Here is a 107,623-nt window from a genome sequence, read left to right on the forward strand (position 1 = left end):
AGGATTCTCAAAATTGTAATCCAACATCTGGAATGGAAGACCTGGTTCTTTGTTATTCACCTCTAGGAAGCTTACTGGAACAAATCAATACAGTTTAAAAATTTCCGTTTAACTGCAATCATGATGCATATATTTTTAAAAAATGAAGGTTTATGTTATTAAGTGAGATGTCTAGATAAAGGTGGCAGATTTGAAGCAAATAGTCAATTAATTTAACATCTTAATCTTACATTTGTGTAAAAGCATTTTTATATTAAGATATCAAACTGTCCTTTGTTGTTAGTTGAGAAGTCATGTCCAACTCATCGCAACGCCATGGACAATGTTCCTCCAGGCCTTCCTGTCCTCTACCATCCTTTGGCATCCATTTAAGCTCACGTTAAACTGTCCTTAGAACTGTGCATATCCTGTTTGGTATAGTTTGTATTGTTGTAAAGAGGAAACTTGAAATGAAATCTTAAAATAATTCCTTGGCATCAAAGGCTACTAGATATGGGTAGCAAAATTCCACACCATCACCAGGTGGCAGCAAAGAGACACAAAACCTCCAACATGTGTTTATTTGTTTATTATTGATTTCAGCTTATATGGCACTTGAGTTGATAACAGCTCTGCATTGTTTACATTGTCAGTACTAAGATAAAATGCAATAATTCCCATCATCCACAATTACAACAATGTCATAACGCATAGTCAACTGGACCTAGCAAGGTATTCCACCTTTATTGCCAGTGAATCCAATAGGCTACGGTGCCTCTCCCATGGCATACTTAACTAATCTCAAAGCGCTTAATCATTGGAGAGTCTTTACGTTGTATAGTACAATGTCAGATTCCCTGAAAGCTGTCCTTGAGATTGGATACAAAAAAATTCCCTACCCAGAGAGGCGATGCTCCTGTGATTCTGGACTCACAGAAACAACAGAGATTTTACTCCTTCAGTGCCTGTATTATAGAAACCCCTCTACTAGCCTCATCTCACTATTATTGCATAAATTCCCAAGGCACACAGGCCAATTCTATACCTCCCTGCTGCTTTCAGATACTAACCTGCTACAACACACAACATTATGCCAGGTTTCCCACAGCAGTGCTTAAAATCCATCAGATGATCTATAATAGATTTAGTTTGCCATATTTAACTGTGTACTCTCCTTCATCAATCTAATGCTTTATCCCTCCTTTTGGGATTTTATATGTACAATATATTAGTATTTTATAATTAATATTATTTTTAAAAACTTTGAAGTATGACTTAATTCTTTTAATTAACTGTATCCCATTCTCTTTATGCTGGTTTTGACATAGTAAATATTTGATTTAACAGTCAACTAGCACTGCCTGTACTCGGGACCATCATAGCTTACTTGCCCCAAAGATTGTCTAGAAAACTCAAGTTTTAATAGATATCAGCAAATGATGGGCCAATCCATCTTCAGGGACATGCTTCTCCAGAAGAAGGGGACCACCACAAAGAAGATTCCAGCTCTGGTTCCTTGATGGAGTTAAGATCTGCAGAAGTCCTTTTGAATCTCATCAAGTTGACAGATCCCACTGTTGTCTATTATTCAATTGTATTTTTGCTGATGTATTGAATTAATCTGGTATTATATGTGTAAAGATTTATGGCAGAAAGAAAAAAAGAGAAACAGTCACATAATACTTAGTGGCATCTGAAATACACTTGCAACTGGCAATAAGTTGATGAATATAAGAGGATATGAATTGCTTCTCTGATTTTGCTCATACAAACTCTTATTAGCTATTATACTTGTCAATATTAAACATAGATAGTGCCAATGTTTTACAACCATTGAAGACAAGGTTTTCTTCCATATTTCTCTTTGTTTTTTCCTCTGGATTATTTTATATAACTATTGAGGACTTCAACATTTACTACAGTGTATTGCAAATCCCTATAGGAAAAACAAAACTACTGAGATTAATTTCCTCTTTATTGGAATGAAAGATATGTCACAGCTTTTTGTTAGTATATTTCCCCTTTAAATAGGTAAATATATGTCAATTTAAGAATAGAATACCAAGTGGTACAAGGAGTATTGCTAGTAGAAGTAATAAATAATACTCTTGGTTGCCTCTGAGCTTTGCCTGTTCGGAGACAATGGACAATGAAAGGAATATGTATAGATCATCCTGTACAGTTTGAAGGCTGCATCCCCAAATACTGCAGTCCATAACTCCTAAATAGCAATGTCAGTATTACCAATATTCCTGTCCACTTTGCAATAAAAATACTGGTTCCAGATTTGCAGGAATGTGGTCCTGAATTTTTTAATCCTAAATGCATAAATAATGGGATTCATGGCTGAGTTCCAATGAGTCATGCATACAGCAATAGGGGTGAAGATGTGTAAGTGATTTGATTCAGGAGCGAATAGGGTGACAAAGTTGCAAATGTGCAGAGGAAGCCAGCACAGAGCAAAAAGAAATAGCACTAAGGCAAGAGACTTGGCAATTTTCAGTTCCTTCCCGTAGTATTTTTCTGGGCATGCTGAATTGGATCCAAACTTTTTGCTGAGTTGTTTGCGAATGATCTTGAAAACCGCTATGTAGATGATGAGCATAAAGACCAGTGGAGGCAATACGCACCCAAAGAAATTGAAATAAACCATGTACTGCATGCTGATGACGTTCTCAAATTTGCAACTGAAGTTGAGGGTGTTGTTTTCCTTTTTGTTCCATCCAAATAGCGGGATCATGCCCACAAGGACAGAGATCAGCCAGCAGCAGCCAATAGCAACCCCTGCACGTCTGGGGGTCACCACATTCCTATAACTGTGGAAAGAAAGAATAAGATTGTGGCATTACAGGCATAACTTACACTTTGGTCTCAGTTAAGTTCCCTTCTTATTTCTAACCATCATTCATGTATTAAGGCAGAGTTTCTCTGTATGATTTGAAATGATTGCTTCTGGGTTTTCTGCCATCAAGTTTGCTGTCCTCAGTGACGTGCAGTCAGGGCAGGCAGGGGAGGCAGAGCCTCACCGCTCTCATCATGAAAAGAAAAGAAAAATCTCCCCTTTTCTCTTTCATCTCTTTCTTGCGCGTGCAAGCAAAATACCCCAGGATCACGGTGGTGGGGACAGCAACTCCTTCCGCTGCGCTGCGGAGAAGAGCCACAGGAAGGAAGGGAATGGGACCACGTGTGCAGGAGGCTCCTCAGCGCCAGCCTCAGATCAGTGCAAGCCACGGTCCCCTTCATGTTGGCTCAGGAAGGAGGGGAATGGGACCATGTGTGCAGGGGAAAGGGACCGCGGCTCGCGCTGATCTGAGGCTGGCGCTGAGGAGCCTCCTGCACACATGGTCCTGTTCCCCTCCTTCTTGTGGCTCTTCTCTACAGCGCAGCGGAAGGTGTTGCTGTCCCCGCCACCATGATCCTGAGGTATTTTGTTTGCACGCTTGCAAAGATCAAAGTTGTCACAGTCCTCCCTTCATGATGATAATTTGATGATGTCACCAGCCTCACCAACCATAAACCTCACCGCAAGTCACTGGCTGTCCTTTTATCTCTAGCTTGTTCACTTCCATTACTTTCCCAGCCTTCCCACAATCTCTCACAAGAGGGCTGTTTTGTTTATGAACTTTTCTTAAAACAATACACAATCTTTTATTTTTCCTCCCTCCCTCCTCCAGAGCCTAATCTATCCTTGAAACACTATAGAAATTACCCAAAGAAATGGACTCAACAGGACAAGACTTTAAGTTCTCTATCTGCCATCATGGGAGTAGTTTTTTCCTCTAAACCCAAACTAAAACTGCATCCAAATAGTAAGTGAAAATTATATGGATTTGAAATCGTGTTTGACATTGTCAAAACAAGATATTAGCCTAGAGGTTTTCTACAGATTTTATTAGCAATTTTATGTAAACATGTTTTGCATTTACTAATGAATCAGCTGCATTTATAAACAAACCACACCAGCATATATAATCAATGGGTAAGGAAAATCCCAAGACAATGCTTATTAAACATCTACATGTAATTTTCCGCTTTGGTTTGCAACAAAACAAATAAAAGAAAAATGTGTGAATTCTTTTGAGCTTTTTGTTAAAACACACATTGTCCACTCATTTTCTTTTTCCTAGCAGCTAGTCATTTTCTTTCAAGTGCTGCCGATTTAATTCTAACATTTCCCTGCAATCTCTCCTATTATTTACTCTTTTATCTGGAATCAGAATGAATGGTTATGAATGTATTTATTTATTTGGTAAATGTATACGGCTGCTCATGACTAACAATTAAATACAAAATAAAAATAGGATAACAAAGCCAAAATTAAAAACAAAAAAGCCCTCCTATCAATAGCCTGGAACAGTTTTTGAGAATATTCTATGTCTTCCATTTAAGTCAACGTGAATGGGCTCACCCATACTGCCAAGGCCACAGGGGAATGGCACAGCCTGATCTGCCAAAGACCAGCAGGGTCAATGTCAGGGGAAATTTCACCCTGAGCTAATGAGGTGTAGACCGTCGGCTTTCCTTAAGAAGCATATCTTCAGAAAAAGCGAAAATAAGACCCGATAACATGTTCTAATTAAAAACAAACTTTAATATGAAAATAAAATGAAAACAAATCTATCTAATTGTTACATTCTGGCAAGAGCAATTGTCGCCCACCTTCTTGGCAGACGAACAGAAGAACAAAAAGTAAAGAAGTCTCTGGAATGTGTGATGTATTAAGAAACGTGTTAAGAAGCATGCGCAGAAAATCATTGCTGATAAGAAAAAACTTCTCTACAGTATAACTCATAATAGAGGCTCAAGTAGACAAACAAAATAACGTAGTGACAGTCAAGCCAAGTCTCATCTCTGGAGGAGGATATTCTAGATACAATACAATACAATACAATACATGTATTGTACAGATGGCAGGCATTGTGGCAGAAAAGGCTCTCTTATGGGTCCCACCAGAGGGATTTCTCAGCCTTAGCCATTTTAAGAAACTCATGCTAACTGGGGAATTCTGGGAGCTGAAGTCCACACATCTTAAAGTTATCAAAACTGAGAAACACTGCTCAAGTGGAGAAGAGCCAGACAATACCACTCCTGTATAATTTACTTATTTTACCATACTTGACTATCCCCCATATTTGCGATTAAAAACAACCCACCCACTCCCGCAAAAAAATAAAAAATCAGGGCTGTAGTTGGAAAACAGCATCCCCAACAGCTGACTTAAGGCTTTTATTTTAGAAGTGCTTAAAGGACCCTAAAGGAATGATATTTTTCCATAATGTTATTCAGTGACGTGCGGTGAGGTTTATGGCTGGTGAGGCTGGTGACGTCATCAGCGCGAGCCGCGGTCCCCTTCATGTTGACTCAGGAAGGAGGGGAATGGGACCACATGTGCAGGAGGCTGAAGCTGCCTTAGCATCCTGCACACGTGGCCCCATTCCCTGCCTTCCTGAGTCAACATGAAGGGGACTGCAGCTTGCGCTCCGCTGTCCCCTTCATGTTGACTTAGGAAGGCTCGTGTGCAGGAGGGAGGCTGAGGCTAGAGGAACCTCCTGCACACGTGGTCCCATTCCCAGACCACGTGTGCAGATGGCTCCTCAGCGCCTTTTCCCTTTTTTTTTTATTTTCATGATGAGAGCGGTGAGGCTCTGCCTCCCCTGCCTCCCCTGACCGCACGTCCCTGATGTTATTACTTTGCTTTCAATTTTAGTTTGGAGAATTCCACAGTGCTGTTTGCGTAGTTTTCATAACTATAATGCTTCACCAACAATTCTAATTTTCCGAGTGTTGGAAAATAATAGAAAAGGAGGATGCTGTCCACTGTCCACCCATCAGGGGTAACCCATCCTTTGGCAGCCAGACCCTCAACATAAACACATGGCAGAGTGGAAGATAGAGTGAATTAAGCAAGGGTACGAAATGGACGGGGTCATGTCATGTATGCAAGTAGAGCCAGAACTGGAAGGGGTCTATATTTAGAAAATGAACTAAGTTTCTTCTTTTAATTAGATTTATACTATCAGGTCACTTAAGTTCCTACATCAAAATATAGGTGTAAGCAAGGCAATTCTGGGAAGTACAAGGAAGCTACATTTGACTCTGAAGATGCACCGTTTATGATAAGAGAGTCACTTTGGATAGTGAGACAGACAGCATATAAATTTAATAAGTAAATAAGATTATTTTCAAGAAATGCTGAAGGTGGTGGGAACTCTGCCTAACAGCCCATAGTTTTTGGCAATATTCTTGATGCTAATGTTTAGATTTTAATTCCATAATCCCCACATAGCACAATTACATGAGAGAAGTTGATGTCCAAGCTATGTGATGGTACTCTTGAGGTTTATGAAAATGAAAGAATGAAAGAACAACCGTCCCCGACAGCTCAGAGATCACTCTGTGCGGTGCAAAAATCAGAGTACCGGCATCACCGAGAAAGAGAGGAGGCACAGTTAAAAGTTTCTGGCAGAGCAGCTAGCTCCAGATGGCTCAAAGAAGTAAGCCAAGTCCCAAATGAAAGGAGAGGGGAAAAGTCTTTAACAAGAGCACAATTATTTCCACACCTTGCAAACAGTTTTCACATTCACTTCTGTGAAAATTCTTTAAATTAGGCAGAAAAAATAAGATACTTCAGAAGCCAGTTACTGCTAAAAAAAGGTACAGTTCTTTACCCCAACACACCACCATCTGCTATAGTCCTGATCACATTCTGAGAAAACTGAATTACCAGAATGCAATGTGGCTAATCTAGCATAAACATCATTAAGTGACAAAGCAATTATTCTGTGGCTCTCTCGGACGTGGCTTCTCTGAGGCAAATGCTCATTTATCCCATAGAGAAGACGATGATCTCATAGAGGAACAGCCCAAGAGAGCTCCATGGTCAACCAGAGCACAGCAATCAGCTAATGGACTTCCCTCAGCATAAAGTTGGGCTTTATAGAAGAACAATCATTCTAAAGCCGGCAACAACAACAAAAATGGGGATGGATTTTCCACCTTGCAAAGTGCCAGTCCGAAAGCAGCAAAAACCAGAGGTTTCTATAGCAGGGTCATTGTCAGGGTTCCAAGTAACACCTCCAAGGAAAGAAGATTCCAATGCTTGAGTTTCCTCAAAGATCCATTTTATTAGAGATGTCATATTGGCACATCTGGGAAAACCCGAATCTGAAAGCTTCCAGGTTTTCCCCACCCAAATGAACGTTCAACGCCCAGCACCCACATGTCCATCACATGGTCCAATCAAGTACTGTCCCAGCTGGAGATGCCTCTCAGTCATACCACTCCAGGTGCAGGGCAAAATGTCCTTTACTCTCTGAGAAAGGAATGCTATTTAGACTATATATCTCCCATACGCCACATAATCCCCCCTCCCATTTCCCCACAGCATTAATTGTGTCAGGCCTGAAGGCCCAATGCAAAAGATGGCTTCCAGGCATGACATTCTATCTAGCTGCCGTGCTTCATTTCAGTGAGCTGCTCTGCAACATGGAGGCCAATGCTGTGTCCTTCGCTGAGATCTTTTATGTTACTCAACTTCCTCTCCTCTCCTTTATTTTTCTTTATCGGTCAAATTTGTATGGTTGCCCATCTCACGCAAAAAAATAACTGAGTAGCAAACACTTAATTTGAAAATCCCAATAAGTATGTAAAAGCATTCATTATTAAAAACTATGAAAAGAACAAGAGAACAAGAGAAGATGATGTGAATCATAGCACGAGAGCCATTACAAAGTCTCCCTGGTCTCCAGGGGCTCCTACTAGGCCTGAAGATACAACCAAACCTTGAGGGACTTGTTATCAGGGATGGAACTAACCTTACTTCTGGGGGAAGGGAGAAGGAATTTGGCAGTTCCAGTAGCCGGAAGAAATGTATAATGTATAACCATTGTTTGAACAGAAGGATTCTAAAAAAGGAGATAGAAAGGCATAGGGATGCTTGGCTACACCATAAGTCAACTGAACAAGGTAAGGTTATTCAAAATGTAACCTGTTGAGAGAAACTAGGCTGGATGAGGACCAAGTGTGTTCAGCTAGGGTCAGAGACTTCTAATCTTCAAAGAGCAGCCTTAGCACAACAGAATGATTAGTGGGAAATCTGCCTTGACTCCCAGTCTAACAAACTGTGTGCTAGAAGGTATCCTTTCCATTTGACTTTTTTTGTCTCTAGGCCTTTCCTATTGTTACTCACTTGGATGGTGTCTCTTGCAAAGTTTGATCTTGATATTCTAGTCTTGGACTGAATTTATGAAGATGGAATTAGTTTGACAGATTTAATGCAGTAATAACCCAGAGAAAGCTGCATTCATGAGGCCAGGCCATCAATATTTTTGTTCTGCTCTTTTGCCCATTCCCCCATCTTATTTCTCTCTCCCCACCCCCCAATTATCGGTGCTTAGTTCATGGCACTTCCTTTCTATTCCCAATCCCTCATGAAGCAGCTTGAAATGGACTCTCAATCAAAAGCATCAAGGTGAGGGAGGGTAGGGTCAAAATTGTTGAGATAATAATAATAATAATATTTAATGCTTCTAGACCGCCCCCTCTCCCGCAAGGGACTCAGGGCGGTGTACAGTTCATACAAAATATAACAGGATACAATAAAATTAAATTAAATATGTACAGTTGACAATTGACATGGAGGAGGTTAAAATGTGGCTGAGCAGTGTTGTGATGCAACCTCTCTCCCTGTGCATGTTGCATTTGTGAGGCTTGTATCAAGGCTCTGCTCTATAACTTGCTGATTTGGGCCTCTTCCACAGATACCATTGTCCCCTGTTACCTTTCATTCTGCTGATCTTTAAATGCAAGAGAACGCCATGACCCTAATGGTTCTTGTCTGCTTTCTCTCCAAAGAGTGCAAAGAACATCATCTGAGCAACTACTGGACCACAATCTTTTCATCATGCCGCAGAAAAAAAGAAATTAGTAGCATTACTATTACTGTTTTTCACACAGTCAATCAGATGTTTGGATTAGATTTGACATTTTTATCCACCTATTGAGTCCTTCCATTGTATTGAGCTGGTATTAGGCAGATCTGGAAATTTGATGGTCTTAAAGGTATCATTGCAGGATGTAAGCTGTTCCAAGTAAAGCTGCCTTTTGCAATTAACTGATGGTGATGTTGTCAATTCCGATGGTGTTCAAGTGGTGCTCCAGTTGTTTTGCGCTTGTACCCAAGGTGCCTATTACTCTTGGTGCTACCTTTGCTTTCTTTTATTGTCTTGCTGCAAAACACTGTAAAATCAGTGCCTACAGCAGTGAGTAATATTGAAACCGAATTCTGAAACTTAAACTGAGAAACAATCTATCTTGAAATCTGTATTTTAATTTCCAAACAAAGTGGTTTCCACCGAAAGAAGATTTCGTTTTCTTTCTCATTCTCACAATGCTTTTGAATGTCTATTAGTTATGTTTTGGCACGTGTTTTATTCCTATAGTGTTGGTGGCTATTTTCAATTGCTCATCTTTCAATCATTTTATCACCTCTTACATATGGATAGTTCTTGACTTATGACCATAATTGAGCCCCAAATTGCTGTTGTTAAGTGTGTTTTGCTCCATTTTACGACCATTCTTGTCACAATTGTTAAATGAATCACCCCAGTGCTAAATTACCAACAAGGTTGTTAAGTGAATCTGGCTTCCCGATTGACTTTGCTTGCCAGAAGGTCACAAAGGGGGATCATGTGACCCCAGGACACTGCAACCGTCATAAGCATGAACCAGTTGCCAAACTCCTGAGTTTTGATCATGTGACCATGGGGATGCCACAATGGTCATAAGTGCAAAAAAAAGTTATGTCACTGTGTTGAATGCGCTTGTAACTTTGAATGGTCATATAACAAACTCTGATAAATGAAGGGTTACCTGTACTTACCTGAAGGGATTGCATGAAAACAGTTACATAATGCCTAGCCTTGAAATTTAATCTTAAAGTGGGAACAGGAAGAAAAAGCTACGTATCTCTGAAAAAAAATAATCGCAGTGAAAATCACACAACATAACCTGAAAGTAACAAAATTGCTAAACATCAACCTCACTTTTGTGAGAAATTTACTGAAAGTTTTATTCTTCTTTGGCAAAAAGAAAGTAATTTCTTTCCCATCGAATTCAGTGTGAATAGGAAAAAAGCATTCAAAGATATTTATGATACAGCATAAAGGAATATAAAGAGGCATCCATAAATTAGAGGAAAAAAATGAATTGGCTTCAGGAGGAACTCTCACCACATTTTCTGATGCCTGATTTAATGGCTCATGTATTGCCCTTGTAAAAATCTCACATATGTGGATAAGTCCTGGGCTTTTCAAGGCAAAAAACCAGCCCATCCATATTTCCTCAGTGAAACTGGGCATTAGGATCAGTGATCTGCACACCAATAAACAGCATAAAGTTGGAAGGGCTCCCAATGAGTTTTTGATCATTTTTGTCTCTTTTTTCAGCTGCAGAGATTTGATCCATACATTCATCTTTAAGAAAATTAGAAGAGAACCACATATTCTATTGGCTGCTTTCAAAAAGCTAACTTTTTAAATTCTTGGTGAATTCATGGACATGTCCATGTTGTTTTCTTTGGTATTCCATTTTCTTCTTTTAATATGTTTTTTCCACTTTCCCAATCCCTGATATTGCCAGACGTTTCACATCCAAATAAAAATGAAGCCAGATCACTCCTTTTTAAGACTTAAGTAGAAGAAAAATAGGTCCTTGTGAAAGACTCAATAGGTAGATAAAAATTCTAAATTCAGCTTAAATATCTGGCTGACTGTGACCAACTATAATAATAGCAGTAACACTTAGACTTTTATACCACTTCACAGTGCTTTATAGCCCTCTCTAAGCACTTTTACAGAGTCAGTATATTGCCCCCAACAAGCTGGGTCCTCATTTACTGACCTCGGAAGGATGAAAAGCTGAGTCAATCTTGAGCCAGTAAGACTTGAACTGCCGAATTTCTGGCAGTCAGCAGAAGTAGCCTGCAGTACTGCACTCTAACTACTGCGCCACTACGGCTCCTAATTAAATGTAGGTCACCTGGCTGCTAGCAACTTTGAATGGTTTACAATTTTAAGAACAAAAATCAATACAAACACACACACAAAACCCAGCACAGTTTTTGAAATGAGCCAAAGTTGGTAACTGACCTATATATTATGTAAAACTATGAAAGTATGCTTCGTTTATTTTGAGTGGAGTTCCTTCAGAGTCATTTCTCCAAGTATTGTGGCCCTCCCACTTCTAAAAGCACGGTCATTACTTGTTCTTCTTGCTTCAACTATCAAGAATGGAACTCTTAGACTCAGAGGAAATGACATGATTTGGAAATGGTACGACTTTTGAGGTGACATGATTTGCTGTCCTGAGTGCTTCATATCACTTGTATAATGCAAACTCTTCTATGAAGCAAACCTCCATAGCAGTGGTGGGATTCAATTTTTTTTACTACCGGTTCTGTGGGCATGGCTTGGTGGGCATGGCAGGGAAAGGATACTGTAAAATCTCCATTCCCTCCCCACTCCAGTGGAAGGTTACTGCAAAATCCCCATTTCCTCCTGATCCATTAGGACTCAGGAGGCAGAGAATAGATGGGGGCGAGGCCAGTCAGAGGTGGTATTTATCGGTTTTTTAAACTACTCAAAATTTCTGCTACCGGCTCTCCAGAATTGGTCAGAACCTGCTGAATATCACCTCTGCTCCATAGATTTAATCAATATACTTCTGATTATCAAAAAAACAAGAGGGGGGAAAGTTTTCCCAGTGACTCATGTCCGACTCTAGGGGATGGTGTTCATCTCAAAATCCACTGATTATTCCTTCCTTGGCCTTTCTTATGAATTTCTCTGTAGGACCATGAAGCAAGCAGCAAGCTAGATAGCTCAGCTGGGGTATTCTTTTGGCAGCAAACATCCTCAGCATTTATTACAAAGTCTATGCTTGCTGCCATAATAAAATAAAGCAGGGAAGTTGAAGCCTGAGGTCAGGCTTGAAATGCAGCTCATCTAAATTATTATTGTAAAGGCAGTTAGTGATGCTGCCATTTAAAGTGCCTCGTTTCAAGCAAGCTCCGTCTTTGATCTCACTCTTCTTAGGCTGCTGTTCCTTCTGTTTATGGAAATTGCAAAGACCTGCTCAGGAATTCCTCTTCCTGTGATTTCTTTCACTAGAACCTCTCCCTTTTTCTGTTTTGCACAGCACAGTAAAAATGCACGGCATACCTTTGAACTGTTAAGCAATTACATTTCAGTTGCCTGTCATGAAGATGGTATGAAGATGTTTAATAAATAAAGGAACACTTCTAGTTTGGATTCTAGAATTTATAACCGCCTATACATTCCTTTGATAAAGATAAGGGACTCCCTAATTCAGGCCCAATGCCAGACATCTGTTATATTGCTGTCTCTACTTCTGTCTTTATTTCAGATATCTGAAACACTATCTAAGAGCAGATATTAGAAGTAGAAATATTGGCCTAGATCTGTACAAAGGTTGGTAAGCCTTCTGAGGCTTGAATGCATGTACAGTGGCTATGATAATAATACAATACAATACAATACAATACAATAGTAGAGTTGGAAGGGGCCTTGGAGGCCTTCTAGTCCAACCCCCTGCCTAGGCAGGAAACCCTATACCGTTTCAGGCAAATGGCTATCCAACATCTTCTTAAAGACTTCCAGTGTTGGGGCATTCACAACTTCTGGAGGCAAGCTGTTCCACTGATTAATTGTTCTAACTGTCAGGAAGTTTCTCCTCAGTTCTAAGTTGTAAAAGTAAAAAAATAACTTTTTTTGTAGTACGGATAACTAAGATGAACATTTAGCTAATTTCCTGCACACTGCTCCCTTACTTTTCCTTTATTTTAGGGGTTAATTAGTCAGGAAAGAGCTTGCTAGCTGCTTTTGTCTTTGATGCTTCCTGGGGAAAGCAATTTGGCTCTAGGGGAAGACAAAGAAAAGCGGGCATTCCAGAAAATCCATTGGACCTAGACTTCCAGATTCGGTAATGAATTAGATTTCATTAGAATCTTCATTTTGGATGTGTTCAATGCCTTGACTGATTCCTTTTGTAATGTTTTTCATTTCAAAATGAATGAACCTATTTGTTATGTCTTAGCCTATTAGACGTGGCTCCATCTCCGAGGCTCACCATTGGTCGAGGCGCGCATGTGGCAAGAGCAGGAAAGTCACCGTGCTCTGATTGGCTAACCGTGGGACTGCCTGCATATAAATTGCTGTCAAGCGGGAACTGTTCGAGCTTACTAGTTCTGGAGTTGCTGTTGAGTTAGCTGTTCTAATAAAGCCTTGTTATCCGAATCCTGCCTTGCGTCAGTCATTGCCACCCCTTCAAATATAATACTACTCACTATATCAGGGGTGTCCAAACTTGGCAACTTTAAGACTTGTGGACTTCAACTCCCAGAATTCCCCAGCCAGAATTCCCCAGCCAGCATGGCTGGCTGGGGAATTCTGGGAGTTGAAGTCCATAAGTCTTAAAGTTGCCAAGTTTGGACACCCCTGCACTATATATTTTGTATGAATTTACTCATAGCACATTTAGACTGATTCTTGAAATCTGTTTTTTCACAAATTCCACCTTCACACAGTTGGCATGACTGGACACTCTGATATCTGGGCAGTCATATTCAATGCTTGTATTCTGGCTGTCTAGCTGTTCACTTCATCATCAATCATTGTTCAAAAAACTAAGAAACTTTCTTTAAGGCTTTTCTCACCACACTGTTCAATAGCACACCCAAGCTATCAACATATCCCCAAGTTTACAGAATTATAATCATTGTGCCCAAGCATTTATGATAATGTCTATGACAAAAGGGTGAGTCATATTTCTCCAGCTTGTGGTCTACGATGTTCTAGGGAAGGTGATTTATGGTTTCAATGAAAAGTGGACTCATTCTTTAATAGCAAGCATTAGCACAGATAATGGAAGAATCTCAGGACTTGAGATTTTTCAAGACCATCCCCGAAGCAACTTTTCCTAGTTTAGGTGGGGAAGATGTTGGGTCTCAAACACCTAACAGGGCACCCATTTGGTGTTTGAGACCCAATACCAGTTACAAATTCTTGCAGCCAATTCCCAGACATTTTTTAATAAGATGATATTCCAGAAATTCTCTGTCCTCCTGATTCTGTGCTATTATCATTTCACTTCATGAATAATTAGAAGTACTATTCTAAAAAACAGGAGAAGCCCAGTCTCGCCTTAAGGAGTACTTTCTGATCTGGATAATTATCATCCACTGACTAACCAGTAACTTTTTCCTTCGCCAAGCGTTAGAAACACTGATCCTGCTTACCTACAGACTTTAAGAAAGCTGAATATCTAGATGCATTCCAGTCTCACTAGAAATCTGGGTACTGCACCAAAATAATCTTGTTTGCCCTGATTGCGGTCAGAGAGAAATGGGGAAGTGGTGCCACATTGAACATCTTAGATCCCTTAGCAGATTTTGCTAGTGTTGACAGTAATATTTTGTTATAGTAGGAAATGAAAAATGTAAATGTAATACAATTGCTATAGTCTGTTCCTGTCAGCTGCTTATTAATGACTCACATTCTGATCTTCTATTCCATTTGAAACGGGAGATGTTGCACAAGTGTTGAATAGTTGCTTGGAAGTGAAGACAGCCTGAATCAAAAGAAATGCACTAAACTAAAAATGAATGTTAGCAAGGCGGAGGTAAATGGTTATTCTTGGACCTGGGAGCTAGAAGAGTGACCTACTTCTCTTCCTGTGAAGACACAGATTATCACTTGAAGTTTCAGCAGAGGCGTTTAATGTTTTTCTCTATGATCAATCAGGGAACACCAAAATTGGCCTTCTGCCTAGACCATGCTATATGTTGCTGGTTTTGCACAAAGTCAAATATTTTCAGAAACGTGGGCACTGCTTGACTAACTGCCCTTGAAACACCAAGGTTAACTGCAAGGGGAGAAGGCCCTGAAATCATGAGATGGGGCTTATCAGGAGTTCATGCTAGAGGAAAACCAGCCCAACCCTAAGACCCTTGTTTTTCATGGCTGGGCTTACCCTCTGGAATGATCTGCCCAACCAAGGTCTTGATAGACAGCCTTGAGCATTTGGGTCAGGGTGATTACAGCTGCCATCTGGAAGACTGCAATACATTTAGTTTCTAAACACTGAATAATTGCTTGCAATGGTTTTCTGTTATTGTTTATTTTGATTTAATATTTTTTATTGACTGGTTTATTCAGGGGTGGGCTTAAAAATTTCAGCAATGGGTTCTCTGCCCGGTTGCTGGGTGGCCATGGTGGGCATGGCTTAGTTGGCTTCTTGCACCACGGTGGTGGGGGGGCATTTTTGCCTTCTGCAAGCTCTGGATGCTTTCCTCAAGCCTCTGGGAGGGCGAAAACTGCCTCCCTCAGGCTCTGGAGGCAGGAAATGGGCCTGTTTCCGGGCTTCTGGAACTTCCGGGTGGCCTGTTTTTTCCCTCTCCCCGAGTCTCTGTGCAGGCCCTGCACTTACTTCACATCCAAAACGGGCCATGTGGAGACTCCTGGGAGGGACAGGGTGGGAACGGTGGGGTGGGCAGGACCAGCCAGGATTTGGAGATTCTCCGAACCAGCCATAACATTAGCTGGGGTTCTCCCGAACCCAGGCAAACCTGTAGCAGCCCACCCCTGGGTTTATTGTATACCAACCAATACAGCATTTTTTGAGTGGGCACTAAATACGTAGCTACGTAGAATTTTCAAGACTGAAGAAAATCAGCTCTGCTGCTTCACAGAGCTATATGGAGGCAAAGTGCTGCTGTCAACCTGCAGTCAAAATCCCATGGAAAGTGGGAAATGCAGAAACATCAGAGAAGGGAAAAAATTCAGCAGCAGAGTTATTTTCAAGAACCAGAGCTAGACACTTAATTGATTTATCTCTAGTGCTCTATGTATCGCAGCCATCAGACTACGTGTAATATGTGGAGACAAGATGATACATTTAATTTTGTTGATAAACTAGTCTGGTATTATCTACTTTAGCTTGTGGGGGATAGATTTTTTTAAAAGTCATTTTAAGTCTTGCCAATTAATATTTTCCAGCTTGATGCCTCCCGATACTGTACATTGAATAATATTGTCTATTGGCCAGGAGTCACCCAACACAGCCATTAGCTGCTTTTCCCCTCCTCCTCCCTCATTCTGTATTAAAGATTTCTGGAAGTTCCGGGAAGATCAACTGTGAGTTGATTAATCAAGTTCTGGGGAGATCAACTGTGAGTTCATTAATCAAGATTAAGCTTGCCAAGTGAGAAAAGGTGCTAAATCCTTTCCTCCTTAGTTTAATCCCACTGAAAATTTCCCTAAAGACAGTATTAACACTAACAACCTCAGTTCCAACCGTATTAGTTCAATCTTCTTTTTGGCGCAAATAACAGCTTCAAATAGAAAGCAGCATGCATGGGTGGAAGGGTGTAATAATTCCCTTTCTTCATATGCACAATCCTGATTAAAGCATTTTTATTCAAAACTTTAGGGTGAACAAATTTCAGAGTATCAAGGATTACAACAGGCTTCCTTCAATCATCAATAGTAGAGGGGGAAACTCACAAGGAAGAACAGAACTTATTTTTCCACACACGGTTTATAACTTTTGCAACATAAGTGGATGGGTATCATACTGAAAGCCTCCAAAAGGAGAACTCCAAATTTCATCCACACGAAGTCTCACCCCCACACACACATACTCAGAATCACTAACAAAATTGAATAGCAAAATGATTTTGGAGTGAGGATAGTTTAAGAGTGAAAATCAGACCAGTTTGCCTCTCAGAGGGTCCTATTTTTCTGTTTTCCCACTCTTTTTTGGAGCAACACAATATTTGCTATTAATAATTGCATAGTCTACTATCACATTTTGAAAACATGATCTTAAGGTATTAGGAGACTGCAAGTGGAATGCTAGGGTAGCCAGATGCAGTTATCCACCCTGCTTTAAGGGATCACCTGTATAAACACATGCCTAGTATTTTTGTTGCACAACTCCTTGAGAAAAATATGGCTGAGAAATGTCAGATTACCCCATAAACATCTTAGTTTGTTCTGAATTAGTTGCCATAATAACCTTGTGGAGCTCCTGTGTGCCATTCATAAGAAGCAGACAAAAGGATCATGAGATGCAATTAAAGCAGCTGGAAGGAACAAGCTTGGTTCATCTTTCGTGACAGTGAAAGTTCACCATTACTCCAGGATAAACCCAGCGCCATTTATTTTAATAACATTCTGCTTCCCTCACTCTCTCATGCCCTCTGCACCTATTGGCTCCATAGATCATTGGAGTTTTAAACTATTCTTTATTGCATGCTTATGGGATTAAAACTGAATCATTACTAGCGAGAAAGGCTATTCAGTTCAGGTTAATCTAACAAGAAAAATAATGGTTCTTATGAAAAGAACCTCCTCTAAATTCAGTTAGACATGAGGATATATTGAAAAAGGCATATAAAATGACAGCTATAAACCCAGCATTAGGTACCAATTTTGTTTAGATTTGAAGCTAATGCCTAGCAACGAGTGGCTCAAATTAAGGTACCTGACAGAAGAGCAGAAAAACGGGATTAGATTGGATTAGTGCGCCATAGTAGATATCATTGTCTAAACGAGCAGACATTCAGTAATGAAACAATATTATCTTCCCATCTTATGACCATGTTTATGATCGACAGAAAGTCAAGGTTCACCTTATTAACCCTTCATAGCAGGTTCACACTCAGGTATCACTTCTTGACCTTTGGGCTAAGATCAAGTTTAGTATCAAGGTGTCTGATTCATGGGACAAGAAGAAGTGGGTGAGTTAAAATTTGGGAAGAAGGGTAAAAAAAATTAGTATATAAGAAAGTAGTTAGGACTTAGTGGGCAGAAACTGCCCCCGACTGAAACTTAGTAAGACAAAATAGCTGTTTAATCAGAAGCCAACCAATTACAGGACTGTATCAAATTTGACTGTTATGTTCCCCCAGAAAGAGTTGGTTCTCAACATGGAGATCCTCCTGGATTCACAACTCTTTCTGAGAGAAATGTAAATTGTGCCCAGAAGGTCCTTTGCTCAACTTCAGTTGGTATATAAATTGTAGCCTTTCCTGGAACAGGGCACTGAAGACTCATGTCCTTAATCCAGGGGTTCCCAACCAGGGGTGCAAGAATATATCAAAAGGGTTCTAGGGGTGCAGGGTATAGAAAAGGTTGGGAACCCCTGCCTTTAATGCTTTCCACTGGATTATCTGCATTCATTCTTAATGGGGATATCCTTAAAAGCTACTCCAAAATAGACATACTTCTACTAGTGTGTATATTTTGTATGCATTTTCTCAAGGCACATTTTTCAAGCCATATGTGTGTGTGTGTGTGTGTGTGTGTGTGTATGTATATGTATGTATGTTGTATTTGTGCTGATTATCTCTATCTATCTATCTATCTATCTATCATGTGTGTGTGTGTGTGTGTGTGTGTGTGTATGTATATATATATATATATATATATATATATATATATATATATATATATATATATATATATATATATATATATATATATATATATATATATATATATATATATATATATATATATATATACACACACACACACACACATACACACATACATACATACATATATACACAGTGTTACATAAAATTCTCAAACCAGGTAGTCCTTGACTTATGATCACAACTGAGCCCAAAATTTCCATTGCTAAGCAAGTCAATTGTTAAGTGAGTTTTGCCCCATTTTATGACTTTTCTTACCACAGTTGTTAAGTGAATCACTGCAGTTCTTAAGTTGGTAACATGCTAAGTGAATCTGGTTTCCCCATTGACTTCGGTTGTCAGAAGGTCGCAAAAGTTGATCACACTCTGGGACACTGCCTGTTCATGCCAGTTGTGATCACGTGCCTATGGGAATGCTGCAATCGTCGTAAATGTGAAAATGTGAACAATGGTCATAAGTCCCTTTTTTCTATGCTGTTGTCACTTCAAATGGTCACTAAATGAATAGTTGTAAGTAGAGAACTAACTGTATTCATATTGTATCCTGTACTTACATGCATATTTTTAATTGTAACTCATGTTGCAAAATTCCAAAAAATTCCAACTTCGTACATACTGTACATATTCTACATTCTCCTTTGTATTTTACAGGTTTCAAATCCATAGACTATTTAGATAAAGTGAGCTTAGCTGTTGGATTTTCAAAACATGTTCCTACAATTTTAGAAACATGCATAACTGGTTCACCATTGCCTTTTTCCACATCATTTTTCATCTTTCCAGTATACTGTAGTTTACAACTCTGGGATTCCCTCTCATCTTCGCCCTGCTTAGTTTCTGCACCATAGCACAGTAAGTAAAGGACTGCTAAGGACTATGTCAATCAAAGGTATTGGCATCACTATTATGGTGCCAACTCATAATCTTTTTTGGCTGAGGATAGGTGCACTCAGATAATGAGGGACATCTCTCCCCCAGAAATAGGCGGGATCAGCCTAAAAGTAGATTTGGCTTAACGTAAGTGAAACATGCAATTAAAAGTTAAATTAATTAAAACTTAAATCAAAGTAATTAAGATTTTAACTCCGTACACACGAGTTAAAAACAGCCAACTTCTCCTTCCAGCAGATAATGAATGTACGGCTGGATTACAAGTTCTTAAGGGGCCCTGGGGGCAGCTTCTAAGGCTTTTAATGCTATTTGTGCATTTTTCCTATCACAGTAGCTCCAAGGATTAATCTCTAAAGAGGGCAGTTAAAAATAGAACAAGTAGTACACATTATTACAGGAGGATGGTTCCCACCTCCTCATTCCAAATAAATGGCTCCAAGCATCTTGAATGAGAGCTCTGGCACCAGAATCATTAGTCCAGCGGTATTCAACTCATGTCATCACAGTGGCATCATGTGACATATCGGGATTTTTTTTCTCTTCGTTAAAGCGGGCATGGGCAGCATGTGACGCATCCGGCCCGGGGACCAGGGGTTTTACTGCCCTGCCCTAGTCTGTCTCTTGTCTTTAAGGAAGTGTTTCATCTGCAAAGGAACTATAGGTATAATTGCTAATTTGTTTATGGTTTATTTATTAAATTTATATCCCATCCATCCAGTGGTGGATTAAGGCTCACTGGGCCCTAAGCACTGACAAACCTTGGTGTCCCTCCTTTGTACATACTGTACAAATCTTCATTGGGCTTTTTTTTCTCCCTTTCTCAACGTTGTGGTGCCCCCTTGGGCCTGGTGCCCTAGGCATATGCTTAGTCTGCTTAATGGTTAATACACCACTGTATCCATCTCACTATCCCAAATGACTCTGGGCAGCTTACAGTGGCATAAATGCATAAATATAAAAGCATTAAAATTAACAGCGAGTAAATAAAGATTAAAAGCTAAGAGCCCGGACCGTAAGGGGGTTGGACTTTTGTCTCTCACTCAACCAACCACCTCCAGGACACAGTGTCTGCATTGTTACAGGTAATACCTGACTTATGAACACAATTGGGATTGGAATCTCAATTGTGAAGCAAGATGGTTGTTAAGTGGGTCACACCCAATTTTATGACCTTTTTTGTCATGGTTGTGAAGTGAATCACTGCAGTTGTTAAATGAATCATGTGGTCATTAAGTAAATACAGCTTCTCCCATTGACTTTCGTATTGGAAGCCATTTTGCAGACGGGAATGAGAAGGACATTGAGGACATTGGCTTCCTTTTGCTGAAAAAAAACAGCTTGTAATAAGCTGTCCAAAATCTAAAATGCTAGTATTTGCATTACACAAGAGTAGGCTATATACCTGGCAAATTAACGGGAAACCAATAGATACATATTTATATCTTGGGGTGCAGTTCCATGCTTCTTTATCTTGGAGCGCACATTTCTCTTATTGGGCAAGTTTGGCCCAACATAGCTCCCCAGCTGTCTAGACATTCTTCTATCCAAAGAGGGAGCCTTTCTTTCCTGCAGTTTGCAAGGTTTTTCTTTCTAAGGAAATTTCTCAACTTCTTTGTGGTATTCCAATTTGCATTTGTACAAAGTTTAACCTCATGGAAATGATACTATTTGAATTTGTAAGAGCAATTGTAAGTTCTAAGATGCATTAAGAATGCTGTTTTATGGTTAGAGGCAGAGTTCTGTGAATGCCAGAGCCCGGTTCTGTCTCCTTAATTCTTGGGTGAAATTTATTTATTTTTTTCTTCTGTGGATCTCCCTCTATTGGTTCTCAGAGGCTGTTTTACAACATCCTGACTAACAAAAGCTAAAACTCCAACTCTCAGGCTTTCTTTGGAAAGACTCTGTCCATTAGGACCTGAAAATGCCAGAAGCCATATGTATCTGAGATATTGATTTACAAACCAGTTACGTCTAGTATTACAGTTGATGGAATTCTTCTTAAATAGGTGTGTGCCATTATTTTATCTCTCTTCAATTATAACGATTTAGAATAAGAGTTTAACTTAATCTAATTATACTACTATTGTATATCATCTTTTTAAGGCTGTTGCATGATTAAATGTTGTATTTCTCTGATGTTCCCTTTAAATAAGGAACTCTTATTATGATGCTAACTTATATTAATTGCCTATATAGAATGTATGCCTAAAATAAGATCTACACTGCAGCTGTGCTATCTCTCTCTCTCTCTCTGTCTCACACACACACACACACACACACACACACACACACACACACACTCCACAGTAAAATACAGGGTCAGTTTGTGTTAGATACTTGTTCTAATTACAGTGGTTTCCACCAAGATCCTCTGTTCCGGCGGGAACAGAGGTTTAATCTTATTGGTCAAAGGGTCTGACAGCTCCCTATAAAAGGACTGCTGTCAGACTCAAACCTTCGATGGATTGTTCTCACTTGTGCTTAATAAAGAGCTGTTGTTACCATTAAGCCTGTGTGTGCCTATCCATTATCCAATCCAACAGTTTGCAATTACAGTCTTGGAATTTTCAGCATATTCAAGCTGCCATGTTGCATTCCAAAGAATGCAAGCAGATTGCAAAATAGAGAAGTATCCATTAATCCCTAATCACAGAAATAAAGAGCTGCAAGGAATTTTCGACGTCACCTAATCTAACTTCCGGCATGATCTATTGGATCATCTTTAACATGATTATCCAGCCTTCATTTGAAGACCTTCTGTGAAAAGAATATATAGGGCAGCCTATTTTATTGGCTGACAGCTCATTTTTCCTGGTATCTACTGTGAACATACTTGTTGAAGTTTTAACCCAGTGGTTAAAAGTGTGGTGTCCAGAATCAGATATCAGATGTATGCAATTACTAGGTAAAAGATAGTCATGTTTAATTTCCGAAGGATTTCTTAAGAGGAAACAGAAAGTACATCAATTGAAATTTCTTTAAGACCATCACAGTAGATAGATTATACCATACAGATTAGGATAATTATTAACACCTCCAAGAGTAGGAAGCGACTATGGCTGATAAGCTGTAAGAGAATCTAGACGTCAGGCCTGCAGTCATATTCCTTTTACTATTTTTGGCCTGCCACACTCTCTCTTATTTTTCTATGCTGTTTCATTAGTGGGGTAATTGGGAGGGGGAATAGTAAGGAGTACAATGTGTTGTTATCAAAATAAAACATTCCTTTCTAGAAGCCCAAGATCATTCTTTGTCTCTCTTCACCTCTGCATCTGACCGGAACTAGATGGGTGGAAATGTCAGCATGGCAGTGGAAGATTGGACCATGTGATGGACTTGTAGGTGTGGGGGCAAGATCATGAACTTTCAACTGGGTGGAAAACCCAGGAAGCTTTCAGATTCGGGTTTCCCACAGATGTACCAACATGTCTCTCTTATTAAATTGGAACTTTGAGGAAAACTCTACCTTGGACTCTGATTTAATTCTGGATGATATTTGGAATGCTGACACTAGAAATGACAAGATATACTGTACATTCCTTGAAATGTGCCCTAAGAAATAGGTGAATTTTGTTATGTTAATTTAAAAAACAACAACAAATGTTAGTAAGAAAAATATTTTAAAGATTATATTACCAACAATAGTCTAACAAACAAAATGGATTTTCAGAAATTCAGTTAAGAAGATGGCTGGACTCTAAAATAAGAAAAGCATGGGGGTATTAATGGAGATTTTCCGTCATTCCATTCATGGTTGTCTCAAAAGTGCTTTTTCAAAAGGCAACTGGCCTATGTTTTTTCCTTGAGAAAGACGTTTCAGTTCAGAACTGAAGAAGCCCCTTGGATGAGAAATGAAACATCTTCCTCAAGGAAAAAACATAGTGTCAGGCCTGTAGTTATGTTCTTTTTAGGATCTTTGGCCTGCCACACTTTCTTATAATTTTCTATGCTGTTTCAATAGTGTAGTAGTTGGGAGGGGGGAATAGAAAGGAGTAGGATTGTAGAATGTATTGTTGACATTCTTTTATAGAAGCTCAAGGTCATCTTTTGTCTCTGCACCTCGACACCTGACCGGAAGCAGAGGGGTGTAGATGCCAGCGTGGAAGATGATTGGAACATGTGATGGATTATGGGGTGTGGGGATAGATCATGAACTTTCAATTGGGTGGAATTCCAGGAAGAAGATCAGGGTTGGAATTCCGTAGCCGTGCTAACTTGCCTGTTATGAATAAATGGGAACTTTAAGGAAGATTCTGCCTTGGACAATGATTTATTTCATACATGGTATTTAGAACGCTAACACATAGTCCAGTTGCTTTTTGAAAAAGCGCCTTTGAAAAAAAGCATGGAAAAATAATTGGAGGAAGAGATGGCAAGAACAAATAAGAAAAAATAAGCCTTTGCTCAAGTTTCCACTTCAGACACCATTGGATAGATGCCAATACTTAAGACTATGTTTAGGAAAAGGTCTCTGGCCAGAGGTAAACAGAAATGTGAGAAATAACATTTTGGGACTAACCAACCTATTGCAACTAAAAACCAATGAATTTTAATAGCATTAGCACAAATGTGGTTTACTGATTTCCTATTAAAGCTTGACATTGGATTAAAATATATTACCAGTATTTTCCAGAAAATTGAACATATATAACAATAACTTTTTCAAATGGTTTCAGAAGTCATTTAGAAAATTAGAGAATTATTAGCCTATCACAGTGATGGCGAACCTATGGCACGCGTGCCACAGGTGGCATGCGGAGCCATTTGTCAGGGCACGCGAGGCGCTGCCCTGTCAGCTGGCCAGCACGCATGCGCGTGCTGGCCAGCTGAGTTCACCCTTTTTAAAAGCCATTTTTCACCCTCCCCAGGCTCCAGAGGCTTTATAGGAGCCTGGGGAGGGTGAAAACAGCCTCCCCCGCCCCCCCAGAAGCCCTCTGGAGGCATCAGGGAAGCCTCAGGTCAGTCCCTGAAGCCTTCAGAGCGCTCAAAATGACCCTCCGAGCAAACCGGAAGCGACTTCCGGTTTGCTCAGAGAGTCGTTTTGAGCGCTCCGAAGGCATCAGGGAAGCCTCCGGACGGTCCCTGAAGCCTTTGGAGTGCTCAAAATGACCCTCCGAGCAAACTGGAAGTCACTTCCGGTTTGCTCAGAGGGTCGTTTTGAGCGCTCCGAAGGCTTCAGGGACTGCCCGGAGGCTTCGCTGATGCCTCCGGAGGGTGTCCAGGGGGGCAGGGGAGGCTGTTTTCGCCCTCCCCAGGCTCCTATAAAGCCTCTGGAGCCTGGGGAGGGTGAAAAAAGCATCTAAAATGGGAGGGTGAGCGCCCGTAGTGCGCGCATGCGCACTGGGGGTTGCGCACTGAATTATGGGTGTGGCACGCCCGCACATTACCTCCCTGCGCTCCCCCCACTTATGGCACGCGAGCCAAAAAAGGTTCGCCATCACTGGCCTATCATCTCCTCTGTATAAGTTGGCGGCAAGTTATATCAAAGCTAGAGTTGCCAGCCATTCGGAAGAGTCTTTCTCAAACTTGGCAATTTTAAGATGTATGGATGTCAGCTCCCAGAATTCCCCAGCCAACCTGTTTGAGGAACACTATACTAGAAGAAGCAATGTAGAGGGAGAATCAACATGGCTTCTGTAAAAAAAAGGTTTTTAGCATTTTAGAATTCTTTGAAATATATAGATTTTTGGTAGTGAATAGATACAAATCTCTTTGCACAAAGTCTCAAAATTTTCAAACGTTTTGAGTAAATTTAAGTAATAGTCCATCTCTGTATTGGAAACCCATTAAATAACAGGATATAGAGGTAGAACTAAAGAGATCATTTTGACAATCTAAGCCAGTGGGTCCCAATCTTCCTAATGCCCCAACCCTTTAATACAGTTCCTCATGTTGTGGTGACCCCCAACCATAAAATTATTTTATGTTTTCTGAATTTTTTTGAAAATATGTGTTTTCCGATGGTCTTAGGTGACCCCTATGAAAGGGTCGTTCGAGCCCCAAAGGGGTCCTGACCCACAGGTTGAGAACCACTGATCTAAACAAATAACCAATAGGATCCCCTAACAATTGGAAGCACCTTGCCCATTGGAGTCAGAACTGAACATAGGAATAGCCAGTAGCCGACAATGACAAATTATTCTGAAATGGAAAAAGCCACATTACTTAAGAACAGCTGCAAAATGTTCTCATTAAACAGTATGTTTGGGCAATGTTAGAACAGTGCCATTTACTTTAAATATATGCAACAAAAGGTTTAATTTCTAAACTAGGAGAATGACTTCAAAAAAGGCTTTCCTATTTTTGCAAGCATCTCTCGGTGAATTGAAGGAAAAGGAAGGCCACCCAGGATTATGCGACAATACCTTAATTTATTGCAACAAAGCTTTAGATAGTTTGTTATGCAAAAGAAGGAACTCGAAAGCAATTTCTATGTAAGAAGGCTTTGATCTTTTTGCAAAGGGAAATACTTTTATTTGTTTAGTTTCAGTTATGTTATATTTCAGTATTGTCTGCCTTTGGCACCATAAATGGACACATAAAGACGCCAGTAATGTACTGTATATGAAATAGGACCTCCGCCCATTCATTCACTTTGGCAGAACTGTGAGTGGAAGCTATAGAGTATAAATAGCAAGACTAAATGACATCCATCCAGTTAAACATACAACGCCCATACCTACACAAATAGATTGAGAATTCCTCTGCACTAGTCTTTGCACTATTCTCAAATCAGTTTTGCACCCTTTTATTCCTACCCCATCATCCCCTTTTGGTAGCTGAGCCAATTTAATTTCCAGATCAGCTGTGATTATCCTTGAAACAAGAATCCTTGTTTCTGGATACACTGCAGCTCTGGAGTTTGTACATATAGACATCCTAAGAGCTTTCTTGCAAACTAGAAAAGACCATATCTATGCAGAAAATCAGTTATTACCCAGAATGTAATAATCTATATGTTTGTGTCAACTCAAAGGTTCATTTGTAAGTCTCTTTCTCCCACACGTTTTGTGTGAATCATTTTTGGCTCCTCTCTTCCCAGAAATGGAATGTATTTAAAGAGCCATTTTATCTGAAATGCTTTGCTCTCCCTCAGACATGCATACCATCAGATTATCCCTTTCAGGATAAAACAGATGATGCAAAGTGCAGAAGAAATAAGAAATGATAAGCCAAAGAAATTAAGGCATGACATAAATAAGAAATGATAAGCCAAAGAAATGAAGGCATGACATAAAACAATGAAATATATCTAAATCTAGTTTACACTAGCACAAATCACTATACTTCTCTGCATTTTTCTATCACTGCAAAACATTTTTCATTTCATCATGTCCACCAGGTTGCCTTTTGTTCCTTATATTTCTCCTTTTTCTCATCTCAAATATCTAGCACGGCATTGTCTGCATACACATCCCAAAGTAACTCTTCTGACATCACTACTTACATTATCTTTATATAGTTATCCATAAACATCTAAGGAGACATTACACATCCTTGTCTGACTCCCTGCTAAATGTTAAACCAATTGGGTAAGTATTCTCTTTATGTTCATGTAAGCTTTATTTAACCCCATTGGGATAAAAATACAAGCAAACTTCAACTCCATATTCTTCCAATACATTCAAGCCTCTTTGCTTTACCATATAATTCCTCTTAATCAACGAACGTACAATTAACTTTCCCATTTTCAATGACCTGCTAAACGGCAACAATCTGTTCGGCACACCAGCTGCCAGCATAAAACCACACTACGCTTCCCAAATATTGCTTCTTGTCAGGCCCAGTTATTACACATTTATTTACTTATTTACATTCACATCTATGTACAGTTCTATCCTGCCACAATCAAACTCAATCCTTGAACTAATGTATCCTTTCTTGTACTCTGTTATTCAGAATTCTGACCAAAACTTCCCTAAGTATATGTGAGCAAGTTTTTGAACTTGTTCTTGCCATCTTTCCTTTTATACAGGAGGCATATAACAGCATTCTTCTGATTATCCAATACAGATGAAGTCTTCATGCATATGTTGAATAGTCATAAAGACTCTTTATTAGTAAATTGCATATTTATTTGAATATGCCTCTAGATACACTATCTACACTAGCAATCTTATCATTTTTGAGCATTTTCACAGCACTTGTGACTTCTATCATTTCTTTCTGCACTTTTAAAGCAATCTTTGAGATGTCACTATTATACCCATAAAAATCTCTAAAATACAGATGCCAACATTCCTTCACTCAAATTGCATCTCATATAATAAACACATCTCATACAAGGCAAAAAAAGTAAGTATAAAAAGTGGAAGTGGAAGGAGGGGGTCATAACTAAGGCAGAATATCAGCAAATAGCCCGAGCCTGTAAAGATGAAGTGAGGAAAGCTAAGGCTCACAATGAAGAAAGGCTTGCCACAAAAGTAAAAATTAACAAAAAAAGCTTCTTCCAACATGTTAAAAACAAGAAAAAAGTTAAGGAAACAATTGGTCCATTGCTAGGAGAAAGTGGCAAGAAGGTGACAAACAATAGGGAGAAAGCAGAACTATTTAACTCATGTTTTGCATCTGTCTTTACAAAGGGATAAAACAGTCCAACCTGTGAAAAGCAGCACCACAAAAATCAGATTAGGAGCACACATTGAAATTGGGAAGAAAATGGTAAGTGAGCACCTGTCTACTCTAGATGAGTTCAAATCACCAGGACCGGATGGATTACACCCCAGGGTTCTGAAGGAACTCGCAGACGAGATCTCAGAACTACTGAATTATATCTTTCAGAGATCCTGGAACACCGGGGAACTACCAGAGGACTGGAAAAGAGCTGATGTGGTTCCCATCTTCAAAAAAGGGAAAAAAATAGATCCAGGAAACTACAGACCTATCAGCCTGACCTCAATACCAGGAAAGATTCTGGAAAAGATAATCAAGCAAGGAATTTGCGAACACCTAGAAGCAAACAAAGTAATAGCCAAAAGTCAACATGGATTTGTCAAAAACAAATCATGCCAGACTAATATTATTGCATTCTTTGATAATGTGACAAAATTAGTGGACCAGAGGAACGCCGTTGATATAGTTTACTTGGACTTCAGTAAGGCTTTTGATAAGGTAGACCATAACCTACTACTAGATAAAGTAGAAGAATGTGGGTTAGACAGCATCACCACCAGATGGATTCATAACTGGCTGACCAACCGCACTCAACGTGTAGTCCTCAATGGAACTGCATCTACATGGAGGGAAGTATGCAGTGGAGTACCCCAAGGCTCTGTTTTAGGCCCAGTACTCTTCAACATCTTCATCAATGATTTGGATGAGGGAATAAATGGGGAACTCATCAAATTTGCAGATGACACCAAGCTGGCAGGAATAGCCAACACTCCAGAAGATAGGCTTAAGATACAGAAGGATCTTGACAAACTTGAACATTGGGCACTATCTAATAAAATGAAATTCAATGGTGAAAAGAGTAAGGTTCTACATTTAGGCAACAAAAATGGAATGCACAGGTACAGTATAGGTGGTACCGTGCTCAATAGTAGTAACTGTGAGAGGGATCTTGGAGTTCTAGTGGACAACCATTTAAATATGAGCCAGCAGTGTGCAGCAGCTGCCAAAAAAGCCAACACAGTTCTAGGCTGCATCAACAGAGGGATAGAATCAAGATCACGTGAAGTGTTAATACCACTTTATAATGCCTTGGTAAGGCCACACTTGGAATACTGCATTCAGTTCTGGTCACCACGATGTAAAAAAGATTTTGGAGACTCTAGAAAGAGTGCAGAGAAGAGCAACAAAGATGATTAGGGGACTGGAGACTAAAACATATGAAGAATGGTTGCAGGAACTAGGTATGTCTAGCTTAAGAGAAAGAAGGACTAGGGGAGACATGATAGCAGTGTTCCAATATCTCAGGGGTTGCCACAAAGAAGAGGGAGTCAAGCTATTCTCCAAGGCACCTGAGGACAGAACAAGAAGCAATGGGTGGAAACTAATCAAGGAGAGAAGCAACTTAGAACTGAGGAGAAACTTCCTGACAGTTAGAACAATTAATCAGTGGAACAGCTTGCCTCCAGAAGTTGCGAATGCCCCAACACTGGAAGTCTTTAAGAAGATGTTGGATAGCCATTTGCCTGAAACAGTATAGGGTTTCCTGCCTAGGCAGGGGGTTGGACTAGAAGACCTCCAAGGTCCCTTCCAACTCTACTATTGTATTGTATTGCATAACTTATTCTTTACATGCATTCTGCCAAAACCCCTTATTTGGCTCGAGTCCTCCACTTGCAAATAATTTTGTTTCCATCCAGATTACTCTGAATTTTGTCTGCTTCTTTTAATCTCAACTGTTTCTTGCTCCCTCTGACTACTCTTCTTGCAACTCACTCTATATCTTTCATCCTCATTGTTTCAATCAACCATTTGTAAATGCTTCCCCCCCCCCTCATACAGAGTCCCTTTCATTTCCTCAGTGCATTAAGTTTTGTTTTCATGGTTCTTATTAGTGTAACTCCAAAGAGGTTGTGCTGGATACAACTTCTGTATCAAGTTTGCTTGCTGTCCCTGTCCTAACATCAGTCACATTGCAATATAATAAAAATAAACCTGCAGAAACCTTGGGGAACAAATAGAAGCATTCCTACAGTAGTCTTCCAAGCTTGCAGATTTCAACTCTTATAATGAAAATTAAGTTTCACCCAAATAGTGGCAACAAACAGGTAAGGCGATATCAACTAGGGGAGCACTGTATAAACCAGTGATGGCGAACCTGTGGCACGCGTGGCACACGGAGCCATTTGTCAGGGCACGCGAGGCGCTGCCCTGTCAGTTGGCCAGTGCGCATGCGTGTGCTGGCCAGCTGAGTTCACCCTTTTTAAAAGCCATTTTCGCCCTCCCCAGGCTCCAGAGGCTTTATAGGAGCCTGGGGAGGGCGAAAAGAGCCTCCCCGCCACCCCGGAGGCCCTCCAGAGGCTTCAGGGACTGTCCGGAGGCTTCCCTGAAGCCTTTGGAACACTTAAAATGACCCTCCGAGCAAACCGGAAGTCACTGTGGTCGCGCATTGCATTATGGGTGCGGCACGCCTGCACACGACCCCCCTGCGCTTCCCCCACTTGTGGCACATGAGCCAAAAAAGGTTCGCCATCGCTGGTATAAACAATCAAGACAGAGAAGTCTGCCTTCGTGATACAAAGAACAATGTTGTACTTTCATTTCTGTCAATCTGTCCACAGTGCTATCAAGATTAAGTTTTCTATCCCAAAGGTGCTTTTCAAAAGGCAACTGGACTTTGGTTTTTCCTTGAAGACATTTCACTTCTCATCTAAGAAGGCTCTGCAGTTCTAGTCTGATCTTCACTCAGAACTGAAGAAGTTTCTTGGATGAGAAGCAAAACTTCTTCAAGAAAAAAACCCAAAGAAAGTCAAGTTGCCTTTGAAAAGCACTTTTTGGACAACCATGACCTGGATGACCAAGAGTCTGCCTAGACATCGAGTTTTCTAGGACTTTCATTTTTAGTACTCAGCGTATAGGTAGTCCTCGACTTACAACTATTTGTTTAGTGACTGTTCAAAATTACAATGGCACTGAAAAAAGGGACTTATGAACATTCTTCACACTTACCACCATTGTAGCATCCTTATGGTTATGTGATAAAAATCCAGGGCCTTGGCAACCACCTCATATTTATGACAATTGCAGTGTGATCCTCTTTTGCCATCTTCTGGCAAGCAAAGTCAATGGGGAAGTCAGATTCACTTTACAATCATGTTATTCACTTAATAACTGCAGTGATTCACTTAACAACTGAGACAATCAAGGTCATAAAATGGGGCAAAACTCACTTAACAACTGCCTCACTTAGCAACAGAAATGTTGGATTCAACTGGTGTCGTAAGTCAAGGACTAGCTGTTAGCAAGTTCGGGGAGCCATTCTTGAGAGACTATGATTCTCTAGCAATAGCTGATAAGCTTCACTTTTCACACCCTTGCCACGGTAGGTGAAATAGCTTCAAACAGGAGCCGTATTTTGGTAAAGATGTCCAAACTTCCTGAAATGGCAAAATCAACTTACCTGTTTAGAGAAAAGACAATATCTACATTCACTGGGGATCGGAAACCTTTATGGAGTATTTGCATAAAGAAGAGGGGGAAAATGAGCTTGTAATTTACAGTTTTGCATAGAAAGAAGAATAAGTAATTGTACTTATAACCTTCAATATGCAAATGGTCATGATCAGCTGCATTGGGTGGAAGGGCACAAATCATTTTCACAAGGATGTTACTTTCTACGTCCAGCTGGCAGCTTTACTGCAGGCCAATTCCACACCAACTCCTCTTTCCATTCCATTAATTGCACCACCAACTTTTAGTTTTCCTCACTGCCTATAAACTGAACATCAACAGTGGCTTCTTTCAACCACCCTAGCAATAACAATGTAATCATAAACCACTTTTATTTCCATTTTATTGGATTGGGCATGGCATGCCAGCAAAAGCTTCAGCTTCATTGCCACCTTCTTTCTATACTACCAAAAATTGAATTTTGTTTTAGTATTTTTCAAGTATGACATATTTTAGCCATTTCATGAGGTTTTAATACAATACAATAGTAGAGTTGGAAGGGACCTTGGAGGTCTTCTAGTCCAACCCCCTGCCTAGGCAGGAAACCCTATACCGTTTCAGGCAAATGGCTATCCAACATCTTCTTAAAGACTTCCAGTGTTGGGGCATTCACAACTTCTGGAGGCAAGCTGTTCCACTGATTAATTGTTCTCACTGTCAGGAAATTTCTCCTCAGTTCTAAGTTGCTTCTCTCCTTGATTAGTTTCCAGCCATTGCTTCTTGTTCTACCCTCAGGTGCCTTGGAGAATAGTTTGACTCCCTCTTCTTTATGACAACCCCTGAGATATTGGAACACTGCTATCATGTCTCCCCTAGTCCTTCTTTCTCTTAAGCTAAACATACCCAGTTCCTGCAACCGTTCTTCATATGTTTTAGTCTCCAGTCCCCTAATCATCTTTGTTGCTCTTCTCTGCACTCTTTCTAGAGTCTCCACATCTTTTTTACATCGTGGCGACCAGAACTGAATGCAGTATTCCAAGTGTGGCCTTACCAAGGCATTATAAAGCGGCATCAACACTTCACGTTTTAGACTCTATTCCTTCTTCCTTTTGGATTTGTGAGCACCATTCGGATTATTGAGACAGGATATGATAGAGTACATAACCTAAGTGGAATAAGATTAAGAATATTCCTGCCAATATGTCAAGATCAGAAACTGGGACATAGTTATGCAATGCAACATTTATTTATTTATTTTGCAAACTAGCTGACTTGAGAAAAAGGCATTGCATCAATAGAGATGTTTGCTTCTTTTCCTCACAGGTCAGACCTTCATTTTTATTAATATTTATTGAATTTATGGTCAAAGATGAAAAGAAAACACACAGCTCTGATTTAAAACAATAAACAAAAATGAAGAATTGATGCATGACAGAAAGGGAGATGGTGCAACTTTAAAAATTATTGATATTCTAGGCTTGGGTAACCATCCTTGCCTAACGTACTGCAAACCATTTCTAATCTCCTTGCCTCCCTCTTCTTCCTGCCTTTCCTTATTTATATGGAGAGATTGAAAAGAAATATATCCTTCTTTGCAGACACATTGGTTGAGTTCACCCAAGAAATATAACCAGAGCACAGAGATATTCAGATGCCGAGCTTGTACATATAAGGCACTTTGAAGAATAGCGGCAGTGATGGCTCAGGATGTTCTCTCGGGGGCATAAGTGCCCCCCCAGCAGTTTTTGTGAATGCTGAGGAACTCTGGGAGTTGAAGTCCACAATTCTTAAAGTTGCCAAGGTTGGAGACCCCTGTGCTAGATGACAGCAATGAATTAAGAGACTTCGGCATTCCTTAGTTGCTACTAGCGATTGTTACAATTTCTGCAACTTGTAACTCTAATCAATGCACAATGAAATTGGCTACTCTGCTCATTCAATCTTGCGTCTATCTGCAACTCAGTCCCCATCCATCATGCCACCCTAGACAAATGCTAATGGATGCATGCACACAGCCCTCTTGCCACGCTGCAAAGGTGCCCCACTTATCATTTCACCCTGCCATGTCCTTACTGTGTAGCCGCCGTGTCATTGCCAGCCTACTATTGACGCAGACTGAAGCCACAGTGTTCTGGCATAAAAATGTTTTTCCAACTCTTGCTGCAGAAGACCTCCTATCTAGATAATCCACAGTGCATTGAAGTCAGCAATCTCTTCGGCTCCAACTAACTCAGCAGGACTGCTCTGGGACCGCCCCTTATCATCACGAAACTTTTCTTGCCAGCTATTTTGTTCATGGAAGTAGAGTGGGACTGAGGGCTTGGAAGTCTGATTTCTTCAAAGGCCAAATTCAGATCAGTATTCCACTGGGAAGCAAAAACCTCCTGTATCTTTTGGGGAGGTATGAAGCCTGTGTTTTCTCAGTTTGCAAGCTATTTTAGATCAAAGGGAACTGTCGTCCTTTCGATATAAGTTACACAACTACGCCTCCTTTGGATTATGATTGTGATAATGTTCCTTCTTTATTAAACATTATTATTATTTTCACTCCTCCAACTCTCTCTTGCTTGGAACAATTTCCTACTGGGACATCTTAAAGCTGTTCTATTCTACAACTCATTTTAAATTAAAAGTTACTGGAAGGATTTGAGGAAAGATGTGATGATAATGTGTGTTGTTGATCTTTTTTTTCTTTCTTTAACACAATGTGTGTGCTGATCTTTTTAGTTTTCTTTTTTGAGATGGTTATTATTATTATTTATTCAAATTTCTGGGCTGCCTGATTCCAAATGATTCTGGGTAGTAAAACATGTAAAGAAGTATAAAATCAATAATAAAACCCAACAGATAGCATCACCTGAAGAGACCATCAATAGACAAAAGCTGACAGAAAGGCCCACCCAATCATTCTAGAAAGCTGAACTGCAAATTCATGTGGTATACTTGCTGTCAATTCTTCATTTTAGTCTTTTAATTAATGCTGTGTTGTTGTTTTTTGCTTCAAAGATCAACCTGTGTGTATGTGTAGGAATTATTCTCAGACTGATGTTTTGGAAACACAGATACATTTGCTGCCAAAATATCTAAAAAATTAAAATGGATCAAGCTGCAATCCTTTTCTTTGACAGTTATAAGCTTGCTTGAATTCAATAATCCTATAATTAGGGTTTAATTAGAGCCCCCAGATATTGACTGTAAAATCTAGACATTAGGAAAAGATATTGAAAGAAGAACTTTTTGGCTGCCTTCTAGTAGAATTCTGGATTTTATCAATTTGCTTAATGACCCTAGAAGAAAAAGTTGTATAATCATGCTTAACTTAACAACTGCATCGCTTAGCAATGGAAATTCCAGCCCCAATTGTGGTTGTAAATTGTACATTGAGGACCATCTGTATGTATGATCATATGAAGAAAGGGGGTGGGGGAATTACCATCCTTTACCCTAACTCTTCCAAATCTTCAGATTCTATTATAATACACATACCCAATATTTGCATAAGCAGCCTGACTTCTGACAATTAATGAAATTGCCATGAGCAAAAGCACAAATCAAGGCAGCTGTAGAAAAATAGAAGCATTAGACAGGAGCTTTGGAAAAGTGAGACAGAGGGTGAGAGAGGTTAGTGGCTGTTGTCCTTCTCTGCATTTATCAATCACATAAATTGTTTACATCTGACAAGGCTCATACCAATAAAACTTAGTTATACTCAAAATCTTCCACCATCACTGCATTGTTATGACTCCCACTGCAGAACACTTTCAGCTTCCATCAGCTTCTCAAAGGTCTGCAAATTGACAACAGCAGGAAACCTATGGTCAGGTAGCAATACTGTGTTTTCATTAGGGCCAACCAATATACCCAGTGATGGAGAGGATTTCAAATAAGGATGTTGCAAAAAGTGATGAGTAAGAAAGGAGAAGTTCAGGGGAAGTTTGTGACTGAAAAGAACATTGGTCCTTACCTGGACGTTTCTTTTCTGTAGAGAGGCGGGAGGGGCTACAGCTGGGTTTAGTCACAGCCTGATTGGTCCAGAGACTGAGGGAATTTTCTTAAGTATCCTTCCTTCCCTATTGGCTCCCAGTTTCCACGAGGTCGAATGGAAAAAGCTGTGAAATAGTATGTAAGGAAAAAAGGCAGTGCACACACACACACATGCGACCGCCCCTCACCCAAACTAACTAGAACACTAGGGGGGGATGTAGCCCCTCCCGCCTCTCTACCGAAAAGAAGCATTCAAGTAAGGACCAACATTCTTTTTCCTGTAGATATGGCAGGAGGGGCTACAGTTGGGACATACTCAAGCTAAGTCCCAGGGCGGGATGTAGACCCCAGGGGAGGGGAGGTCACCACCTGTTGGAGGACCCCACGGCCAAAGGACGCATCTCCTGAAGCGAAACAATCTAATCAATAGTGTTGAATAAAGGGCATTGGAGAGGCCCAAGTGCCCACCTTACAGATATCCTCTAGAGGGGCCCTAGTGGCCCATGCGGCCATGGTAGCTGCACTCCAAGTGGAGTGGGCCGTAAATCCCTGAGGCGGAGCTTGACCTAAGGCTTTGTAGGCTGCCATGATGGCCTGTCTTAACCATCTGCCTATAGTAGCAGAAGAGACCCTAGCCCCCAGGGTGCTGGGCTGAAAGGACAGGAAGAGGGCCTCTGATCGACCAAAGGAGGATGTGTGCCTGAGATAAATGCACAAAGCACGGCGGATATCAAGCCTGTGCCAAAGGAGTTCCCTCTCATGGGAGGGAGAGGGACAGAAATTAGGGAGGATGACCTCCTGCGATCTGTGAAAGAGGGAATTGACCTTCGGGAGGAATGTCGGGTCTAGTCGCAGGACGACCCTGTCTTGGTGGAATTGGCATAGGTCCTCCTTGGGCGACAAGGTGCCTAACTCAGATATACGTCGAGCCGAAGTAACAATGACAAGAAAAGTCACCTTTAGAGTTAAATACCTGAGGTGTACTGTCCTCAATGGTTCAAAGGGGGGCCCCGTGAGAACTCTAAGGACTAGAGAGAGATCCCATGTTGGAAACCTATGCACTGGAGGAGGCCACAGGTTTGCCGCCCCTTTTAGAAACCATTTGACTAGTGGGACCTGGGCCAAGGAAAATCAGCCATCCCCCGCCAGAACGGAGGAGAGGGCAGCCACCTGTCTACATAAGGTGTTATGTGAAAGACCTTGGTCTAGGCCGTGTTGTAGGAACTCAAAGACTTGGGCAACCGAGGCATTGGTTGGAGTTAGATCAAAACTTCCGCACCAGGAGACGAATGTCGACCATGTTGAATTATAAATCCATGTGGTCGACAGGCACCTGGAAGCCAGAAATGACCTTGGCTGACAGGTTAGCGTCCCTCAGGAGGTGCCACTCAAGTGCCAGGCGGTCAGTTGGAGCCACTGGGGCTCCAGATGGAATAGGACCCCCTGCGATCTCCTCCTGAGGAATCCTCCACAGGGGGATACAGACAGTTGGATGAGGTCCGCAAACTGAGGCCATCTCAGCCAATAAGGGGTCACCAGGATGATGTGTGCCCTCTCTATCACTATCTTCCTCAGGGTCCCCTGAATTAGAGGGAGAGGGGGAAAGGCATAAAGAAGGCCTGGGGGCCGTGGACTTCTGAGGGCGCCTGTCCTTTCTGCATTGCGTGCTGGGAAGTGGGAGAAGAACTGGGGCAGTTGAGCATTGATCTGGCTCATGAACAAGTCCGCCAACGAGTTGCCAAAGTGATGGCAAAGATGTGTAGATATGCTTCCATCAAATCTACAGATGCCATGAAATTGCCCTGCTGGATCCCCAGGAGAATGGACCTGAGAGACCACATTTTGAAGCGCCAGTAGACCAGATAAGAATTGAGATGCTTCAGGTCCAAGATTGCTCTCCATCCCCCTGAGCTCTTCGGAACAACAAAGAGGTTGGAGTATAGACCCAACCTGTACTCCTCTGGCGGGACCGGTTCTACGGTCCGAATGTCCAGCAGATGTTGCATGGCCAGACTCATTAGGAGGCATCATTCCGGATCCCTGGATGGGGGAAGGTCCTGAAGAACATCAGGGGAAGAGAGAGAAATTCCAGACAGAGGCCATCCCTGATGGTTGACCTGACCCAAGCATCCAATGTTATCTGGTCCCACTGATCCGCAAAGGACGCAAGATGGCTACCTATGGGCTGACCCGGATTGGAGTCATTTCCCTCTGCAGAAGGGGTGGCTGCCCCCTCCGTGAAAGGGCCATTTAGACTGACCATGATATCTACCCCTATCCTGATAAAAAGGACGGTGACTCTGTCTGTCATATCTATAGGGGGCATGTCGCTGCTGGCGATAGTCATGGTCAGAAGGCCGGAAAGAAGAAGGTGTTCGGTAAAAAGCCGGACGGGACTCCGGCTTCTTGGTGTTAGAGGGAAGGACCTTCTTCTTGTCCTTGTTTTCCGCAAGGATCGGGTCGAGCGAAGCCCTGAAGAGATTGGAGCCGGTGAAAGGGGCTGATGCCAAATTGCATTTTGACTTGTTGTCCATTTGCCAATTGCGAAGCCACAAGAGGCACCTTGACATTACTGAGGTGGACAACACCCTTGATGAAAACTTGATGGAATCTAGAGTGGCTTCTGCAGAAAACTGGGTGGCCAAGATAATTTTGGTGAGGTCTTGGTGAAGATGCTCATCTTGGATTGGAATGCGGTCCTGTAATTGGCAGAGCCACATAACAGCCGTGCAATTAAAGTAAGATGCTGCAGCAGCCGACTTAATGGCCAGGCCGAAGCGTTGAAATTCTTATAGAGAGTAAGTTCCACACGCTTGCCCTCATGCTTTAGCTTGTCGGCTGAGGCTACGGTAGATACATTAGCAAGAAGGGCAGTGAGGGCGTCTACTGTTGGCAATTGTAGGGCCTGGGAGAAGTCCTGCTCCATATTGTAGAAGTGCCGATCATTATTCCCAGGGTTAGGCAAGGAGGAAGGTCGAGCCCACTGGTTCTTAACCACCTCTAGGAATAAATGAGGGGTTGGGACTTCCTCCTTATCCGTATTGGGATTAATAAACATAGCCAGGTTGAGATCTCTGTGTTGGGACACTGGAGGAGCCCCCGTACCAATCTGGGTAGTCTTTTTAGCCTTATGTAGAAGAGGTTTGAAGGCCGGGGGAGGAACGAGGCCTGGGAATGCCGGGAGGTCAAGAGGAACAGAGTCCTGATCTTCCGAGATCCCCATGTCCCGATGAGCAACCTCCCCTAGAATTCAGCCCTCACTAAACACTGAAGGGGAAGGGGGTCTGGGTGGATCCCCACCCCGAGAGGAGCATGGAGATCTGGGGTGCCTGGAGCCAGAATGAGGTCTTGCCACCCCTTGAGAGGATCGTTCCCGTTGGGAAAGGCCTGAGGCAATGCCCTTAGAGATAGCGGAGGAAATGAGCCTCCTGATGCTTTCAGGCAGGAGCTCAAGGTTCTCTAGGTCCTCATCAGAAGGACCCCAGGACGGGGGGCAAGTTGTGAGGCCGGGAGGTAGTCCCACGATCCCCCTTCCCCTGGATCCCTTCCCCGCTCCCTATACAATCTTGGTGAGACAGGAGGTGAAGGAGAAGCCACCTGCCTGCGAGGTCTTGCAGGGGAGATGGAAGGGGAAGAAGGACTGAAACCCCTGGGGGGGTGAACCAGAATGGTGAGAGCTGGGCCCAATTGGAGATCTGGATGTACAAGGGGATTCAGGCCTAACAACCTGTGCTAGCCTCTCTGCCCTGGCCACCTGTTTCTCTAAGGCCTTCTGCCTCCTTGACTCGTCCCTTGCAGCCGCTCTGGAAGGGTGCTGGTCAGCTGCAGGTCTGGAGGCCGCTGCCCTGGTCCTGAGTCTGCTCTGGCCTTCCTCTGCCATTTCTCCCTGGGCCTGCACTGATTCAGGGACTGTGGAGGTCATGCCTCACTCATGTGGTCTGTGCATGGATTAAGCTGGGGCAAGCCTGCCAGCCTCGATTTATGGCTGCGCTGCAGGCAGTTGTACGGAAGAGAAGATGCCTACTGGCCTCGATTAATGGCCGGGCTGTAGGCCGCAGGACGGAGGAAAGGACGCCTGCTGGCCTCGATCAATGGCCACGATGCAGGCCGCTGCCGTACAAAATGGCTGCCGCACACAAGGTTGTCCCAAAATGCCCACCACACCTCGTGTAATCAGAGGAAGGTGCCCGGTATAAGTGGCTCTGAGGTTGCAGCTTCGCGGCGAGCTGTGTCCTCTTGGGACTCCTTCAGTGGCTAGACAGTTCAATCAGTGCCGCAGCATTAGTTTGCAAGCCATGGTGTGACGCTCGAAGCAGTCTTAATAATCTGAGGCGCGCCTCTCAACGCTGGTAGAATTGAACCCGTGCAAATCGTTAAAGGCGCGGCGAGGCTCTGGAGGCAGCACTGAGCTCTTTTAATGCGATTAGGACCTCGAAGCTGTGGCAAGATGTTAAAGCCGCGGCAAGGCTCGCGATCAGCAAATTATGAAGGAAAAATGAGCCAAAGGTAGCATGCTACTCAATCGCCACCCGCAGGAGCCTTCAATCCACTCGACTGCACTAGGAGCCTGCCACCCCTGCACGCCCAGGGACTGGGCAAGCTCCCCTCCAGGCCCAGGGGTAGGAGACCAGGGCACTCCTATCCCCTTATGAGGCTGACAGATCAGTTTCTACGGCCAGCAGTCAAGATTTTAGAGAATTTAGAATATCCAATCAACCAAATTAAAAATATAAATTTCAATAAGTACCTCACTGGAGCCACAGCTAGTGCTTGGACCAAAGACTGAGGGAAACTGGGAGCCAATAGGGAAGGAAGGATACTTAAGAAAATTCCCTCAGTCTCTGGACCAATCCAGACTTTTGGAGAGTTTTCTAAGGGCAGCATGTAAGGGTTTTTGCAAGGTACACACAATTGTGAAGGCTGTTTTTGCAGCCTTATAGCAGAACACAATCCATTTAAGACCCTTCTAGGCCTCTGACTAGGGAGATCTCATGCTTTTCCTGTAGATATGGTGGGAGGGGCTACAGCTGGGTTTAGTCACAGCCTGAGGCCTAGAAGGATCTTAAATGGATTGTGTACTGCTATAAGGCTACAAAAACATTCACAATTGTGTGTACCTTGCAAAAACCCTTACATGCTGCCCTTAGAAAACTCTCCAAAAGTTGCCACTAAATTGCAGCTTTTAGTTTGAAAAAAAAAGGGGGGGGGAATATCCAACAATCATGCTAAATGTATTTAATATAAAGATAATAGAATACATGATAATACATAAAACCACATTTAATTATTGTGGTGCTTATTTCTTTATTCTTATATTTATTGACATACTGCACCTGGCATAATTACAACTGTCCCTCCTGGCAAATGTATTAACTGGTTATTTTAGGGGTATTGTTTTTAACTTATTGTGTGTGTTTTAGGGGTTCAAAATCCTATATTTATATATATTGCTTTGTACAGTTCTTTTAATTCCATTTTAACCTCCTCCATTCCAACTGTACATATTCAATTTTTATTGTATTTTGATATATTTTGCATGGACTGTACACCGCCCCGAGTCCCTTTTGGGAGAGGGGGCGGTCTAGAAGCATGAATAATAAATAAATAAATGAATAATAAACCCCACCAAAACACCCTCAAATGGCCCTCTCCCAAGTTATGCATTTCTGTTTATTAAACTAAAATGGGTAATTCCCATCTTTTAGAAAATTTTAAAACTCAGACAGAACAGCTTCTTGTAGAAAACCAAGCCTGCCTCTCCTTACCTTTGATCTATGCAGTCAACCAGTTAGCCCATTAATTCAGCAGACACTTGGGGCCATAGTACTGGATGCCTGTATTACTTGTTCTAGGCACAACAGTGGCTGTATCTTTGGATCACCGGGGAATTTTACATTTCTGACTGTATATGAACACCCACATCTGTGCAGTTATTTCAATGGCAAAGCAAAGTGTCATTCTGCCTCCTATGAACAAACATCTTCCTAAATGCATTGTAACAGAAATATCAGAATCCCCAATCAGTTAAAAGCAAAATTCTTCCTTTTAAAAGATATCTGCAATGTGGGATGCCTCAGGGCTTGAGTTTCTCTTTTCCTCTTTAATATCAATATGAAAACACCGGGAGAGATCATTCACAAGTATGGGATGAAGAATCATCAGCTGTACATCTCTACCCCAGGCTGGGCAGATGTTGCTGTTGTCAGGCTGGCCAAGGGCTGGAAGTCATGAATATCTTGATGGGAAAAAACAAACCATGACACAACTATACGATTCAACTTGGGAGTTTTCCCCCCCCTCTCCTCTTCTTGAGTCAAGCGATATGTCATCTTTGACCCAGGGCAAGGTTGTACTTCTTCAGACAGAACTGGTGCACAATGTGGGGTCCTCCTGGACTCACAGCTACTGCTTAATAAGCATGTGGCAGCCATGGTTAGGGAGTCTTTTGCAAGGATTTGTCTTGCACATCAATTGTGCACATCAACATTTGATTGTTACAATGCACTCTACATAAGGTTGCTCTTGAAGACCACCTGGAAGTTATACTTGGTCCAGAATGGAGCAGCACACAGTGTTGGGGGACCCTGGGTTTGCCTATAGTATGGATCTCAAACGTGTGTCGTCGCGGAGTGGTCACATGATGTATTGTGACTTTTTTTTCCCCTTCACTAAACCTGATGTGGCAAGCACATGACGCATTTGAGCTGTGGGCCGTGAGTTTGACACCCCTATAGCATGCTGGCTAGGAATTCTGGGAATTGAAGTCCACAAGTCTTAAAGTTGCCAAGATTGGAGACCCGTGGTCTATAGTACACCTATGTTCCATGAGCTGCACTGGCTCCCAGTTTTCTTCTAGGTACAACTCAAGGTGTTTGTCTATGGAGATTCTCATTCATCCAGGTCATGGTTGTCCCAAATGTGCTTTTTCAAAAAGCAACTTGACTTCCCAGTTGCCTTTCCTTCAAGGAAAAATGAAGTCCGGTTACCTTTTGAAAAAGCATCTTTGGTACAATTCAAGTGTTTAGTCATTACCTTTAAAGCCCTATATGACATAAGAACCAGGTTATCTATAAGACTACCTCTCCCTGAGGACCTTTATCCATCAAACCAGAATGGAAAGGCCCCTTCCCTTAAATATTGCCATCTTGTGCTGCCTCAAAGGGGTGCTTCTACATTGCAGCCCCTGCTTTATGGGACACGCTTCCCCCTGAAATCTAACCAACCCCTCCCATTCTACTCTTCTGGAGAGCACCTGAAACCTGGCAGTACCAAGTTTTCCTGTTTTAATTTTTATTGTTATTGATTTTATATAGTTTTATAGTGTTTTATTGACTGTAATCTGCCACAGTTATTTTAAGACCAATAGCTGAATAAATGTTACAAACAAATATCTTTAGATTTTAAAAAAATACTTGAAAGAATATCTTGGAAACATGCCTATTTTTTATGGGTGGGGTGGTGGTTCGCTGGAATTTCAGAAGCTACAAGTTAAAGCTTTGTCAGATTTAATGATGACAAGTTGACTTTTTCTTAGAAGACATTTTGTCTATATATATATATAATCTTTGATTTTTGAAAGCAGTTACTTCTTTTCTTTTTCCTACAATAAGAAAGTAGGATTTCAATTTATATCTCTTTGCGTTTAACCAAGCAAAGCTGCCTATATCGAGGAAAAAGGTGAAATCCATCTGTCTTATCTCATATTCATCCATCTCTCTCATTTTAAAATTTTAGCAGTAGGAAATAAATTTTACTCACTCTCCAGAAACTACTAAATATAATTATAGGCTATGACGAAGGTTTGCTCTTGGCTTAGTTCTCTCTCCTATGTCACAATTAAGCTGCAAAGCTTCCTAGCATTTTTCTTGGCTCTCTAAAGGACTCTGGAAAGAGTGCAGAGAAGAGCAACAAAGATGTTTAGGGGGACTGGAGGCCAAAACATATGAAGAACGGTTGCAGGAACTGGGTATGTCTAGTTTAATGAAAAGAAGGACTAGGAGTGACATGATAGCAGTGTTCCAATATCTCAGGGGCTGCCACAAAGAAGAGGAACTCAAGCTATTCTCCAAAGCACCTGAAGGCAGGACAAGAAGCAATGGATGGAAACTAATCAAGGAGAGAAGCAATCTAGAACTAAGGGGAAATTCCCTGACAATTAGAACAATTAATCAGTGGAACAATTTGCCTCCAGAAGTTGTGAATGCTCCAACACTGGAAGTTTTTAAGATGTTGGATAATCATCTGTTTCTCCCTAAATTGTCACAGGGAGAAACAGAGATTATTGTCTTTTACTCACTTCCATCCCATTGCAAATGTGACTTCTTTCTGACTTTTTCTTATTCTGAGTTGAAAGTAGTATTTGCCAGCTTGTGCAGGCTCAAGCATTATTGCCTGGCTTTGCCCCCTGCCCTTTATTTTCTTCTAGGCCAGGGGTGTCCAAGCTTGGGAACTTTTAAGAGTTGTGCATGACTAGCTGGTGAATTCTGGGAATTGAAGTCCACAAGTCTTAAAGTTCCCAAGTTTGGACACCCCTGTTCTAGGCAGACCCCTGCACTGCACTGTGCTGAGGTAAAACTGCTTTGTCATCTTATTTTCCCAGCTTTATGCAGTTTGTATAATAAGTCTTTCTTACTAGCTTACTGAAACAGGTAGAAGAAGTGGACCTAAGAAATGGGTTTGGGAGTGATCCGGGAGAACATTCTTTCGTTCATTCGTTCAATTTTTATTCCACCTTTGTTGCTTTATAAGTAGCTGAAGGCAGCAAACATACATAACATTCCTTCCTCCCATTTTGCCCACTACCACAATTCTATGAGGTCCCTACAAAGGGACATTCTGAGAAATATAGAAATAGCCATCATGCCAGTACTGTGCATAGTTCAAACCTCCATTACTAAGAAACTGTACATGTTGGTTTTCCAAGTAGAAGGAACCTCAGTTTTATCCTAGGGTTTGTTCCAGTGGGGTGAAATCGCTTGATTTTTTCTAATTAAAAGAATGACCGTGAGATATAGAAGTCTCTTCAAGGCCTTGCATGCAACTCCCAATCAAGGGATATACCTTGACTAATTGTTATCAGTTTTAAGCTGGTTTTTAGCATTATAGATAATCCATGTTCCAAATGTAAAGGTAAAGGTTCCCCTCGCACATATGTGCTAGTTGTTCCTGACTCTAGGGATCTCTGCTCATCTCCATTTCAAAGCTGAAGAGCCAGCACTGTCCAAAGACATCTCAATGGTCATGTGGCCGGCATGACTAAATGCCGAAGGCTCATGGAATGCTGTTACCTTCCCACCAAAGGTAGTTCATGTTTTTCTACTTGCATTTTTACATGCTTTCGAACTGCTAGGTTGGCAGAAGCTGGGACAAGTAACAGGAGCTCACTCCACTAGGGATTCAAACCGCCAAACTGCCGACCTTTCTGATCGACAAGCTCAGCGTCTTAGCCACTGAGCTACTCTTGCCCCCCCAAAAACCATTTATTTTAAAATTTACAATAAGATAGTAGCCCTAATTCTTTCTCAGACGTATCAGGATTCCTATAGCCTAACCAGCCAGAGATCATTAAGTGTGAAGTTAGGGTAGAAACAAGTTGGCCTTTTTGTAATGTCTGCTGAATGGTGTTTATAAAATGCAGAAAGAACAATTTAGAATTGATTTTTTAAAAAAGTAGCAACGGAACAGAATAAGATTTGCAGAAGTAAGTCAGAAACCATAGCTGCTGTTAGATTAGATAGGAAGTTACAGTTCCGGGCACATTAAACCATGCATATGGACTTCCTTTCTTAATCACAATGTGTATGTATATAATATATATATATATATATATATATATATATATATATATATATATATATATATATATATATATATATATATATATATATATATATATATATATATATATATATATATATATATATATATATATATATATATATATATATATATATATATATATATATATATATATATATATATATATATATATATATATATATATATATATATATATATATATATATATATATATATTCAAGGGAAGTGGGATATTTGGATTTTAGATAATTTTAAGCTGTTCTCAGAATCATCTTGTAAAATGATATCTCATCCAAACATATTTTATAAAATGATTCTAAGAACATGCTCTCTCCCTTCACACCCACCTCACCTCTCTTTGGTGTATGCTAAACTGACCTCCTTAAAGGAAAGGAGAGCTATAGATCTACCATATTTCTTTTAAAAATAAATACTTGCACAGTGCTGAATCCAGCATTCCAGTACACCTATTTTACAATTCTAATTTGCATGGTTTACCACTCTATTTATGAGATACAATCTGGAGTTTCTTTTCCAATAATTTCCAAAGATAAATAGCATTAAAATAATCCAAATATTTAATCATTTTTGCACCACTGAATATTTCAAAAAGCATTTATGTCTATCCCTATTAGTAAATACTTGGAGATTATATGAAAAAATATGATTGTTAAATCATATTTAAAATTCATAGCAGAAACAACAATAAGAGACATATGGTTAGCCAGCCTTTATATCAGTACTGTTGGGAATATAGCAATGGAAAAATAGCAGATGGCCAACTTTAACTAATATTGTCAAAAGCTAAGCAGGAAGGGGCCTGTTTCAGAGGCTACCATATTAGAGGCTCCATATTAGAACTGGAATTCAGACTAAAGAAAGACAAACTTTAAAAGCTAAGACAATGGCAAACACTTCTGTTGTTCGGAAAACAACATGAGCATGGGCATGTAACCAACTCTTATTCAATTCAGTTGAAATGAATCTTTATACTGAAAATTATTTAAGTAATAAGATGTGATACTGCCAGAGGTGGGGCTTGACGTCACGACGACACGACATGCAAACTTGGAGCTCCAGGATTGCTGTCGATATTTCTACTGCTGGATGGTCCTTCTGGACCTAAACTATCCCGTAGAGACGGTGATAGAGAAGGGCAAGTCCTGCTGATCTCAGGGACATTGCAAAGTCCTTGATTGATCCAGGAGATGCCCTTTTTTCTGGCCACAGAGAAACAGCCATTGAAGCTGCAGAAGGTTGGGACAGCCCCTAAATGGAAGAAAAGCAGGGGAGAGAGAGTGTGTCGAAATGGTGAGATAAATTTTACTATTAGAGAAGAGAACACCCAAAAAGACTTACAGTAAAATTAAAATTGAAGATAGAAGAAAGCAAGCGGTGAATTAAGCCTGGATTAATATTAGTGTGTTATCTTTCTTTCTTTAATTATGTTTTTTATGGATGGAATTTTTATAAATGCCTCTTACTTTTTAAATTGGATTGGTCTTTTTTTTCCTTCTTCTTCTATTTTTCCTCATTTTTTGTATTTGTGGATCAACAATCTCTTTCAACGCTCAGCTGGATTATACCTTTTAAGCATTTTTTCCCCTTCTCAATTTCGGAACTTAAAAGAGAGGGGTAAAAGCAGAGGAAAAAGAAGTAACACTGCCACCTAAAGGCTGAAGGCTTGGAAGGTCCATCCAGGCAGGGTAAGCAAGTTTGTGAATGCAGCTGCAGGCAACTTAGTTAAGGAAGGTGTGGGAATAAAGCCATTGTGTGTCTCTGTGTATGTGTGTGTGTGATTGTATAGCAGCCGAGGCTGTCCAGCCTCCAGGATGTGATTCTTTTCAGACCCAAAATTTAGGAGCAGACAAGATGTTGGCTGCCTCTATAAAAAAGATGTGGAGACTCTAGTCTAGAAAAAGTGCAAAGAAGGGCAACCAAGAGAATTAGGGGACTGGAAGCTCAAACATATGAAGAACAGTTGCAGGAACTGGATATGTCTGGTTGAATGAAAAGAAGGACATAAGGGTGATATGATAGCAGTCTTCCAATATCAGTATCTACATTATAATTCATAACAGTAGCAAAAGTACAGTTAGAGAGTAGCAAAGAAAATTTTTTATGGTTGAGGGTCACCACAACATGAGGAACTGTACTAAAGGGTCGCGGCATTAGGAAGGTTGAGAACCACTGACTTAGATGATCTTGGACAACCATATAGGCCAGCCCTGGCTGTACTTAGATGGAAAGAAGCTCTTCCAGCAGCTCTAAACAGTGGTAGATCTGGAATTCTCCATGCCCCCAAAAGGGCAGAAGGCAGTGACAACTAATTTGCATAATATTGTCAAATGAATTGAATTGAATTTTTAGATAGTGGGCTAGAAAGTAGGAGACTAGGAAATAAGTATTCCTTTCTTATTGCCTCATTTTTATTTACATATTTATACTAACCCAGGAAAATAAAACTAAGAATCCCATGTCTGCTTGTTTACAGCATCACTCTGATTAATGAGACTCACTGTCAGATTCTTCTAAACTTTCTTAAGTACAAAAAATTGGCCTCTTCACGCTGAACAGAAAATCTGAAAGATCTTCAGGAAAATTGCATTGTGTGAAGAGTTCAGAATTGTTTGCCTCTAAGTACACCTTGACATTTTTTTTACAGGAAGCAGAAGACAAAGTATGGATGATTTTTTTTTTACAAGTTAAGGTCTTAATTTAAATGACACCTCTTGATTATGAGAGTCAGTTTGATGTAGTGCATGGGTGTCCAACTCGCAGCATGACGTTGCCATCACATGATATTTCGCAATGTTTTTCCCATTCACAGGGTGGGTGTGGCCTGCACGTGACACACCCGGCCCATGGGCCATCAGTTTGACACTCCTGATGTAGTGGCTAAAGTACTAAGAGAGGAATCAGAAGACTGTGAGTTCTAGTCCTGCTTTAAGCACAAAGTCAGCTGGATGACCTTGGGCTAGTCATTCTTTCTCAGCCCTAGGAAGGAGGAAAAGGCAAATCACTTCCAAAAACATTGCCAAGAAAACTGCAGGGACTACTGTATATTCTAGGAAATTGCCAGGGGTCAAGCCTGACTCAAGACACCATTCTTTTTTTTAAGGCTTGATTAGCACGAAGATTTGCAGGTTGCAAAAACACTAACTTTAAAGAGAAACAATACATTTTAAGTAAATTGAAAATAATGTAACAAAGCATTGTTGCCCGTAGTTTGCACATAAATGCAAAATAATTTTGCTTTCCAGTTGCCTCTAATCAAACATGATTACAGAACACAGACAAACCCCCAAGTAGTCTCAACAGCTCGTTAAAAAGAATGCAAATGACCAACTGTCTGCAAGAAATATAAATCTTTCCATTCCCCACCATCCAGTCAGAACTGAAGAAAAACAAGAAAGTCCAATTGCTTCTTGAAAAAGCACCTTTGGGATAACCACGACATGGATGACTGAGAATCTCCACAGGCACTCTAATCAAACAGCATTTTGCAGATTTCAAAATCAAGAAACCCCTAACCATAGAGGAGTGTGATGAGTGAAGCCTCTTTCTTTTTATTTTCAACATGTTTTGGAAATATTCTTTCTATATTAGAGTGGACCATTCTGAGATGTGGTCCCTTGTTCTCTTTCTCTGTGTGTCTGTGGTTATGCACATTTCAGGGAGTCTCTGAAGATTGTTGCCATCTATATTATCTCATCTCTCTTTTATGTTGGGACTGAAGGGTAGCTTTTATTTTATTTCCAGGATACATCTTGTTATCCTTTTCCTCAATCAAGAGGTACAATTTTTAGAACTTCCAGCTGTTTTCTTTCAGACAATGAGACTCCATATGGATTTCCTGCAGGCATGGCAGAATTTAGCCAAAAAAACAACAGTAGAGAGATGCATGTTGGGTGGTGGTGGTGGTAAGAAAACACTTCTTTGTATTTACAGGCCAGAAATGGGCAAGGATGTTCCTATTTGGGAGACTTTCCTGACAGAGGCTCCCCTCCTTTCATCTCCAATCACTTTGATTTAAAAATTGGACACTAGAGTATGCATGCTTTGTCAGCAGCAAAGGAAGATAAATATAAATTGTATGCATGCATGAATATCCTTGTGTGTGTGTGTTCATATATTTGGAAGAGAGAGATCATCCAGTAAATGAAATAGCTACTTATATTCTGCTCGAGGAAGTCTGTACTCATAAACCTTTAAAGCAAGTGTGGGTAATGTATAGCTTTAGGTCACATGCAATTTCAAACCTCTTTTTGTGACCTTCACAGCAACATGGTTGCTAAAAATTGTGGGTCAGATTCTTCTCATTTTAAGACTGTTTGGGAAACTGTGGTTTGAGAGAAGATTCTCTGAACTTCTTCTGCAAGTGAAGAAAACAGCACAGTTGGCCCTAATCATACTCAATGATGTGTTATGTTCTTGACCATTTTGCATCATCATAACATTATGATAGCTGTCCATTTTTCTCAAAAGGTGTGGTCACTGATCACCCAAAACCACCCCAAAACATTTTTGGAGAATAAAGAATATAGAATAACAATGCTGGAAGGGACCTTGGAGGTCTTATAGTCCAACACCCAATTCCAGCAGGAGACCTTATGCTAATCCGGACAAATAGTAACTTTCTTTAAAAACCTCAATGATAGATATCCAAAACTTCTGGAGGCAAGCTGTTCCACTGATGAATTGTCCTCATTGTCAGGAAATTTCTTCTTAATTCTAGATTGGATCTCTCTTGATAATTTCCATCTCTTACTTCTTGCCCTGCCCTCAGGTGCTTTGAAGAGCAGATTGACCCCCTCTTCTCTGTGATAGCCCTTCAAATATTGAAAAAGTGCTGTCCTGCTAAAATGTTCTGTGTCCAAAATAACAAGTACATTAAGGGCCCTGGTGTTGCAAGAGAACCTCTTTCCTCTTCACAGTTTTGAACAAGAAACCTTCTTCTGCAATTTCAGGAGTTCCTTCTGGACCTTTTATGAGACACCACAATGGGGCAATTGTTTCAGGCCCCAGCAGGGAGGAGTCTGCATTCAAAACATGTGTCAGTAATTGAAGCACTCAGATGGATTGGCTTCTTCATTCAAGGCAGTGATTGATCAAAATAAAATATAATTTCAAGTGCTTTTTCAGTATATATGTTTTCCTCACAAACTCCTTTGAAGGACAAAAAACAGTGGAGAGAATGGGATCTTGACATGGAATACAGGAAGGAGAAAGGCATGGGCAAATTAACATCCCTCCATTCATGGAATTTTACAGAAAAAGACTGGACAAAGTTGTTACAACTGATCAATAATCAGAAAGAGAGTGACAGGATAATTCCTACAGCTGCCAATAGGAAAACTCATTCACAATCTCACAGAAGACACCACACAGCTCTTGGAATCATCCTTCTGCCAAATTTCAATTAAAGACCAGTCAAGCCAAGGAGCTTTACTCCACTTCTATCTTCATTTACACGGAACACCTGGAAGAAAAGCCAGGGGTTTTTTTCCCTCTCTCATTAAGCAGCTGCCCCACTGTGTTACTGTATCTGCCATGTGACAGATTGTTAAAAGGCATCCATCTCACTGCAAGCAGCCAAGTCAAAATAGATATGACACTCTGGCTGGAACAAATGCTCAGGAAGGGAAAGAACCCCCCCTTCCAAGAAATCAGCAGAAGGGGAGGAAAGAGAAAGCAAAAGAAGGAGAAAACAAGAAGAGAAATTTGGAATTTTGCTAGACTATTTTTTTAACCAACATTTCTTAACTTCAGCAATTTTAAAACATGTGGACTTCAATTCCCAGAATTGCTCAGCCAGCATGGGGATTCTGGGAGTTGAAGTCCATACATCTTGAAGTTGCTGAGGTTGATTTAAAAAAAGATAGTCAAGCAAATTGTGTCTTTTCCTAATGTCAGCAGCACACAGCCTTGTATCAGGCTTAAAATAAAAGTTAGTTTAGGACAGGGGTGTCCAAACTTGGGAACTTTAAGACTTGTGGACTTCAACTCCCAGAATTCCCCAGCCAGCATGGTTTAGGAGAACAGAAACCTTATTGCAAAAGCAGGTCATGCCTTTAGATGTTTGTCTGCTCAGGAACATCAGGAGGTTGGAGGAAAAAATATAAATGTCACAACTGCAAAGATGAAGCTTTACCCCTTTTATTGCAGATGTGACCCAGGCAAAAAAGGGAGGAGGGGGGCAAAGCTTCAGTCTCACGGTGAGGCAAATCTGCTTTTCTGGTCAAAAAACTCGAGATGGTATCTGGACCTTTGATCAAAGTTCTGCCTGTTTTTATATTTATTACATGAGTTTTAATGGGCTTGACCTCCCTATAGACTCCCCTGCTTTAAAGTTCAACATCTTGCTCCCTTGTCTTTGCCATGCTGGCTTAGACTGATCGGATCTGAAAGCCAAAAGTTCAAAGGGGTATCAAATTGCCTGTTCCCAGGGTGTATATGGAAGGGGAGTCAACAAATTCAAAATGGTGGCCACATCTGAATCGCTAGCCCTTTTTATGCGGCCCACGTAAGAAAAAGAGGGTGGGTGTCTGCTACCACTTTGACTCTTTGGGGATTCTAACACATGCACTGCCTACTCCCTCTTTATTGTATCAATGATTTAACTATCTTCCTTTTTCACTAAAAAAAGGAGATATGAGATTCAAACCATCTTCACTTCCATTTAATTTTGCCTAATGCCAAAAAAGCCAACACAGTTCTAGGCGTATTGGAGCAGTCGAAATATCCAGGGCAAATAGTTTCTTTTTAAGGAGACTTAACAATAGAAATGTAGTAACTGTGAGGGATCTTGGAATCCTAGTAGATGATCATTTAAATATTAGCAAGCAGTGTGTTACAGCTGCCAAAAAAGCCAACTCAGTTCTAGGCTGCATAAACAGAGGGATAGAATCAAGATCACATGAAGTGTTAATACCACTTTATAATGCCCTGATAAGGCCATACTTGGAACACTGCATCCAGTTTTGATTGCCATGATGTAAATAAGATGTGGAGACTCTAGAAAGAGTGCAGAAAAGAGCAACAAAGATGATTAGGGGACTAATTAGAGGGTAAAACATATGAAGAATGGTTGCAGGAACTTGGTATGTCTAGTTTAATGAAAAGAAGGACTAGGGGAGACATGATAGCAGTGTTCCAATATCTCAGGGGCTGCCACAAAGAAGAGGTAGCCAAACTGTTCTCCAAAGCACCTGAGGGCAGGACAAGAAGCAGTGGGTGGAAACTAATCAAAAAGGGAAGCAACTTAGAACTAAGGAGAAATTTCCTGACAGTTAGTACAATGATTAAATGGAACAACTTGCCTCCAGAAGATGTGACTGCTCCAACACTGGACGTTTTAAAGAAAATGTTGAATATCCATTGGTCTGAAGTGGTGTAGGGTTTCTTGCCTAAGCAGGGGGTTGGACTAGAAGACCTTTAAGGTCCCTTCCTACTCTGTTATTCTATTCTATTTTAGTGAAGTCAATGCAGGTTTTTAAGGATATGATTATTAAGTTGCCATTCTCAAACCTGATCTGAAATAAGCAAGTGATAATCCAGCTGGCCCTGCCGGCGATCTCCATTCTTCTTTCTCACTTATTTGTTTCCAAGTGTGATTGAAAATGGGCTCCACCAGTATATTTCTTCAAACAGCTCTGCTGTCTCTTGTGGCTGCTGTTTCTGCCTCCCAGGCAGAAACATTCTTGGCATGTCCATAAATAACACTGCAATAGAAGCTTTCTGACAAGTGGGGGGAAGAAGGTGTGGAAGAAGCCAGCAAGCAAATGATTGCTCCTACGACTACTGTTCCTAATCCATGTCAAACTTTCTCTGGTTTTATTCATTAGGAGCCCCAAATGTTGTGGTGCTGATTATCAAAATTTCAGAGAGGGCAAAAGGACAAAAGGCGTGCTTATGCAGAAAAAAAATATCTCTATAGAAGTTATACCACAGATTAATAATAATAATAATAATAATAATAATAATTTTATTTGATTAGCCGCAACCCTCTCCCGAAGGACTCGGGGCGGCGTACAATCAAGCAGATAAAAAATACACATAAGACAAACATATATACAAAAACAGAGACATATACATATGTGCATGGAGGAGGATGGACTTAAGTGAAAGACAGTTAAAAAACACAATTTAAAATCCCCTAATAAAATTACCAAATTAAAAAACCCATCAGGAGCGTTACTAAGTTATGGTCGAGCCAGGCCAGCTATTTGGAAAAGGTGGGTCTTGAGCTTGACACGGAAGGAGCGGAGGTCAGTAGTAGTCCTAATATCCGGGGGGAGGTCATTCCACAGGGCTGGGCCCGCCACAGAGAAGGCTCTGCTCCTAGGCGCCGCCCCATGGCACTGTCTGGTAGACGGCACCTGGAGAAGTCCCTCTCTGTGCGAGCGGATGGGTCGTAGGGATGTATGGGGCAGAATACGAGATTGATTCAAATGCAGAAGAAAATTAATGCTTCAGATTCTGCTTTGATAATCTAAGCCACGTGTTCGGGGCAGAGAGAAGTTTGCTGTTTTTAACCTTATTTGCATGTTGTTGTTGTTTTTTAGTGCTGAGATCTGAATCAAGAATAGAAAGAAGTCAACCCTATTATCAGCATCGCCTCCTCAACCACCGATAAGGTACCTACTGCAAATAATCTGTTCTCGCCTGCAAATAGTGAAGGACATTCCAAAGCAGACCAGCCTTATAAACGGGATCAAATAGTTTCATTGACATCTGGAGGATTTGGCAGCAAGAAGCAAAACTGGATACAAAACAACAAGCAGACTTGTGAATAAGACTGAATTTCTAGAGGGGCTGTACAGGACTCCCCGCTCACTGCCTACCTCTTATAGATGCTGGCCATGAGCAGTGGCTCACTCTGATCCCTTTCTTCCTCCCTTCCCAACTTACAGGACTATATTGTCAAATTTTGGGGACAAGTTATGAAAAACGTCCTATTTTTAATGGAAAAAACTGGAGGGGGGGGGAAAAAGCCAAAGGCAGCCCCTAAAGCAGTGTTTCTCAAACTTGGCGACTTTAAGTCCTGTGGACTTCAACTCCCAGAATTCCCCAGCCAGCTATGCTGGCTGGGGGATTCTGGAAGTTGAAGTCCACAGGACTTAAAGTCGCCAAGTTTGAGAAACACTGCCCTAAAGTCACCTTATCACTATCAGGCCTCCAGTGGCCATCAGAACTCCCCCCCCCCCCCAAAGTAAACCGGATCAAGGGCATCTCAGGGTTGAAAGATGAGCTGCCTTTCTTTTGGAAGAATATTATACTCAAATCATATCATTGCCTGGGCAGAAAAATTCAAAAAATTGAAAGGAAAACCACCAATGTGAATTTGCTCATAAGTTTGACTCTTAGAAATCTAGTTTCAATCCTTGGTTGTTTGATTATGTTTGCAATACTCACTTAGATTCACCAGTGTGTGGGTGGGTGTGTTTGTGTGGGTGTGCACGCGTGTGCTCAAAATAGAGTTGTACAGATGAACACATTGCCACAGCCACATTCTTAATTTTTTACACACCCCTCCCGACCTTGTGGACATTCCTGCTCATTAACTCTTCCTTTGGCAGGGTCCTTGGTTTTAACACTAGGAGCATCACAAATTTCTCCACAAATGGAATAGAAGAACCGTTCATTTATTTTAAAACATCAAACAGAGGAGCACTTGAAATTGTTCGTTTCCACATGTGGGCAACTTTTAATCTCTTTCTCATTCCACTCATTCTCCAAAGGTTTGGTCTGATATGATATTGTATCCATCTCTTTTAATCATGTAGAGGGATAATGTTCCGCCACTACTGAAAGGTCCCCATGAACAGCACAAATACTTTTTTTTCCATGGACAAAGAGACCTTCATCCTTTGTGAGTCATGACATGTAAAGCAAAGCTCGTTTCAAGTAAGCTCCTGAAACTGGACTAAGCTCTATTGCCTGAGGTTAAAATGTGTCTGGATATGAATCATCATTCTTGGGATTGCAGTAGCAGCCAAGCACACTGAAAGAGTCTCTCCTACTATCATGCCACCTGCAGGTTGCACACAGCCAACCAGAGACAAGCTCCAAGCAGCACCCAGTCCAAAGCAGCAAAAGAGAGACGGGGAGCATTACACATTTGAGAGAGAGTACATGACAAGGAAAACTCTTGTCCCTTTGATGACATATGCAGACAGTTTCCCCAGTTTTCTGCTGTGAAGAATGCCTTCCTGTTTCAAAACAAATCTGCAAAGCAATCTCTTATAAAGGCTGAAAGCTACTAGTGCTATCCCTCCCAGGGGAAGATTGATTCGTTTCAGGGTAGGAGGCTAACATTTAACCCAGGTGGGCAGCCAGTCAGAATGCCCTTGCCTAGGGCTGACTAGATTTGTTCTTCTCTTTATGCTGCCAATCAGAAATCTCACAAGCAGAAATATTTGGACTTAGCTCACGTAGAGGAGATTACCTGGACCAGAACTGGTCAGCAACCATATTTGGAGGACTATCGCATTGCCTTCTATTAACCCTCCACTCATTATCAAAGGTCAAAGCAACCTCTGGTATGTTTCCCAGCTTTACTTCTGGAGCATTCTTTCCATATGATGTCATCTCAAATGATCCCATTCGTTTTGGGTAGCACACTTCATTTTTTTATAACCTCAGTGGTGCACTTCACAGAGCCAGCAATGACTATTCAATTGACTCTATGGCTGCTACAATTTCTAACAGCTTTTAGAGTTACCAGGAATGCTAAAAAGAAAAAAAAAGCAGAATGATTACACTTTCCGTGTAAACAGAAGGGCGCTGGTTTGAAATATGACAGATTGTATATTTTAAAATATATTACTATGTTTTCTTTCCCTGAGCTGCCTAATTTTTGCTGTACCATCTGAGGTAGAAGACTTTTACATCAGCTTCCAAACATTTCATAGGATGTTACATCTACCTATACCTATACTAACACACACAGACTTACAAATGCAAAAGCATAAGTCCAGTAAGATGAACCCACCGGAAGAAAAGTGATGGGTGCTTATTTTTGTGGAACAAAAAGGAAGGAGGACACAGCAAGAAAATTGTCCAGTGGGAGGTAACCTGCTGCCTTGGCCAAATATCTGCTGTTGCTAAAATGTCTTAGTTAGAGTTAATGTTTCATCTATATTGTATATTTTGGGCATGCTCATAAAATGGCTATACATTTACCAGAAAATAAAATAGGTAAAGTTCTCTCCATTTCAACTCTATCATGCTAGGAAGTAACCCATCATTTCATGTTTTCTTTGTCTTTTTTTCATGAGCAGATGGATATACTAAAGAATACTAAACTGCAATCAATCACCATATCACTTTGGAGTTAGATGAAGAATACAGTATATTTGCAATGCAAAGCACCAAATTTCTATGCGTTTATTCATTCAATTAAAGTAAAGTAATAAATAGGATTTATTTTCTGCTTTGCAGAACCGCTTGACCAAAGAGGAAAAGGAAATGATTTTTAACTGAAAAGATTAGAATCAACTGAATATTGTTCTTGCAAACTACCATGGACATCATATTTGCTACCAGCAAGATCTGTGACAGAATACCTTTACAACTTTAGTTATATAATAGAGGAAGAGCAGTATGTGCCATGTATTTTGCAGTCCTGAGGCTGACCTATGTAGGAAATAATCTCATTTTATTGTTAAAATTTGGTTAGATTCAGACATGGTAGGGGCTTAATACTGCATTACAATGTTATAGATATTATTGGATTGAATTGTAACCTTGTTTACTCATCTTACTATTTTTTAATTCTAAGATTGTACTGACAAGAGACATCTGTTTTGTCATTTGCCTGCTCCTCTGGCTATTTAGGTACCCATAAACAAATTTTGTATGAAATAGTTTTCCTACCTTAAAAAAAATCTACAACTGCTAAATTTCTGCATATGAGCAGATTTTAAAGATCCAGAAACCATCCATTATTATATAGATAAAATCACATCCTTTTGTTCAGTGTTAATTGATGCATGATAACATCCTTTTCTCATCCACACACTTAAAAGAATGTACTTAAAAAGAGAATGGCATGTATTTTTGTAATCCGACAGTTATGTATCCTATTTAAATTGATACCGATACATTATCCTTTGCAGAACAATTAGCACTTGGGGGAATAATTTATATAATCCTTAACCCTACCCCAGTGCCAGTAAATATCGACTTATTACAATTTGATCCCAATCCTGGGTTCAGCTCCAGACATTTTAGCTTCCTCAATTTCCTGCATCAAAATCAATTTGGCTGTAAAATGGAGACTGAAATTGTTTCATATATATTCATGGTTGCATATAGTATATCAGTTATGGCTTAGTTGTACTTGGAAGAGGAGACTGACCAATGTGTTAAAAAAATTCTCTCTGCCCTGAAATGTATTTTCATCATTGTTCTCTTGTTCTTGTTATATTTGGATCTCCCAATATTTCCTATCTGGAATTCTTTAGAAAAGCCAGACATGGAATAATCAGAACTTAATCCAGGCCTAACACTTAGGACACAACATGCCAAACATCAGAAAGACCTGAAATCAGAACAAAGCCAGTGCAAGGAATAGCAATTAGGTGCTTCCAGGCAAGAATTTAATACCTTCATAAATGAAGTGATGCTTCATTTATGAATTTTTAAAAGGGGTCTATACAACACCATTATCCATTTATAACAATACTACATTTTTCTACTGAATTTTCTGTATGTTTTCCCCAAAATTCCATTAGGGAATACAAGATGGAATAACTTCATCATATTGTCATTTATTTGTAATATAGGTAGTCCTCGACTTACGGCCAAAACTGAGCCCCAAATATCTGTTCCTAAGTCAGGTAGTTGTTAAGTAAGCTTTGCCCCATTTTACGACCTTTCTTGCCACAGTTGTTAAGAGAATCACTGCAGTTGTCAAGTTAGTAACACAGTTGTTAAGTGAATCTGGCCTCTCCACTGACTTTGTTTTGGACCCTGCAACCATCATAATATGTGAGTCAGTTGCCAAGCATCTGAATTTTGATCATGTGATCATGAGAATCCTGCCGTGGTCGTAAGTGTGAAAAACAGTCATAAATCACTTTTTCAGTGCCATTGTAACTTCAAATGGTCACTAAACAAACTTTTGCGAGTTGAGGACTGCATGTACTAGCCGTGGTCCATCAGAAAGTAACCCAGGACTGCAGGGTGCATAACCAACTCTTGTCTGCCCTGATTACATGAACCTAATTTTAGTTTTTAAATTTTTTGCTTTTCTTATTTTCATTTCTTTTTATTTATATATAAAGCACATGTAAACCCAATGGTCGTCCGTGGATTGGGCACACTTATTAAGCATTTCATTAACAAAGTGCAATAAAACATCCTTTTGAAAAGAAATCATTCTTGACCTTTTTTTTAAATTTTGGCTCCTTGCTGGGCAATTCAATCCTAGAGATATAGGAAAAAAATTCAACTCCCATCTCTGACTAGGACTTATCTCTCAGGATTTAGCTCTTACCGGATAGGAATCTTGACCCGGAGATAGCGATCCACGGCAATAGCCAATAATGCCAAAATGGAGCTTTCTGTGAGGATGAGGAGAGGACAGATCAACATCAGGCAATCGTTGAAATTAATTTTTGGTTCTCGGGAGATTGTGATGGCCAGAGGAACTGCAAATGTTCCCACAGCTGCGTCTGCCACTGCCAGAGACCCAATAAAGTAGAAGGTGGCATCCCGGAGAGACTTGTTCACTTTGACAGCCCAGATCACCAGGATATTCCCAGGGATGGATACAAGGGCAATCAGCACCTCTATGCAGATATAAGCAATCGCCAATGGGTCGAACTGTGCCATGATGTCCTGATGCGCACTAGCTGCAGGCCCTTAAATTACCTGAAATGATTAATGTAGACATAAGATATGGTCAACAATAGCTGCTACAGAATTTCAAGCTATATCCAGTTACTTTATAGAGTGTGGCACCAAAATATGAACAAATATACACATTTTTCACAATCTGTGTTTACAAGCAAATTTTACAAGGCAAAAGAGTTTCTGGTGCAAGGAAAGTCTGTATTTTTAAATCCTGTACAATTACAGCATTTTGTTTAAGCAGCCCTTCTCCAATTTGTCACCAGGAATGTCACATGTTGAATATGTAATATGAGTCAAGCTACTGCACAGAAAAACTTTTATTCCATCAAAAAGATTGCTACAATTAAGAGTGGGTTCTTCCTCACTGCTTCATTTGATCCCAACCATTATGTTCAGCAACCATATAAAGTTCACCTGATAAGATCTAAGGGACCATTTCTGAACACTGCTGATTCACAACAACAGTGAAACCTTCCTTAATGAGCTCACCCTTCTTGAATGCATGCACGTATATTGAAATCTGCAATACTGTGACTTGTTGTACTTTTCATTCACTCTACAAAATTGTTACCTCTTTGCCTTCAAGAGCAAGGAAATTCCAAATGCAACAACTCCTTGGAAGGACTTCTTCATAAGTCTGCTCACTTGAGAAAATGCCACACTCAGAAAACAATGAGGGACTGGGGCATGCAGGCTTATCTCCAGTGGTGGGTTGCAGGCGCTACGCCCCAGTGCTGGCATACCAGAGCCAGCCCGGGGCACCAGATACCGTTCCGGTACGGTGCTCTGGAGGGCCCACCCACCTGCCCTTGCTCCTTACCTGTGTTTTAAAGCTTCTGCGCTGCCGCGCACACGCATGGAACGTACAGCACCTGCGTGATGCTCCGTGGAGCAGCTGGAGCATTGCGGAGGCATTAAGACACATGCGCACGCACTGCACGCATCCATAAGGACGCCGCCGGCCCCGTTCCAACCGTACCAGTTAGAATGGGATTTGAAACCTACCACTGCTTATCTCCCAACAGTTTCTTTACCAAGCTGATCCCTCCCTGACTGCCTTTTGATGACGCTTCTGTTATTTTGGTATCATAATCCCAAATAAGTCATTGTGATGTCAGTGGTAGGATTCAGCCAGTTCACACCTATTCAGAAGAACCAGTCGTTAAGTTTCTAAGCAGTTCAGAGAACTGGTTGTTGAAAGAAATCTCATTTTGTTTTTTTCCACTTTACAGGGCTAATCCTGTAAAGAAGGCAGGAAGGAAACATTCTGGTTTTGTTTCTAGCCTAATCTTTATTACCTTGTTTACAGAAACTGCCTCTCCGGTTAACCCTTATTACATTGTAACAGCTAAGGCAAAGCGCCCATCGATGTGAGTGACATTGAGTTGGCCACTCCTACCCAGTCACATGACCACCGAGCCACACCTACCCAACTGGTCATTAGGGCAGAGAACTGGTTGTTAAATTATTTGAATCCCACCACTGTGTGATGTAGTCTGTTTTAGTGCAGACAGTGTGGGGAGACCTGGTCTTACTTTACTCAAGGAAGTTGGATGATTTTATTCTCTCTCTCACCTTACTAGGTGACTGAAAGCCACATATCTATCAACCTGCACCAGAGCACTATGGTAGATTACTGTTCATGATTATCAATAAACGATCCCAAGTAGGTGCACCTTAAAAGTCATAGATTTTGAACTGTAAAAACAATTCACTAACCCCATATACTTTAGCAACAAGCAATATAATTAATTAAAGGGGGAAACACTATTAAACATATTCAGATATGTAAATGTCAACAAACCAAAAATTAAAAATATGTAATTGTAGGGTGAGGCCTGTGATTCAGCTAGACATCCAAAGTCAAATATTATGGATAACTGATATGCGTAAAAGTGTCCTTTATATTTATGAGGATAATGAAGAAGGCTAATAGGTATTTGACCCTATGCACGATTTTTATTAGACTAGTAAGTCATTACTTTAGGGCTGTCCGTGGGGAGTCCAAAAAGTCATACTGGTGGCTACAACCATGTGATTGAACCCTTGTTCCTTTTTTGCATGCACTGCATTACTTCAAAGAACAATTGAGAACCCTTAAGATTGTGTATAAACTTGTGCACTGTTGATCTATGGAGCTGAGATGTGCAAATCATTCAGGATAAAGGCCCTCATATTGCCTTTGAGTGGAATGCCTAAGATTACAGTATCAAAAAGTAGGCACAATATTTAATATTTTCCCACTTTATACAGTAAAGTGTCTTTACTCCCCTCCGGGGAGAGGGGGCGGTCTAGAAATTTAATAAATTATTATTAAATTAATTATTAGTATGTATATTTTATTTAACTAAAAGCACTTCCACATAACAGATTTATATTTCTCCAAAATAAGTTCACCACCTACATTATCTCACGCTGTCTGTGTCCTCGGGCAATTTATTTCCAGCTCGGTTGCAACATATCCAGAATCACAAAAGTGATATCTTTTCATTTACATGTCGAAACTCTACAGAACCTGTCAGCATAACATTACTCCGTTGCTGGGAAGTTGCTTGACTGTACCTTCCAGATCTTGGACTCAAGCCAATATCTTCCTCCTTCTCTCAAAGGTTTGGCTGCCATGGGGCCTTAGCAGCTTTGCATCTCCCCTTTCTAAATATTATTGTTTTGTTTTCATTACTAGGTAAATTACACACTACACAAACTGAAGATCTAGAAGGAAAGGGACTGATTGCTTTCTTTGGGCTCTCTTACTGCAGAACTGAAAGAAAGGAATAACCTCAGCATTTCAAGTGCTGATCTGAGACAGTGGGAAGTAGAAAATGTCCTCCTACATGAAGAAGTACAAGTTGGTAACCAGCTGAAGGCTTCTGGGACTCACAAGCAGCAGTGGAATTCAGCCAGTTCGCACCACTTTGGGAGAACCCGTTGATAGGTTTCTGAGCAGTTTGGTGAACTGGCTGTTGGAAGAAATCATTAGGGCAGAGAACTGGTTGTTACATTTTTTTTGAATCCCACCACTGCTCACAAGTGACATGGGAGACCCTGGTGCATTTACTTTACTTTTACTTTACTTTAATTGGATTTGTTAACCGCTCCCTCTCCCCTAGGGGACTCAGGGCGGTGTACAGACAGAATAAAAACATTATAAAAAACATTATATACAGCAAATTACAAAACCCCATAAAAACAAATTAAACATGAGTCTGTACAATAATGCCTAGATTAATTAATGATTAAAACCAAATTAAAATACCCCAATTTAAAATAACCAGTCAGGAAGATCAAGGGATTAGATCATGATTGCGATTGGGTCAGGCCAGCTAATTGGAACAGGTGGGTCTTGAGTTCCTTATGGAAGGAGCGGAGGTCAGTAATGATTTATGGGTTATTACTCAAAGAAATTTACATGCAGGTACTGTAATAAAAACAGGAGCAAGAAATCTATCTAAAAGACAGTCAGCAACTGTTACTGTATGTCCCAAACACATGGCCTAAGAGCCAAATTTTAAAAGCAGGGTATTCCCTATCTCAGGAGGCAGAGCATTTCAGAAAAAGTCTTTGTCATTTTGCTGCTTCCTCACTCCCCGTCCCTTTACTTCACAAGGAATGGGGCCCCTCCATAACCTGCCTCTGCTAAAAAGGCAGCTTTACTCAGAACACCTTACATTTTGCAATGATGCCTCTAACACAGTCAAACATCCCCATCTGCCTATCCCAAGTCCTTAGGAAAGTTTCGATAAGTGGATAAAAATGCCAAATCTAATCTGAACATCTGGCTGATTGTGTGATGAACAATAAATATGGATAGTCCCAAAGGCCTTTAGAGGTTGGTAATAATTACTTTGAGGGATCCTGATCTAGATAGCCATCAACATCATTCCAACACTTTGATTCAGATCATGGCTTTTCCTCTGTTTATGAGCTCTAGGACAATTTTAAGATGTGATCTGGCAATTACCTTATTTTTGCCTTGTGATTATTATAGATTTTAAGCCAGCACTGCTGTCAAATAGATGGACAGCAACTATTTCATCCTTTCCTCCCTCAAAGATGCTAGCAATAGTTAAACATTGATATTTTGTGTGCAGTGCACATGCTTTACCAATGAGCTACCCCATTTTTTGATGATGGATTTTCTCCTGCAAATGTAGCAGTCAGAGAAGATTTCTTCATTCTATCATATAAATATAATACAGTTTCCTGTCCCCCCCCCAGATAATAGGTAGAGTTCATAAACAGGCTGCAGGTTCCATCTAAAAATAAAATGGGGATAATATACAAATCCTCATAGGAAATGGGAAACAGAGCAGTCCAGAATAACTATAACATAAACAATTCCTAACCCATGGCAAATAAGGAGTTGTGTAATTTGTAATTAATCATATTAATTATTCAGTAGTTACATCAATAGTTACAAGCAGCATATTGCAGCTGCCGGTAACAACAGGAATGAAAGCATAACTGAGGGATTGAATAACTGCACTTCTCCAGGTATGACAAGTTGTGCTGTTTATTCCCTGAAAAATGTGGTTCCACTGTGAGACAATGGTAACCTTGGAGGAAAGAAATGCAAACTATGCAGAACAAATGAAATCGCAAATGTAAATGTAAATGCAAAGAATAGGCGTTATCATAATATAGACTTCTTGGTGCTACAAGTTCCTTTTTTGTCCCATTATAGTTACTCATTAAACTGATGTAGCATATTTTCAGCCTGTACCGTTGAAGGTGTTCCCCTCCAGAACACCTTTGAGCCTATACCCCCCCCTTCTGCAGAGTTCCCTCCACCACACACCCCCACCACCCGGCATCACCAACCATATTTTATTACATCCCACCCTTTAGGTTCTGGGGAAATAACTGGTTGTATGCAACCTAAGAGCTAAACAAGGCTCAGTGACAAAATATTGCAGACACTCTCTAAGATACTGCTCCCCCGCCGCCCTTTTGTGTTTTCTCCTTGAAATACATTCATTTGGGGGGAAATATCAGGGTAGCATCACCATTCCTGGCCTGGTTCTGTCGAAACCTTATTACACTGTCTATCAAGGACAGGGGAGTGAAAGTCTCTAATCTATCTGAAAGGCATCAAGTGCAGGGAAGGCTGAGAAGCACTTTCAGCGACTGGCACAAATCCTCCCGCCCTTCAGGAAGAAGTTGGGTTAATCGGAAGAACCGCCACGGCCTGACCTCCAGCCTCTCTTTTCCCTGAGAGTCGCCCCGTTAATCTGACTGTCCCCCAACCTCTCCCTGCCCTTTTCCCGTCCGGTTTCTAGCGGATCTCAGAACAAAGGCGCCCCCTGCATCCCTCTCCTCGCTGCTGCGCGGTCCCGGCCACGAGATCAAATCCTCGGATTTTCAGGCAAACCCAGAAAGAATCGAGGCCACCAAGCGCCAGAAAGCGCTGCGCCCCGAACCAGCCCCGCGCTCCGAGGCTCACCTGGCCCCCCGCGCACTTCCTTCCTCCAAGCGAAGCCTTCCCACTCAGGACAGGCTGGCAGCTGTAGCGGCAACGGCTGCCGGAGAGATGGGGTGGGAGCATCCTCCTCTCGGGCAGCTCGGTCCCTGGGCTCCTGTATCTCTGGGTATCTCGGGATGTAAGCAGCAGCCCGCCCAGCTCTCGGCCGGGACCTCTGGAGTTGGGGCGGTTCAATGCGGTGAATCCGGAGACCGATGCAGGCAGGCGGCTCTCCTCCTGAAGTCTGCTCTTCTCTCCCTGCCTCCCCCGCTCGCCGCTTCCCGCTGCCGACCGAAGGTATCACATGGTCCGGCGGACTGCACCGAACAGGGTCCTTGCGGTATTTTAAAGAGGAGTCGGCTGCTTTGAGGGTCGGTGGGGCGCAGTGCGCAAGCGCGCGTGTCCGGGAGTTTGGGTGTGTGCGTTCGCCGAGCCCAGAATCGCCACAGCGCTGCTGCATCAGAACCGCACCGCGCCGCTTTCCCTCCTGCCCCAGGAGTAGGCAGGGGTAGAAAGCCAGCGTTTCTGAAACTAAAACGAGCCGAGTCCGGAGGTCCGGCCCTCGAGTTGTCAGAAGCCCTAAAAGTTACCCAGAGCTTCTAAGAGCCAACTCTGCCCCAAGCCCCTCCGTTCCTCTCTGCTTCACCTGTGCCGATTTGCATTAGGGTCAAAAGTCTGTAGAGATTCTCAGTCATCCAGGTCATGGTAGTCCCAAAGGTGCTATTTTTCAGGAGGCAACTGGACTTTCTTGTTTTTTTTTTCTTTGAAGACGTTTCACTTCTCATCCAAGAAGCTTCTTCAGCTCTTCCATTTTCCACTATCTTGTCAGAACTGAAGAAGCTTCTTGGATGAGCAGTGAAACTTCTTCAAAGAAAAAAACAAGTCCAGTTGCCTCCTGAAAAAGCACCTTTGGGACATTAGGGGGGAAAAAATTCAAAGCAGAGTGTTGAAAATAGTCAAGGTTTCTGTTAGTGTGTAACCCTCTGCCTTATTGACAGGTGAGACAAAGGCTTCCACATGAGACCCGGAGTTCTTGGGTATCTTCCCCTGATCCCAACTGCCTTATCTGTGGCATTGGTGAGGGACTCACCTAATTTCCAGTCGCAAACTGTCTAGTCCCTAGGAAAGACCTTTTGGGCTCCTGGGATTTAACACGGGTACAACAAGTTGTTCTCCTGCTTTTTTTCTGCAGTTGTGCTGTTCTTGATTCTGTATTGTTTTACAAAGGGCCTCAGAAACCAGTCTTAAGTAGTAATGTGTCTTTGTGTTATGAAATAACATAATCTCTCACTGGTTGGAAGATTGTAGGGAGTTGGAAGGGATCTCAAGGATCCTTCTATCTGCAAGAAATCTACTATTATGGTATTTTTAAATAAAATAGAACATACTTTTATTGAATGTTACTAGGATGAAAATCTCGTCTAGAATCAGATGAGCAGCAGAGTGAAAGAGATCTAAAATTAAAAACACTGAATTCCATAAATAAGGTGTGACAGTTATTTAAGAATGTCAGCAAGCAAATGCATGAATATTATGTAGAGAAGTCCACCAAAGGCTCTGGAATCAATTTAGCTATGGTGGGATCTAAACATTGTTCTTTGTTTGTTTGTTTTGTATGGCTGCCCATCTCACCAAGTGAATCTGAGTGGCATTTTTAAAAAAACAATACAAACAATACAAGTAGGGGCGTGCATAAGCACACCAGTGTGCCTAAAACCCCTGTCCTACTGACCCCATTTATTTGCACCCATTCCCTGTGTTCTTATTCATGTTTATTCTCATTCCTATTATCTTGTACATGAGCGACAAACTAACTAAATAAATAAACAATTAGAATAAAGTGAATATTCAAATACACAGCCAAGAACAAAGCACCCATCATAAGGACTAAAGATATTAGGTCTTACCAATCTGTAATTTTTGCAAAGGAGAAATGCAAACAATCAAGTTCCTCAATGACAAATTTTAAAACTAACATTTTTTTTATTTTTTTCATAAATGCTCTAGAGAGTTCAGATAAGCAATGATACAACCATGTCTGCAGAATAAGAAAACATGTAAGCAGTATAAAAAGTTTGTTCCAAACTGCATGGTGGAAATAATATTGGAGCAAAGTTTACATTAATGAGTATCCATTATGGCAAAAAGACTTAAATTCTTATATATCCAACTGACATCAAAACAGGAAGTGAGTGTTAGAGAAAAAGTTCTCAGTTAACTTAATACAGTCTTTGGTGCTGAGCTAGGATGATTTTCATTACCAAACTATTGTTTACTTCTTGATTGTTAGTAACATATAATTAAGGAACTACTAATTCAGAAAAACAAGCTAACAGTAAACAACAAACCAATCAAGGAACCTCCAAGACCACCCCCACCAACACTGACAGGGCAAGCCATTAATGTATAAAATAAGAGCAAACCTCACTCCTTACTAGCCCTGATAATGTTACCTAGTTTGGTTAATGAAATGTCTGCAAGAAAACAACTAAGCTCAAAGCACACCAAGACCCCATAGTTCAACCCTGAACTACAAATGTTCCCTTCCATCAATTATGTTAATAATTTGAAACATGTGGCAGACTTCCACTCTAAGAATCACTAAAGAAATAAAAAAATAAAGCTGCCAAGATTTAAGTAATTTTACGTAATACCCATATTTACAATTTAACAATAATTAGATTTGAAATACTATGCATATTTCTTTTTTCCACATCACAAAAAGGCTATTTTACAGCTGGGAAAAGATAGTAGACGACCTCAGGGGGCTGACTCTCCTATGAAGAAAAGATTTTTACATTTGCATTTTAGAAATAAAAGATAAGCAAGAACAGACATAATAGAATTGACTGGATTAATTGCAGAGGGAATTTATAAGCATGGGGAAAATGGAGAAAGTAACATTTTCTATTTCTTTTTCATTATTCTAGAACCTACTCAAGATTATCAAATCTATCAGAGCAATGGCTCATTCCAGGCAAATATCAGGAAAAAAATATTTTTTCATGCAAATGAAAGTGAGAACGATTAACTGACAGTGAGAACAATTAACCAGTAGAATGATTTTTGAAGATATTGGACAACCATTTGTCTGAAATTATACAGTTTCCTGCTTGAACAGGATGTTGGACTAGAAGACCTCCGTGGTCCCTTCCATCTCTGTTATTCTGTTAAATAATATAGAGTTTGTCAATCAGATACATTATGTAGTCATGCCACTAAAATGACATAACTTTTAAACAGATAGAGATTCATTTTTGGAGATTATGTATGGTGTGATTTTTCCAGGACCCAATGCAAGATTGTGCACAAGTGATAGACACGCAACTGTCCAAAGGAGATATGGTCTTCACAGCTTAAGGCTTCCCAAAGGCTCCTCGGAGGCAGCTGCTGGGCAGTCTTTTTGAGAAGCAGGGTGAACAGATTAGGCTTTCATCATTTTCTTATATTTTTAAACAGCATCATTTGGATCTAAATTGGGAGTTATCTAAATTGGGGCTACAATTTTAGATATGATGACACAGATTTGTGAATACCGATCCTCAGCTCTATAAACAGTAGTGGGATTCAAAAATTTTTACTATCAGTTCTGTGGGAGTGGCTTGGTGGGTGTGATGTGGCTTGGTGGGCGTGGCTTGGTGGGCATGGCAGGGGAAGGATACTGTAAAATCTCCAATCCCTCCCCATTCCGGGGCAAGGATACTGCAAAATCCCCATTCCCTCCCAATCAGCTTGAACTCAGGAGGCAGAGAATAGATGGGGGTGGGGGCAGTCAGAGGTGGTATTTACTGGTTCTCCGAACTACTCAAAATTTCCGTTACCGGTTCTCCAGAACTGGTCAGAACCTGCCAGATACCACCTCTGCCTATAAACCTCTGTAGGAAACACCCACTCAGGTCCCAGCCTAGATTTTGGGGAAAGGAGGGAGTAGCAAGATGAATGTTTTAACCACACATTTTTATCAAGTAAAAGCTCCCCACACTTCAGTGTCATGGTATAGTTAGGGAGCTGGATGAATCTTGAGTGGGGTTTTCCCCTCACCCAGCCTATTCTACACCACCCCACTGACACTTGGTAGCTGTTTCAGATAATTTGGGAATGGGTAAATATATGGCACCATGAGTTCTGACGAATGCAGTATATAAATGTAACAAATAAAGTAACATCAGAGCAATTCACAGAATGTTGGTGGCTATATTTCTGTGATGTCATAAACAGCTTCATTCTTAGGAAGGGATTAAGACATTTCCTGTTGTGAGCGTTTCTATTACAGAGACAGCATAGATCTAGTAGAATTCATTACCTCTTGTAATCAAATGCCAATCCCTCCTATAAAATCACACACCTATACACTTAAGATCAAGATTGTTAAAAGGAATAATATGAATTCAGTTTACTATATCAAGGCTATAAATACATAATGTATCTCTGATCAGGACTAAAATGACAAGTTTTAAAGAATTTAATTATAAGAGACGGGAAATGGGAAGAAGAGACTAATTTCTGTATTTTAAGAGACGGTGATAAATTTCTAAAATAGTTTATACTTGTAATGAAGAGATAAGTAATTTCTTTATATATTTCTTTTCCTTTTCTTTCCTATATGCTTATTTTTTGCTTTCTGTTTCTCTAGGCTGGGATCTCTGCAAGTTTATGTCATGGCATCAACCACAAGTACGTTCAAAGAGTAGTAGGTACCCCCAATGTGCTACCTGCAACCCCATAGCCGTACTATATTCTGTTTCTACAGTATTGGTTAATTGTTTCCAGAACTTTAAAGAAACCTCATTCAGTTTCAACAGAACAAACTAGAAAAGTCTGTATGTCCAGAAGCCTCCCTCATATTTTCTGCTAAGCAAGAAGGCTGGATAAAATCCATGCAATTATTGTCATCAGAAGATAACAAAGGTGCTTTTCAAAAGACAACTGGACTTTCTTTGTTTGTTCCTTGAAGACGTTTCTCGGTTCTCATCCAAGAAGCTTCTTCGGGTCTGACTGAATGGTTGTGTGGTGGTCGGGGTGGGGGGAGAGTGAGAATGGAAGGATTTATATTCCTTGCAGTCATCTGGTCATTAGTACTGTCTCAGAGAGTTGCTGAGAGTTAAAAGGTGTTGCGGGGGTTATCTGTGCCTTCGGAGTCACAATAATCAGAATGCAAATGAGAACCTTCTTGGAACTGCTGAAAGGACTGTAGGGTAGATAAGTGATTTCAGGAGATAAGTGGTTTCTTATCCTGCTCCCTCTGATGAGAGAGGACTGTTTTAATATAGATGGCCTCTTTGACTTCTCTTTCAAACCAGTGGGAGGACCACTGGTTTGAAAGAGAAGTCAAAGAGGCCATCTACATCAGATACAATCAGAAATGAAAAAACGAATAAAGTCCAATTGCCTTTTGGGGAAAAAAACCACCTTTGTGATAACCATGACCTGAATGACTGAGAATGTCCATCTACATCATTTATTTAGATCATTTATCTAAATAAAGATGAATGATCCAGCTTCCTTAATGAATTATCAACATTTTCCCCTTATCTTTTGAAGTATTCTAATACACATGAAAATCCTTTCTCCTCTAAAGGTAAAGGTTCCCCTCGCACATATGTGCTAGTTATACCCCACTCTAGGGGGTAGTGCTCATCTTTGGACAGAGCCAGCACTGTCTGAAGACATCTCCGTGGTCATGTGGCTGGCATGACTAAATGCCAAAGGCGCATGGAACGCTGTTACCTTCCCACCAAAGGTGGTTCCTAATTTTCTACTTGCATTTTCTACTTGCATTTCTACTTGTATGCTTTCAAACTGCTACCTTGGCAGAAGCTGGGACAAGTAACAGGAGCTCACCCCGTGACATGGCACTAGGGATTCGAACCACCAAACTGCTGACCTTTCTGATCAACAAGCTCAGCATCATAGCCACGGAACCACCGCATCTCTTTGTTCTCCTCTAAAAACTAGTTAATATAAAAATGATTGTGCGGGAAGAAATAAATAGAAAAGAGTTGTTGCCATTACAGAAACTTGGTGGGATGAAACCGATAAATGGAACATACAGCTAGAAGGATTTAAATTATTTAAAAGAAATAGACCAAATAAAAGAGGAGGTGGAGTTGCACTACATATAAGAAATAATTACCTCTCTACAGAAATAGAGCACAAAAATGATGAGAAATATCTTGAATGCATTTGGGTCAATATTAAAGGTTGGAGGGGAAATGACATTACCATAGGTCTATACTACAGGCCACCCAACCAAGCAGAGGAAGTAAATGAACTTTTTGCTAGTCAGCTAACTAAGGTATGTAGGAAGCACACCACAACAGTAGTGGAAGATTTTAACTACCCCGACATCAACTGGGAAACAAACTATGCACCAAGTGGAAGATCCAACAGGTTCCTAACAAACCTAGCAGACAACTTTGTTTCCCAAAAAGTAGAGAAGGGAACAAGGGGATCAGCCATATTAGACTTAATTCTCACTAACAGAGAGGAAATGATAGAAGGTATTGAAGCCACAGGAATCCTGGGGGCAAGTGACCATGCAATATTGGAATTCAACATTATGCAAACACAAGTAGTAGAACAAAGTGAAACGAGAGTCTTGGACTTTAAGAGAGCTAATTTCAATAAACTTAGAGAGAGTTTGGGAAAAAATTCCATGGATGAGAATCCTCAAGGGCAAAACAACTCAAGAAGCTTGGGAAAATGAGATTACAAAAGCCCAGTCTAGCACAATACCAATGAAATAGATTTTCTTGATAAACATTAAAACAGATTTTCTTGATAAACATTTAAACTGAAGAGCGGGGACAGATAATTAATAGATACAAAACATTTCTGTCCCCAGCAAACTAAAATCCATAGGGTTATAAGTGCATGTAGCATAGATGTATGTGTGGGTAAGATTATCACTCCTGCTGTCAAGCAAAACCAAGCATTTAATAGTGATTGCCATACCATGTGCATGAATCACACAAGTGGCAAGAAAATAGGGGCAGTCAGGCATAACACAGGTTATATAGACAGTAAACACTGTCTACTAGAGTCTTGGACTTTAAGAAAGCTAATTTCAATAAACTTAGAGAGAGCTTGGGAAAAATTCCATGGATGAGAATCCTCAAGGGGAAAACAACTCATGAAGGTTGGGAAATTTTGAAAAATGAGATTACAAATGCCCAGTCTAGCACAATACCAATGAAGAAGAAAAATAACAGCTCCCAAAAGAAACCAGCATGGCTGCATAAAGAACTATCTGACAAACTGAAAGACAAAAAAGGTAAGTATAAAAAGTGGAAGGAGGGGGACATAACTAAGGCATAATATCAGCAAATAGCCCTAGCCTGTAAAGATGAAGTGAGGAAAGCTAAGGCTCACAATGAAGAAAGGCTTGCCACAAAAGTAAAAATTAACAAAAAAAGCTTCTTCCAACATGTTAAAAACAAGAAAAAAAGTTAAGGAAACAATTGGTCCATTGCTAGCAGAAAGTGGCAAGAAGGTGACAGGCAACAGGGAGAAAGCAGAACTATTTAACTCATGTTTTGCATCTGTCTTTACACAAAGGGATAAACAGTCCAACCTATCAAAAGCAACACCACAAAAATCAGATTAGGAACACAAATTGAAATAGGGAAGAAAATGGTAAGTGAGCACCTGTCTACTCTAGACGTGTTCAAATCACCAGGACCGGATGGATTACACCCCAGGGTTCTGAAGGAACTAGCAGATGAGATATCAGAACCACTGAATTATATCTTTCAAAGGTCCTGGAACACCGGGGAACTACCAGAGGACTGGAAAAGAGTTGATGTGGTTCCCATCTTCAAAAAAGGGGAAAAATTAGATCCAGGAAACTACAGACCTATCAGCCTGACCTCAATACCAGGAAAGATTCTGGAAAAAATAATCAAGCAACGAATTTGTGAACACCTAGAAGCAAACAAAGTAATAGCCAAAAGCCAACATGGATTTGTCAAAAACAGACCATGCCAGACTAATCTTATTGCATTCTTTGATAATGTGAAAAAATTAGTGGACCAGAGGAATGCCGTTGATATAGTTTACTTGGACTTCAGTAAGGCTTTTGATAAGGTAGACCATAACCTACTACTAGATAAAGTAGAAAAAAGTGGGTTAGACAGCATCACCACCAGATGGATTCGTAACTGGCTGACCAACCACACTCAACGGGTAGTCCTCAATGGAACTGCATCTACATGGAGGGAGGTATGCAGTGGAGTACCCCAAGGTTCTGTTTTGGGCCCAGTACTCTTCAACATCTTCATCAATGATTTGGATGAGGGAATAAATGGGGAACTCATCAAATTTGCAGATGACACCAAGCTGGCAGGAATAGCCAACACTCCAGAAGATAGGCTTAAGATACAGAAGGATCTTGACAAACTTGAACATTGGGCACTATCTAATAAAATGAAATTCAATGGTGAAAAGCATAAGGTTCTACATTTAGGCAACAAAAATGGAATGCACAGGTACAGTATAGGTGGTACCTTGCTCAGTAGTAGTAACTGTGAAAGGGATCTTGGAGTCCTAGTGGACAACCATTTAAATATGAGCCAGCAGTGTGCAGCAGCTGCCAAAAAAGCCAACGCAGTCCTAGGCTGCATCAACAGAGGGATAGAATCAAGATCACGTGAAGTGTTGATGCCGCTTTATAATGCCTTGGTGAGGCCAAACTTGGAATACTGCATTCAGTTCTGGTCGCCACGATGTAAAAAAGATGTGGAGACTCTAGAAAGAGTGCAGAGAAGAGCAACAAAGATGATTAGGGGACTGGAGACTAAAACATATGAAGAACGGTTGCAGGAACTGGGTATGTTTAGCTTAAGAGAAAGAAGGACTAGGGGAGACATGATAGCAGTGTTCCAATATCTCAGGGGTTGCCACAAAGAAGAGGGAGTCAAACTATTTTCCAAGGCACCTCAGGATAGAACAAGAAGCAATGGGTGGAAACTAATCAAGGAGAGAAGCAACTTAGAACTGAGGAGAAATTTCCTGACATTTAGAACAATTAAGCAGTAGAACAGCTTGCCGAAGTCTTTAAGAAGATGTTGGATAGCTATTTGTCTGAAACGATATAGGGTTTCCTGCCTAGGCAGAGGGTTGGACTAGAAGACCTCCAAGGTCCCTTCCAACTCTACTATTGTATTGTATTGTAAGAGTAATGGCCCCAAAACAGAGCCTTGTGGTACTCCACTGCATACTTCCCTCCATGTAGATGCAGTTCCATTGAGAACTACACGTTGAGTGCGGTTGGTCAGCCAGTTACGAATCCATCTGGTGGTGATGCTGTCTAACCCACATTCTTCTACTTTATCTAGTAGTAGGTTATGGTCTACCTTATCAAAAGCCTTACTGAAGTCCAAGTAAACTATATCAAAGGCATTCCTCTGGTCCGCTAATTTTGTCACATTATCAAAGAATGCAATAAGATTAGTCTGGCATGATCTGTTTTTGACAAATCCGTGTTGGCTTTTGGCTATTACTTTGTTTGCTTCTAGGTGTTCGCAAATTCGTTGCTTGATTATTTTTTCCAGAATCTTTCCTGGTATTGAGGTTAGGCTGATCGGTCTGTAGTTTCCTGGATCTAATTTTTTCCCTTTTTTGAAGATGGGAACCACATCAGCTCTTTTCCAGTCCTCTGGTAGTTCCCTGGTGTTCCAGGATCTCTGAAAGATATAATTCAGTAGTTCTGAGATCTCGTCTGCTAGTTCCTTCAGAACCCTGGGGAGTAATCCATCCGGTCCTGGTGATTTGAACTCGTCTAGGGTAGACAGGTGCTCACTTACCATTTTCTTCCCTATTTCAATTTGTGTTCCTAATCTGATTTTTGTGGTGCTGCTTTTGATAGGTTGGACTGTTTTATCCCTTTGTGTAAAGACAGATGCAAAACATGAGTTAAGTAGTTCTGCTTTCTCCCTGTTGCTTGTCACCTTCTTGCCACTTTCTCCTAACAATGGACCAATTGTTTCCTTAACTTTTTTCTTGTTTTTAACATGTTGGAAGAAGCTTTTTTTGTTAATTTTTACTTTTGTGGCAAGCCTTTCTTCATTGTGAGCCTTAGCTTTCCTCACTTCTGTTAGGGTTCTAAATACCATGCAGAAATAAATCATTGTCCAAGGCAAAACATCCTTAAAAGTGCAATTTATTCCGCAGGCATGTTAGCACGGCTATGGAAATTCCAACTCTGGAAGTACATGCTCTGGGTTCACCCAGTTGAAAGTTCATGATCTCTCCCCACACCCACAAATCCATCACATGTTCCAATCATCATCTTCCACGCTGGCATGTACACCCATCTTCTTCCGGCCAGGTGTCGAGGTGCTGAGACAAAAGATGACCTTGGCTTCTACAAAAGAATGTCAACAATCCATTCTACAATCCTACTCCTTTCTATTCCCCCCTCCCAACTACTACACTATTGAAACAGCATAGAAAATTATAAGAAAGTGTGGCAGGCCAAAGATCCAAAAAAGAATATAATTACAGGCCTGACAACTTCATCTTTACAGGCTCGGGCTATTTGCTGATATTCTGCCTTAGTTATGTCCCCCTCCTTCCACTTTTTATACTTACTTTTTTTGTCTTTCAGTTTGTCAGATAGTTGTTTATGCAGCCATGCTGGTTTCTTTTGGGAGCTGTTATTTTTCTTCTTCATTGGTATTGTGCTAGACTGGGCTTTTGTAATCTCATTTTTCAAAATTTCCCAACCTTCTTGAGTTGTTTTCCCCTCGAGGATTCTCATCCATGGAATTTTTCACAAGCTCTCTCTAAGTTTATTGAAATTAGCTTTCTTAAAGTCCAAGACTCTAGTTTGACTTTGTTCTACTACTTGTGTTTGCATAATGTTGAATTCCAATATTGCATGGTCACTTGTCCCCAGGGTTCCTATGGCTTCAACACCTTCTATCATTTCCTCTCTGTTAGTGAGAATTAAGTCCAATATGGCTGATCCCCTTGTTTCCTTCTCTACTTTTTGGAAAACAAAGTTGTCTGCTAGGTTTGTTAGGAACCTGTTGGATCTTCCACTTGGTGCAGAGTTTCTTTCCCAGTTGATGTCAGGGTAGTTAAAATCTCCCATTACTATTGTGGTATGCTTCCTACATACCTTAGTTAGCTGACTAGCAAAAAGTTTATCTTCTTCCTCTGCTTGGTTGGGTGGCCTGTAGTATAGACCTATGGCAATGTCATTTCCCCCACAACCTTTAATATTGACCCAAATGCATTCAAGATAGTTCTCATTATTGTTGTGCTCTATTTCTGTAGAGACGTAGTTATTTCTTATATACAGTGCAACTCCACCTCCTCTTTTATTTGGTCTATTTCTTTTAAATAATTTAAATCCTTCTAGCTGTATGTTCCATTTGTCAGTTTCATCCCACCAAGTTTCTGTAATGGCAATAATATCATATCTGCCCTCTTTTACTTGAATTTCTAATTCTCCCTGTTTATTCCTCATACTCTGTGCATTGGTATATAGACATTTGAGTCCATTTTGATTGACCTTGTGTTTACTGTCTACATAACCAGTGTTATGCCTGACTGCCCCTATTTTCTTGCCATTTGTGTGATTCATGCATATGGTATGGCAATCACTATTAAATGCTTGGTTTTGCTTGACAGCAGGAGTGATAATCTTACCCACACACACATCTATGTTACATGCATTTATAACCCTATGAATTTTAGTTTGCTGGGGACAGAGATGTTCTGTATCTATTAATTCTCTGTCCCCGCTCTTCAGTTTAAATGTTTATCAAGAAAATCTGTGAATTTAATGCCAAGTAACTCAGTCCCTTTCTTGGATGGGTCCAACCCATCTCTTTTGTACAGTTTTTCATTGGACCAACTACAGGCATCATGACTAATAAAACCTTCAACATCTTCAACATCTTCATCAATGATTTGGATGAGGAAATAAATGGGGAACTCATCAAGTTTGCAGATGACACCAAGCTGGCAAGAATAGCCAATACTCCAGAAGATAGGCTAAAGATACAGAAGGATCTTGACAAACTTGAACATTGAGCACTATCTAATAAAATGAAACTTAATGGTGAAAAGAGTAAAGTTCTACATTTAGGCAACAAAAATGAAATATACAGGTACAGTATAGGTGGTACCTTGCTCAACAGTAGTAACTGTGAAAGGGATCTTGGAGTCCTAGTGCACAACCATTAAAACCACACTGAGCCAGCAGTGTGCTGCAGCTGCCAAATATGCCAACACAGTTCTAGGCTGTATAAACAGAGGGATAGAATCAAGATCTCATGAAGTGTTAATACCACTTTATAATGCCTTGGTAAGGCCACACTTGGAATACTGCATTCAGTTTTGGTCACCACGATGTAGGAAAGATGTGGAGACTCTAGAAAGAGTGCAGAGAAGAGCAACAAAAATGATTAGGGGACTGGAGACTAAAACACATGAAGAATGGTTGCAGAAACTGGGTATGTCTAGTTTAATAGAAAGAAGGACTAGGGGAGACATGATAGCAGTGTTCCAATATCTCAGGGGTTGCCACAAAGAAGAGGGAATCAAACTATTTTCCAAGGCACCTGTGGGTAGAACAAGAAGCAATGGGTGGAAACTAATCAAGGAGAGAAGCAACTTAGAACTGAGGAGAAATTTCCTGACAGTTAGAACAATTAATCAGTGGAACAGCTTGTCTCCAGAAGTTGTGAATGCCCCAACACTGGAAGTCTTTAAGAAGACGTTGGATAGCCATTTGTCTGAAACGGTATAAGGTTTCCTGCCTAGGCAGGGGGTTGGACTAGAAGACCTCTAAGGTCCCTTCCAACTCTGCTATTGTATTGTACTGACTTTCTGGCTGGAAGGTTTAAACAAAGACATCATTTAAAAAATAGTAACCCTATTTGTTATATCCAGGCAATGCAATTAGTCATGCGTTTCATATAGAAAAATTCCTTCTTTCTTCCCCTCCCTTTGCAGCCATCTGGGCTCCTTCCCTCTGTGATTATTTTTTTTCTTCTTTTCCTAGTTCCCCTCCACTTTTGTTACAATCTGAAGGAGCCTTTCAAAAAAAATTATAACAGTTTTATTTGAATTTCACAATGAAGGTGGTATAAGCCTTCTTCTGTGGCTCGCATGGCCCACATTAATTAATTCAGAAAGTGCTACATTCCTGCTTTATTCTGCACATATTCATTTTCCTCTTAAAGGGGGCTATTTTTCACCTTGTCACAAAGTTATTGCAGGTCGAAATAACCTCAAATTGCCACTATTTGTTTAGCGATCATTCAAACTACAACAGCACTGAAAAATGTGACTCATAACCAACCCTCACACTTAAAACCATTGCAGCATCCCCATGGTCACATGATCAAAATTTGGGTGCTTGGCAACCAGCAAATATTTACCAGGGTTGCGACATAGTGGGATCATGTGGTCATCATTTGCAGCCACTGATAAGCAAAGTCAATGAAGATTGCCTGGATTCGCTTTATGACTGCCAGATTCACTTAACAACTGCAGTAAGTCACTAAACAACTGTGAAAAAAGGGTCATAAAATTGGACACAGCTCATTTAATAACTGCCTCCTTAATCATAGAAGTTCTGGTTCCATGTGTCTCTTGTGTATACTAATGTCAGCCTCTATATCGCTATATCGCTTTGCTTGCTATCGGCTGCCATAGTAACTGGGAGGGAGGGGTTTTTGGTGTTTGGGACTCATGCTGGAGGTGATATCTCAAGAAGAGGGAGTTTGGTTCTCATCATCTTCTGTGCAAGCTGAATGGTCCTGTTTAGGCCTGGTCAAGGTCAACCGTCTCTGCATACCAGATGGATGAGGCCATCTGAAGATGCACCTCACATGACACCCTTGGGGGCTAGAGATTGCACATTTAGCTTGGGGTTGTTGGGGGGAGGGATTTGGGTAAACTTTTGATAAGTACAATTTCGTGCCTTTTAGCCTCAGACCTTGCTTTACTTTCGATGCTATCGCTCCATATTCAGTTTTCTCTAAAACAATGGAGTTAGGGGTTTCCTTTCTTGAATTTTGAAGGAGGCACATCTGACAACTATTCACAGAGAAAGCAGGAATGGCAGATCAAAAATTAGGCTGTTCAGGCAGGGAAATAAAAGTTACATGAGAGGAACAGGAAGGACATGAATATCCATAGACAGAGCATTTACAGTAGAGAAACAAAAAATAATGGGAAACACCGCAGCTGTATAATTTCTGCCTACTAGCTAATATATAGCAATTCAGCTGTAAAATCTAGACAATAAACATCAAGTTGTTCAGAAACTTGCTAGAGCCGAAATTGAAACATCAAATTAATTCCATGAGCAGTTAAGTAACATGTCCCTTAGGACCTTTAGTCAACAGGACTAAAACCTCTGTTGAATTAATGCAAAATAAGTACATTTACGAAGCACAAGGAAATAGTAATAGCTTGGTCTTAGAACAACTGCTCTTAGCACAACCAGTACCCTTGACAATGCCCTATCCATAATCAGCAACGAATTATCTTGGGTAAGTTTTCTCTGTTTGATTTACTTGCAACAACAGACTTCTTTTCTGACTTATCACCTACAGTCCTTGAGGGGTGACCTCTGAATCCAAAATGAATGTATTTGCAGCAGGAGAAAAACTGGTGCAAAACTCAACTTTTCCTTCTTGAAATCAATTTACCATATATAATTTTAATTCCTTTCAGTCACATTATTCATCTTATCAGTCTAAGAATAATACAGAGTAGTATTCATAATACCATTCATAAGCAATGTAATGTTTGCTGAATGGCAGGAGGGGACTAAACCTTTCCATCAAAAGTATCAGTATACAATCTTATTTGCAGAATACAAATATCAATTTCATCCGCAAGACAGCGTAAAGGAATGTTCACTCACAGCTCTTACATCATTCTGAGACTTTTAGAGGCAATAGTAAACAAGCAAATAAATAAAAGCGAAGTTGTGATCTGCTTTTACCTCAGAGGATAGGTGAAGAGTGGTCTGTGTTCTCTCATCTCCAGCTTGAAAAACGAGAGACTCTTCTAGGTGGAAAAAGCAGTTAATGATACATTTGAGAGGGGGAAAAACCACACATCACTAGACTTTTCTGTGGAATTCATGTAATTTGCTGAATACCCAGAAGTGCTTAGGAAATTCAGTTCCTTTTTTCAAGAATATATGCTAACGGTAATCTAGAATTTACAATGAAGTGCCATTCAAATTTCACCACAGTAATGTATAACAAGCCATGTGATCTACACACTAGAGGATCAGGAGTTTTGAAGGGGCTGGATCAAAGCTGATTGCTGGAATCAGGAAATAAACCTAAGGTGTTGAGTGTGTCAACAGAGGAGGAAGAAAAGGAAACAGACAATTTGCAAGGTTACACTACAAAAAAGTTTGAATGACTAATGTGCAAACAGTCCAAAATTTAAAAAAAACAAAAACAAACTACAGTAGATACTCAAGAAGGTGGACCATATTTGACTTTAAGGCTATGCTACCGGCAGAGGCATAAGGTTAAATATATATATATATACAGAGGCATAAGGTTAAATATATATATATATATATATATATATATATATATATATATATATATATATATATATATATATATATATATATATATATATATATATATATATATATATATATATATATATATATATATATATATATATATATATATATATATATATATATATATATATATATATATATATATATATATATATATATATATATATATATATATATATATATATATATATATATATATATATATATATATATATATATATATATATATATATATATATATATATATATATATATATATATATATATATATATATATATATATATATATATATATATATATATATTGGTCAGCATTGTTTGTTGCCATTCTGTTATTATCTTCCTGAAATGCTGGGTTTAGCAATGGTCTTCCAGATTTACACAGGAGCAATAGGGATGCAACTTTTAGACTTGGCATTCTCTTTGCACTCTTTGGCAACCCTTCATATAGCTTCTTGCTGTAAGGATGCATCTATAACAGAATATGATACATGACATTGTCATTTTACATCCTCTCTGGTGGAAATAATTAGAGGCTATTAAATTTAAGCAGCAGCCTCCAAAAATGAATGAATAGTACTTTCTGCAGATTTGCTGAAGCTTCCTCAAGTTTTGCAACTGCCTGTTGTGGTTGGGGAAGCATTTAATTATGGCTAATGGTATCTATCTCTTTGTATGAAGACCCTTAAAGAGAATTGTTCCCAGAAGTTCCTCATTAAAGCAGGTTAAAGTAGGTCATGATTATGATTATGATGATTATGATGTTTATGATTATGATTGTTTTTATTATTATTGCATCAACAGAATTGTATCACAGCGGCCAGTTGTTTTGCCGGATTTGGCATTAATTACTAGTCGGGCCCCACCCAGGGGCCTAGGACGTCATAACGTATTTTCGTAATATGTGTGCGGATCCAAGCAGTGCGGCCTTTTGCATTTGACTGATGGTGATTTTGTCAATTTTTAACTGTTTTAACTGTAATTCCAGTGCTTTTGGAATAGCACCCAGTGTGCTGATTACCACTGGAATTACCACTGCTGGTTTGTGCCATAATCATTGGATTTCGATTTTTAAGTCCTGGTATTTCGCGATTTTTTCATATTCCTTCTCGGTGACCCTGCTATCACCTCGTATTGCGATGTCTATGATTGTAACCTTATTTTTCTCAACCAGTGTGATGTCTGGTGTATTATGCACCAGTATTTTATCCGTTTGTATGCAAAAATCCCACAAGATCTTGACCATCTGACCCTCGACGACTTTTTCAGGCTTATGTTCCCACCAGTTTGTTGCTGTTTTAATATTATAATTTTTGCACAAATTCCAGTGGATCATTTGTGCCACTGAATTGTGCCGCATTTTATAGTCAGACTGCACGATTTTTTTACAGCAGCTGAGTAAGTGGTCAACAGTTTCATCAACTTCTTTGCAGAGTCTGCATTTGGCATCATCAGAGGATTTTTCGATTTTGACCTTAATGGCATTTGTGCGGATAGCTTGTTCTTGCACAGCCAGGATTAGTGACTCTGTTTCTTTCTTTAATGTACCTGTTGTTAACCATAACCAAGTTTTTTTACTGTCCACTTTATCTTTTATTTTTTCCAGAAATTGACCATGTAATGCTTTGTTCTGCCAACTCTCCATTCTTGATTTTATCACATCTTTTCTGTATTCTTGTTTCGTCTGTTGGGCCTTCAATAGATTTTTGTTCTTTACTTCGATTAATAGATGTTCTTGACTTTCTTTTAAATAATCTGCCAGTGCATGTTTTTCTTCTTCAACTATTTGCTTCACTTGTAATAATCCTCTGTCACCTGATTTCCGGGGCAGGTATAGTCTATCAGTGTCACCGCGTGGATGTAAACTGTAGTGCAGAAGACTGAAGATATATATCCCTATAAACAAGAACTGGACAAGGTTCTTTTTGGACCAGAGAAAGGGATGCTTTCCAAATGTTACGGACATCTATTGCTATTAGACGTGGGGGAAGAAGTGGTCAAAGACTGCATGATTGCTTGGGGACGGAATATAGGACGTACATTGGACTTTCAAAGTTGGGAAGAAATTTGGTTTAAAAATATGAAATTGACTATGGCAGCCTCGTATAAGGAAAATACATATAAAATGATATATCGGTGGCATCTACCACCGGCAAGACTTGCCAGAATGTTCCCTGGGATTATGCCTAATTGCTGGAAATGTGGTCACAGAGAGGGGACCTATTTCCATCAGTGGTGGACCTGCCCAATGGCGATTAAATACTGGAAAAAAATCAGGCAGTGGTTAATAGAAATCACCCAACATCAATTAGATTTGAAACCTGAAACCTTCCTGTTAGGACTCAAACCCCCAGATATCAACATGGAGATATGGTTTTTGGTGTTGCACATAACCATTGCGGCAAGACTGGCATTTGCCCAGGAATGGAAGAGCGGTCAAATACCAATGGATAGGGCAGTAATAAATAAAATTAATGAATGCGCAGAATCGGATAGACTAACAAAATTAATTAAAGGAAAAAAGGATTCAGAATTCTATAACTCGTGGAAGAGGTGGTATAATTGGGTACGGGAACGACCGAATAAAAACAACTGAAGCAATAATATATGTTTAAATCAGATACTGGTAAATAATATTAATCAGAAATTAAAGGACGAATAAGAATTGATGAAGTAGGTACGCTGACTAGATGGGCTGCATATAGTGTAAATGTTGGTGTTAAATATTAGGCCTACTATTAGGACGGTAATGTTAAGATTGGTTATTTAAACGCTATGATTTCTTGCGCTGTGACGGCAATATGTTTAAAATTATGTTTGTATGATTTTATTTTTACAAGAATAAATAAAAATTATAAAAAAAACCCAAATTAAACTGTAGTGCATTGTCATTAGTTTCCTGGTTTTTCGGTCCAAAATGTCCAAATCAGCTTGTGTCCAGTTAACTATACCAGCTGTGTATCTTATAACTGGTATTGCCCAGGTATTTATGGCCTTGATTGTATTTCCACCATTTAATTTAGATTTCAAAATTTTCCTAACTCTGTTGGTGTACTCTCTCCTGACAATAGTTTTTACTTCTCCATGTTTGATGTTATCCAACTGCAGAATGCCTAAGTATTTGTAGGCTTCATTTTTGTTGCTGGCCATTGGGCATTTCAATTCCCTCACATTATGATGATGATGATGATGATGATGATGATGATGATGATGATGATGATGATGTTAATCTTTGGTGAGATTCACAGCCTTTGGGGCTGGTTGGTAGCCTAACAGCTCGAGTCCTAACCAAGGACCTAGGAACTGTTAAGGTAACGTCAGAGGATAGAAGTTGTTCCAAGTAGGGCGGTTTTTTGTAGAGCCAGAATGTTCGAGTCAGGTAAATTTATAATTTTCAAATAGCGAGGTAGCCCTTTAGGTATTGCTCCAAGGGCTCCAATTACAATTGGGACAACACATGATTTCTTTTTCAACAATCTCTCAACCTCAACTTGCAAGTCCCGGTATTTTGTGATTTTTTTCTTGCTGTTTATCTTCAATTCGTGCATCACCAGGTATTGCAATGTCAATGAACCATACTTTTTTCTTTTCAATTATTGTTATGTCAGGTGTGTTGTAGGCCAAGTGCCTGTCAGTCTGGATTCTGACCTTGCCTGCCTTGGTTGCCATTGTTGCACATTTTTTAATTCCAAACTGCATACCAATGTCTTGGCTAAATTCTTTTGTGCTTTCAATTAATGTATTCAGTTCAGCTTTTGTTTTGCCACAGCTTCAAATCATCCATGTACACCAAGTGTGAAATTTTCAGTCCTTTCTTTGCAAGTTCGTATCCACAGTTCATCTTCTTCAAAATGGTTGTCAGTGGTAACATTGAGAGTATAAAAAGTAGGGTGAAAAGGAATCACCCTGGAAAATGCCTTGTTTAATTTCAACTTCACCCAGTTCTTCTCCATTAGACATAAGCTTCATTTTCCAGAGGTTCATTGAAGTTTCCATGAATTTTTGTATGTTGCTGCTAATGCCAAAGATTTTCAGGCATTTCTTGATCCAGCTGTGGGGAACTGAATCAAATGCTTTCTTATAGTCTATCCAAGCCATGAAAAGCTTGGTTCGTCTTTTCTTTGAATTCTTTAGGATTAGCTTGTCAATCAGCAGTTGGTCCTTTGTTCCTCTTGAATTTTTGCAGCATCCTTTCTGTTCTACAGGAAGCAAGTCATTTCTTTCCAAATATCCATAAATTTGGTTTGCAATGATACTAGTAAGGAGCATGTATGTTGTGGGCAAACAGGTGAGTGGCCTATAGTTTCCAGGGTCCCTTCCTTTTTCTTTATCTTTTTGGATCAAAAATATCCTTCCAGTTGTCATCCATTCATCATTGTCAGGTGTTTTTAAGATCTGGTTCATTTGGGCTGCCAATCTTTCGTGCATACTTGTAAGTGCCTTTAGCCAGAAACTGTTGAATAAGCACGAAAGGCGAGCGGAGTCGTGAGGAGAATCAACAGTCTTTATTGAACAGAACAGTCTTGACAAAATACAGGAGAGAATTCAATGCAGGGTTCGTCTGACAGCTATTTATACGAAGCTGTCAGACGAACCAGCCAATCCCCAAGCCAGAGTTTCCCCGCTCTCAGCCAGGTCGCGTCTTAGCCAATCAGACGCGACCTGGCTGTTGCTAGTGCAGAAGCCGGCTGTCAGGGGAAATTCCCTGACGTCATCTGCCTGGACACAATAGAAACCATGTAGCTCATCTGGTCCAGGTGCACTCCAATTCTTCACTTTTCTTGACTGCCTTTGCACCATTTCTTTTGTTATTTTCACATCTTCCATTTTATGCACTTTAATAGAATCCTCAACCTGCTTGATCCACGTTGCATTTCTGTTGTGCTTCTTGTTGTTTTCCCACAAATTCTTCCAGAATTTCAGAGCTTTCTCTTTCTCAGGCTTTTCATTGTTTTTACTCCATCTCCACTTTCTAAGCTCTTATAAAACTGGTGCTGATTTGCTCTGAACTGTGAGTTTTCCTTGAACTGACTTACTCGATTTTCATACCGTTTAATCTTTTCAGCAATGGCAACAACCCTCTGCTTCAGCTCTTCAATTACTACTGCAATCTCCTTATTTATCTTGCTTCCAGGCTGCTTTTGATCTGCTTGTTCTTTAGCTTACCTTGCCTTAAGTTCTTCAAGTTGCTCAAGTCTCCATGAAATTTTTTGATCTTCAATTCCAACAGAATTTTCCACTTAGGCTTCCCCTTCTTGCCTCTTTGGTTCCTTTGTATTTTAAAACCCAATTCTTTGGTGGTTATGAAGACTGCTGCATACATCAGCTGGTTTGTTTCAGCTAATGTAGTGGTTTGAATGGTTTGCACAGCCTCATTGACCTTTTTTAGTACATTTCTCAATTCTTTCCAATTCACTTGGTTCAGCTTTGGCAAAAGTGTTCTTTCAGCATCTTCCATTTGATGCTTTATTTTCTCAGCTAATTGAGCACTATCTGTTGGTGCTTGCTCTTCAGTGCTTCCTTGTTCTTTACCTTCATCCATTTCAGCAGCCTCTTCCTCCCTTTCTTCCTCAGTTTGCTTTTGAGTCTGCAAATCTTTCTTGATGTTACTCTTCTTTCTTGGTATACTCAGACCATTAGTTGATTTCTCTTTGATTCCTGTTAATTCTGCTGTAGTGAAAAATTTGTGGCTCAGAATTACACGTCATTGTTCCATTAGCCTTTGTTCACTGATATCACAGTCCGTGTGGTTCACCTTCCAAATCTGATACATTCATTTTTGAAATCCACGTTTTTCTGGTTCAGACTGATAGTAAGCTTCCATAATAGAGATGTTTTCTTCCCTGGTCCAGATTTTTTGCTTTTTTGCTTTTTCTTCCAGTAGCTTGTCAGTTCCATGCCCTGGTTGCTTAGCAGAGGGAGCTGAGCCTGTAGCTCACTTTGTGCAGAATGCCCAGGAGCCATAGCATCCAACGGAACCCTTGTTAATCCGGGCGGCGGTTCAGCCGGCATAAATTTCATTTTTCTCGTATTCACCGTGTTTGAATGGGTTGTGGAGCAAATTTTGTCTGGCCCTTCACCTGTCTGATATGGTTGTACCTGTTCAGCATAGCCCTTAGGATCACTAGAGCCCGCAAGCCCCTCCACCACGACAAGGTAAAGCTCCTCGGAGAGGTGGTTGTTGTTGTTGTTGTTGTTGTTCTTATTATTATTATTATTATTATTATTATTATTATTATTATTACTATTACTATTACTATTACTATTACTATTATTATTATATTTTATTCATTAAACTTGTGAAACAGTCAACTGAACATTCAAAAATGCATCACAAATACCATTGACTGGTGCTAATGGTTGATATGGGTTGCTGCCAGCATTCTAGGTATCAACTAATTATTATTGTTGTTAATTACAGTAATAATAATATAGATTAATAACAGAACAGAATAACAGAGTTGCAAGGGAATGTGGAGGTCTTCTAGTCCAACCCCCTGCTTAGGCAGGAAACCCTACACAATTTCAGACAAATGGTTATCTAATTTATTTTTAAAAACTTCCAGTGTTGGAGCATTTACAGCTTCTGAAGGCAAGTTGCTCCAATGATTACTTGTTCTAATTCTCAGGAAATTTCTCCTCTGTTCTAAGTTGCTTCTCTCCTTGATTAGTTTCCACCAATTGCTTCTTGTTCTAACCCTCAGGTGCTCTGGAGAATAGTTTGACTCCCTCTTCTTTGTGGCAACCCCTGAGATATTGGAACACTGCTATCATGTCTCCCCTAGTCCTTCTTTTCATCAAACTAGACATTTCCAGTTCAAGCAACCATTCTTTATATGATTTATCTTCGAGTCCCCTAATTATCTTTGTTGCTCTTCTCTGCACTCTTTCTAGAGTCTCAATATCTTTTTTACATCATGGTGACCAAAACTGGAAGCAGTAGTCCAAGTGTGGCTTTACCAAGGCATTATAAAGTGGTATTAACATTTCAAGTGATTTTGATTATATCCCTCTGTTTATGCATTATAGAATTGTGTTGGCTTTTTTGGCAGCTGCAGCACACTGCTGGCTCATATTTAAGTAATTGTCCACTAGGACTCCAAGATGCCTATAATATATATATATATATATATATATATATATATATATATATATATATATATATATATATATATATATAGATATAGATATAGATATAGATATAGATATATATATATATATATATATATATATATATATATATATATATATATATATATATATATATAGATATATATATATATATATATATAGATATAGATATATATATATATATATATATATATAGAGAGAGAGAGAGAGAGAGAGAGAGAGAGAGAGAGAGAGAGAGAGAGAGAGAGAGAGAGGGTGGGGGGGGATAATATATAGTGAGAAATGTAGGTCTCATTTCATGTCATTGATACCATATTTTATATCATATTTTATGCCAACAGAAATGGCAGTTGCTGCTTGAAGTTTTTGGAGCAGAACATGCGAGGTGGCCTATCTGTTGTGGAAGCTCACCTGCTTTTCTGAAGATGTTTTATAGGAGGTTTTGTTTGAATGAGTTGGCAAGTTCTTTCAAGTTTGAAGAAGAAAGATGGTTTCATCTATGCAGATGGAATGGGAATGAACAGAATGGAAGATTGGCTAGAGCCAATGCCTCTAGCTTCTCTGACAAATATGGTATTTCTAACGAATTCTCAGAAATTAATCTTTAGAGAGAAGCTGCATTCATGTTAAAAAGTAAAATATTTCTTTACACCAAGATGTTCCAAGTTTGTTTCCTATCTCTAGACAAATCTAACCACAATTGGCCACCGATATAGTTTCTGATCCTCTTCTCTAAACCATTTTATGCCACTTTGTTTACTTTCAAAAATAAATGGCCAGTTGAACAAGTTGGCATAATCCAAATAATGTTGACTTAGTAACTTTATGGGATCTCTTTTGATAAATCAGTAAATAGGTTTGATGTTTTGCTGTAGCACATGATTTTTATCTGAACCTGTTTCCTAAACAACGGAAACTACATAATTTTCTGAGATTTCCTGGAATCAAATCTGATGTTGCAGTTCTATGTCCGTAATTAAGCCCATTAAATATAGTGGCACTGATTTCTGTCTAAAAATGCACCACATCAATAGATAAAAATACAGTTTGTAGATATAATTTTAATGCTGCAGTGCAGCCTTTCAGAGGAGAGTATTAATAGACTTTTAAAATATTTTTTAAAAGGGAAAAAATACCACTTACTTGAAAGCCTGATCCTAAACTGAGGCCATATTTCTTGATTTCCATATGTTCCACGATAGACTTCTTTAATATGTAAGAAACCACCCAGAGAGATGTTTTGCTTGCCAAGAATGTCCACCTCCACCAGCAATTAACAAAATAGATCAAAAGTGACCAGTCATGACATAGGTTAGCGATGGCGAACCTTTTTTGGCTCGCGTGCCACAAGTGGGAAGAGCACAGGGGCATCGTGTGTGTGCGTGCCGCACCCATAATGCAATGCGCAACCCCCCCCAGTGCGCATGCACACACTACAGGTGCTCCCCCCCATTTTTACATGCTTTTTTCGCCCTCCTCAGGCTCCAGAGGATTTATAGGAACCTGGGGAGGGTGAAAAGAGCCTCCCCCGCTCCCCCGGAGGCCTTCCGGAGGCTTCAGGGACCGTCCGGAGGCTTCCCTAATGCCTTCGGAGCGCTCAAAACAACCCTCCGAGCAAACCGGAAGTTACTTTTTCGCCCTCCCCAGGCTCCTATAAAGCCTCTGGAGCCTGGCGAGGGAGAAAAATGGCTTTAAAAAGGGTGAACTCAGCTGGCCAATGCGTGCATGCATCCTGGCCAGCTGACATGGCAGTGCCTCGTGTGCTCTGACAAATGGCTCCACGTGCCACCTGTGGCACGCGTGCCATAGGTTCGCCCCACTGACATGGGTTAAAGAACGCTGACGAAATTATTGTTTCCAAATCACATGTACACAACAGGAGATCTAAGAAATGCTTAGAATTGTTTGCTATGAAGTTTAATTTAAAAAAATTGAGATAGTTCTATAGTATACTAGTTAGCCTGAAAAAGCAGGTAATATGTGAGCTCATTAGCATAGAATCATAACTTGCATTTCCTAAGCGTCCTTCTAGATATTCAGCAAATTACACAAATTCCACAGAAAAATCTAGTGATACATTTCCCCCCTCAGACGTGTACCACTGCTGGATTTTTCCCCTAGGAAAGCTTTTTAACTGTGGAAATTCTAAGTGAACAAGATTTGGTCATCTTCTTTGGCTGATTGTGACATAATCATGATTTGGGCCAAATATACAGCTCATTATTTTGGGATTATAAACTATCAATTTCTAATAGCAAAAATATATAAATTATATTGAAAAATAATATATAAACCTATCTGACCAGAAGCCCAACTCATTGTTTAATAGTTTAATTGTCTTGTATATTTAATAGGTAAATATACAAGACAGGGATCAATGCTATCCTTTATAAATATCCCCCTCCCTTTTTTTTACTTTTAATGTAAACAAAAGAATGAGGGATCCACTTCATTTGTTAAGGTTGATTTGTTTCTTTATATTTCAAATGATGCTTTCAGACTTGTCTGCTTTTATTGTGATAAGCAACCTGAAACAATTAAAGAAAACTGGGAGCGCCCAATGCCAGGTCAGCAGTGGTGTATTAACCATTAAGCAGACTAAGCATGTGTTTAGGGCACCAGGCCCAAGGGGGCACCATAAAGTTGAGAAAGGAAAAAAAAACAATTAATTTTGTACAGTATGTACAAAGAAGGGAAGCATCAAAATTTGTTAGTGCTTAGGGCACCAGTGAGCCTTAATCTGCCACTGCAGGTCAGGTTTCATGTCTTTCTACCACCATATTGTCACTTTGAGAGATTTCAGACAACTTTCACTTTATTTATTATAATCTGATCCTTTTTTATTGTAGAATTTAATTTGGGACTCTTCTGCGTAAGTGCCATCTTTCTATATATCTGTGTGTGTGTGTGTTTTTCACGGGTGTAGGTATGCTGGTCTTCTTGTATTTGGGGTTTTTCCTGTGTAAGATTGAGATTGTCTTGGCAACGTTTCGGCAAAGTCTCACTTGCCATCCTCAGGCTGGTGTTTCCGGCTTAAAGCGTGGTCAGAACTGCCGTCTTTCTATAAATCTTGATGGGGGTGTGTGGAGTGCTGGTTTTGTTTCAGTAAGTAGGTTGATTGGTTGTGTGGTTGCGTCATGATTGGTAGATTGGTGCTTATTGGTGCTGGCTGTGTGTCCATCGTTGTTTTGTATTGTAACAGCCTGGGTGGTGGGTGGGGCTCGTTTGTTGGCTAATGCTGGTTTCCAGATGTCTGGTAGGTGGGAGGTATCATCACGTTTATTCATGTTGTGGGGTGTTTCTCTATTTCGATGGCTTCCATGATAATTCTCTTGTTGAACTGTTCAGTTTTGGGGATTAATTTGGTTCCTTCAATACATACATATACATATACATATACATATACATATACATATACATATACAATGTGAAGTGCAGCACCAAAGTAAGACATTAAAAAAGAAAGAAAGAAAATACAAGTAGGAAATAAGGGAAGAGAAACTTATTTTATTTTTCTTCCATATACAAAGCTGCTAAATTAAATATGAAAAGTGTGCTTATCACACCACCGATTCTGCACTGAGCCCATAAGAACTCAGTTTGGGCTGATCCCTTGGTTCATTTCCATAGGATGCTGCTGCTCTCTTGTGATCTAGCATGGGATAGCAAGGGTTGGTAGTACAGGAAAACATAGCTATTTTCAGATGATAAGAATTACACACAGGATTCGGACTTAACTGATAAATCCTGAAATTATACAGTTTGTACTCTTCTTCCAGTTAAACAGTTTTTGCTGCACTGTTAAGTATGATTCAGTTTTTATTGAGGAAGTTTTGTCACTTCCTGAAAAACAAAGTTTATTCTGAGATCGTAATCGTGTCTTTCTTAACTAGAATGATGAGCAAGCACCTCCTACTTATTTCAGACATAATTTTGAACAAAGAATATAAAGAAGCCTAAACAGAGCTGAGTGGGATGACCAGTTTAATTTGACTCAAAGAGCATTGTGTGAATGCTGTGCTTATATGAAGGGGGAGGGAGAGCTGCCAAATAGTAAATTAATTTAAGCTGTTCATAACATGAATATTTTTATATAAAAATGCTATATAGTGCACCAACTGCATCAGCAACCTTATTCTATCCCTTTTGAAGATGACTTTTCTTTTTGTTTTTAATCTAAACTCAAAAGCCAGATGACTTTTCATGCTACATCCATCTGAAATGTTGGGATGTCCACAAAACCATTGGGCCTTGAAGCTTTTTGCTTTTGAAGCTATTTGTGTGTTACCATAAATTGTTATGCTCCATATTTAATATTTATAGATTTAACAGAACATAAAAGATGGCCCAGTATTAGTTGATGTTTTTGGTTGCCATGATGTAGAAAAGATGTGGAGACTCCTTTTGGAGAAGGGCGGCATATAAATCCAAATAAACAAACAAACAAAGACTCTAGAAAGAGTGCAGGGACACGCAACAAAGATGATTAGGAGACTGGAGGCTAAAACATATGAAGAACGGTTGCAGGAATTGGGTATGTCTAGTTTAATGAAAAGGAGTAGAGGTGACGTGATAGCAATATTCCAATATCTAAGGGACTGCCACAAAGAAAAGAAGGTCAACCTATTCTCAAATCACCTGAAGCCAGGACAAAAGCAATGAATGGACACTGATCAAAGAGACAACCAACCTAGAACTAAGGAAAATTTTCCTGACAGAACAATTAATCAGTAAAAGGACTGTCCTCCAAAGATTGTGGATGCACAAACACTGGAGGTTTTTAAGAGATTGGACAACTATTTGTCTGAAATGGTATACAGCTGAGATGGCAAACCTATGGCAGTCATGCTACAGGTGGCATGCAGAACCCTCTCTGTGGGCATGCGAGCCATTACCCCAGTTCAGCTCCACTGTACATGCTCCACTGCTCCACTCCACAGCCTCGCGCTGACCAGCTGGTTTTCGAGTCTCTGCTGCGCATGCGTGGGGGAGTGCGGGGGGTTGCACATGAGGTTGTGCACCATGCGTGGGAGCAGGCTGCATGCAGGGGTCAAACATGCATGCGCAGAGGGAGTGCAAGGGGTTACACATGCATGCACAGGGTACAGGGGGAGTGTGGGGGGGGTCATGTGCGCTGGTGCAGGGATTGGGGGGTCATGCACACATTGTATTATGGGTACACATGCCCACGCTTTTGGGATGCAATGACAAAAAGGTTAGCCATCACTGGTATAGAGTTTCCTGCTTGAGCAGGGGGTTGGACTTGGAGACTTCCAATGTCCCTTTCAACTCTATTATTCTGTTCTGTTAACCTCATCATTTCAGTGAAAGACTAGGTGCACACGTGAAGATCCAATTAAACTGATTTATTGCTATAGGAATCTTCTCAATTAATGGTTAGCACCTGCTTAGACTTAGGTAAGGGTCAATGGAATTCAAGGGTGGCTTGAATTTAGTCTGCTTGTCACTATGTAAGGATTCTAAGCTGAGTCCTCTTTTGACTTGGTCCCCAAGTTCTGCCACTCCTTCTATATCATGTCAGAAAAGTCCATTGAGTTATCAAAATAACAGGATACCCATCTTCAGTGGTGCGTTTCAAAAAAATTTAGAACCTCTTCTGTAGGTGTGGCCTGCTTTGTGGGAGTGGCTTGCCAGCCATGTGACCAGTTGGGAGTGGTTTGCCAGCCATGTGACCAGGTGGGAGTGGCTTGCCAGCCATGTGACCGAGTGGGAATGGCTTGACAGTCATGTGACTGGGTGGGCATGGCCAACTTGTAAAATGTGGTGAAACTCACTTAACAACGCTCTTGCTTAGCAGCCAAAATGTTGGCTCAGAAACTCTGGCATTTGAAGCACGCAGGTCTTAAAGCTGTCAAGTTACAAGACCCTTGCAACTCTAACCCTTTAGAAAAAAACACAGGGGTGTTCAAACTTGACAGCTTTAAGACTTGTGGACTTCAACTCCCAGAATTCGTCCTCTCGCTCTTCATCTTGATGATGTGTGGACAGGTGGGGGGGGGAAGGGAGCTGGAACCGGTTCTAAATGGCACCGTAGATTTGTGGAACCTCTTCTATAGAAGAGGTTAGAACTGGCAGGAGCCCACCCCTGCCCATCTTGATCAATTAGTCAACTTAATCAATATTCTTTCTTTTTACTTTGAATGATCTTATTTTTAATCTCTTCAAATAATATTCTAGAACTTGATTTATTTTTATTTTTTCTTTGTTTCTAAAACAAAAAAACCATTTTCCCATGGGTAAGTTTTTAAAGAATTAATTCCAAAATTTTATTTCAAATTTATCTGACCCCTTAGTCAATTTGGAACTTTTTTAATTGAAGGTTAAATCAAAGTTTTAGTCACTTTTTTTGCTGTTTATTTACTCCACAGTATCCTTCCCCTGCCATGCCCACTAAGCCACGCCCACAGAGCCGGTAGTAAAAACAATTGAATCCCACCACTGGCAGCAGTGTAGATCTTATTCTAGGCATACATTCTATAGGCAATTAATATAAGTTGGCATCATAATACGAGTTCCTTATTTAAAGGGAACATCAGAGAATGGAGATTTCACAGTATCCTTCCCCTACAATGCCCACCAAGCCATGCTCAGCAAGCCAAGCCACGTGCATCAACCCACACCCACAGAACTGGTAGTAAAAAAATCTGAATCCCACCATTGATATGGTGCTATAAAACATGTTGATCCAAAGGTTCTTAATAACTGAAAAGCATTAACAAGCAATTTCCAAAAGTGGTTAGAAAAGGGAGAAAGCAAATACAGTGCCCTGTCAAAGGTGCCAACCTTTGTTTGAGCAAAATGGCGATTCCCTCATCTTGCAGAGCTCTACACCCTATCTTGTAGTCTTTTTGTGAGGAGCAGCTATCTCGAGAGATCTCAACTTCTTGTCCAGAGAAAAATGGCAAATTCACTCTTCACTCTTCATTCGCTCTTCATTCCACCACAGTCATTGGTTCTGTTTTTCGGGGGCCATCTTCAGTTCATTGTTCCCCAGAAATTGGGGCTCTTGCACCTGTTTCTCAAGGTTATTTCTTTTGCCTATTACTTCTATATACAATTAATTATCAGGCTTTATCCCTCGTACATGCTTTTTGAGCAGAACAATCCTACATTTTGTTTCTTGGCAAACAAAATCCTCCTAAATGGGTTATGAGAAAGACAGGGGGAAAAAAACTTGGATGTCTCTGCTTTATTGCACCTGGCCTAGTTTGCATTGTCATATCTAAGTGGAATTAACATAGGCGACACTGTTTTGCGCAATAAGCTAAAAATGATGTGCTAATTAATTCACATCTTTGCAAATGTGTGCATCATAGTTGAGCTAAAGTTGCAGCTAGCTGAAGAGCACAAGTATTTTAGAAGGCTAAAGAGGATAACCTGGCTAAGACATAATTTGCCTGAAAATTCTAACGGCAGTGAAATCATTGCTCTTTTCTTGCAAGTCCTTTAGTCAGTCTTTCGCTGTTTCTTCCCTCCACCTCCAATTATTTTAAGTTCTTAGACTTGTAATTAAAATTCCTTTCACTAGGGTTTGGGGGGGGGGACCTCACCTGGTGCTGTAAAACATGTTGATCCAAAGGTTCCTAATAGCTGAAAAGCATTAACAAGCAATTTCAAAAATCGATTAGAAAAGGGAGAAAGCAAATGTAGTGTCCCTTCAAAGGTGCCAGCCTTTGTTTCAGCAAAATGGCTAGGGTGGCTTTTCTGCACCTGATTTATTCTAGAAATATTAGACCTCGGTTTCCCAAATCCACAATTTCACATATTGGGGGTTTATTGGGATAGAAATCCCATCTATCTGTGGATCACCCAATTGGAGAAGGTTGTCAGGCCTGCAGTCATCTCTTCTTTTGGATCTTTGGCCTGTCACACTTTCTATTATTCTACTATGCATTTTCTATTGTGGGAAAATGGGAGGGGGGATGGTATAGAGTTAGATGATATGTAGTCATAACAAAATTCTTTCTAGAAAGCCAATGTCATCCTTTGTCTTTGCACTTCTGCACCTGACTGGATCTGGATGGGTATAGCAAAAGTACTCATAATCAAAAGCATTTCCAGATTACCATTTTATGCCGTTTTCAAGTTTTGCTAAATATAATGTCAGTGATATACATTCAGATATAAACTGCTGTATCTTCATACTTATTTCTGTTTGGACATTCATAACATCATGCTTTGCCCATTGACTGCTCTGTGCCATGCAAAGAATGTTGGCATGTTTGCTGCCTGAATTGACCCCTTCAGTTGTTCCTGCTGTTTGTTTGCAGATCCTTTCCCAATTGCCTTTAGCAATTAGTTAGTTGTTAACCTAATTTTGCAAAGCTTCTTCTCCGGTAACATTGCACTGCTAACCAGGGCATACAAAACCTTTGCCAGACCAATTCTCGAATACAGCTCATCTGCCTGGAATCCACACTGTATAACAGACATTAATACAATTGAGCGAGTCCAGAGGTATTTCACGAGAAGAGTACTCAACTCCTCTGCTCACAATAGAATACCTTATGTCACTAGGCTTGAAATTTTAGACCGGGACAACCTAGAACTCTGCCACCTACGGTCTGACCTAATCTTAGTATACAAGATTGTCTGCTACAATGTCCTACCTGTCAATGACTACTTCAGCTTCAACACATGCAAGAACACATGGGCAAACAATAGATACAAACTCAAAGTACACCACTCCAAACTCCATTGCAGAAAATACGTCTTCAGCAACAGAGGGATCAATGCCTGGAATGCACTACCCGACTCTGTTGTTACATCCCCAAACTCCCCAAACTTTAACCTTAAACTGCCTACCATGGACCTCACCCCATTCCTAAGAGGTCTGTAAGAGGGCGTGCATAACTGTACCAGTGTGCCTACCATCCCTGTCCTATTGTCCCCATTTATTTGTACTCGTTTCTTATGTATATATGTATATCTGCTTATCCTTATATGTTTATATGTTATATTCATACTTTTACTTATTTTCTCATACATGCTTGACAAATCAAAATAAATAAAATAAAATAAATAATACAGGTACTGATACATCTCTCTGCAGCAAGGCAAAAAAAGAAACAAGGGTTTGTTATTCCTTCCATAAACCAATCCAGCTATTTGTTTATTCTAAACAGGACCACAAGACCCTTGAGAGCTAGCTAGTTGAACAAAATAGTACAGTTGAGTGCATTTTAGAGTGAATGAACTCCTTGACATGAACAGGCTTGGTGGGGTTCTGAAGAAAAAACATATTTCTTATACTGTTGGATGAAGTTAGCATCACTAGGGCAATTAGCAAATTTTGTATGAATGAGATTTTTTGCTGGTGCAATAAATTGATCACATTGCCCTGTTTCTTCCAAAAAGATCAAGCCTTTTTAAGCATTCGAAGTGAACCTTTTTAACAACAAAATGTTAATGATTTCCAAGATTTATTTGTTTGCTTGTTTGCTTGTTTGTTTACTCCCTTCTTATTATCCTTATAAATAATGAAAGGCATAATATTCCTAATTCCTAATACCTAACATACCTAATATTCCTTCCTCCTATTTTCTCCACAACAAGAACTCCATGGGGTAAAGGTGGGCTGAGAGAGAGTGACTTGCCCAATTTATCCGGCCTGCTTTCAAGCCTGAGGCAGGACTAGAACATGGCTTCTAGGCCAGCAGATTCACCATAAAGAAAACTGGGTCCCATAGTGCAAATTTATTTAGTGCAATTTAGTGCAAACACGTGGAAGTGCTTGGGAGAACAAACAGACCTCACTCCCAGTTTTAGAGACACTGAACAGCCTTCTAAATCTACTGCCCTCCAGATGTGATAACTAGATAGCTAGCTAGTTAGATGGATGGATGGATGGATGGATGGATGGATGGATGGATGGATGGATGCATAGAGACAGATGGAAGAGAGAGAGAGAGAGAGAGAGAGAGAGAGAGAGAGAGAGAGAGAGAGAGATGATGATGGTGGTGGTGGTGGTGGTGGTGGTGGTGTGTGTGTGTGTGTGTGTGTGTAGTGGATCTGTTATGAGGAGGGCTATAGAATGAAGATCATTCAATGATAGGGTAATCAGGGACAGAGGGAATACACAAAGAAGGATTTGTATACGGATTTTCAAACAGGAGTTTGTAAAAGGACAACTTACAGCAGAGAAGCCCAAGCCAGTAAGTGGTCCCAAGACAATTATTGGTAAGCAGAGAATGTCCTGACTTGTGTGATGATAATAATGAGTCTGGAGCCAGAACATATGTTGGGAGTACAGACTAGTAGCCTTTCCTTGGCACATTCAACAACATAACAGCTGAGAATCCTAGCATGACTCAGTCTGTTTACAATGTCCTGGGTTGTGTAGGACAGAACCCAAAACATGCCTTGCATTCAAAAGCTGAGTTATCATTCCAGAGCCTTGGGTCAGAGAGGAAAGATTGGTTTAGTTGCTAGTTTATATTTTACAGTAATTGTAATCTAACCCAATGACAGAAAATTTGGGAACAGTGTGACATAACATCCACAGAATATAGCTCCATCTCAATTATAATAAGTCCTGTTAATGCAGCTGCTTCATAAATGGAATCAATAGAATGAAATGGAGGCAATAGAAGATTGACTTAACAGATTGATTAATGTTCCAAGTGCAATATTTACTGATTAGTATAAACAACCTAAGAAATGACCTTGAAGCAAATATTTGGAAGCTGTCAGCCTCTATGATGCCTGCTTGCTATTGGCTGCCATAGTAACGGGGAGGGGGAGCATTGGCATTTGGGTGGGGAAGCGAGCTGGAGGAGATAGCTAGCCTGTGGGAATGAAAAGGGAGGTTTGCTCTCATCATCTACTGTGCAGCTGAATTGACCTGTTTATACCCAGTCAAGGTCAACCGTCCCGACATACCAGATGGATGGAACCACCTGAAGATGTGCCCCACATGACACTATATGGGTTGGGGATTGGACATTCAGTCTGGATCCTTGAGGGGAAGGATGTGGTAATACTTTCAATATGTACCTTCCGTGCCTTTAGCCTCAGATCTTGCTTTTCTTTCTAGACTTGCTATAAGGTAATGCAGGTAGTCCTTGACTTATGACTACAATCATAACAAATGTATTAATTTACAAAGTTCTTTCCCAGTTTCAAAGGGAGGGCCAGTTTGTAAGACCATTTTAGCCCAGCTCATTTCCCCCTCATTAGCTCTTTTCAATTATTATCATCAGATTACAATATGTTGTACATTTGGAAACAGTTCTCCCCATAATAAGTTGCAAATTGCAGGTACCAGCTGCATGTGGTGAGCAATCTATGAAGTACCAAATTAGTAACACTTTGGCTTAAGAACAACATGTTGAGTTAAAAACATTTTACATGACTTCTTAAGTGTCTTAACATTTACAATCATATCTAAGCCTGGTGGCAAGGGTGAGGGATTTCCCCTTAGATTTTCTCTTTATTTCCTCCTTAGATCTTAGATCTTTTCAATGTCCAGACAGCTGCCATTCCTTTAGTTTCTGGTGACTGCAATATAGCACTCAGGCTCTTGCATTTCCCTGTCCCAAATCGGCCATCTGTCTCCTCACCCATCACCTATCCAAATCCATTATTAACCACATCCACATCCATTATTAACAACTGATATCCTCACTACTTTTTTCATGTGAGTACATTGAGCAAGAACTAAATTGTTTTCTGTGGTGCAGTAGGAAGTGTCAGAGTAATGAAACCCATGGTATATGAAAAATAGTTGAACACAAGTGCATAATATTTAAGCAGAAGCATGTCATTCAGAGGTCTTGAATCATGGGGCAATAATGAACTGTAAGTGACATTTTTTTTAATAATTAAGATGCATTGTGAAGAACAATTCTTAGTTACCCTATTGAACTTTTGAATAGATCATTCAGGTTCTAATACACTTAGAAAACTGGGCATTATTAATACATTCAGAATTTTGAATACATTATTTTATGAACCTGTTATACCACAATAAATATGGAGCAATGTTTTTGGACTACGATTCAGATAGGTCTCAATAGTTTGCAGTTGACAGCAGTCCTCAGTGATTTCTCATGCAAATTACTTTAACATAGGTTGAGTCAGGTGGGCTGCTTACATGCATGGAGATCAATTTTGGGCAATGGATTGCAAAAGGATGAGAAATGGTAGCTCTCCAATCTAGAGTAAGATCTATTTACCATTAGGATTCTGGTGGCCACGAACCTTCCCAACTATAGTCTGTTTTCTTTTCCTCTATTTGGGAAGAAATAACATATATAGCCTAGCCACAGACTGAATACTTCACAAACATGCCTATTCAGAAATTGATGGGAGAAGGGAAGTTTCTGCAATCTCACTACTCTCTTCAACATAATTATTGCACTTTGATATGCTGGAAATGCTGGAAATATAATGATAATGAAACTCAGCTTTCCACACCTTGGAATGAATTGATGAATTGGGACTTGCTGCTTCATCCACACTGGCTGGGAATTTTAGGAATTGAAATTTCAACACATCTGAAGGGCATCCTGTTGGGAAAGCCTGCAATATGTTCCACCCCAAACAAATATTGGAGCAACTTCTAAGGGAGGGTATTAACTCCTCATCGCCCCACAATGGCAGTTTTGCCATGACAGTCATGTGAATCATCCCTTGGTCACCAGCCATGGTGTATACATTTCACACTTTCATGTCCACAAGAACTCATAAGCCATAATCCAACACAGGGGTAAGCCTGCTTAAGACCATTGAAATCAACAAGCTTACACATGTTTTTCTCTGCATTGAATTGTAGTACCAGTCTCAAACACCAACTAGCATTCCATCGCTAAGCAGGCTCTTGACAGCAGGGAGGACAATCCATCACTTTAACCTGACTTTAACCTTTCTGTTCCTAAGACTACGGAAAGATTGTTAGCATCTGCCACACTGAAAAGAAGAAATGGAGAGGTGCTGGATACAAACTAAAATTGTTTGTGTATTTTCATTTCTATTGAATGAAGTTGATCAAATTATTCCTCACTGGCATATTTAATTATTTGGGTCCTCTATCCCATCAAGAACTGCAGTTAGGTAACAAACGTTAGACATTCTTGTAGAGTGTACCCAAAACGTGGATGTGGGCGGGGAAGTACATGTAGACTCAGGCCTCAGGTTGGACATTTCTATTGTTAAGGCAAGAATAGAATAGAATAGAATAGAATAGAATAGAATAGAATTTAGAATAGAATAACAGAATTGGAAGGGACCTTGGAGGTCTTCTAATCCAACCCCCTGCTTAGGCAGGAAACCCTACACCACTTCAGACAAATGGTTATCCAATCTCTTCTTTAAAACTTCTTGTTGGAGCATTTACCACTTCTGGAGGCAAGTTGTTCCACTGATGAATTGTTCCAGAAAATTTCTCTTTAGTTCTAGGTTGTTTCTCTCCTTGATTAGTTTCCATCCATTGCTTCTTGTCAGGTGCTTTGGAGAATAGCTTGACTCCCTCTTCTTTGTGGCAACCCCTGAGATATTGGAACACTACAATCATATCTCCCCTAGTCCTTCTTTTCATCAGACCAGATATACCCAGTTCCTGCAACCTTTCTTTATATGTTTTAGTCTCCTGTCCCTTAATCATCTTTGTTGCTCTTCTCTGTACTCTTTTTAGAGTCTCAACATCTTTTTTACATCGTGGCAACCAAAACTGGATGCAGTATTCCAAGTGTGGCCTTACCAAGGCATTATAAAGTGGTATTAAAACTTCACATGTTCTTGATTCCATCCCTCTGTTTATGCAGCCTAGAACTGAGTTGGCTTTTTTGGCAGCTGTAACACACTGCTGGCTAATATTTAAATGATCATCTACTAGGATTCCAAGATCCCTCACAGTTACTACATTTCTATTGTTAAGTCTCCTTAAAAAGAAACTATTTGCCCTGGATATTTCGACTGCTCCAATCCAGAAAACCCCTGGTGTCTTCTGGGTGCTGCTGTGCAACTTGCCATTACAATTAAAGTTTTCCTAGGACCACTGGTGTCCAGGAGAGGTTGCACAACAACGCATATCAGCACAGCATCTGTTCCTTTCAATTCATGCTGCACTGACTCTCCCCGGAAGAAGCCTGCTTGGAAACTTTGTGTGTCACCAGCGCGGGTGAAAAAGACTGTTTCACATTCCACAAGAAGGGATAAGGGAGCGGGTGGAGTCAACCTAGCATCTTAGGGCAGGGTTAGAGCAGCTGTTCCAAAATATGTTGCAACTTGTCATTGTCAAAGCAGCAGGGATATATGCTAAGTGAATGGAAAGAAGCAGGGATTGAGTGTCGGTAAGAAAGACAGTAGAGGAAGACCTGGAAAGAAAATATAGAATTATTCTTTAAGCATCCAAGAAGCAGGAAGAGATACAATTGGGTATCAGTTTGATAATCAGGAAGCAATAGGCCTAGCAGTAAGGAAGTGTGACATGAAATATTTTGAAAGAACCTCACTGCATTCATTCTAAATGTATCTTTCAATCCTTTGTTTAGTCAGGTCCCTACAAACTAATAATAGCCATGTTATACACGAGGGACAGATTGTAAAACAAATTGACTTTAACAGCAAGAATTTAATTTTCCCAAACTGCAGAATTTACCAATACTTGTTTTCTTTTTCTTCCCAGCAAACATCATGAGAGGTGTCCTTGATGCAATTTAGTATCACTTCACATCTGGTAAGACCCAGCTTATATGTCTAAAGGTTGCAGTAATTCCATCTAACAATGTAAGTAGTATCGGCATCATTCCAAAAATAATAAAGATAAATTTTCCCCACCAGTCCAGAGATGGTATTCAGCCAGTACTGAAAGGTTCTGGAGAACCAGTAGAGAAAATTCTGAGTAGTTCAAAGAACCAGCAAATAGGCTGGCACCGCCCCCACTGCCACCCAGCCTCCCAACTAATCTTCTTTTGTTGTCCTGAACAGGAGAACGGAGCTGGAAAGCAGACTAATGGGGTGAGTGGGGAGGGAATGGGGATTTTGCAGTATCCTTCTCCTGCCACGCCCACAAAGCCATGTCCCCAGAACCGGTAGTAAAAAATAATTAATCCCACCACTGTCCACCACGCTTATATTTTTCTAACCAGCTTAGCTGGCAAAGTGCTTTTGAAACTCAGTGATTGCAGCAAAGCCTGATTTCAGTTGTAATTATCATAGTTTAGGCAGGAAAAAGTTATGTTCATTTTAATGCTATAAGAAATACAATACATATATCACAATACTAATTTGTCTTTGCTGGATATGAAAAGCTGGAGAACAGAAACTGCCATTCCAAGTATGCAATATAGGTTTTGTGCTGTTCAAACTGGGAATAAAGCCTTTGAGGTTAAAAAGGAAGTTAAGTTAACATAACTAACTAAAGCATACAGAGGAAGAGCGAAAGGAAAAATCTAAATCCAGTGCTTCTATTTAAAAGTATCAGATTGTCATAGAAGTATAACAAATGGGAGATGTAATCAGTGTACAAAAACAATGTCAAGATGAAAAGTCACCATTGCCTTCAATCAGCTCATCATACTTCCCAAAGTCCTTGATTATGCTGTGTTGTTTCCAACCACATTGGATTCCTTTAATTCTCTTTATTTGCTACCAGTACATTTGAAGACAATAGCAAAGAAGCCATCGTTACAAAGTTTATAACAAAGGCTACGATATGGATAGAGGATTGATGATGCTACAGAACTATAGTTCCTGGCATCCTTGCTATATTGATTGTGTTGGCTGAGGCCAATGGAAACAAAATGCAGCAATATCTGTAGGGTTGCAACTTTGGGCTAAGAATGGAGCTTATTCTGTCAGCTTTCTGTAATTTATGGTGCTGCCATCTTGGGGCTCATGTTCTTGGCTTTAAGCCTTACATAATCGGGGACTAAACATTTAGGGATCATCCTAAAAAGTCCTTGGGATTCTCTCTACATAGCCAGCATCTCAATTAACAGGTGTGTGGGAAAGTTTCCATCATTGTATCCAGATGGGAAAATGTCCTGGCAATACTTTCTCAGAATATGCATTGTTGTTCTTTAATCAAAATTCAGGTAATCCTTGCTTAACAACTATAATTGGGACTGGCAATTCTGTCTCTAAGCAATGTGGTTAAATGAGACATCACATGGCCAAAATGTGATGGCCAAAATATACCTTCATTTGTGATGTGGTTATAAACCAAACACTGCTTATTAAATTACTGGACAAGACATCATGTGACTGCAAATTTGCAATTTTACTGTCAGCTTTTCAATGCTTGTTGAAAGCTGGCTGTGAAACATGCAAACAGCAGTCACATTGCTGTGGGACACTGTGAATATCATAAATGTCCACAGTGGTGAAGCACCTGAATCTCAATAAATGATAGTCATAAAGGCCAGCAACAGGTCAGCAAAATTACTTTTTCATCACACTGTAATTTTGAACGGCCTATAAACAAGGCAGTTGTTAAGTAAGGACTACCCTTAACACTGTTTTCCTTATTACCTTGTATCTGATGTCTTAGCTTGCTTTATTATTTACAGTAAATCTCGGACAACTGTATGGTCAAATGCCTGCCATCTTGACCTATTCCCAGTGATACTGTAACTAAATCTAGATAATCTATTCATCTTATTTGATGTTCTTTTCCTGCCCTTCCCTCAGCTCTTGCAAAGCACATAGTTTTCTGTCCATCATCTGCTCACTTTACATGCTTAAAATGTATGTTTCTGCAGGAGAGGGAAGATAGCATTCCTGTGCAGGGCTCTTTGATACCAATGGTCGTGGGGAGGGGCAGGTGCGAGGACAGATTAAGAGCGCGTAGTCGGTTGGGAGACTGGGGTTTTTGGTCATTCCCGGTCGTTTGTACCAACCCCTGCATACTAGGTGGTCAGGATCTACAGACCCAAGGCCTGAGACTGCTGTTATGCAACGCGAGGTCCGTTGTTAATAAGGCCCCCCTCATCCACGATCTAATTTTGGAGGGGGAGCCGGACCTCGCAGGAATAACCGAGACCTGGTTGGGCCACGAGGGAGGTTTACCCCTTGTGGAAATGTGCCCGCCAGGTTATCGAGCATTTCACCAGCCTCGGGCCCAGGGAAGGGGCGGTAGGGTAGCAGTGATTATCCGGGAAGACTTGGAGCCGAGAGAGTTCACCGTGCCACAGACATCCGGGTGTGAGTCCCTTGTCATGAGATGGGGCCCAGGGAGGCAGTTGGGCCTGCTGATAGTATACCTGGCTCCTCGCTATACATCAGCGGCCCTGCCTGAACTCCTCGAGCTGATCTCATCGGTGGTGGTTGAGACCCCCAAACTTTTAGTGATGGGGGATTTTAATCTGCCGTCGATGGGAGAAGCATCTGAGGGGGTTCGGGAGTTCATGGCTTCCATGACAGCCATGGACCTGACCCAGTTAATTCAGGGCCCTACTCACGAGGGAGGCCACACGCTGGACCTTGTCTTTGTCTCTGGCCAGTGGACGAGTGATCTGGGAATAGGGGATCCAGCTATTATTCCCCTGTCATGGTCAGATCACTCACTTCTCCGGCTTGACTTCCCTGGTGCTACCCCCCGCTGCGGGGAGGCGGAACCGGAAGGTATTAGATGGTTCCGCCCCAAGTGCCTGATGGAACCAGATAGGTTCCAGACGGAGCTTGGGCCACCTCCTGTGGACCTGACCCGCCCCCGAGTGGAGGACCTGGTAGACGCATGGAATAGTGCGACTACCGGGGCCCTAGACCGGGTGGCGCCTTTGCGGCCTCTCCTGCGGCGACGAACCACCCTGGCCCCTTGGTTCACCGAGGAGCTAAGGGTGATGAAACGCCACAAGAGACGCCTAGAGAGTCGTTGGAGATCCTCCCGTTCCGAATTTGACCGAGCACAGGCACGAGCCTACTTGAGGACGTACCTTGTGGCATTAAGAGCGGCCAAACGTCAATATTCCGCCGCTCTTATTGCGTCCGCAGATAACCGCCCTGCCGCCCTGTTTCGGGTGACTCGCTCCCTCTTGTTTGAGAGACCGCGGGAAGCCCCTTTACAGGGCAGAGCAGAGGAGTTTGGGAAATATCTACAGGACAAAGTCGCTCAAATCCAGATGGGATGGGCCCCTTTCAGTGGTCCAGTAGAGACGCCCGTGGCGAGTCTTGAGGGACCGCTTTGGGAGGAGTTTGACTCGGTTGCCATCGAGGATTTGGACAGGTTGCGTGGACGTCTGCGACCTACCACATGTTTATTGGACCCGTGTCCCTCCTGGATTGTACTGGCATCCTGGGAGGTTACGCGCGACTGGCTCCTGGGCCTAGTGAACGCTTCGTTGGGTGAGGGGTTTCTACCGGCCGCCTTGAAAGAGGCGGTGGTGAGGCCCCTGCTCAAGAAGCCTTCCCTGGACCCAACGGATCTAGTCAATTATCGTCCAGTCTCCAACCTTCCTTTTTTAGCGAAGGTTGTAGAGAGTGTGGTGGCACAACAGTTCCCACGTCACCTGGAGGAAAATGATTATCTAGACCCACGCCAGTCCGGCTTCCGACCTGGGCACAGCACGGAGACGGCCTTGGTCGCATTGGTTGATGATCTCTGGAGGGCCAGAGATAGGGGTTGTTCCTCTATCCTGGTCCTATTAGATCTCTTGGCGGCGTTCGATACCATCGACCATGGTATCCTGTTGCACCGGCTAGAGGGGCTGGGAGTCAGGGGCACCGTTTTACGGTGGTTTGGCTCCTACCTCTCTGACCGGACGCAACGTGTGTTGGCAGGGGAGCAGAGATCGACCCGGAGGCCACTCACATGTGGAGTGCCACAGGGATCGGTGCTCTCGCCTCTCCTGTTCAACACATACATGAAACCGCTGGGCGAGATCATCCGTGGTTTTGGGGTGGGATATCATCTGTATGCTGATGATACTCAGCTATACATTTCCACCCCGAACCACCCCAATGAGGCCGTTGAAATGATGTCCCGGTGTTTGGAGGCCGTACGGGTCTGGATGGATGGCAACCGACTAAAACTCAACCCTTCCAAGACGGAGTGGCTGTGGCTTCCGGCCTCCCGGTTCAACCAGTTGCTTCCATCTCTGGCCATCGGGGGCGTGCAACTAGCCCCCATGGAACAGGTGCGCAATTTGGGCATCCTCCTAGATGCCCGGCTGTCCATGGATGACCATGTAACAGCCGTGGCAAGGGGGGCGTTCCATCAGGTTCGCCTGATGCGCCAATTGCGCCCCTTATTGGACCGGGATGCCCTACGCACAGTCACCCATGCGCTAGTGACGTCTCGCCTGGACTACTGCAATGCTCTCTACATGGGGCTTCCCTTGAGATGCACTCGGAGACTACAGTTGGTCCAGAACGCGGCCGCGCCGGTGATTATGGGGAGGACTAGATACTCCCCTGTAACACCTCTCCTGCGCGAGCTGCACTGGCTTCCTGTGGTCTACCGAGTGCGTTTCAAGGTTTTGATTATGATCTTTAAAGCGCTTCATGGCACAGGACCTAGTTACATGCAGGATCGCATCCTGCCCCATACATCCCTACGACCAACTCGCTCACACAGAGAGGGACTTCTCCGGGTGCCGTCCGCTAAACAGTGTCGGGGGGCGACACCCAGGAGCAGAGCCTTCTCTGTGATGGGCCCAGCCCTGTGGAATGACCTCCCCCGTGACATCAGGATTACTTCCGATCTCCGCTCCTTCCGTGTACAGCTGAAGACCCACCTCTTTCAATTATCTGGCCTGGCTCAACCGTAATTTTTCTTACTCCTCCTGACTGTCTTTTTAAATTTTTTAATTTTAAATTGGGTTTTTTACAATTGGGGTATTTTAATGGTGATTTTTAACTGTCTAAATGTGATGTAATTTGTTACCTCCTCCGTGCATGTATGTCTTTGTATATATGTATGTTTATGTGTTTGTACACATGTTTCATGTTTTATATGCTCCATTGTACGCCGCCCCGAGTCCTGTCTGGAAAGGGAGCGGCTAATAAATTCATATTTATTATTTTATTATTATGCTAATTATCACCTTAAATGAGCAGTCAGTTTTTATTTGGTTGATTTTCTTTGCATGGAACTTCAGTAACCACCTCCAATTCCAGAATTTGAAGGTGGCTCTCCTTTTTTCCCTTCTTTCTTAATGTTCAGTCTTCATAGCTTGGCATTGCCCCTGGGAAACAACTGCTTTAACTATTTTGTTTGCTGTTATCATAGAAATATCTTTGAATTTCATGATCTTAACTAAATTTGTCCTTTAACCTAGGATTAACCTGTCTGTATTAAATCTAAGAAAAGATAACTGATCTGCCATTAGCTATGAGTTTATGAGGCGTGCTTAGGTATTATCATTTTGTTTAAATATTT

At 40.6% G+C, this 107,623-nt stretch overlaps 1 protein-coding gene across 2 annotated transcripts; it reads right to left on the reverse strand.

Moving 5' to 3' along the window:
• Positions 1-561: 561 nt before the first annotated feature.
• ADORA1 (adenosine A1 receptor) lies at positions 562-79,736 on the reverse strand. 2 transcript variants are annotated; one of them, XM_081946174.1, is made up of 3 exons: positions 79,546-79,736; positions 58,755-59,131; positions 562-2,795 (listed from the first exon to the last, which is right to left on the reverse strand). In XM_081946174.1, the coding sequence occupies exons 2-3, from the start codon at positions 59,090-59,092 to the stop codon at positions 2,201-2,203; spliced, it is 933 nt and encodes a 310-aa protein (XP_081802300.1). In that variant the 5' UTR covers positions 59,093-59,131; positions 79,546-79,736; the 3' UTR covers positions 562-2,200. The 2 variants fall into 2 exon arrangements, with proteins under 2 accessions (XP_081802300.1, XP_081802301.1); XM_081946175.1 differs by lacking the exon at positions 79,546-79,736 and adding an exon at positions 64,557-64,939.
• Positions 79,737-107,623: the final 27,887 nt, after the last annotated feature.

Source organism: Natrix helvetica (assembly GCF_964273705.1).
Source record: "Natrix helvetica genome assembly, chromosome: 3".
NCBI classification, from domain to species: Eukaryota; Metazoa; Chordata; class Lepidosauria; order Squamata; family Natricidae; genus Natrix; species Natrix helvetica.

Coding starts and splice junctions, on each gene's coding strand:
- ADORA1 (XM_081946174.1), bottom strand. CDS start 59,092: ATGGCACAGTTCGACCCATTGGCGATTGCTTATATCTGCATAGAGGTG. Junction 2,796..58,754: donor CGGGTCAAGATTCCTATCCG/GTAAGAGCTAAA, acceptor TTCTTTCCACAG/TTATAGGAATGTGGTGACCC.